This window comes from Pelophylax lessonae (assembly GCF_965119305.1).
Source record: "Pelophylax lessonae genome assembly, chromosome: 11".
NCBI classification, from domain to species: Eukaryota; Metazoa; Chordata; class Amphibia; order Anura; family Ranidae; genus Pelophylax; species Pelophylax lessonae.
In genome coordinates this window covers 98,466,556-98,610,734 of record NC_138778.1, presented here as the reverse complement: position 1 = coordinate 98,610,734, position 144,179 = coordinate 98,466,556, and the positions used below count along the sequence as shown (strand labels likewise).

The following is a 144,179-nucleotide window of genomic DNA, read 5'->3' as shown; positions in this document are numbered from 1 at the left end:
ATTGACATTTTAAATTTTTACATTTTCCACTATGATTTTTTTTTTTACAATTCATGTTAAAAACAGAGGGTTTTATTTGCACACATTTGCAAAAATATGTGTAAGCCGCAGTGCCTACGTCAAGGCTCCTCTGTGTACTGGGGTTCTTACTATACAATTTGAAGTCTCCCAAGTTGGAGCACATATAGCAGTGGATAGAGTAAGGGCAAGGTTGCCTGGAGGGAGCCCACCCCTCCTTAAAGGCACAGGGACACATGGGATGCCCGGCAAAAGCACAATAGCAAGAAAGGCATCCAATGTGTTCCCAAATCCAATTCAACCAACTGTACAAAAAAGTGGCAACCACCCCAATCTATAACTAGCCTTTGCAGCAAGGTGCACATGGAAGGGTATCACAAACAAACATTTACCAGCAGACTTACCAGCTAGCCTGAAAAAGAACCAAAGTGACCCAGCAGACTTACCAGCTAGCCTGAAAAAGAACCAAAGTGACCCAGCAGACTTACCAGCACTGCTGTATTTAGGCCTAGGCCGACATTTTGTGGGGGGGGGGGGCAAAAAAGCCGCCCCCCTGCACGAAAACCCCCCCGACCTGCTGCAAAAACCTGAAAGAAAAAAAATGGCCGCGGCCGGCCCGACAAGCGCACTGCGCATGTGCCGCCGCCGCTCGGGAAAACCCGAACATGTTCGGCTATTACCGGGCAGGTGGCGCATGCGCGGTGATGTAATGGCACCGGGGGGGGCGCCATTTTCAAATGTAAGGCACCTCAAGGTAAGTGAGACTCCTCCGCAGTAGATGCCGGTGCTGCGGGCATGGTACAGGAGATTCTCCTGTACCATGCCCGCAGCACCTGCATCGGCTGTACTATGCTGCCCACAGCCCTGCATCTTCTGTATTATGCTGCTCAGTGCCCACAGCCCTGCATCTCCTGTACCATGCTGCTCAGTGCCCACAGCCCTGCATCTTCTGTACCATGCTGCTCAGTGCCCACAGCCCTGCATCTCCTGTACCATTCTGCCCAGTGCCCACAGCCCTGCATCTCCTGTACCATGCTGCCCAGTGCCCACAGCCCAGCATCTCCTGTACAATGCTGCCCAGTGCCCACAGCCCTGCATCTCCTGTACTATGCTGCTCAGTGCCCACAGCCCTGCATCTCCTGTACCATTCTGCCCAGTGCCCATAGCCCTGCATCTCCTGTACCATGCTGCTCAGTGCCCACAGCCCAGCATCTCCTGTACCATGCTGCCCAGTGCCCACAGCCCTGCATCTCCTGCACCATGCTGCTCAGTGCCCACAGCCCTGCATCTCCTGCACCATGCTGCTCAGTGCCCACAGCCCTGCATCTCCTGTACCATGCTGCTCAGTGCCCACAGCCCTGCATTTCCTGTACCATGCTGCCCAGTGCCCACAGCCCTGCATCTCCTGTACCATGCTGCCCACAGCCCTGCATCTCCTGTACCATGCTGCCCAGAGCCCAAAGCCCTGCATCTCCTGTACCATGCTGCCCACAGCCCTGCATCTCCTGTACCATGCTGCCCAGTGCCCACAGCCCTGCATCTCCTGTACCATGCTGTCCACAGCCCTGCATCTCCTGTACCATGCCTGTACCATGCCCACAGCACCGCATCTCCATGTCTGCAGCCCCTGCACTATGCCCGCAAATACTGCATCTCCTGTACCATGTTTGCAGCCCCTGCACTATGCCCGCAACCCCTGCATCTCCTGTACCATGTCCGCAACCCCTGCACCATGCCAGCAACCCCGGCATCTCCTGTACCATGTCTGCAGCCCCTGCACTATGCCCGCAGCCCTGGAAGATTTTCCCCCTTAATGACCAGGCCATTTTTTGCCATTTCAGGACTGCATTACTTGACAATTACTTTAAATGAATGTCCTTTCTTTCCCCCAAATAGAACTTTCTTTTGGTGGTATTTGATCACCTCTGCGATTTTTATTTATTGCGTTATAAACAAAAAAAGAGCAACAATTCGGAAAAAAAGAAATATTGTTTTTCACATTCTGCTATATAATATTACCCCATAAAAATGTAAAAATCAAATTTTGTCATCCTTTTAGGCCAATTTGTATTCTGCTACATATTTTTGGTAAAAAAATCCCAATAAGGGCTCTTTCACACGGAGCGGACCGCATTGCGATCTGCTCCGGCACTTTTTTTTTTTTTTCATCCACTGACATCCGCAATGCCATTGACATACATTATGTCCGTATATCATCCGCAAAAAAATAGGATGATATACGGACATACGGAACGCCTGTGTGAAAGGGCCTTTAGTATATTGATTGGTTTGTGCAAAAGTTATTGTGTTTACAAACTAGGGGAAAGATTTATGTCATTTTTATTTTTATTTTTTTTACTAGTAATAGCGTCAATCTGCGATTTTTAGTGGGACTGCGACATTGCGGCAGACAGATCGGACCCCTAACTGACATTTTTGACACTTTTGGGGGGACCAGTGACGTTACTACAGTACTCAGTGCTACAAATATGCACTGTTACTGTAATAATGACATTGGGAGGGAAGAGGGTTAATCCGGGGGTGATCAAAGGGTTAAGTGTGAGCCTAGGCGGTTTTTCTAACTGTATGGGGGAGGGGCTTGTGAAATGACCATAGAGACCTGTGTTCCTATATAGAAGGCTCACAGGCGCTCTGTGATAATTTCAGGGAGAAAAACGGTCAGCTGTATTTACAACAGCAGGGAGCGATCGCGGGTGCCCGGCAGCAATTGCGGCCACTGGCCCCCCGTGGATTGGCATCCCCGCTGCCTAGTGGGGGCCCCCAGGAGCACTCCCACGAGCCAACGTACCCATACAAAACAACGAAATATACAAGTAGGCACTTTGTACCTGTCACGGGGTAACGTGGCAGAGCCTGACGTAAGAGGAGTGGCTTACCGGGTAACTGGCGTGGCACAGGGTCACCAGAGGCGCGGAGTCTAAGTGTTAGCCGGTTTTCACCAGGGCCCCAGATGGTGGGGATGGATTTGGCTGCTTGCTAACACCAGGTCGCGGTCCCCCGGATTCCCTGGGAGAGCCAGGAACAGGTCCAGGACAAATAGCCGGTAGCAGGTAAACAGATCAGGACGAGACAGGAGGATAGTCAGGACAAGCCAAGGTCAGGGCGGGCAGCAGGTAATCAGAATCCAAAGACAAGCCGGGTCAGGTAAACAGGAACAATCGGAATCCAAAGACAAGCCGGGTCAGATAAACAGGAACAGCAGATATAACAGGCACAGGATACAGGAGAGCTGAAGACAACACAGCAAAGTGCAGTGCTGCTGGGCTGTTTAAATAAGGCAGCCTGTTTGCCAATTATTGCAATTAGTCTGCCTTCGGTTAACCCTTTAGGTTGCAGACTCATGACAGCACATCAGTGTGCTCAGGAAGCGTTGTGCAGGGTATTGAGTCTCTGACATTGCCCCCCCCTTAAGGGCAACCTCCGGGTGCCCAAAAGGTTCCTTTTGTGGGGATGGTTGCGGAAGAATTTCCGGATTAAGTCCTGGGCATGGAAATTCTGTACCGGTTCCCAGGAATTTTCTTCGGGACCGTAGCCCCTCCACTTAACCAGGTATTGTAGCTGGTTCCTCCGCCTTCTGCAGTCTAGGATGGCCTCCACCTCAAATTCTTCGTCCCCGTTGATTGTGACAGGGGCAGGTGGTTCCGAACTTCTACCAGGAAAGGAATCAGGTACTGCAGGTTTCAAGAGTGAAACGTGGAAGACTGGATGGATCTTGAGGGAATCGGGAAGCGTCAATTCGTAAGATACCTCATTTAATTTTCTCCTCACAGGGAACGGGCCAATAAACTTGGGTGCCAGTTTTTTGGAAGGGCATGCCAATCGGAGATTGGTGGTGGCTAACCATACCAGGTTGCCAGGCTGGAGAACCAACTCACCTCTTCTTCTTTTGTCAAAAAACTCTTTATTGGAGGACTGAGCCTTGGTCATGGCATCCTGTAAGATTTTGTTGTTCTCCTTAAGGAACTCCAAGATATCCCGGACTGCTGGCACTGTAGGTTCAGGAATAAAGCAGGGCAAGAAAGATGGGTGAAACCCGTAGTTAGCATAGAATGGGGACTGACCTGTAGCCGAGTGTTTGGCATTATTGTATGCGAACTCTGCTGATGGTAGTAGCGAGACCCAGTCATCTTGAACAAAGGTGGTGAAGCATCGGATATATTGCTCGAGGGTCTGGTTGGTCCTCTCAGTCTGCCCGTTAGTCTGGGGATGGTATGCGGAGGACATTGACAGCTTGATTTTCAGTGAATCACATAAAGCCCTCCAGAAGCGGGAAGTAAATTGGACACCTCTATCCGACACAATGTTCATTGGGACCCCGTGAAGTCTTACAATTTCTCTGATGAAGACCTGCGCCGTCTCAAGCGCGGAGGGTGTACCTCTTAGTGGTATGGAGTGAGCCATTTTCGACAGACGGTCTACTACCACGAAGATTGCAGAATAACCGTCTGATGGAGGAAGTTCCACGATAAAATCCATGGCAATCATCTTCCATGGTCTGTCAGGGACTGGTAGTGGTCTGAGCAGGCCCCATGCCTTATTTCGGGTTGCCTTGCTTCGTGTGCAAACAGTACAGGAGGAAACATATTGTTTACAACACTTCTCTAAGTTGGGCCACCAGAACGTGCGCTGCACAAGATCCAGGGTCTTATGGATCCCGAAATGACCAGCCATCGGGTGGTCATGACACAGTCCTAGGATGGACACACGAGCACTTTCTGGAACGAAAATTTGATCCCCTCTCCATAGCAGTCCATTTCTGGGTACCAGTATAGTTCCAGCAGGATGGGGAGCATTTACTGTGGCTTGTCTCAGAGCGGTAAGAAGGTCAGACTGTAATAGCAGAAAGTTACCTTGTGTTAAGATGGTGTCAGGTACAATGATTTCTTTAGAGCTGTCGTACATTCGAGAGAGAGCATCTGGTTTGGTATTCTTGGAACCCGGTCGGTACGTTATATGGAACGTAAATCTGGAAAAAAAAAGTGCCCACCTTGCTTGGCGAGGTCTCAGGCGTTTGGCCGTCCTCAAATACTCCAGGTTCTTATGATCCGTGAAGATGAGTATGGGATGTGCCGCCCCTTCCAATAGATACCTCCACTCCTCCAGGGCGGTCTTGATGGCAAGGAGCTCCCGATCCCCTACATCATAGTTCCTCTCCGCAGGAGAAAGCTTACGGGAGAAGAAGGCTACCGGATGAATTAGGTCCTTGAGACCTTGACGCTGGGAGATGACTGCTCCTACTGCGATTTCCGAGGCGTCAACTTCGAGGATGTAAGGCAGGGCGGGATCCGGGTGGCTGAGGATAGGGGCAGAAGTAAACAGCTCCTTCAGGGCTGTAAATGCGACTTGCGCCTCGGGAGACCAGTGGAAGCGGGTACCTTGTTTGGTGAGCAGGGTAATAGGGGCGATGATGGAAGAGAACCCCCTGATAAATTTCCTGTAGAAATTTGCGAATCCTATGAAACGCTGAATCCCCTTTTTATCCACCGGTGCGGGCCAATCCAGGATGGCGGAGACCTTCTGAGGGTCCATTTTGACCCCTTCAGAGGAGATTATTAACCCGAGGAATTGGATACTCTGCTGTTCAAATTCGCATTTCTCGGGTTTTGCATAGAGCCGGTGTAGCCGGAGTCGGTGGAGTACCTTTTTAACGTGTTCTCGGTGCTGGGCCAGTGAGGAAGAGAAGACCAAGATATCGTCCAGGTAGACAATTATAAAGATGTCCAGATAGTCTCTGAAGATGTCATTGACGAAGTGCTGGAAGGTGGCCGGGGCGTTGCAGAGCCCGAAAGGCATCACCAAATATTCATAATGCCCGAATCGGGTGCGGAATGCTGTCTTCCATTCGTCCCCCTCCCTAATACGGACCAAATTGTAGGCTCCCCGTAGGTCCAGTTTGGTGAATACAGAGGCGGTTCTTAGTCTCTGGAAGAGTTCAGGAATCAAGGGTAGGGGGTACCGGTTTTTGACCGTAATTTTATTTAACTCACGGTAATCGACACATGGCCGAAGTGAATGGTCTTTTTTCTCCACAAAAAAGATCCCAGCTCCTCCCGGAGAAGTAGAGGGTCGGATGAATCCCTTCTCTAGATTCTCCGTCACATAGTCTTTAAGGGTACCCAATTCTCGTTCCGATAAAGGAAAGATACGTCCGAAAGGGATCTCGGCCCCCGGAAGCAATTCAATTGGACAATCATAGGGGCGGTGGGGGGGTAAGGTCTCAGCCCCCTGTTTACTGAAGACGTCCAAGTATTCGTGATAAGATACTGGGACAGAGGAACGTATCTCCTTATCAGCGTCCATACAGAGTAGGGTGCTAGGAGCACTATGGCGTACTGGCAGGCAATGATTCTGGCAGTAAGGGGACTGGAACTTGACGTCTCCAGAAGTCCAATTAATCTGCGGGTTGTGTGCCTGCAACCAGGGTAACCCCAGAATAACAGGAAACAAGGGAGAAGAGATGGCATCCAGGCACAACAACTCCTTGTGTCCTTCGAGAGTGGCCACGGGCAATGGAGGGGTTTCTTGGGTAACTGGCCCAGACTTGATGTGGGACCCATCCGCTAAGAAGATGGAGAGTCCCTGCGACTTGGGTCGAAGTGGGATGCGTTGATGGGCAGCAAAGGTAAGGTCAATGAAGCAGCTGCATGCCCCGGAATCAATAATAGCGGTGACCGGAATCGGGCCTTCTGGGAGCTGGAATGAGATAGAGAGAGCCAGGTGAGTGGTATTGTTGACAGAAACTGGATAACTTGAGGGGGATATAGAAAGACACTTACGCATCTTTGCTGGGCATGAGCGTACAAAGTGTCCGGCCTCTCCGCAGTACAGACACAGGTTGTTCTGACGTCGTCGTGAGCGTTCTTCTGTTGATAAGGAAGGACGCATAAGCCCAAGTTGCATCGGCTCTGACGTATCCGATTCAGAAGTAACCGGAGCAGTGTTGCTGGAACGGGCACCGGAGGAGAAGGTGTGGATGGGATTAGGAACCCGTGGCAACATCCAGACTGGGCGGATCTGCTGCGTGGACCTCTCTGCTCTACGCTCACGGAGCCGGCGGTCTATCTGTATGGCCAGGGTGATTAATGCCTCCAAGGTCTCGGGTATACCCACTCGGGCCAGTTCATCTTTCAAGTTTTCTGAAAGACCCAGGCGGAACTGATGTCGCAAGGCTGCGTCGTTCCAGTGAGTGTCTGTACTCCAACGCCTGAAGTCAGTGACGTAATCCTCTACGGCTCTACGGCCCTGTTGAAGTGAAGTGAGCGTGGTTTCTGCGGTAGCAGTGCGCTGCGGGTCTTCGTATAACTGCGCCATTGCGTTAAAGAAAGCCGTCATGGAGTCCAGCTGGTCGCTGCGCTCTTCAAGCAGGCGGTGAGCCCAGGACTGAGGTTCGCCTTGAAGCAGGGATATGATGAACCCCACTTTGGTTGCTTCCAAGGAGAAGGTTCGGGGTTGCAGGGAGAAGTACAGATCGCAGGCATTGCGGAAGGCTCTAAACTTGCTCCGATCCCCAGAAAACCTTTCCGGCGTAGGGACCCTTGGCTCAGGAGGCAGCATCACCACCGTCGGACCGGAGGGATTCCCGGAGGGAGCCATGGAAGCAGCAGGAACTGTAGGGTCCGTGGAGGGGTTTAGGGACTGAACGCGTCCCTCCAGCTGGGTATAGCCCTCTTGCAGGGACTTAACGGCTTGGGTAAGGGCCGCAAGGTGCTGGCAGATGTCGTCCATAGGAGAGGCTCCTCTAGCAGGCTCAGTCATGGCTGTGTTGTACTGTCACGGGGTAACGTGGCAGAGCCTGACGTAAGAGGAGTGGCTTACCGGGTAACTGGCGTGGCACAGGGTCACCAGAGGCGCGGAGTCTAAGTGTTAGCCGGTTTTCACCAGGGCCCCAGATGGTGGGGATGGATTTGGCTGCTTGCTAACACCAGGTCGCGGTCCCCCGGATTCCCTGGGAGAGCCAGGAACAGGTCCAGGACAAATAGCCGGTAGCAGGTAAACAGATCAGGACGAGACAGGAGGATAGTCAGGACAAGCCAAGGTCAGGGCGGGCAGCAGGTAATCAGAATCCAAAGACAAGCCGGGTCAGGTAACAGGAACAATCGGAATCCAAAGACAAGCCGGGTCAGATAAACAGGAACAGCAGATATAACAGGCACAGGATACAGGAGAGCTGAAGAAAACACAGCAAAGTGCAGTGCTGCTGGGCTGTTTAAATAAGGCAGCCTGTTTGCCAATTATTGCAATTAGTCTGCCTTCGGTTAACCCTTTAGGTTGCAGACTCATGACAGCACATCAGTGTGCTCAGGAAGCGTTGTGCAGGGTATTGAGTCTCTGACAGTACCCACTTTTAATGTACAGAGAGGAAGTGGTGGAGCCTAAAGAGGAAGGGGTGTGGTTTACAGATGCTAGGGCAGGTCTGAAACAGGAAGGGGTGTGGCCTTGACAGGAAGGGGTGGGTCATAGGTAAATTAGGGGGTGCACGAGTTTAGTCCGGCCTAGGGCAGCACAAAACCTAAATACACCACTGCTTACCAGCTAGCCTGAAAAACAACCAAAGTGACCCAGCAGACTTACCAGCTAGCCTGAAAAACAACCAAATTGACCCTATCTAACAACTCATGTTAAAAACAGAGTTTTTTTGCACACTTTTGCAAATAAATGCGTAAGCCATAATAAAATGCATTTTTTTAACGCAACTTTTTTGGAAAAAATAAGCTGAATAAGTGAATTTTAATGCACAAGAACACAATATAATACCCAATTTTTTGGTAAAATATAAAAGATGCTGTTACACAATTTAAAAGGATACCTAACATGTCACTCGTGGAAAGGCGCCAAAGTATGGTACTTAGAAATCCTTATAGGAGACAATTTATAAGCCTTCACAGGTTACCAAGTTAGAGTTATGCATGAAGTCTGGTGCTAGAATTATTGCTCTCGCTATAACATTTGCGGCGATATGTGTGGTGCGATCACCGTTTACATATACAGTATCTCACAAAAGTGAGTACACCCCTCACATTTTTGTAGATATTTTATTATATCTTTTCATGTGACAACACGGAAGAAATTACACTTTGCTACAATGTAAAGTAGTGAGTTTACAGCTTGTATAAGGCTCCATGTACACGGGACATTAGAAAAAACGTGCTGCAAAGCTATTTTTGACGCCGGAATAAGCAGCTGTAAAACATGCTTTCAGTAGCTTTTTCCATTGGCGTTATTGCACGTTTGGCCATGTTGCTTTTAGCAGCATTTTTTCTGCCTCCATTCAAAATCAATGGTTCCCTATAGGAGCCTATTGATTTGAATGGAAGTCGCACCGCAAGTCGGATCAGGAAGATCCGACTTGCGGCGCAACTTGCGCTGTGAGAATCTTGAAGGGGAACTCCACGCCAAAAATGGGAAAAAAAATGCGTGGGGGTCCCCCCAAGTTCCAATCCAGGCCCTTCGGGTCTGGTATGGAATTTGAAGGTAGCCCCACCCCGAAAAAACGGCGTGGGGTCCCCCCCCAAAATCCATACCAGACCCTTATCCAAGCACGCAGCCCGGTAGGGCAGGAAAGGGGAGGGGACGAGCAAGCAGCCCCACCCCCCCTGGACCATACCAGGCCACATGCCCTCAACATGGGGGGGTGTTGGTGCTTTGGGGCAGGGGGGGCTCTGCACCCCCCACCTCAAAGCACCTTGCCCCCATGTTGATGGGGACAAGGGCCTCATCCCCACAACCCTGGCCGGTGGTTGTGGGGGTCTGCGGGCTCATCAGAATCTGGAAACCCCCTTTAACAAGTCTTCTCCCTCTCCGCTCTTCTGCTTTTTTGCTGTCCGCTCTTCTGCTGTCCAATCTTCTGCTCTTTTGCCCTCGGCTCTTCTTCTTCCTCCGGTCCTCCTCCGACGCTGTCCCCGGTGATTATGCCGGTCTCCGGTCTCTGCAGCTTGTTATATAGCCATTAGGGGTGTGGCCTCCCGATGACGTCATCGGGAGGCCCCACCCCCTCATGACACAGATGACGTCATGTGCCGCTCGCTCGTCCCCTCCCCCTTCCTGCCCTACCGGGCTGCGTGCTCGGATAAGGGTCTGGTATGGATTTTTTGGGGGGGGGACCCCACGCTGTTCTTTCGGCGTGGGGCTACCCTCAAATTCCATACCAGACCCGAAGAGCCTGGATTGGAACTTGGGGGGGATCCCCACGCAGTTTTTTTCCCATTTTTGGCGTGGAGTTCCCCCTCAAGATTCTCATAGCGCAAGTCGCACCGCAAGTCGGATCATCCTGATCCGACTAGCGGTGCGACTTCCATTCAAATCAATAGGCTCCCATAGGGAACCATTGATTTTGAATGGAAGAAAAAAAATGTATAACGTGGCTGAACGTACTTCATCGCGTTCAGTCCCGTTTTTGCTTTGAAACGCCGGGAAACACAGGTTCGAACGCTAATAATTGCGTTCCAAAAAACGTCCCTGCAAATGACTTTAAATGACCCTGTGTACATGGACAGATAAGATAACATGCAGGTGGGTTCAGGGGCTTCTGAAAAAAACGCCCAACTGCTCCTAAACGGCCATTTACAACGTCTTGTGTACATGGAGCCTAACAGTGTAAATTTGCTGTCCCCTCAAAATAACTCAACACATAGCCATTAATGTCTAAACCACTGGCAACAAAAGTGAGTACATTCCTAAGTGAAAATGTACAAATTGGGCCCAATTAGCCATTTTCCCTCCCCGGGGTCATGTGACTCGTTAGTGTTACAAGGTCTCAGATGTGAATGGGGAGCAGGTGTGTTAAATTTGGTGTTATCGCCCTCATTCTCTCATACTAGTCACTGGGGTCAGCCTGTCAGTGCTCAGACCATACGCCTTACACTGCATCAAATTGGTCTGCATGACTGTTGTCCCAGAAGGAAGCCTCTTCTAAAGATGATGTACAAGAAAGCCTGCAAACAGTTTGCTGAAGACAAGCAGACTGTTATACAAGCTGTACACTCACTACTTTACATTGTAGCAAAGTGCTATTTCTTCAGTGTTGTCACATGAAAAGGTATAATTAAATATTTAAAAAAATGTGAGGGGGGTACAGTGGTGGGATTCAGCCGGTTCGCACCGGTTCATTGGAACCTGTTACTAACATTTCACAAGTTCCGCAAACAGGTGCAAACCAGAGATTGGGCCGGTCCATCATAGGGCTGCCACCCCGGCGGTAATTTACTGGCACAGCCGGTATTTTTATTGCAGCATCTGTGCACTAGACTGGTTGCTAGGATGGCCAGCCGCCTGGCGTCTAGCAGCCAGTGACATGCCGAGGAGGAGAGGACCCAGCATGCAGAGCGGGGGGGAGAATTTTCTGGCTCCACCACCTCCTCCCTGTATCTTCACAGTGCGGCTGCTGCAGAAGGGAAAGTGCCTGACAGAAGACCTCGGAGCAGACACAAACTGATGCTTCGGTGAGAGTCTCTCTCCAGGAAGTGTTTGCTGTTTTTATTAAGCTACAGTGTGTCTGCAGATTGGTGGGTGTATTTTTTTTTTTTTTTAGGATTTCCCACAAACCTACTTGCGTTACCTGGGATATTACTGCCTATACCATCATTGGGATTGAGATCCCATCTAAGTCTTCGGGGCGTTATATTTTCTTTTATATACAGTTCCAAAGCGGGGCGTTATATTTTCTTTTATATACAGTTCCAATGATTTGATGTCCCACAATGCTTTTAAATAGTTTTTCCATATTATACATCAATTACTCAAAAGCCGAATCTAGATCCAGATTTTGTTCACCTCTTCCTTGGAATAATTCTTCAATATTAATGTGTCTATTTTCCAATAAATTAAAGAGGTTGTAAACCCACATGTTTTTTTTTTTTTTCTTCACCCTGAAAGAGAAACACATAATGAGCTAGTATGCATCGCATACTAGCTCATTATGAAATACTTACCTTAGAACGAGCCCCCGCCGTGCCGCCCGCTCACCTGTATGAAGCAGAACACAGGCGTGTGGCTGGTGAAGCTTCCAAAGTACTTGGCACAGCAGTGGGCGAAGGCAACGGGAAGGGGTGAAGTGGGAAAGCTGAGGATTGTCAAAAACCAAGGAAAGACAGAGGTATCTTTTACCCTGAATGAAGAGCTTGCCAGCATTCAGGATATAGGCGGAAAACCAGCTCCATCCTTTGTTACTGCACCAAGGGAGCATCCTTTTCAGTTGCAGAGCGTTGGAGGGCAGACACTAACAGTATTTACCGAGAGCTTAACAGGTCAATCTGATGATAAATCTGAAAATAGGACAACTGACAAACTTGCGATTGAAGGCATAGTTGTACAGCGTGCTGAATGCAGGCCAGCAGCCAATGAACACTACATGCAGATGAAGAGAATGGTGAACTTTGGGAACATCTGAGGATCAGTTGCTCAAGTCTATGGTCGGACCCCCAACCATTTAATAACATACAGGCGTGGTTGATCTAAAGATCTGGTAAGAGGCGACCCCTACTGGTTCTTTTCCGATACTGAATCTTGGTGTCTTATTGGAATTTGATTTTTACACACTTGGTTTTGTTTTCACATGGTAAGAGGCTCATCTAGCTGGTGATGGTTCTACACCTATCTCTCATCATTGTTTTTTTTTTCACTTTGGCTTATTTATCATTGTCGTCTGGTAAGAGGCAACTTCAGCTGGACTATATTAATTGATTTATCTGTATCAACCCTTATTTACATTTGGTAAGGGGTATTTAACACATATCAATTTCTTCATTTTACACTTGTTCACTGATAACAGTGATCTTTGGTGGTGGTTTAATTTACACACATGTTATCCTCAAGTCACATTGGTGATATTTACCTAGTTGTTGGGTTTTACGCTATTGCGTATTTTACATTTTTTTCATGATCCAATGACCATTGAGTCTATCGCTCACGTGGGCCTGGATCTTCTATCAAGGTGACAAGATTTATAGAGCATCTGCTTCTCTCTTACCTGAATCTGGTAAGCTTATACCCTTAAGGGAGTCTGGTCCAGGACTACATCTAGGATTTTGTCATCATCATTTATTATTGGGACTTTTTGGACTTTACATCTCCATTTATCATACTTAGCGCAACTTAATTTACAAATATTCTACAGGGTGTGGTCACACTTGAAGTTGCTGCTGTTCAAAATTATTTCCTTTAAGCGCGGTTAATCCCCCTCTATATACTACACCTGTATGACATGTCGCCCGTCTTCCGGGATCGCGGCATCCGGCCATCTGATTGGCCGGAGCAGCGGTGTCGTCACTCCCGCGCACGCGCGCGGGAGCCGACGGTCACGGCACGGGGCTCTGAAGGAACAGCACGAGCGGCCGTTCCTTCAGAGCGCATGCGCCAGTGACGCCACTGGCTGCATGTAAGGTAAATATCTCCTAAACGGTGCATGTTTAGGAGATATTTACAGTACCTATAGATAAGCCTTATCATAGGCTTACCTATAGGTACAACTTGCAGAGGAGGGTTTACTTCCTCTTTAAATAAATCCATGATGTCACGTGAATAAACAAATTATCTTAGTGTCAAGGGATTACTATTTAGTGTATTCCAAAAAATATTGAAATGTGCTCAATAAATAAATAACTATGTTAGTGGGGGCTGTCACTTTAATTGGAACTTGAGGGTACTTAAGAAAAAGAAAGATGGCAGATGACGCGGCTTCGCAAAATGCATTGAGGTTGGTTCGGTCCGGTGATCACTTCCTATTCGTCACTTCCGCCTGCTTGTTGGAACGCATTGTGGAACGCACGCTGTATCGAGTGGCGTTCACACACATTTTTACTGCTCTCTGCTCATTGGATGTGCCAGCTGGCACAATTACATGTGAGTGTATTTGTCTATTATATTTAATAAACCTTTTGCAAACATTATTGCACTATTCTATGCCTTCATTCTTTTCTTGGGAAACGGCAATAATAACCTGAATGGGAGGATATTTGGGAGGATAAGGGAATTAAGGGAAAGCGTTCACTGCATATCCAAGGAATCTGACATAAAATATTCAGAGCTAACTGGGCCCTGGGATTTCTAGTGAGTCACCCCCAAACTATTGGGTGAAGGAATATCTCAAGCACAAGCACCTTTTTTTTTTTTTTTAAGGATTTGCTCAGCACCTTATGACACTTTTTGTGGCAGATTTTTTGGCACGGAGATAATTGCTGTTGCGCTTCATGAATTTAAGGACTAGATGTTATTTGTATTTATCTTTTTAGACCCAAAAATAATTTTCATATGTCGTTTTTTTCACAAATATTGCACGTTATTGAATATTGATGTTTATGCATATTTATTCATCACATTTTTATATTTAATTTATTTTATTTAAATTATTTTATTTGAAATATTTATTAGCACTTATTTTAGATCTGGCGCCTCACATTGTCACTACACAGCCATTAATGTCTAAACCGCTTGCAACAAAAGTGAGTATACCCCAAAGTGTTAATATTTTGTGTGGCCACCATTATTTTCCAGCACTGCCTTAACCCTCTTGGGCATGGAGTTCACCACAGCTTCACAGGTTGCCACTGGAGTCCTCTCAGTGGCGGATCCAGGGGGGGGGGGGGGCATCGGGTCAATTGCCCCCCCCCCCGAAAAAAATATTACCCACGGCACTTACTGTAACTCTCCAGTCCACGGTCCACCAGCCCAGAGTTCCCAATTTCCTTTCTCCCCAGCAGGAGCAGGCCAGCAGCGCGGCGGAGCTGAAAGCTTCTCTTGTAGTCCCGCCGCCGAGCCGCTGGCCTATAGAGCAGCCGCGGCCCGCCCGCAGTGAGTGCACTGGTTGCTATGCCAATCGCCGATTGGCGTCTAGCAACCAGTGACGTGACCTCACCGGTCCTAAGGAGTGGAGGAGAGCGATGCCCCAGCATCCACAGCGGAGCCTCCGAGTCCTTCCTCGCGCGCTTAGAGTGCTGGCTCCACCCACCTCCTCCCTACAGGCTCCAGCAGCTTCTCTCCAAGTAGCCAGGCAGACAGCACCGACCAAGGAGAAGAATCTGAGCAGTGAGCAGTCAGTGACAGTGACTGTGATTTGTGACACAGTGTGACAGAGAGTGACAGTGACTAGTAGTACAAAAGTAAGTACAATTTAATGGATGTATTAAAGAAAAAAAAAAAAGTGCCCTGCCCAGGCTGCCCTTTGCCATTAATGTTAAAGCAGAGTTTTACCCATTTATTATGAGATGAACTGACTGGCTGACTGAATCCCCTTTAAAAATGCTTTTACCAATGCAAACTATATTTTTTTTGTAAGAAAATACTGTTTTTCTTCTTTATTTATCCCCACTTCCGGGTCCTGCTGCCTATAGGCGATTACGTCACTCGGCGATTCGCAAGGGCTCCTGGGATAGCGGCGTCATGTATCCCAGCAGCCCTTGCGAATCGCCTAGTGACGAAATCTCACGTTATTTCCTGTGTGGAACCACAGTTACTGGATCCCTATCTATCAACTTTTCATCTCCTAATGTTATGGACTTTATTTACTCACGTTTAAAGCGCTAAATGTATTTATTATTATTGATATTGTTTTTACCAGGAAACTGTGCTGGCTGCTCATATTTGGTTATTGATATCACCTTTTTATTATGAGCACAGGTGTTTTTGAGTTTTAGTTTGTTTTTTGTCAGTGTCCCATCATTAAGGAGATTTCCCCTCACTTCCTGTTCTGAAGACACAACAGGAAGTAAAAGAGTCTCTGATATAATTCAACCATGGTTTAGGAAGTAGGCAATAGACGCGGAAAAATGAAGGCAGGGTCTTAAAGCGGAACATAATTTATTACTGCAATATTTTCTTATTTTCTACCTCTCTCCCTCTCTCCTATATAAATGGTAAAAATATGTATTTTTTTGTTTATCATCTGGCTAATTTTTGTGCTGCAAGTGTATGTAGTTTTGGATAGAGATAGAAGGTTTGGAACCCCTGACAAGTATTTTTTTTTACTACTGTTGGGTACTGGTGAGAATGCGTTTGATGGGCACTGGTGAAGCTGCATTTGATGGGCACTGATGAGACTGCATTTGATTGGCACTGGTGAAGCTGCATTTGATGACCACTGGTGAGGCTGCATTGATACATTGATCTCTTGTATCATGTCTACAGTCTCTGACCATCTCTTGTATAATGTCTACAGTTTCTGACCATCTCCTGTATCATGTCTGCAGTCTCTGACCATCTCCTGTATCATGTCTGCAGTCTCTGACCATCTCCTGTATCATGTCTACAGTCTCTGACCATCTCTTGTATAATGTCTACAGTTTCTGACCATCTCCTGTATCATGTCTGCAGTCTCTGACCATCTCCTGTATCATATCTGCAGTCTCTGACCATCTCCTGTATCATATCTGCAGTCTCTGACCATCTCCTGTATCATGTCTGCAGTCTCTGACCATCTCCTGTATCAAGTCTGCAGTCTCTGACTCTCTCCTGTATCATGTCTGCAGTCTCTGACTCTCTCCTGTATCATGTCTGCAGTCTCCTGACCATCTCCTGTATCATGTCTGCAGTCTCTGACCATCTCCTGTATCATGTCTGCAGTCTCTGACTCTCTCCTGTATCATGTCTGCAGTCTCCTGACCATCTCCTGTATCATGTCTGCAGTCTCTGACCATCTCCTGTATCATGTCTGCAGTCTCTGACCATCTCCTGTATCATGTCTGCAGTCTCTGACTCTCTCCTGTATCATGTCTGCAGTCTCTGACCATCTCCTGTATCATGTCTGCAGTCTCTGACCATCTCCTGTATCATGTTTGCAGTCTCTGACCATCTCCTGTATCATGTCTGCAGTCTCTGACCATCTCCTGTATCATGTTTGCAGTCTCTGACCATCTCCTGTATCATGTCTGCAGTCTCTGACCATCTCCTGTATCATGTCTGCAGTCTCTGACCATCTCCTGTATCATGTCTGCAGTCTCTGACCATCTCCTGTATCATGTCTGCAGTCTCTGACCATCTCCTGTATCATGTCTTCATGATGATGAGGCCCAGCCAGCCAGTTATGGTACATGTACATGTCAACAATGTGTGTGCAGTGCTGTTCTATAAAGCAATTACTTATGTGGTGTGCACTTTTGTGCTTTAATTATAGAAACAGCAGAATGAGTCAGAAAAGAGTAAACTGCAGGACTATAGATTCCTTCTTCAGTACTAGTACAAAAAAGTCTTTAGGAGAAAAGTCAGTACTAGAAAGCGCTTCAAGTATGAAAATTGACACTACGCTCCCATCCTGTTCTGGTACAATTGTAGAGCCAATATCTTGTCAAACAGATTCGAATGTGTCGCCACCGTCTGTTGATACCCCACCTCAAACTAGCAGTAGCCTAATGAATGATATTGGCACAGATCTTAGAAAAACAATCAATGACTACACCAAATGCTTGCTATTGGAAAATCCATGGCAACCTCCTCCTGGATATGAACTACCATTCTCTGTTCAGAAATCACCTCCAAGAATGGAGAAACGCGGAAAATAAAACGATACTTGTCAAAGCAACATATTGACAGTTTTCCTTGGCTAGTGTATTCACCTGCCAAAAAGGGTTTGTTTTGCAAGTACTGTGCATTGTTTGCACAACATCAGAAAGGTGGTCATAACAAAGGCATGACCCTTGGAAAATTGGTAATGGAGCCCCTTACGAATTTTAAAAAGCTTAAGGGCAAGGATGGAGATTTGGAAGTCCATGCAAGGCTTGTTTATCACCAGGAGAGTGTAATTGAAGGAAATGCATTTTTAAAAACCTACCATTCACCGGACAATGAAATTGTCAACCAAATAAACTCACATCGTCTTCAGAAAGTGAACCGAGAGCGAATTCATCCTATTGTTGAGTCTATTATATTTTTGGGTAGACAAAATATACCTCTGCGTGGCCACCGTGATGATGGTGCTTTAATCGATGACTCCACTCCGGAGGTTTATGAAGGCAACTTTCGTGAATTGCTGAGGTACCGAGTTGCATCTGGAGACAAAATATTAGAGAAGCACCTCCTTACTGCATCTTCTCATGCTACTTACATTTCCAAATCCACACAAAATGATTTAATCAAGTGTTGTGGTGATGAAATCAGCAATGTCATTGTGGCAAGAATTAAAGAGGCTTGCTATTTTAGTGTAATCTTTGATGAAACTACAGACATTTCCCATACAGAACAACTTACACTCAACTTTAGATATGTCTACAATGGATCTATTTGTGAAGATTTCATACAATTTGTAGATGCTTATGAATTTGCAACCCAGAAGGAATCAGGAATTCATAGGTCAGGTTCAGAACCAAGGCTTACAGGGAAGGTTTTAGGCCAGATGGTTATCCAAGTAATTAAAGACCTCTCCCTAGACATCACTCATTGTGTTGGGATTGGATCAGACAGTTGCAGTGTTATGTCTTCAGAGGTGGCTGGTGCTGTATCAGAGATTCTTCATGTAGCACCCAACAGTTGCAGATGTCCTTGCTACAATCATTCTCTGAACAATTCAATTTCAAAGTCCTCACAAGTGTCAGCAGTTTGCAACGCAGTAGCAGTGGTCAAATCAACCATTTCATTCTTTAACCAATCAGCAAAGCGCCATTTCATTTTAAAGCAGGAGTTAGGCTCTCAACTTACCAGTCTTTGTGAAACTAGATGGGTAGAGCGCCATGATTCTCTGATAAGATTTCGAGATAGACTTGTAAAAGTGGCGAGTGTTTTATCAGCAATATCTCAATGGAAATGCTCAAGCACTAGCTCAACAGCATCTACTCTCATCCATTCTCTGTGCAGTGCAGAATTCATATATTCCTTGGTTTCACTCATCAGTGTTCTGAAAGTAACCCTTCCTCTGAGTCGCTTCCTTCAATCCCCAACAATTGATTTAACAAGCGCATCTGACTGTTTGACTGATACCATGGCGACCCTGGAGAATATGCGATGTAACACTGATGCCACTTTTTCCATTTTGCATTTGGAGGCTACAGAATTGGCATCAGAGCTTGGAGTTGAACTAAAATTGCCACGTCTTGTAGGCAGACAAGTGCACAGATTCAACTGCAATGTAGGATCAACAGAAAAATACTAAAGGAAATCATTGTAATTTCCCATGCTGGACAACATTATTAATGATTTAAAAGCTTGTTTTCCTGAAAATTCAATGCAGTGTTTCCAAATTCAAATATTGATGCCAGCAATACTTATTGGAAAAAAAATGGAAACTATGGTTCCTGTTGCTGTGCAAGCTTTATCAAAGCGCTTCCACCCTCTTCTAGCTGATGGTAAGCAGAAGATAATGGAGACATTACTACAAGGAGAGCTAAGTCTCTGGCTTACGAAGTGGAAACGAGAGTTAGCAAAAGAGAAGGACATTCCACAAACTGTTCTGCCACTACTGTTCCTGCCACTACATTTGAGAGCAGTCCAGTCAGCACCATTACTAGTGGTCCTGGATGTCATTGTGCTCTACAGTATAGAGTAAGATACTAACACAGAATGTTCTCATTGCAAAAGCATTTGACACAGTTCCCCACACACTGCTAATGTGTAAGGTAAAGTCTACTGGCTTGGAAAAATCGGTTTTTAATTGGATAGAAAATTGGCTAAAAGATAGAATTCAGAGAGTAGTGGTTAATGATTCTTACTCTGAATGGTCTAAAGTTATCAGTGGTGTACCCCAAGGTTCAGTGTTGGGACCCTTACTTTTTAATATCTTTTTAAATTATATAGGGTCTGGGATTAAAAGTACAATTTCAGTCTTTGCAGATGACACCAAGCTTTGCAGTGGAATAACTTCTTTACAGGATGTCTCCAACTTACAAGCTGACCTCAATGCACTGTTTCATTGGGCAACTATGTGGCAAATGAGGTTTAATGTTGATAAATGTAAAATTATGCACTTGGGGGTTAAGAATATGCATGCATCATACATACTAGGTGGAGTAGAACTAAGGGAATCCATAGCGGAGAAGGATCTGGGTGTTCTGGTAGATCATAAGCTTAATAATAGCATGCAATGCCAAGCTGCTGTTTCCAAAGCAAGCAAAGTCCTTTCTTGTATTAACAGAGGCATGGACTCCAGAGAGAGAGAGAGAGAGAGAGAGAGAGAGAGAGAGAATTTTGCCCCTGTACAGATCATTAGTAAGACCTCATCTGGAATATGCAGTTCAGTTTTGGGCACCAGTTTTTTAAAAGGATATTTGGGGAACTGGAGAAAGTGCAGAGAAGGGCAACCAAACTGATAAGAGGCATGGAGGACCTCAGCTATGAGAAAAGATTAGAGGAACTGAATTTATTCTCTCTTGAGAAGAGGAGTTTAAGGGGGGATATGATCAACATGTATAAATACATAAGGGGCTCATATAGTGAACTTGGTGTTGAGTTGTTCACTTTAAGGTCAACACAGAGGACAAGGGGGCACTTTTTACGTCTAGAAGAAAACAGATTTCGTCTTCAAATATGGAAAGGATTCTTCACCTTAAGAGCTGTGAAAATGTGGAATAGACTCCCTCCAGAGGTGGTTCTGGCCAGCTCACTAGATTGCTTTAAAAAAGGCCTGGATTCTTTCCTAGGTGTACATAATATTAACGGATACTAAAAATTTTTTTTGGTAAAGTTGATCCAGGGAATATCCGATTGCCTCTCGGGGGATCAGGAAGGAATTTTTTCCCTGCTGTAGCAAATTGGATCATGCTTTGCTTGAGTTTATTTTCGCCTTCCTCTCGATCAACAGCGGGTATAGGATTGTGTATATGGGATTGTATAGTTGGGTTTTCAATACTGTTTTTTTTTGGTTGAACCGGATGGACGTGTGTCTTTTTTCAACCTGACTAACTATGGTAAGCCAACAGTGTAGAGGAAAGCCTAGTACACACGTAACGAATATCCGCCGACCGGTCGTCCGTCTTTTATCCAGAGTTGTGTTTTGTTGGTTGGAATGTGCTCTAGACTGCACTGGACTTTTGTCGACCGACAGAATTCTACTTCAGAAGTGATGTCATGTGTTGGTTTGCTTTCTTTGTGTTCTTTCTTCTCTGAGCATGCCTAGTAGCCTGCACACCAGATTTTTTTCGGCCGAAAAGTCGGAGTCAGTTGTCGGAAGCATCATACTAACAAGCCGAAAATCGGCGGATCGGTCGTCGGACGAAAATTCCCTGCCGATTTTCGACGCGTGTGTATGAGGCTTAAGATACTAACACAGAATGTCCTCATAGGTAAGCCAAGATAAAGTCACACCATTTTTCTCTTAACTTTGTTTTATTGGACGAACTGAATTGTAATCTTGTAATAAATGGGGAAATAAACATATCTTGCACATCCATTCATATCATATATCAATAGCATTATGTGCTTGAACTTCCCTTATTGCATTATTTTCCTTTACATACATTTTCTTTTGAAAGCACCAAGGAAATCTATTTTGTACAATTGCAGCGTTCATCAGGACAAATATATCCCAAAGGTGGTGAACGGTGCAATATCAGTTACATGTGCAATATACTATAGATAATCTAAATAGTAATATAGATTGAAAGCATAAGCTCACTGCTTGACTGTACATGAGTATTCCTGCACTGGAGTTTCCTCTCAAGGAATATGTCATGGTAATCCTTGTGATGTTACTGTGTACCCAGCTTGTCAGTATCGCCACATTCAAGTAACACACATATCTTCCTATTGGTCCAAATAAGGCACACAACACAACATGTGATGACATTTTTTAAAGACGATGATGGTAGTTAATTTTTTCAGATCTGCATAAATATTGAGCTTGTAGGAAATGTAATCTATGATTAAAACTTCTGTTTGTTGAGCCTGCACTGAAGGGACATCAAGTTCCATGCATCAGCAAAATCAGTTCTTGTTTACCAACACAGTGCATCTATAAGAAATGGCAAACACAGTATAAAGCATATCTAAAACCCCTCAAAAAATTTATATTGCAGCTTACCAGTTCTTACATAATTTCCTTTTTAAGGCATTTTTCCCTTTATTTTTATCTGGTAATTCTGTGAATACCACACTTCCTGTCTTAAGGTGACTACACTCATTCCTCCTTTGTAAATATGGGGGGGAACCATGGCTGCCATCCAGGCTTTTCACCCTATTTAGATATGAAGAGATCTCCCTCTATTTAACTCACTTACATTGGGGAAAGAGAATTGTTATTTTACAGAAGATCGCTTGTAAGAAAATATTAATAGCGTTTTCATTCCTCCTCACAGGAAGTGACAAAACACTGCATTTATACTGGCAGGATCAACAGGTTGTTGTACTTACTGAACATGTTCTTAGCCTGAAAAAGAAAAAAAAGAATACAAATGCAGACACCGCATCCAAAAGCTCCTCTTAAAAGAGAAGAGCAGTTATTAAATACACATACTCATCTAGATAGCTGCAGCATCGATCTGAGCTGCAGCTGTCCCCTGCCGACACTACACTGAGAACTAAGTAATCAAAGACTGCTGTCAGTCACCATACTGTGCTCTGCCCCTCCAGCACTCACTGAAACGCCAGGCTGTGGAGGGGGTGGGAGCAGCTGGCTTAATTCTTCCAGTGGCACACAGAGAGGCTGGGCTATCTGCTGGTGAGGCATCTGAGCGGATCCCGACATTATTGTCGGTATCTCAGCAGAGCCCGGATCAGCTCTGTGACATCAGCCGACAGCGGGCTAAAGCTGGGTCACGTGTGCAGAACCAAGTGCACTCCTGTGACCCACAGAAGTATGGCAAAATGAGCTTTGGCCACACTTCTCCTTCAAAACATATCTAAACCTTCAAACAAAAATATAATATATTGCAGCTTACCAGTCATTAGATGTGGTGGCTGCATTAGCTCTCTTTTTTAGGTTAAGAACATTTTCAAGAACATCTTTCTTGTCCTAGTCCTTACTAATCCTATAAATCCAGCCTTGTAATAGATGAACAAAGGAAGACATTTTTGAAGTCCTGTCTGTGTGACAACCATGACTCCTACCATAGATACAGCAGAGAAATAAGTGTATCCATAAGGCTGGGTTCACACTGGTGCGAACACAGACATCGCATGTGATTTGCACCGCATTGCTGTGCAGATCACATGGAGAAATAAGTGAATCCATAAGGCTGGGTTCACACTGGTGCGAACACAGACGTCGCATGTGATTCACACCGCATCGCTGTGCAGATCACATGCTATGTCTGTGCAATGCAAATTCAGCCATACAGTTTGTATGGCTGAATTTGCATTGCATTTGGACCAAAATGGTACAGGACTCTTTTTTTGGTCCGCAATGGAATCGGATCGCAAAGGTGGTCACACCCATGAGATCTGATTCATGTATCATTACATCGTTCTCACTGTGTTCTGCAAACCGATCTGGGGGTTTCATTAGAGTGTAGTGTGAACTGCCTCCGAATTAGATGCGATGTGGGAACCGGCACAGGAATTGCATGTGTGAACCCAGCCAAAAGGAAAGGGAAGTGTGTTATTCCCAGGATTTCCAGGCATTTTGTGTGCTAGCAAGGAATAATCTTATCATGTATAGAACTGGGCAGGTTTGATTTTCATTGGATATTCTATTAATTTCTGTTGACACAACAGAGGTCTACAGAGATAACTCAGCAGCTTGTAAATGCTGTTTTAGAGACAGTAATATATAATAATTGTATAGACAATCTTCAAAACTTAATTGACTAGTGTAGTGCATGTGCTTATCTATTCACAGTCAAACAATAAAAATCTCCACCTTGTGCTGATGGAAACTTCAAGTCTGATTGGTTGCTGATGTACATTATGATTTCTCTGATCACGTTTTAGAGAAATAGCCAGATCAAGCTGACTGTATACCTTTCTAGGGTGTACATGGTACAAAACATCTCCCATGTGACCACATCTGCTGCCATATTTTCTGCTATTACTACCAACTAGAGGAGGGGCACAAAAACATGCAACACCAAACTAGGCATGGTAGCACTTCCTGGCAATTTCTAAATCCTAGTATCTTCTGCCGTTACCACTTATTTCCATGTGCCTATACTTTACGCTATAAACGATTATTCTCCTACTTAGGTTTTGCACTTCAGAATTAAATACACCACAATAAGACTCAATGACATACCTCTTATCACATAAACAACATACTTATCCTGCTAAAAAATCTTTTCCAGTCTCCACCAGACCTGCTGAACAATTAAAAATTGTCTTAAACTGCCTAAATATGAGTCTATAAGAACAGCTGTCAATGCAATGCTTGACTAAGACAACAAAGAAACTAGCCCTAGCAGACCACATATGTTTATGAACACAGATTTATGAATCTAGTGGACCATCAATGTTCATATGCTGGTATCACTGATGCACAGAGGTTGCTTGCAGATGTCTGCAAGATGAAATTAGATTTTCATCTGCACAAAGAAGACTGACAAACGCCAGATTTGCCTTTCATGAATTAGGCTCCATGTACACGGGACATTGTTAAAAGTCCCTTTGAATGCTGGATTTTTTAGGACGTTTGAAACGTCAGTTAGGTCGCGTTTTCACCCGCGTTTAGCGGGCGTTTGCGTTTAGAACCGTTCCTAGAGGTCAAAAAAATGATTCCCCTTTAAAATGTAAAAACGCGAACGCTAAACGCGGGTCATCGCGTTCGGTCGCGTTTTTGCGTTTGAAACGCCAGGAAACACATGTTCGAACGCAAATAATTGCTTTCCAAAAAACGTCCCTGAACTCAACTGCCTGCAAATGACTGTAAACGACCCTGTGTACATGGACAGATAAGATAACATGTAGATGGGTTCAGGGGCTTCTGAAAAAAACACCCAACTGCTCCTAAACGGCCATTTACAACGTCCCGTGTACTTGGAGCCTTAAACAACTTTAGACATTTTAACTTAATTGATAACAGTCTACATTCCACTCTTTATAAAAAAGGCCTTAAGTTTAAGTCATTTTGTCTAACAGCAGGAACAATCCCCCAAGGAGTACTCTGCAGGGGAGGGCTATCAGGGAAGGAAAGAGTGCAAATGGTCCATTGCAACACCCATGGGAAATGACAGGGCCACATTATGCTGCACAATTCCAGGTTGCTTGTTAGTACCCTTATTGTGGTTTCACTGATGTCACTCTTCCATAACCAGTTTTTTACTGCAGTTTTGTAGAAGGAAAAAGCTATTTAGCAGGATAAAGCTGATGAACTATCCCAACAACCTCTTTATTCCTTCCTATAATCCCTTGCTAATAAAAGTGTGAAACTTGTGCATTGTAATCACATGACTATCCTACAGGAGAAAAAACTCCTGAACCCACCTGGATCCTAACTACATGTTCTTTACCAGAGCCTCGTTACTAGAGGCATGGAGCAGATGCTTCTTAGTCACATGACTATCATACAAGGAGATAAAACTAAACTGTCCTGGCTGCTAACTCTGTATTTTCTTCCCACAATCCCCATTTCTAGGTCATGGTGCTGGTGCGCCTATTTTGTTGGCTGCTCAATAGTGTCTTCTGGGCAGCTAGTCTTCTACTGCTACTATATAATGCTCTTTTAGAACAGAAAGTGATGCTTAGTAGTAGACACTGAGGGTTATTTACAAAAACTGGAGCATAAACCTCGACTAGCACAGCCAATTTTTTCCAACAATGGATTCTGTAAACCATTTAAAAGAATAAAATATATTGGCAATTATGGACCATTGTTACACATTTGTACTGGTTTTCTTTATCCCGGCTTTTGCAGATCAGCCTTTCTTTGACCATTCTCGCAATGTGCTTTAATTATGACATTTTTTGAATGTATCAATAGCAAGTAAATGGACCCAGTATCTGTTTTCTTTAAACATTCTAGACCAGAGTACTACTAGTAACAGTATTCAGCAGATTATTAGGAGAGGCAGTGATGCTGTGCATATACAAATACAATAACATTCGCAGGATCAGTTTGATTTACCCCCTTTGCTGAATGTGTGGCCTGCTTAGTAGAAAGATGATTAATATATATTCTTTATTTGTGTTAAGAGCTGCAAAAAGATATGTGTGATTATGAAAAAAAGAAATGAATTGAATCTGCAATGTGAAGAAGGTTATAAAATAGAGCTGTCCACATGGAAGGATTGTGATTCTTGTATCCTTCCTAGTCACTGTCGCTTCTTTCAGCCAGTACGGCATCAGAGTCCTCTGTGATTTTCAGAAGGGAATGAGGATCAGGGCTCTCTCCTCTCAACAGCTCAGTTCCCTCTTCTTCCACTTCATCTCCTCCAACTTCCACCATTTCTGTGGCCTGAACCTCTACTTCACCCTCCCTGATTTTCTTCACGTAGAAAGTAAAGGGGGGCACCTTGTAGACAGCGGTTTTGGAACGGGCATAGACAGGATGGTCGGGTGTGAAGGACTTTTTAAACTTGTCCTTGGAGGTCTTCATTTTTTCTCGTCTCTCGTTTGTCACAATCTTGGTTCCAAGCTTGTTCATCTTCTTCTCAATGTTGTGCCTGGTCTTCTCTATGTTCTGCTTGGTCTTTTCCAAATTCTCTCTGGTTTTAACCTTGGTTTTTTCCATTTTTTCCTTTGAGAAAGCTTTCTTTATGTCATCAACTTTCCTCATTCCACTTTTCTTGATGCGTTCAGCTCTAGACTCTTCAATGATTTCTTCTATCTCTACCTCTTCATCAGATGACAGCTGGATATGATCTTCATCTCCATCCTTATTCTCATTCTCTTGAACTTCTCCCTCTATTTCCTGCTTCTCTGTTTCTTTCAAAGATTTGCTGATGCTAAGCTTGGCAGGCAGCTTCACTTCATCCTGAAAAAAGTAAATACAAAAAAAAGGTAAGACAACAAATAGAAATAGAGTAAAAATAAAAAAATTAAGTGGGAGCTACCTATTTTCATATATTTTTTTTAAAAACATTTTATTGAGAAAATAAATGCACAGTACATGAATAGAAAACCGTATGCAAGGATACAATCATGAACAGAAAATATCAACAGTTGAACAATATCCATGGAAATACCCCCACCATCACATAGAAATGACATGAAATCAGAAGCAGTAAGAATCAATCGGAGCAAATGTAAACCAAAGATCCCCCAAGAGATCCAGGGCGTATCGCTGTTCTCAGGTAGAACAGCCATGAGCTGAAGGGTACCCACAATCGAAACAAAATGAGCAAATATTCAGAGGGACTGAAATAATTAGAAATCCCAACTATGGAAAGGAGCATTAGTACCTTAAAAACACATGTGCCACAGAAGGGATCAGCAACACTAGCGGGGCATGACGTTGCGAGTGCCCATGCTCCGGGCTCCAGGGGCCCGGGCACGGGTTATCGTGTGAGGATTGGTCCCGCCGAGTGAGGTGGGTCAGGTGGTACTGGGCCAGCCAAACAGCAAGGAAGCACCTAGGAAGGGGGGGGGGAGCAGGGAAGGGCGGGAACAAGGGGGGGGGGAGAGAAAAAAAAAGGGGGGGAAGGCCTAGTCAAACAGTACGGCTACGAAAACGGAGCGAAGGACGACAGTAGTAGCCAAGAGGTGAATTGGAAGATTTTCATATTATTTTGATAGGAAACTGCTGGTTAAATCTATGACTAAGAAGGATCTGGATGTACTTGAAGACCATAGATGTAATAACAGGATATAATTCCAGTCTTGCACCTTCAAACATTTAAAATACTCTCACATTATAATATGCATATGTTTGATAGATAGAAGCACAATGTCAATGGCAACTACAGTGCCAAGCATATATTTAATAGATAGAAGCACAATGTCAATGGCAACTACAGTGCCAAGAAACAGTTCAGACAAGTTATTATTATTATTATTATTATTCAGGATTTCTATAGCGCCAGCAGTTTACACAGCGCTTTACAATGTTAGAGGGAGACAATACAGTTACAATACAATAAAATACAAGAGGGGGTCTAATGGGGTGGGGCAGGTGGTACAAGAGGTTGTAACAGTAGGGAATGAGCTGATAAAAGTTCCTTTAGGCTCCGTTCACATGTCAGCGTATGGATCACGGGCAGAACCGCCGCGGTTCCGCCCGCGATCCGGAGATTATTGCAAATCGCGGGACGCCTGTGCGTTGCCCGTTGATTTGCAATAGCCCCCCAAACGCTGAGCGATGTTGCCGCGATTTCCGCCTGCCGAATCGCGGTAACATCGCGCTAAAAAAATCGCGGGACGCAATACGCTCCAAAGAAGCTCTTGTACTTTTTTGGGCGTAATGCGTCCCGCAAATTTTTTTTTGCGCGATGTCACCGCGATTTGGCAGGCGGAAATCGCGGCAACATCGCTCAGCGTTTGGGGGGCTATTGCAAATCAACGGGCAACGCACAGGCGTCCCGCTATTTGCAATAATCTCCGGATCGCGGGCGGAACCGCGGCGGTTCTGCCCGCGATCCATACGCTGACATGTGAACGGAGCCTTAAAGTGTTTGTGCTCTTTAAGTGGTCATGTAGGGAGCTATTTAATAAACAGAGGTAGGTGAAAACAGCAACAATCTACAAGACGTATTTAAAGAAGAACTTCATTAATTACTTCTCTGTTTAAAATGTACTGCCGATTGATTTGATTTAAAAAAAAAAAAAAAAATGCACTCTTCCAATGGCATAAGTCCAGTGAGGTGTATGCCATTTCATGGGTTACTTTAATTTACTACTGACCGTTTTATGGACCAACAAGAGTACAGCTATGGCTATACTTCCAGCGCTCCGGCATTGGACCTTAGGGTCTCAGATACAGAAGCTACAGAGTCATGTGCAGCTGCTCTGCCTGCCCTCCATCCTCTCCTCTTAACCAATCATGGAACATTTTGCATCATCTGAAACTACACACAAAATACAAAGTCTTTTGTGATTTGACAGCAGAGGGGAAGGGTGGGCAGTCACACAGCAACTGCATCTTTCCTGCTAGAGCAGAGGGAGTATAGCGATAACTTTACTTCTGGTGCTCAGTAAAACTGTCAATTTTAAAAATAAAAATAAGTCCAGGAGGTGGCATACACATAGCCAGCACATTTTAAATAGTGAAGAAATTCTTGGAGTTCTTCTTTATTGCTTTGAATATTTAATATCAATGTAAAATGTAATTTAGTCAACCCTGTAGAACAGGTAGATTATATAGTAAGACAGTATGGACCATAAATTGCACCTCAAATTATGATCAACATTTCTCCAAAATAGTAAAGGTTGATTGGCACTCCAGGGAGATAATTTTACTTTGTATTAATCTTTTTTCAAAGTCTACCTCACCCTAAATATTACTACAAAACATCCCAGATCACCCCATTGATTCCAGCAGTTGTCAGACCCACAGCGCTCTAGCTTTACTTACATCACAAGCCAACTGATTTGCAAAGCTAGGCTGTTTACTACTGGTATGATGGGGGTTTTAATCCGCTTTATGGCTATTTATTATCGGAGAGTAGTTTCACTTTGGGGTCCAAAAAAATCTTAGTAAAGGCATTTTATACATCAGTTTTTGATTATGGCAACATACTGCATTTTTGTTGCATTTTAAGTGTTTCCTGTAGGTAGCACTTGGCAACCAAACACCATAAAACAGCATCATGATTGCGTTTCCTATGATAATCTGATGTCTATGATCTGTGTAAGGATGCTTTGTTTTAGGGAATATTTTAATTGTCTTTAAGGTTTCATGCACATATGGTTTTAACAGGCCTTTTATATGCCTAGATATTTGTATAGAATTTATAGGGTGGTGGAAGACACCGCTTCCCAAAACAATTGGAAAAACAGTCTTTATGTTCTAGTAATACAGAATTTAATGTGTTAAATGAAAGCCCCACCTCAAGCAGGCTGTGGTATGTGATACACATTCTGTTTGTTCATTACTTTAAACTTCAACCGGATTTACACAATTTTCTGCAGTCCACTGCCGGCTGCCAATAGAATCATTTTTTTTCCATGTGCATATTATTTTCCATCCCCAGCCCTGTGCCAAAACTCTCAATAAACTTACAAAACTTAGCTCTGTCCCACACAATGTTAGGAAAAAATATAAGGCTGTTTTTCATAATCTTTAACAACTCTTTCAACTCAATACCAACGCTTGTTTGATAAGGCCAAATATATATTTGATTGTCTTGACTCCTTTAAACCGGTGGAAGTTAGAACTGGTCACCATTGGTTACGAAGCCCGTATAAGTCCCAGCTGTGCCCCAATCTGGTCACCATTGGTTACGAAGCCCGTATAAGTCCCAGCTGTGCCCCAATCTGGTCACCATTGGTTACGAAGCCCGTATAAGTCCCAGCTGTGCCCCAATCTGGTCACCATTGCTTACGAAGCCCGTATAAGCCCCAGCTGTGCCCCAATCTGGTCACCATTGCTTACGAAGCCCGTATAAGTCCCAGCTGTGCCCCAATCTGGTCACCATTACTTACGAAGCCCGTATAAGCCCCAGCTGTGTCCCAATTTGCCAATACAGTGCTGATTTTCAAATTCCCGAAGGATAAGGTCACGCAGCGATTTTTACCATTCATGATCTTGCTAGACAATAGGATCTTCTACAAAAAACAACTGCATGTTTTGCAGTAACATAGAGAATTAAGCCTTTGGCTATATGTGGCAGGAAGAAAACATCTTCCTTTATAGGTAATGACCACTCTAACTTTGGGTCATTAGAATTGTTTTAATCTTACATAAGATTATTTACACCTAATTTGCAATACTGCATTCCAGGTTACCGTTTTCAGAGAGGATTGCTAATTTTTTGCAGGTGTCACAAGGAGATCGAATCAAATCAGTGCCCAACTGATATAATATATTCCAGCTTAGTTAGCAATGAAGGAACTACTAGAAACGGTCTTAGTAGGGCACAGAGCTGTGCCAGGTCACAAGGTAAAATGACAATCGGTGTGCAATTTTGCAGGGGTACAGGGGATCTAGTGTCACCTAGGTTACTCACTCATCTACACTGCTTCAGATAGGAGACAAACAGCGCACAGCCGACCTCGAGTAGTAACGTTTATTAGAGACACAAAACACAAGACTATACAATTGCACTCACATTTTCCATCTCAAAGACAGGCACATCTGCAAGAGCCTTCCCCCCCTCGGATGGCCTCCAGTCCACCCTGCAGCTATCATCCAGCTCGGGACACCGCTTCTCCTAGCCCGTCCGTCTATATATCGCTCTATGTATCTCCTGAGCAACTATACACACTTGGTGAGGTCTATCCCTTGATTGGGTGACTTGGTAAGAGTCTCATATAACTGCTCTTATTGAGGTGATTTTCCAAGGGTGTACACTTGGTCTGCAAGTGTTTTGCATGTGAAGTTTGCCTTTATCTTGGGATCTGCGGTTTCCCTCTCCCTTATTGGGATCATCTGTGAGACACCTTAATTATATGGACACTCTGTGAGTGCTATTCTTATATTTCCTTTTATTTTGCCAATTCATCTACAGTATTACACTATGTGTTTTTTTTCTTTTGTCTGATTCATATGGCCTTTTGAACATCTGCCCTTGAGAGTCTTCTTCCCTCATACCATTGAGAAGCTCAGCGAGTGGATCCTGTCATCATTATACCAAAAGTGAGCCAAGGTCTGTCTATTAACTTGGTAGACCAATAATATTTGGTAAGCAGTTTTGGTTTTCATAAATTGCTTTTGAGGCTGCCATAGAAGACATCATCCACTTCATTGGGACTTTCACACTCTTAGCGACTTAATAGTCGCAGGAACTTTTTTGTTGCTAAAACAAACTTTTTTTGCTTGTTTCTTTGGTGTTCATTGTTTTGTGCATATATTCACTGTATGTATTTTTATTGGTCACCGCCAGTAATTTAATTATCATCACTGGCACATATATATAATTTTTTAACATTTGTTTCTTTATGGGTTTAGCGCTACACATTGTTTGTATTACTATCTGGGATTTTCTATAGGTCCATGTGTGCAGCTTCCCTCCTATATCACACAGGTTACGTATTTTAGCGGCTTCATAGCCATCTGTTTTCACATTTATATACTTTTTTTTAGCGCAGAAACCCACCCCACTTTCCAATGAAATAAAGTTTGCCAGTACCGTAAGCTAAAAAAAACAGCCCCACACCAAGATGTTCCCACCTCCAATGTAACTGTTGGTATGATGTTTTTGGGGTGATGTGCAGTGCCATTTGACTTCCAAACCTGGTGTGCATTATGGCATCCAAGGAGTTCAATTTTGGTCTTATCTGACCAGGCAATATTTCTACCAGTATTTTACAGGTTTGTCTAAATATTGTGCAGCAAACCTTAAACGAGGTTCAACAAGCTTTTTCTTCAGCAATGGAGTCTTGCGTGGTAGACATACAGGCAATGGCGGTTGAGTGCATTGCTTATTTTTTTCTTTGAAACAATTGTATCTGCTAATTTCAGGTCTTTCTGAAGCTCTACACCAGGGGTCTTCAAACTATGGCCCTCCAGTTGTTCAGGAACTACATTTAAAATCATGCCTAGCCATGTCTGTGAATGTCAGAGTTTTACAATGCCTCATGGGATGTGTAGTTCTGCAACAGCTGGAGGGCCATAGTTTGAGGATCCCTACTCTATACAATTGGTACTTGGCTCTTGGACAACTCTTCTGATAATTATTTTCTCTCCTCTCAGAAATCTTGCGAGGAGCTCCTGATTGCTGCTGGTTTATGGTGAAATGATGTTACTTCCACTTCCAGATTATGGCCCCCAACAGTGCTCACTGGAACATTTAGAAGTTTAAAAATCCTTCTGTAACCAATGGCATCAGTATGTTTTGCACAAATAGGCTTGCAAAGGTTCTGAGAACTTTGCTTTTACCCATCATGAAATGTTTCTTGTGTGACACCCTGGCAATGAGACACCTTTTATAGGCCATTAGTTGAGCCTGAACCAGCTGATATTAATTTGCACTGACAAGAGACAGGATTGCTTTCTAATTACTGATAGGTGTCTTGGCTTTCCGTGCCTTTTTGCATCTCCCTTTGATCATGTGTTCAATACTTTTTTCCCTTTGTCATTACATTTTACTACACATAACTGAAGGTATATTTCTTTCTTTGTATGTATGGATTGCATGGTTGGTTACCGACATGTGAAAAGTTCCTGTCAATAGCACCTTTAGAAATATATTTACCTAGGAAAATGGTGACGTGTTCAATACTTATTTTACCTGCTGTATATATATATATTGAGCAAGAAAATTAGGAGTAACTCGAATCCTCAGCATCTGTCAGCACAGATCTTTTCAGGCCATGTTTTGCAATATGTATGTTTGGAATTTGAGCTACACATATCCTTGTTTTCTATCTTGTTATATGGCTATAATGCTTTGCACAAGTGCACATTGTGGAGTGTTTTCTGAAATGCGATGAACAGAGATACATCTGCATTATTAGCCAATGCATGTTATAAATCACTCTAAGAGTCGGTTCACACTAAGGCGACACGACTCTGTACTACTTCGGGGGCGACGTGTGCATTGCCATGCACCACGACTTCAGAGCGACTTGCATGGACTTCACATAATGGAAGTCTATGCAAGTCGCTCCGAGGTCGCCCCGAAGTAGTACAGGACCCTTTTTCTAAGTCGGAGCGACTTGTGTCGCTCCTATTAGAACGGGTCCTGTAGTGGTCAATGGACCGCGAGGGAGCGCGACTTGTCAGGCTGACAAGTCGCGCTAGTGTGGACCGGGTCTAAGAGTCGGTTCACACTGAGGCGACACGACTCCTTACTACTTCGGGGGCGACTTGTGCATTACATTGCACCACAACTTCGGAGCGACTTGCAGGGACTTCACATAATGAAAGTCTATGCAAGTCGCTCCGAGGTCACCCCGGAATAGTACAGGACCCTTTTTCTAAGTCGGAGCGACTTGTGTCGCTCCTATTAGAACGGGTCCTGTAGCGGTCAATGGACCGCGAGGGAGCGCGACTTGTCAGGCTGACAAGTCGCCTGACAAGTCGCGCTAATGTGAACCGGCTGTAAGCGCACAGTAACATGAAAGAGCATCAAAGCAGGTAAAATATCACAGGCCTATGTAGACTGAACACATGGGAATGTGCTGCTGCACTGAAAAGAGTTGTGTATGCATTATGGACTGTGTTTACCACCAAAGTACTGTAAATTGCATATGTATTTTATTTTTATACTGATGTATGAGCAACATCACAAATTTTCCTCCCCACCACTTTTACAGGAAACTATTCCTGACATACTGCATGTCTATAGACTGCAAAGATTTTCGGATTTAGGTCGCATTCAAACTGGCTAAATGAGTTGACACTGGAAATCAATGTAGCACAAGCCGAATTGGTTTATTTTAGCAATCATGGCGCTGTTTTTTGGAGTTTGGTAAACATAACTGGACTGACTCAGCAGTGATCTAAATAATGAGAATGTTCTGTATTTTGCAGCTGGACAAAGCCCTGGAGGGTCAGTGAAATGAATCAGTGATGCAGTAGTTAAGCCTGACAAGCTTGTGTGTTAGTGCGATCTGACCAATGATCCTTTATGGAAAATATAATTCATCTGTACATTACCACTACAGACAATGGATAATGAAAGTTTATTCTGCTTCTATCATGCACTGTCTGTAATATATTGGAAGCATGGGAATGAATCATCTGCCCACAAAGGCTCCTGCCTCCCCCTCCCTACTCCATAGTCTGAACATGAAGGCTCATGTGACCCCCCCAGTGTTCCTATTTAGCACTGAACCTAGCACAGCATACACTGTAAGGTATGGTTGGATTGCACTCAGAGCCAGCCCTACCATGGGTCCCACTGGGTCCATTGGACCCAGGCAGAACTTGAAGAGGGGCAGCAATTTGACTCCCAAGATTTTTTTTTACAGCAGTTTTGTGTGGCATCAGTTTGCGGCGTGTTAGGGGTGGCATTTCCCATCTCATACTGCCGCCCGTAGTGCAAACTGATAAGTATGAGGAGGCAGAGAGTCTCCTCCGGGGAACTTCCCTCACGTGATCGTGGTGTGCGCATAGACCTCAGATATCATCTCACTCCATCTCACGCAGGGCAGGCTGGATCTTCTAGGGCAGTGGGCATTGCTGACACATGAGGACAGACAGTGGGAGTTTGGTGGACCGGGCTGGTAGTGAGTTATGGAAGAAGATAACAGTATACATAATATTTTCTAAAGGTCATATTTATATAAAATAATGGATGTGGGGGCCTTTTGTTGGGCGTGATTCTTTTTTTTTTTGGGGGGGGGGGGGGCAACATTTCATTTGTGGAATCATATTATATCATCATTCGTTATCATCTTATATGTTTTATACTGTATAGTTATGAAGCCATAAACATATATCACTGTCACAGGTACATCACGGCTTTTCTCTGTTTCATAAATGGACACCACAGTCAGCATAGAGCTGCTTCATCAGGACTGTTATTGTAGGTAACGTCATATACAATATGGATGCATATTATGGCTGTCTATTCAACAGGCCCAACAACACAGGCGCAGTCAAAAATTCCCCCAACACCATCAATAGGTAGGGGAGATTAGGATTTAGGAGGATGATGGCCTACTGAAGGCTGCTATTCCAAATCTACGCACAGTTGAAACCCTGAGCCCCAGGAAAAAAACTCCTAACATAGTTTTATTATAGGCAATCACTGGAAACAGCTCCCCCAAAAGGCGCTACTGGCTTCACCACCTCTAGCATGTCAATGTACAGTGTTTGCCACTGTCCTATGGGGATCAAGAGGTTGGAGGAAGTCTAGAATGTTGATTCCTGTGTCTGGAGAGCCGCACGTGCCTGCAATACAAGTGAATGGCTGTACACGGCCATGCTCTTGTAAATGCAGATGCTTCTTTGAATCGTCATATACCCAAGCATGTGCATCCAATATATTTTCCAAATGTGAAACTATTGCTAGTAAAATTCTAGAGATAGAGCATGCAATATAAGGGTGACAACGCTGTATGCAGCCATTTTAATTCTCCACTGCGTTGTCACCCTTTAATCTGCACAGCTACCATTGCACTACAAGGCTGCTTTGTCTACTCTCAGCACAGGCTCTATGGGAAATATAGTCCAGGACTCGTCACACTATGCAACATTATGGCACAGCTGCTGTCCTCCCTACTGACCCATCAAGGCTGCACAGGAAGAGAAAAGTCACATGGTGGCTAACAAACAGAAAAAAAAAAAAAAGTTTTATGGGCATTTTATAATTAAAACAATTACACTGCGAATTACTGTAAAACATATGCTTCATGTGAGAGTTTGTTGATCGGGCGTGCTGACAGCACACTGGATTGTGCAGTTATCATTTATAATAAATATTACAGATAAAGATTTTCACCATTAAAACAGGCGTATTGGGCTAACTTGTTTTTCTGTTAGATGATGTTGGATATCTTTCTCAGATACACTAAGGCCCCATGCACACAGGGAGTCAGAAAAAATGAGCTGCAAAGCGCCTTTAGCAGCATTTCGCATTGGGGTTTACGCGTGTTGGCGCTTAGCAGCGTTTTTAAATAAACACAACCCTCTTCTATTTGTGACCAATCACATTTTTCACATTTTAAAAAACACCTGACGCTGCTAAAAGCCGATATTCAGCGTTAAGCCGCGTTTAGCAGCGTCGGGCGTTTTTACAGCTTAACGCTGCTGCTCCTGAACCCTGGGGTTTTTTTGCAGCTTAAAAACGCCTATGCCACTTGGAGCTCTTAAAAGCCTGTGTGTGCATGAGGCCATAGAATAACATGGAGGGGCGTTTATAAGCTGCAAAAAAAAAAAAAGGCTGACGCTCCTAACAGCAGCTGCAAAAAGGCCCTGTGTGCATAGGGCCTCAAGCCTGCAAGGACTAGCACTGAAAAGATGTTCCAGCTAAACCAGATAATTGTGTCTTTATTGTGCCTTTGTAAAAATAGTTTATTCTTCTATACCAGGGGTCTTCAAACTATGGCCCTCCAGTTGTTCAGGAACTACAATTCCCATCATGCCTAGTCATGTCTGTCAGACTTTTATAATGCCTCATGGGACGTGTAGTTCTGCAACAGCTGGAGGGCCATAGTTTGAGGATCCCTGTTCTATACCATACGGATGGGTGTTTGCAATATGAAGTGCAGCTCGAATCCGACATCCTTGCGCAACCTCACTGCGCCTTGCATACAAATTCTAGAAGTCAATGCAAGTCGTATTGAAGTCGCACCAAAAGTAGTGCAGGAACCTTTTTCTAAGTCGGAGGGACTTGAGTCGCATCGATTAGAACAGTTCCATTGCAGGTAATGGGGCGTGACTTGTCATGAAACTCTGAACTCTTAAGTCGCATGCCAGTGTGAACCAGGGGTCACCCTACAAAGACCAGAACCAGTGTCACATGGTTCTACAAACACCCCTGTTTTCCTTAACTGTAACAGCCTCAGCCTGCCTGCATGAACTCAAAGATGTCTCAACCTTGACGAATGATCATGAAGCACCACGGCACTGGTTATTTTTATGTAGTCAACACATATAACTATTACTGCCAGGGTCCTTGTTGACACCGCCTGTACATCTAGAAAGTTTGAAATTCCATTAGTATACAGCAGCTTGTAGATGTTATACAAACTACTAAAAGACACTAGATAATGTGCAGGATGAAAATGATAGACAAGACACAAAGAACCAATCACAAATGCTAATAAAGCATTCTACACATGCAAATGTGATACAGTTGTAGAGGACAACCAAGCCACATGTATTCTTGTGTTGATGTTGGACAAGGGAAGGTTCTGTCGTTCATCCGCTCCCATTGGCCAATCACAGGATGCCTTTTTTCTATGAATAGAATACAGGGTATTTTGAGAATGGATGAGGGTAGAGGAAGGGAAGAGTAAATGACACCATTTTTTTTACTATACAAGCACCAGAACTTGGAGCTGGAAAACAAAGCTCCTGTGGATCAGAAATTATTTTTTTCTTCTTCTGGAGCAAACTGGACTATGTTTATTGTTTTTTCTTGCCTTCTTCTGGTCCAACAGTGGGTATAGAATTATGTGTGTAGAGATTTTCTATTCATTTATTTTTTTTATTGGTTAAACAAGATGGATTTGTGTCTTTTTTTCAACCAGACTAGCTAGGTAACAATTTATATTAAAGCGGAGTTCCACCCATTTTTAATATGTTGGATTACATAGATGTATGTAATTCCCTTTAAAACAACTTTTACCAATGGAAACTTTTTTTTTTTTTTTGCTAGTAAATACCTTATTTTCTTGTTTATTCCTCCTCTCCTCACTTCCGGGTCCGATCGGCGATGACGTCATTCGGCGATTCGCAGTGCGTGCTGGGATGTATTCCATGCCAGAAATCTCGCAGTATTACCCAGGAGCTGAGCTGTACTGTGTGTATTCAGGCCGTGACCTGCCCCGCCTCCTCTCAGTGAGTTGTACTGTATGCATTGTATTCAGGACGTGCTCTGCCCCGCCTGCTCTCAGTGAGCTCAGTGAGGATATAATGCTTTCAGTCCTCGCTCACTGAGAGGAGGCGGAGGCGGGGCAGAGAACGGCCTGAATACAATGCATACAGTACAACTCACTGAGAGGAGGAAGCGGGGCAGAGGCGGGGCAGGTCACGGCCTGAATACACACAGTACAGCTCAGCTCCTGGGTAATACTGCAAGATTTCTGGCATGGAATAAATCCCAGCACACTCTGCGAATGACGTCATCGCCGATCGGAACCGGAAGTGAGGAGAGGAGGAATAAACAAGAAAATAAGGTATTTACTAGCAAAAAAAAAAAGTTTCCATTGGTAAAAGTGGTTTTAAAGGGGATTACATACATCTAAAGTTACGAAAATGGGTGGAACTCCACTTTAAGCTGACAGTAGTATCTGGCATGAATGCAACTACGATTTTTAGTACCCCCAACAGTCATGCAGATGTAGTATATTCAACACTGAGTTTCACTCAGGGCCGGCCCTACTATGGGTCCCGCTGGGTCCAATGGAACCAGGCAGAACTTGGAGAGGGGCAGCAAACTGACTCCCAAGACTTTTTGCCAGCAGTTTTGCGTGTCATCAGTTTGCAGCAAGTTAGGGGCGGCATTTCCCCATCTCATACTGCTACCCCTAGTGCAAACTGATGAAAATGAGGAGGCAGAGTGTCTCCGACCGGGGAACATCCCTCATGTGATGGTGATATGCGCAATGACGTCAGATATCAGCGCACTCCATCTCATGCATGACAGGCTGGATCTTCTAGGGCGGTGGGCACGACAGACACAGGAGTGACAGGAGGACTGAGGACAGACAGTGGGTGTTTGGTGGACCGGTCCGGTGGTGAGTTATGGAAGAAGATAGCAGTATATATAAAACATTTTCCAAATGTTATATTTATATAAAATAATGGATGTGGGGGCCTTTTAGTGGGCGTGATTTTTCTTTTGGTGGGGGGGGGGAGCATTTTATTCTTGGACCCAGGCAGCACAATGGTTCCACAATGGGCCAGCCCTGGTTCCACTCTAAACACACAAATGTACTTAACGTAATATAAAGGGAGAGCAGATATAAACATAGTCATTGATGGGCCGCTAAAAGGTCTCATTTGATCATCAGGTCTGCGTCTTTATTTATTAAAGGTGTGGAAGAGGACAAGAGCAGGGCTAAATATTTTTCCCTGTATATTAGTTTAACTTTAAAGTGACCCATCACATCTGCAATGGGAGAAACAAAATACTTACCTCTCTGATTGGTGGCTCTCTTGAAGAGCTAGGAGCGCAGCTGCTATCTGACACTTTGACGTTGCCCTCCATGGTTACCCCCACTGACCGCAATGTCCCTACAGAACACACTATTGACAAGGCTGCTGGCAAAATGAATCATGGTGCTTAGTGGGGGACGGACTCTCCAGCACACCTAAAAATGTTGAAAGTCAGCAGTGCTCCTAGGTTTGCACAAGAGCAAATATTTCACTTGTTGCCCACCAGAGAGGTACGCATTCAGCTTCCGCTATTACAGAGAACTGTTGGCTGGAATTTTCGAGAAGCCACAGGGTTGATTTAACAGAGGTGGCAATCATTTTTACATAGTGCTGCAGCTGACACCAAGCTAAGCCGGAGATCTGAGCTTATACATATTGTTAATGTCCACTATGTACAATCCAGCAGATTGTATTGCTATAGAAACCTCGGAGTGTTGGGTGAGGATAGATTTATGGGAAGAAGCTCCCAGAGAGCCAGCTGCTCCTACCTATCACACTGACATAGGCCAGGGAGCATGCCTGCCACAGGCTGTAGCACACTGTATATAGATTAATAATTCATGCCATGGCCACACTGTTTGTTCTTTAATATACGGCTAGTCTCTTGTGTCGCTGAGTGTGTATATAAAGACTCATGTTGAAGAACATAAAAGGTTTTTCATTAGTAATAATTGGACTTCTGTAAATAAAGATAACAAACCTGCGCACCCAGAAATTTGACAATATCCTATTTGGCTGCTTAGAGCAATCTCAGGGTCTCCAAAAGTAGTTCTATGTGTCTTTCAGACACTTTATACTAAAGCCATTATAAAGCAAAGTGCAGAGCACAGAGACGACCGCTGTACTAGGGTCTGTAGGGTTAAAGGTAAGCATCTGGTTTTATCCTGTTGGACCTTGCCTGTTTTCACGGCAAGATCGAAAAAAACTGATTTAAACGTACGTTCTGCTTTAACGTGAGCACCTTGCTATTCCAAATATTCAAGGCACACAGCCTTCCTGTTCAGGGGATCTCATTTTAATCCTGCCTTTCATTTTGTGAACCTGTCTGATCACTTGCCAAATCCATCTGCTGTCTGAATCCTTATTTACTAAGTGGTCCTGAGCTGAACCCTAAAATGCATGGCAGTGTTCACAGGTTCAGAACGCCGCCCTTTATAATTCCCAAGGAAGGAAATTACAATGCCTAATATTGAGTGAAGGCTATCAGTACAGGCTACATTCACTCCCATAGGCCTCTACGATTAAGCCCTGGTGGCCGGGGCAAAACACGTAAGGGGGGGGACATGGCTATCAGGAGGAGCTGAGGTTGAGGCTGTTTCTTACTCTACACAGTTGGAGTGCATTACCTCATGTAAGTGCTGCCATACCCACTTTTCCTTCTACTTGACATGAGGCACAGTGCCTTTAAAACTTACACAGAATAATATTGTCTCTTTCTTCTTGTAGTCACCTTTTGAGACGTTCCATTTTAATTCATCTTTTTGGTCTAATTGGCCGGCCACGTCACCTATGATAAGTCTCCTGTTTAATACCAAGAAAACCTTAAGGGCAATTAATACTGCCATTTATGCTCACATGGCACTGTTTTATTTGGCAGGATAACACTGTCTTGAACTATAGACTCAGAAGGGACTTTGACCTTTCTGGGGGGGGTGGAAAAGAAGCACTTTCCTTCCCCCTCTTTCTTTGGTAGACTTCTAACAGCAGGCAACATCAAAATGCTCCTTGGTGGTTTTAACTGATGCGGTCAGGCAACATCAAAATGCTCAATGGTGATTTCAATTGATGTGGTCATCCATACTATGTACCATACCCACTGGGGTAAGTAACTATCTGGGTTATGATGGCTCTGTGCTATGATATATGTAAAGTTATGACAATTAATTATATTACTTTCTATTATAGAGAGATATAGTAAACAACCACTACTCCTGAACAACCACTACTCCTACAACCTACGCCTGAAGATTGTAAAGCATAACGTTTGAAACGCGTTGGGTAGTTCTGTCAGCATGTCGACAGAGTTGTGTAGTTTCCTAGTATAATGTGTATAACCTTTAATATGACCGCATTATTGTTTCATTTTTAAACGTCCACATTATTTTATTCTGTATCAATAAAGCTGTTTAAATTGTTTATATAGTTGTGTACTCGCTTGCCTTTAAAGTCCCACTTTGAGGGTTGTGTCTATAAGTATTAGAATAGGGATGTGGGCGCCTTCCTTTCCACCAATATTCTCTATCTTTATGCCAAACTGTTACAAAGTTTCTTACCAGGAGATCCTGGCAGTAACAGCACTTGCTGTTCAAGGTTGACAATGCTAAAGCACTGCCTCACAATTAGCAGCAGTGTTGTCAACCTGCCTGTGAGTGCTCCTTCAACTCACCATTGGGATACCTATGCGATAGACCTAATTGGCAGCCCAACAACCAACTGAAGGAACACACATGACAATGCTGCTGCTATTGTGAGCCAATACCTTAGTGTTGTCAACTTGTAACAAGAAGTGCTGTTGTTGGCCAGGTAAGAAAGTTTTGAACAGATTCTAAAAAAAAAAAAAAAAACTAGCACTTAAGAAAATTGTATACAGTGAGGCATGATCTCGAACATACTTAAAATCTGATTTTGGTTTTACATACACTTTAACCGCTTGCCGACCGCCGCACGACTATTTACTGCGGCGGTCAGCCCCTCACAGGCAGAGCGACGTTGCACTACTGACCTGTGAGGGTCTAGGGAGCGAGCGCGCGCCCCCGGAGGCGCGGTCACGGACCCCCCCGCGCGTGTGACCGGCGGCCCCGATGTCCGCCGGTCACTCGGCGATCGTCGGTGCAGAGGGAGAAAGGCAGGTGGCTAATGTAAACAAGCCGCCTGTCATTCTCCCCTGTGTAGGAATAGTGATTATACGGTTCTACTATGTAGGACCGTTGATCACTGTTCCTACACCTCATGCCACAGCCAATCACAGTTAGAATCACGCCCCTAGGGACACACATAACCCCTCCCTCTCAAAAAAAAGTTAACCCCTTCACTGCAGTGTAATTTTACAGTAACAGTGCATATTAATGACACTGAAAAGTGTCAAAAATGTCAGTCAAGGGTCCGATCTGTCCGCCGCAATGTCGCAGTACCGCAAAAAAAAATTGCAGATCGCCTCCATTACGCGTTAAAAAAAAAAAACAACAAAAATCTTTCCCTTTGTTAGTAAACGCGATAACTTTTGCGCAAACCAATCAAAATACGCTTTTTGCGATTTTTTTTTTTTACCAAACATATGTAGCATAAAACAAATTGGCCGAAAATGTTAAAAATTTTTGATTTTTACATTTTTTTGGGGGAATTTCATATAAAAAATGTGAAAAATATTGTTATTTTTGCAAAATTGACGCTCTTTTTTTGTTTATAGCGCATGATCAAAAAAATCGCACAGGTGATCAAATACCACCAAAAGAAAGCTCTGTTTGTGGGAAAAGAAAGGACATCAAATTTGTTTAGGTACAGCGTCGCACGACCGCGCAATTGTCCGTTAAAGTCACGCAGTGCCGAATCGCAAAATAGGCCCTGGTCAGGAAGGGGGTAAAATCCTCCGGGGCTTAAGTGGTTAATAATGTTCTACCTTAATAGAAGTAAAGTAGACCTAAACTCTTTTTTTTCATATTGGATAAAGTAAGGGAGGGTTAACCCCTGACAGGTTTTTTTTCCGCCATCTGTGTCCCATTTTAGAGATTTTCCTTCACTTCCTGTCCAATAGCCAAACAGGAAGTGAAAGGAAATCCCAGCAAATTAAGGGAATCCCTTGGGGATCACCACAACTAGTGTCCCTATTTCTTCCTCCTACTTTTCTGGGGACAACCCAAAATTTTGGATTTTCTTTACTTTCCCTTTTAATGATAATGGTAATCAGGATAAATAGAGAGGGTGAATCTCCTTAACGGGGGACACAGACAGTAATAAAACAGACAGATGTTCTAATCCCTTTCTACTCTTAATACAAAACCCCCAAAAAAAAATTGCCTTTAGTTATACTAACGCCCTGCTTAGGTTACATGTGACACTAATAGCTTGAAACATCCAAAAATAACCCAAGTTGGCTAAATATATAATATTAACTTGACAGGTTGTTTTTTTTTTCATGTCAGTTATAGATGAGCGGAGGGGAAGGATGTGTGAGTATTAAACAAGAATTTGATTTGTGCTTAGTAACTTTTGTAAATTGCATGTTCATTTTACACCTACCTTACAAAATTACACATACAATTTCTTTAACATTTTTATTAAAGCAGAACTTAACCCAAAAAGGGAAGTTATGTTTTTTCCTCCCCCTTCTCTCCCATATTTGGAATGTCTTTTTTTTTTTTTTTTTTTGGGGGGGGGGGGGGTACCTGATTTTGACAAGTACCTGCCCCCACTTCTGCTCCAACCGCCTAGGTGATCAGAGCGGAAGTCCCCCCCCCCCCCCAGCCTTTTGTGGAATTATCCATAGGGCTTGCGCAATGGAAAGCTGCAAGGAGTCACAGCTGTCTGCCCACAGTTAAGATGGCGGCACCAGGGACTCGAACGCTGGCAAAGAGCCCAGTCAGGTGAGGACATCGCAAGATACTGGGACAGGTAAGTGTGTGTTTTTTGAAAGTCAGCTGCTACAGTACTTGTAGCTGCTGACTTTTACATTTTTCTTTACAGGGTGAAGATCCTCTAATACAAACCTGTAAGGTTTCTGAGGTCCACTTTAACATTCTTCACCAGTATGGCATAACCCATTTACAAATGGAAAATCTGCTGCCTCTCTGCTCTATATTTCATAATGTTTACCCCCCCCCCCTTGCCGACGGCAGGTTCCTGCAAATCGCCATACTTGTATGGTGCTTCGGGGGAGCTTGCCAGTCGATCCACGGGGCCGGCAGCCGCGATTGCAGCCTGGGCACCCGCGATCGCTCCCCGTGAAGAGAGAACAGTGGTCTGCTCACAGCGATCAACACAGAGCTCCTGTGTTCCTGCTATTTAGGAACACCAGTCTCTGTGTTGATTTCACAACCCCCCCCACAGTTAGAAAACACCCCCTAGGCCAGCTGTGTCCAAACTATGGCCTTCCAGCTGTTCAAGAACTACAATTCCCATCATGCCTAGTTATGTCTGTGAATGTCAGAGATTATACCTCATGGGAATTGTAGTTCCTGAACAGCTGGAGGGTCATAGTTTGGACACCCCCTGCCCTAGGCTCACATTTAACCCTTTGATCGTCCCTTCCCTGGCAGTGTCTTTATTACAGTAACAGTGCATATTGTTAGCACTGATTACTGTAATAATGTCACTGGTCCCCTGAAAAGTGTCATAAAAGTCAGTTAGGGTTCCGATCTGTCTGCCGCAATGTCGCAGTCCCACTAAAAATCGCTGATCGCCGCCATTACTAGTAAAAAATAAATAAAAATGGCATAAATCTTTCCCCTAGTTTGTGGACACGGTAAATTTTGCGCAAACCAATCAAAATATGCATATTGGGATTATTTTTTTTTACCAAAAATATATAGCAGAATACAAATTGGCCTAAAATGATGAAAAAATCTGATTTTTAAATTTTTTTTTGGGAATATTTTATAGCAGAAAGTGAAAAATATATTTTTTTCACAATTTATTTGTTTATAGCGCAAAAAATAAAAATCGCAGGGGTGATCAAGTACCACCAAAAGAAAGCTCTATTTGTGGTAAAATCATCAACTTAAAACATCAATTTTATTTAAGTACAGCCTCGCAGGACCGGGCAATTGTCCGTTAAAGTAACGCAGTGCCGAATCGTAAAAAATGGCCTGGTCATTAAGGGGGTAAATCCTTCCGGTCCAGAAATGGGTAAAAGAATATGGTAAATGCTGATTTTGCTATATGTTATTATTTTTTAAGACATTGAAGCTGGGAAATGGGAAGTTATACTGCTGCCAAACCATCAGAGTGCCTACCCATAATGCCTTGCAATGGGAGTAAATAATGTCCAAGGGAAGCTATTTGTGGAGCGACTGCGTTATTCCCAGGCCATAGTCTGGCTTCCATCCATAACCCGGTTTAGCTCATACAGTTCTTTCTCTTCCATACATTCCTGGTTCACACGGCACCCGACACACCACAAATAGATCCAATTTAAGAAATGCCATGAGATATATGTAGAGAGCCATTTACTGTTTGTTAGCATGAGTCTTGGCTACTTATAGGTGTATACAGTGGCGTACCTAGAGCATTTGGCACCCGGGGCGGATCCTATATCTGGCACCCCCCCCCAACTTTAAAATGTAAAAACACCCACAGAAATTTGTAATGTTTTCAAGAATATTTATTGCACAAATTTCACAGCCCTCCATCACAGTGCCCCTTGCCCTCTGCCCCCTCCCCCGTCTCTCTAATCACAGTTCCTCCTTTTGCACTCTCTGCCTCCCCTGCACAGTCCTACCTTCAGCATAAATAGATAGCTAATATTAGCAATGTGTTTAAGTTTGAGTAAGAGATTGGAGACTTGCTAAAGGAGATGGTCAGAGACTGCAGTCATAGTACAGGAGATGGTCAGAGACTGCAGACATGATACAGGAGATGGTCAGAGACTGCAGACATGATACAGGAGATGGTCAGAGACTGCGGACATAGTACAGGAGATGGTCAGAGACTGCAGACATGATACAGAAGATGGTCAGAGACTGCAGACATGATACAGGAGATGGTCAGAGACTGCAGACATGGTACAGGAGATGGTCAGAGACTACAGACTTGATACAGGAGATGGTCAGAGACTGCAGAAATGATACAGGAGATGGTCAGAGACTGAGGACATGATACAGAAGATGCTCAGAGACAGCAGACATGATACAGGAGATGCTCAGAGACTGCAGTCATGATAAAGGAGATGGTCAGAGACTTCAGACATGATACAGGAGATGGTCAGAGACTGAGGACATGATACAGGAGATGGTCAGAGACTGAGGACATGATACAGGAGATGGTCAGAGACTGAGGACATGATACAGGAGATGGTCAGAGACTGAGGACATGATTCAGAAGATGCTCAGAGACTGCAGACATGATACAGGAGATGGTCAGAGACTGAGGACATGATACAGAAGATGCTCAGAGACTGCAGACATGATACAGTAGATGGTCAGAGATTGCAGACATGATACAGGAGATGGTCAGAGACTGTAGACATGATACAGGAGATGGTCAGAGACTGCAGACATGATACAGTAGATGGTCAGAGACTGCAGACATGATACAGGAGATGGTCAGAGACTGAGGACATGATAGAAGATAGAAGAGCACTAGGGGGGCCGGAGAGCACAGGCGAAGCAGAGAGCACTGGAGGAGCTGAAGGGCACGGTGGGGGGGGCTGGAGAGAATTAAGAGGGGGTTTGGAAAGCATTGCAGGGTTGGTTGGGAGGCGTGGGGGGACAGGGAGCACTTGGGGGCGGGCAGGGAAAACCAGGGGGGTGAAGAGCACTGGGGGGACAGGGAGCACTTGGGGGGTGGGCAGGGAAAACCAGGGGGGTGGAGAGCACTGGGGGGGACAGGTAGCACTTGGGGGGCGGGCAGGGAAAACCAGGGGGGTGGAGAGCACTGAAGGGGACAGGGAGCACTTGGGGGGCGGGCAGGGAAAACCAGGGGGGGTGGAGAGCACTGGGGGGAACAGGGAGCACTTGGGGGGCGAGCAGGGAAAACCAGGGGGTGGAGAGCACTGAGGGGGGACAGGGAGCACTTGGGGGGTGGGCAGGGAAAACCAGGGGGGGTGGAGAGCACTGGGGGGGGGACAGGTAGCACTTGGGGGGGTGGGCAGGGAAAACCAGGGGGGGTTGAGAGCACTGGGGGGGGCAGGTAGCACTTGGGGGGTGGGCAGGGAAAACCAGGGGGGGTGGAGAGCACTGGGGGGGTGGGTAGCACTTGGGGGGATGGGCAGGGAAAACCAGGGGGGTTGAGAGCACTGGGGGGGCAGGTAGCACTTGGGGGGTGGGCAGGGAAAACCAGGGGGGGTGGAGAGCACTGGGGGGGGGCAGGTAGCACTTGGGGGGTGGGCAGGGAAAACCAGGGGGTGGAGAGCACTGGGGGGGGACAGGTAGCACTTGGGGGTGGGCAGGGAAAACCAGGGGGGTGGAGAGCACTGGGGGGGGACAGGTAGCACTTAGGGGGTGGGCAGGGAAAACCAGGGGGGTGGAGAGCACTGGGGGGGGGACAGGTAGCACTTGAGGGGTGGGCAGGGAAAACCAGGGGGGTGGAGAGCACTGGGGGGGGGACAGGTAGCACTTGGGGGGTGGGCAGGGAAAACCAGGGTGGTGTAGAGCACTGGGGGGGGGGACAGGTAACACTTGGGGGGTGGGCAGGGAAAACCAGGGGGTGGAGAGCACTGGGGGGGGACAGGTAGCACTTGGGGGGCGGGCAGAGAAAACCAGGGGGGTGAAGAACACTGAAGGGGACAGGGAGCTTGGGAAAGATGAATTCCTCATATGCAGCTGCCCCATCCCCCTCCTATCCAGCACACACACTTCGGCACTCACCTTCTTCCTGCCGAGGCTCCGCCCCTTCTTCCCACCGAGGCCCCGCCCCCTTCTCCCACCACAGCTCCGCCCCTTATTCCCGCCGCCGCTCAGCCCCCCGCAGCGCGGACTGAAGGAGCTGCCTTCACACTGCGATACGGAACACGCCGGGCAGGACACCGGCTGACACCCCCAGTGCGTGGCACCCGGGGCGGATAGCCCCCCGCCCCCCCCCCCCCCCCGGTACACCACTGGGTGTATATACACTGATGTTTGTATACTTCTTTAATCAACTGTATACATGAAATGTGTGCTATCTTGGGCACATTAGAAATCTTTTATCCACATGATCACACAATAACATAGCCTTGGGGGTATGCATGATTGCAATTGGGTACCAAAGAAAAATACAACTCTAAAACTATACTGCCAATTCGGTTAATAGGTTACACTTGATATACTGTATCATATGTACAAGAGTTTGTTTAGTCCATTTATTGAATAATTGCACAAAAATCCCCTAATGTATATTATATTTTCTCCTGATCTTTTTTCCATGAATTTTATACTATTCATATATATATATATATATATATATTTTTTTTTTTTTTTTTTTTTATTACCATATTTTCCGGCGTATAAGACGACCCCCCTAATTTTCAAGTTAAAACATAGGTTTTGGGCTATACTCGCCGTATAAGACTACCTCCCTTCGGAAGCAAGGCAACACCATTGAAAAACATCAGATTTCTCATAGATCTCCAAGGTACCCCAAGTACTGTAATGCACCTCCATTCAAACTGAAAGCAAGTGTATTACTGACTAGATTACAAAAACAAAAAGGTAAAAAAAAACCCTGAAAAAAACTAAAGCAGCCACCACATTTAAGAATTATTAAGCTTATTACATTTTTGTTTTGTGGTTTAATATTGTTTTAATAGAAGGACAAATCACATCTGCCTAGGACAGTCAAGCACAGTGAGGATCATGGAAAGGCCTTCATATCGGTCCTGCAAAGCAGACAAGGAAGTAGATACAGAACCACCAGAGCCTTTACTGCTTCCACTAAGGGATCCCTGTACCCGGAGACCTCTCCAGTTTGTTGTTGAACCTGGAGCCAGAAGGTCCACATCACCCCATCTGTAACACCTCCAGGTGTAGGGACCTATGCCCCAGGTCATGTCGCTCCCAGCTGAGAAAGTTTGCCTGCCAATTGTCTGCACCTGGAATGCACATGGCTAAAGGCCAGACTCCTGGGGGGGGGGGGGGGGGGGGCTTGTCTATGCATTTAGCAGATCTTGAGTGCCAGGCCTTGCGCATGAACAGGAAACCAAGTTTGGAGCGTCTCTACATGAAACTGGAAAAGTAACTGGACATTTCTCAAGTCCTGGTTCACACCAGTATGGCTTTGAAGTTGCGCTACTTCAAAGCTGACTATCAGTGTGATTTCATGTGCAGCTTGCTGACATCTGTGTGACTTCATTAAACAGATGTTAATGCAAGTCGCACTAAAATAGCACAGAAATAGCGCAGGAACCTTTTTCAAAGTTGCTGCGACTCAAGTTGGAACAGTGCCATTGCCGCAAATGGGGTGTGACTTGTCATGTCATGCTTTGAACTGTCAAGTCGCATGACAAGTTGCACTGGTGTGAACCAGGGCTAACAGATAAAGACTTAGCAGTCTGTTCTTTGGGACGGGTGACTTTACCATCCTTAATGCATTTACATGCAACATCAGTAAAAGCAGTAGTAAACCGCTGTGTATGTGTGTGTTTTTTTTTTTGGATCTGCAAGGTAAAGCCATAATGTGCTAGTATGCTTCACAAAAACATTTTTGAATAAAAATATATTACTATGTAACCCATTTTACCCCAACTCAGCCCTAATTCTCTTCTCCCCTTAGTTATTATTTTTGTGCTGGTTTTTTCTACATTTTTTGCAGAGGATATTCAAGTTTCTTCAGTTTTCATCAGTTTTGTTTGCTATTTTTTTCTTAGTGTTGTAAGCGAAAAAACAAATGTGCAAAACAGAAAACTGGGATTTTTAAACAGGGCCCATTAGAGAATAAAATGTATACTTTTTATTTACAGTAAAAACTGAATTTTTGTAAAATCTTACCTGTAAAATTCCTTTCTCTGAGTCCTCCGACAGTCGCTGCCGCCTCTAAGTCATCACTGTTGGGTATTGACTTCCGCTCCTGCAGAGCGGAAGTCAAAACCCAACAGTGATGACTTAGAGGCGGCGGCGACTGTCGGAGGACTCAGAGAAACTAGTTTTATTAAGCGCCGGTTCACACTACCGCGACGCTACTTCGGGTGGCGACCTCCGAGGTCGCGGTGTGAGCAGCGCGCCGCGACCTCGGAGCGGCCGCCACGGACTTCATAACATTGAAGTCTATGGCGGTCGCCTCCTGGTCGCCCCAAAGAAGCTCCGGACCCTTTTTCTAGGTCGGAGCGACTTGTGTCGCTCCTATTAGAACGGGTCCGCAGCTTCCCTATGGGAGGCGACCTGCTGCGACCTGTGAGGCGACCAGGTCGCCTCACAGGTCGCCCTAGTGTGAACCGGCACTTAAAGTTAACGCTGTGCAAAATAAAAAATAAACTTTTTTTAATTCTTTTTTTTTTTCTTTCAACTTAATAAATTATTTTTATTCATTTAAAGCGTAGCCACAACAATGCAACACAACTGGAAGCCCAAACATCCTTCATAGAATAAGCAAAAGAAAAAGCAATAGAAAACCATATGGGTTTAATAGACGCCACAATATAATTATAATTACAAACACATAATAAATGGTGTATCCCCTAGAACACATGTGTTAAACACAAGGCCCGCGGGCCAAATGTGGCCCTCCAGGTCATTTCATTTGGCCCTTGCACCCAGGGCTTGTTTTCAGCTGAAACATGGTGGAAACTCTCACAGATCCCTGCCTTCGCCACACTGATGGCAGGGAAAAGGCAGATTTAGATGGCAGGTGCAGTGTGGGATGCACGTGGTAAGCTGCACTGTGATCCCCATCTGTGTCCGGTTGCACAAATTCCAACCAATGATCTTCCTGCAAGTGGGAGAGAGGGACAGGGCCGCCTACACTGCAAGGAGGTACTAGAGAGGGACCAGGTAAGTGAGATGCAAGGAAACCCTTCAGGGGGTAGGGGAGATGTGTGCATAGGTAGGGGATGGAGGAGAATGGTGCAGAGGTCAGAGGAGAGGAGGGGTGGAAGGGAGATGTGAACAGCCAAGAGAGCAAAGCCCTGCACATTGTGCATAGCACACCCTTAAACCGTGCACTCTATATGTAGCGCACTACTCAACCTGCACTCTGTACGCAGCGCACCACAGAGCCCTGCACTCTGTACATAGGGCACCCCTGAACGCTGCACTCTGTACATAGGGCACCCTGAACTCTGCACATAGGGCACCCCTGAACTCTGCACTCTGTACATAGGGCACCCCTGAACTCTGCACTGTGTACATAGGGCACCCCTGAACGCTGCACTCTGTACATAGGGCACCCCTAAACGCTGCACTCTGTACATAGGGCACCCTGAACTCTGCACATAGGGCACCCCTGAACTCTGCACTCTGTACATAGGGCACCCTGAATGCTGCACTCTGTACATGGGGCACCCCTGAACCCTGCACATAATGCACTTCTGGTATTTATTTCTCCTTTAAGATCCTCCCAGTGTTCAGTGCAATTTGGCCAGATCCCTGCTCAATGTGGTTCATCAGGGCAGGGTGTGGTTGAGTTCTTGCACCTATTCCCTCAGACAAAAAGCCCAGGGTAAATTTATACAGTCTTACAGATACAACCAGCTCTTTGAGGGCAACCATAATGCTGATGCGGCCCTTGATAAAATTAAGTTTGACCCCCCTGCCCTAGAAGCTCATCCTTCAAACCATATACAGTACGTATATCATATTTCCACCTTAAAGTGAAGTTCCACCCTGAATTTTTTTTTTAGATAAAAATACCCCTGGGACAGTCAGGGCAAGTGAATTTAAGCAATGATAGCCTCTGAACTGTCCCCTGTTTCACTTACCTTTTAGAAGAAATACTTACCTTGAAAATATCTTGTACAGCGCTGCCATCTCAGATGTGGGCAGCTGAAGCCAGAGCGTCCTCTTCGGTGTCCTCGGAGTCCTAGAATGCCCTGCACCGACCCTGCTTGTCACTTCCAGTGCAGGCGCGTCATCCCTGCACAGCTTCTGGGCATGCCCAGAAGCTGTTCAGCAGGGAATGACGCGCCTGCACCGGAAGTGACGAGCAGGGCTGGTGCAGGCACATTGATTCCTGGGATCGATGACGTTCATCACCCAGGAGTCAATGCAAGGAGGAAGTGACGGCGCGGGTTGTGGCCGCAGAGGGAGGAAGAGGAAGGAAGGTAAGTATATTTTTTTTAAAAACAAGGTAAGTGAATCAAAAAAAAATGTAATTATCCAATTCTTTTTCAGGTAAATTAAAGCAAGCGGACGGTGAAAAGTTAATTTTGAGGGTGGAACTCCGCTTTAAGAAAGGAGGCAAGAGACATGTGAGAGGTGGAGGCATCCCTTTTCTAAGTATACTGATACACTTTCCGTCCACTTTCTCCTATATATAATCTAGGGGTTACCAGGCTTCTCTGCCTACTCTCAGCAACCCCCCCACCACCCCTCACTTCCTGTGTTAGTGAGGTAAATAAAAAAATAAAAAATAGACCAAGAAACACAGAGTCGAAAATCAATGCAGAGAAATATATAAACTATTTATGATGATTTAGGGGGAAGAATCAGGGAGGGCTACTCTTAGCTACCTCCCTGATTCTACCCTTCCCACACCATGCTACCATACCCATCCCCCCTTCTCTCTCCCCAACCCCAAAAAAAATATTAACTCTCCCAATAGTAACCCCACACCATATTTCCCCCATGCCATCTTTTTAATTCTTTTTGTCTATAGATTACATAGAAAATATATTTTGCAAGACATTGCCAAAATAAAGCATAGTTTGTTCCAACAAAAAAAAAAAATATGTATTACTTTGTTATCCTTAAGTGGTTGTTTGTAACGCTCATGCGTTTTTTGTTAGTGAATGGATTTGCAGCTGCAGAATTGTTACACTCAGTAGTCGTGTAGAGATTCTGTTGAACATCATATCCAACTCTCAGGACTTCATCACCGTGCACAGCCTGGTTATGCAATATACATACACTCTATATGATGTTCCTGGAGTGATAGAATATATGATAGTATAGAGGTGAGAGACAGGGATTAGTATGGTGAGCACTCAGTAATAGTATTCAAGAGAGTGGTAGGTGATGGTAGTATGCAGATAGGTTCTAACAATCATGTATAGAAGATAGAGTAACCCAGTGCAAAGATAGTTGATGGTAGTCCCAAGAGCTCACAATCTATGCAGATGATAGGAGTAGCTTAGATAGAGATAGTCTTGATATATGCAGTAGATGATAGTGAAGTAAAGTTAGTAAGGGATCCCCTGTGGGGTACTTATCACTAGATAGTTAGCAGTAGCAAAGTCCAGTAGTAAGGAGTGATCCGGTAGCGAGATACGGGATCCGTAGCGAGGTTTCGGGTTCAGTTCAGGTAAAGGGTATAGCTGGAAGCTCCGGCAGCACAAGACAAGGTAAGCATCAAGGCACATTGAACGAACACATGTGAGTGAAAGCTGGTGGTTTAAATAGCTGTTCAGTCCGGCGCCTCATGATGATGTCAGCACTCTTAAAGGGAAACACACCTATATGTGCTTCATCTACCTAGGTAGATGGAACGCACCCGGAAATGATGTGATAGGAAGGCACTGAGAGTGCCAGGATCTTACATTGTTAAGCCTTAACATTTTTTACCCTAATGCATTCCTTGCACAATGTTTAGGTGTCACATCCCCCCTCACCTCCTCTTTTACTTACCTGAGCCCTTATTTGATCCAGCGCCATGCACATCTGCAGCTCTTCTCTCCCCTCACTTTCGGGTCTCACTGGCTTTGCAGGGGCATCGGGAGCCATTGGCTCCTTGTGCTGTCAATCAAAACCAGTGACAAGGAAGTAAGGGAGTCCTGCTGTCTGTGTTAATAGACGCAGCAGTGGGGCTCGGGTGCGAGCACATACGAGTGCCCCCATGGGTAGCGGCCTCCCATGGGGGCACTGAATAGAGGGGAAGGGCCAGGAGCGCCGACAGGGGACTGGAAAAGAGGAGGTTAGCGGACGCTCTATGCAATTCCATTGCACAGAGCAGGTAAGTATAGATATTAAAAAAAAAAGAAAATTACCTTTACAATCACTTTAAGCAATGGCAAAATTATTAGTAAATGAACAGGTCCATAGTAGTAATATGAAAACGACTCTGATCCAAAAGGAGTATAAAGGTACGTGAGCTCTTTTGCTTTAAATACACTAAAACAAAGTCCCAGCTGATATTCTTATTTATTTCTCGCAGGACCCCAGGTTCCTTGTCCAAGCAAAACCAGAAAACAAAATCTGTATTAGCAATTAGCATCTAACAGGAACATAAAAGAACAATAGAAGGGACTTGGGCAGGCGTCAGTCATTAAACAATGAGTGTGAACGGCATCCGGATACACATTTACAGAATGAATGCTTACTACGTAATACTGTACATTAACGCTTCACATGGCAAATATCTGCTTTGTTTTCCTCCTTTTCTGGAGGATTTTTTTAGATGAACATTAGTACTAGCAAATCCATACTGAGGAAAGCCACTTTTCCCCAAAAAGGCTTAACCAGGGAGTATAAGGCTGGATTGTGGGGAGGCCTACAAATATACGGACATTCCTCAATTCTCCAGATGTCTTTAGGCCTTTAATCCTAGCAATATGTTCGTTCCATACAACAAATGGTATACATTAATACAAGAATGAAAACAGTGTAGCGCACTAAATAAGTACAAATAAATGCTCATAAAAGTCCAAGCAATCAGGTGATAATTATCACTTCAAGGTGCAGTAGTATATGTGACAATAATCACTTCAAAGTGCAGTAATATATATCACTCCTGAGTCACCGCCATCACCAGATAAGTTGAACACTTACCAGATGGTAATAGCATTACCCCTGTGAATACATCCATTGGGATGAAATGCGTCAGAGTGATTATTTGGCACTGATGTCTCTGCTGCTGTGCGATTCCGGGTCGCCAACAGTGTGACTTGCTTTTGTTTTGTACTGGTTTTATGGTTGCTTTTAACGTAGCACAATATGATTGTACTTTCTGGCTCCGGCTGAGCTGCTTCATTCCCAGTTGGATTCAGCAGAGGTCTCTTCTATCCGATATCCAGGTCATGTATGTTAAAGGCAATTCAGCTACTGTAATGGTAGCCATACCATCTGGTGAGTGTCCAACTTATCTGGTGATGGCGGTGACTCAGGATTGATATACACTACTGCACTTTGAAGTGATTATTGTCACATATACTACTGCACCTTGAAGTAATAACAGACATTTAAGATCTTTGCTTCGGACACCTGATTGCTTGGACATTTATGAGCATTTATTTGTACTTATTTAGTGCGCTACACTATTTTCACTCTTGTATTACTTTATGTTGGTTGGGTACACCACTTTAGTGTTAGCTGCTTAATTCTAACACACAGTACAGAAATTGTATTATTGTATTTAAATTGTATACATTGTGTACATGTCTTGCAGTTATTATGGTATTCCCACTGTAATAGTTTTACTATTTGCATATGGTTCTCTTTTCGAACATTCATATTCTTTGTTACATAAAACACTGCATTGTAGTTGGACTACGCACTCACCACTCCACCATTATCTCTGCCCACAGCTCAACACACCTGTAAAGTGTGAAATACTATTAAACACATGATCTTACAGTATAGCTATAGGGTAAAATGCTTTATGCCGGAGGTCATGTTTATATAGTACCAACAAATTCTGAAAAAACATTACTGTAGAACACATGTGTCAAACACAAGGCCCCAGGGCCGAATCCGGCCCTCCAAGCCATTTCATGTGGCCCTCACACCTCTCCTGCAGCTGCTGCAACCCCTTCATTGTTGCCCCCACCTTGTCTCAGCAGTCAGCAGCAGAGAGGAGGACAAAACTCCAGATCCTGCACTTCTCCATGCAGCCAAAGAGAGGCTTGAATCTACCCCCCCCTTACCCCCCCTTTACCGTCTCAGCAGTCCGCAACAGAGCGGAAGATAGATCTCCTCCTAGAGATCCTGTGCCTCTCTTTGCAGCCATAGCACCCTCTCCTCTCCACTTCCCCTGATCTTAGCATTCAGTGGTCTCCAGCCCTCCTCTGGTCCTCCTCTAGACTCAGGGGTGCACTGTCATGTAAGGGAGGGTGAGGGACTCTTGACTTCTAATGGTGGAGAGGGGGGGGGATGCTCTGGACATCCAGTCTTACAGATACATCTGGCCCTTTGAGGGCAACCATAATCCTGATTCGGCCCGTGATGAAATGGAGTTTGACACCCCTGCTGTAGAAGGTACACAGAGCATTCACTAGCCCTGAAGAAGCTTACATTCTAATATCCAGTCATACAGACACATACCATTTTGGGTGGAAGAATATTACCCACTTGCCGACCAGCCACCATTTATATAATGCGGCAAAGTGTGAGCGAAACAATGTACCTGTACGTCGTTTCGTTCAATAGCCACAGCACCACGGAGGCACAATTGCACCGCGATTGGCTAGCAGGGATGTCAATCAATGGGTAAGGCGGATCCGATGTCCGCCGGCCACCCGTGATCATCCCCGGGAGAGGCAGAATGGCGATCTGCCTATGTAAACAGCATTCTGCAAGGGGACAAGATGCTAAGCAGGAACGCGGATCTTTGTCTTCCCCCAATCAGTGCAACCCCCCCCCCACAGTTAGTAAGCACCCCCTAGGGACACACTTAACCCTTTGATCGCCCCTGATGTTAACCCCTTCCCTGCCAGTGTCATTAGTACAGTAACAATGCATTTATTTTAGCACTGATCACTGTATTAGTGTCACTGGTCCTCAAAAAGTGTCAGTTAGACGTCCAATTTGTCTGTAGCAATGTCACAAAAATCGCTGATCGCCACCATTACTAGAAAAAAAATAAAAATAAATAACAATTCCATAAAAATATTGCATCGTTTGTAGACGCTATAACTTGTTGGGATTTTTTTTCCCCAAAAATATGTAGCAGAATACATATTAACCAAAATTGATAAAAAAAATATGATTTTTTACATTTTTTTATTGGCTGTGTCTTATAGCAGAAAGTAAAACGTTTTTTTTTTTTATTTCAAAATTGTCTCTATTCTTTCATTTATAGCGCAAAAAATAAAACCTGCAGAGGTGATCAAATACCACCAAGAGAAATCTCTATTTGTGGCAAAAAAAGGACATAAATTTTATTTGGATACAGTCTTTTTTTGGAAACAGTTTTCCACACAACCCCTTAAATTTTTGAGTTGACATGTGTGTCAAGCTGCGTGGTGCCAACAGAGCCACCCATAGCTATAATCTGAGCCAGTTTAGCAGAAATTGCCCAAACTGAAAGCCGTAAATGCCTAGCATAGCTACTGTATATGAAAAATGGGGCCAGACCATACGTTTAACAATATTATTTCCATAAAATTACAGTAAACCTTGGATTGCGAGTAACTTGGTTTGAGAGTATTTTGCAAGACAAGCGACGTTTTTTTAATAAATTATAACTTGATAAATGAGTATAAAAGAGAAGAAAGTGTAGCAACATGGTTACATTTAACCACTTCTGGACCAGAAGGTTTTGCCATTTTTTGTGATTCGGCACTGCGTTACTTTAACGGACAATTGCACGGTCGTGCGATGTGCAATGCTGTACCCAAATAAAATTGATGTCCTTTTTTTTACCACAAATAGAGCTTTCTTTTGGTGGTATTTGATCACCTGTGTATTTTTTATTTTTTGCGCTTTAAACAAAAAAAGAGCGATATGACTTTTTGTTTTGTTTTTTTTTAGTGTAAATGTGAGATCTGAGGTCTTTTTGACCCCAGATCTCACATTAAAGAGGTCCTGTCATGCTTATTTCTATTACAAGGGATGTGATCAAAAAGATTAAAAAAAAAAAAAGTGTAAAAATAAAAGATAAAATAAAGAGGAAAATAAAATAAAATAAAAATTAAAGCGCCCTGTCCCCGTTAGCTCGCGTGCAGAAGTGAACGCATACGCAAGTCGCACCCATATATGTAAACGTTTTTCTAACCACACATGTGAGGTATTGGTGCGATTGTTAGAGTGAGAGCAATCATTTGAGCCCTAGAACTCCTCTGTAAAGCTAGATACACACTATACAATTTTCTTTCGATTTTTTATGTTAGACTTAAGCCCCTTACACACTAGTAGAAATTCGGTCGGGAAATTTCGTCCGACAACCGATCTGCTGATTTTCGGCTTGTTAGTATGGTGCTTCCGACAACCGAATCTGACTTTTCGGCCGAAAAAATCCTGGTGTGCAGGCTATAAAATTTTTGTCCTCCGTCAAAACACGGCCGATTTTCGTCTCATTAGTACAGATTTCGATGGGGAAAAAATCTTATGAGCAAGACTAGGCATGCTCAGAGATGAAAGAACACAAAGAAAGCAATCCAACACATGACATCACTTCTGAAGAAGAATTCTGTCGTGCGGGAAAATTCGTGAGCAGTCTAGAGCACATTCCAACCAACAGACACCACTCTGGACAAAAGACGGACGACCAGTTGGCGGAAATTCGTTGCGTGTGTACGAGGCTTTACCAAAACCATATAATGAGGTCAGACCTAAACACTTTTAATTTGTATGCAATCAGGCAGGCCCTTGTACTACATAGTTGAAGGTAAATCTAAAGGAAATCTACCAACAACAGTTGTATAGCGTGTATTCAGCTTAACTCTAAACTGGTAACCTGTAGAAAGTTTTAAAATCTGGCCTATTGGGATTTTTAAGTACCAAAGATTGTCACCATTCCATGAGCGTGCGCAATTTTTAAGCATGACATGTTGGGTATCCTTTTACTCGGCGTAACATTATCTTTCACATTATAGAAAAGAATTGGGCTAACTTTACTGTTTTCTTATTTTTTAATTCCAAAAAGTGAATTTTTTTCCAAAAAAATTGCGTTTGTAAGACCGCTACGCGAATACGGTGTGATAAAAAATATTGCAACAATCTACATTTTATTCTCTAGGGTCTCTGCTAAAAAAATATATATAATGTTTGTATAATGTTTGGGGGTAAGTAATTTTCTAGCAAAAAAAAAAATGTTTTTAACTTGTAAACAACAGGTGTCAGAAAAGGCCCGGTCCAGAATTGGTTAAGGGTGATCATAATGCTGATGTGGCCCACAATGAAATCGAGTTTGACACCCCTGCTTTAGATGGCTTTACAAGTGTGTTTTGTTTGACATACTGTATATGATCTGTACTTTTGTTACAATGTGTTATAATAAGTGATATATTATTAAAAAAAATAAAAAAAGGACACCCTTCCCTTTCACCTGAATATAAAACCAATCAATATAGAAATCTGCACAACTACTCTGCATGGGAACATCTGCAGAAAAAATTGCAGTGAACATTTTTCCCTTATCAGTTAAATTATTTCTTAAGACCCAAACAAGCTGAATTGTCGACCTGCTGAGCACTCTTTTGTTATTAATGTGGGGATTCTGGAAGAAATCAGCTTGTCATACAGGAACAGGGTCTGCTGCCTCTCTAGCACATAGTAGGGCTGATGTAAAAAATGCTAGTACAAAGTTTCTCACATCCACCAATTGGACTAAAACCTGCATTAGAACTTTTAGGAATCATGTAAATGGACATTTAAAACGTCAATGTTAGATCCATACAACCTTTTTTTTTTTGCAATTGTATTTTGATTGGTTTGCGCAAACGTTATCGCATCTACAAACTAGGGGAAAGATTTATGTAATTTTTATTTATTTATTTGTTTTTTTTTTACTAGTAATGGCGGGGATCTGCGATTTTTAGTGGGACTGCGACATTGGGGCAGACAGATCGGACCCTAACTGACATTTTTGACACTTTTGGGGGGGAGCCAGTGACGATCCTACAGTAATCAGTAGTAAAAATATGTACTGTTCAGGGGCGTAACTACAGGGGTTGCAGGGGTTGCGGTCGCAACCGGGCCCCATGCTCCAGGGGGCCCTGTGCGGCTCCCCTGTACACCTAGATAGGAGGGGCAGCAGGGGCCGCATGTAGAGAAATCACTGCCCTCCTTTTTCCTCCTGTAGCTACAGGGGGAAAATGGAGGAGATTGGTTCCTCTGTATGCTGCCCCCACCGCTCCTCCTATCCATCCAGTTCACTTGTGTTCTGCTGTCTCTGGGCCCCTGTGTGCTCCCCTGGTCCCCCCCCCTACTGTGCTTCCCCCCCCTACTGAGCTTCCCCCCCCCCCCACTGTGCTGCCTCCCCCTACTGTGCTCCCTACCCTCTCCTGCCGGCTGCTGCAGGGGATGTGTCACAATAGAGAACCAGGAAGGGGTCGGTAAATAGGTAATTTACCAGCCAGCTCCTTCCTTTTCTCAATGGACAGAGTCATAGTCAGTGACATTGTAAAAAAATAAAATAAAATGATAAAAAATAATACAATTAAAATACCAAAAAAATAAAAACAACTGACACCAGTGGGTGAACTTCCAGGATCATAAAGGTCACACTTGCAACCGGGCCCTTGCATTCCGCCACTGTGGGGAGGCCCCAACATCGCAGGAAGGTGGCCCACTGCAGTACTTGTGAAAGGGTCCCGCAACGAGAGTAAAGGGCCCCAGGATCAGTGGGAAGAGTCCCAGGCTTGAAGGGAATGGCCCCGGCCAGGGGTCCAGGGGGACCTTCATGGTTTCCTGCACCGGGGCCCTGAAGGTTCTAGTTACGCCTCTGGTACTGTTACTGTATTATTGACACTGGCAGACAAGGGGTTAACCCAGGGGTGATCAAAGGGTTAAGTGTGAGCCTAGGGGAGTGTTTTCTAACTGTATGGGGGAGGGACTTGTGGAATCAACACAGAGACCTGTGATCCTAAATAGGAGGAACGCTCTGTGTTCATTCCAGAGAGAACAACAGTCTGGTGTGTTTACAACAGCAGACCGTCTTTCTCTCTCAGCGGGGAGTGATTGCGGAAGCCCAGCGGCAATTGCTGCCGCCGGTCCCGTGGATCAGCTTCCCCGCTTCCTAATGGGGGTAGGGGCTCACCAGGAGCGTTCCCGTGAACCACCGTAAAGGTACAGCGGTTCGCACAGCCGAGCCAGCCTGCCGCAGTATATCTGCATCGGGCGGTCGGCAAGCGGTAAAGGATTTCGCCTTTTGTAACATGTTACACCCATATTCATGGTGTACCATGTAACATGTTAAAGATGCACCTGCCCCTGCTCCTCCCAATCCCCTGTTCTGACTGCTAGCGGAGGATCTTCAACACGCTTGTCACAATCTGCAAAAACCTCTGCCTGCCCGCAGTGTTCTATGAATAGGAAAACGACAAGGTCCAACAGCCTTTGCGACTGTCGGCTTGTAGTTCTCAATGAACTACTATGGCGCGGTGCTAATTCATTAAGTCTTCCTGCACAGTGTAACTGCCTGGCTGTATCGGAGGTACAGACAGACAGATACACAGACAGTCGTGGCATTACACCCATGATCTGCTGATGTTTTACAGGTCCATTACAAAAAAAATAATAAATGCATATTTTTTTACATGCACAAAAATGTGCATTTATTAATTTTTTTGTAAAGCCTCATATGCACACTGGACGTTTTAACAGCTGCTGATTTTGGCATCAGGCATTTTTTTCTACAGCCAGTAAACTCCCCAGCATGTTATCCTATGTGTCCATGCACACATAGGCTTTTATGAGCAGTTTTGGGCAGGGGCGTTTTCTGGCTGTAAAAAAATCCCAGAACTAGTAGGTTTTAGGAGGTGTTTTTCAGCTGTAAAAACACTAACTCTGATAAAAGCTTAAAGCGGAGTTCCACCCAAAAGTGGAACTTCCGCTTTAGGGAGTCCTGACCCCCTGACATGCCACATTTGGCATGTCATTTTTTTTGGGGGGGGGAGCGGGTACCTAGTTTTGACAGGTACCCGCTCCCACTTCCGCTCGGAGCGCCGCGGCGCCCTGAACGGAAGTTCTCCTCTCCCCCTCCCTCCCTGCAATCTTCTGGGACACGTCAGAGGTCCCAGAAGATTGCCGGCCAATCAAGACGCGCAGCGCGACTCGCGCATGCGCAGTGGGTACCCGGCTGTGAAGCCGTAAACTGTTACAGCCGGGTGCCCACAGCAGTGATGCCGGCGCCGAGGGAGAGGATCGAGGCTTCGGGCGGCTGCATCGCTAGACCGTTGGACAGGTGAGTGAATGGCTGGAACTCCGCTTTAAAAACTTGGCTATTCTGCGTTTATCAATGTTATTGAGCCATAAGCTTTTGTGGGAATTTACTTTTGCTAAACAAAAGCTAAAAAACGCTACAGCTGGAAAAAGCTAAAGAACGCTACTGCAAAAAAGCTGAAAAACTCCTACAGCTACAGCTCTCTACTGAAGTTGTGATAACTTCCAGTGTGCATATAAGGCCTAATAAAGGTCAACTTAAATTTAAATATGTCTGTGTGCATGAGTGCTTGTGGTGTCCACACTAATGGCCGGAATACACGATAAGAAAATCGGCCGAAAATTTCCATTCAGTGAAGGTTCGTCCGATATTCTACTCGTTAATGCCCAGCCATCAGTGACCGATATCGATATTGTGAACGAAAAATCCAGTTTGAAAAAACCGAAAAATTCTGTCGTCTCTTTTGCGAACGAACGATATTCTATACGTTGGTGTTAAGGTTGTTCATTTAAAATCTGTAGAACATCATCACGCATGCACTGTTTCGATGGTCGGCGGTCAAACGGTCAGGCGATATTCGGCCTGTGTATGTTGGCAACGTTTTCGACCAATGAACACTTTTTCATAAGTCGGTGGTTGAATGATCGGGCGATATTCAGCCCGTGTATTCCAGCCATAAGTTTGATTTTATTATCTAATTAATGTGCAATTCAATCAAAGCAATCGAATCCGCAAACAATTGAACAGCCTTAACTTCTCTCCTGATTGATTTAGACTCAATTTAGATAAGATTCAATCAAACTACAGTAAGTTGATTGGTCAGAGCAGAAAAATATTGATCATTTTGCATCACTTGGAAGCACTTAAAGCGGAGTTCTGGCCACATACACATTTTTTAGCTAAAAATACCCCCCTAATCCTAAGCTAACCCCAATTACACTAACCCCACATTACAGTAGTGTACAGTAAATGAATATAGATAAAATCTTACCTTTAAAATTGATTGAAGAGCGCAGCCATCTCCGGTGTGGGTGTCTGAAGCCGCTGTGTCCCCCGCTGTGTCCTTCTTCCTGGTTTCATCTACCCAGAATGCCGATCGCAATCTCACGCATGCGCTGTAGATTGCGATCGGCAATCAGAGTATCGGCCGGCCATTCCCATTGCATCCTGGGATTGATGACGCTCATCTCCCAGAACGCAATGCAAAAGAGGAAGTGACGTCGGGGGCCGCGGCCGCACAAGGAGGAAGAGGAAGGAAGGTAAGTTAATTTTCATTAAAAACAAGGTAAGTAAAACAAAAAAAATATCAACTATCCAATTCTTTTTCAGGTTTTTTTACTCTACCTGATGCTGCAAAGTTTTATTTTAGGGTGGAACTCCGCTTTAAATGAATGTGATCACTGCTACAGATAGAGCCACTGCATAATACCTTTTCTCAAAATGGATTGATGAATGGGTGCCGGCTCAAAATACACAATGCATAGCAGTGAGGGAAGACGTCTGGAAGGCCGCATTCTAGTTAACTCTCGTTTATTTCAAAGAAAGATCCATACAGCACGGGTACAGGAGAAAAAGGCTGACATGTTTCACACTAAATCAGTGCTTAATCATAGCCACGACGCACTTAAATACTTTGTTCACAAATATGATTGTATTTCGATCAATCAGATTAATTATTCCTATCTGAAGAGATCGTTCGGAAAATAAATTTATAATTTATTGAAGTGTTAATGGTCACCATAAATGCGATTGGTAAAGTAGGATGCAGAGTAAGACCTAATTCACACCTACTTCTATAGGAAACCATGTTAAAGGGACTGTAGTGCATTTCTGCAAAGTACAAAAAGCACTAAAAATGCATAGGTTGAAATCGGGCCTAAAAGAAGAAATCGCAAAGCCGGGCTTTGAGATGTACACACCGATTGACCTGTGTGTGCTTATTCTGCAGGGGACTCGGCAGAACTCATATAATGGTAAATCAAGTGACTTTTTTTTAACACTGTGTTTAATGAATGACGCTAGTAGTGAATAAAGCTGATGTGCAAAAAATTACAAATATGTAAAAATGTATAATACAAAACTAAATGCTCTACTAATTTGATTTATGACTTCCAGATCACAGACAATCACTGTTCACAATCATACATATGTATATGTTGCCTTAATAAGGTCTTCAGCAGGAATGGGCTGTCATTCGTTTGCTTTTCTTCGAGGGGGCACAGAATTGGGGAACGTAGTACATTTAGTGCCTTACTATCATTAATCCCAGTGCAGTGACTCACTGGAATAATCCTACTTCTTCCACAGTGACGGTTACCATAACACATCCAAAAACAGCTTTCTGCACAATGTAAACTTTATGCCTGCTCTCGTAAGCAACAAAGGATCCTTAAATCTAGTTTCAGAGATTTATTCAGAGGTTACTAGCTTTGAATTTATATATATATATATACTATATTGTCAAAATGATTGGGCCTGCCTTTACACACTCATGAAATTTAAGGACATCCCAGTCTCAGTCCGTAGGGATCAATATTGAGTTGGCCCACCCTTTGCAGCTATAACAGCTTCAACTCTTCTGGGATGCTGTCCACAAGGTTTAGGAGTGTGTCTATGGGAATGTTTGACCATTCTTCCAGAAGCGCATTTATGAGGTCAGTCACTGATGTTGGACGGGAAGGCCTGGCTCGCAGTCCCCGCTCTAATTCATCCCAGAGGTGTTCTATCGGGTTGAGGTCAGGACTGTTGAGGTCAGGACTCTGTGCAGGCCAGTCAAGTTCCTCCACCCCAAACTCGCTCATCCATGTCTTTATGGACCTTGCTTTGTCTGGGGGGGAGCTGCAGCAAAGAGGCTTTACAATCACTTTAACCACTTCAGCTCAAGAAGTCCCCCTTTATCCACCTTCATGACCAGGCCATTTTTTGCAATACAGCACTGCAGAGTTTTAACTGACAATTGTGCTGTCGTGCAACGCTGTACCCAAACAAAATGAGGGAAAGGGGCTAAGGGGTGAGGGAGACATAATTGGAGCACAACTAATAGGGTAAATCAGCACTGGTGTCCTTTATAGTCTTATACCAATAAGAAGAACAGATGGACAATGAAAGGTTGCATAGTAGAAACCTGTAAGGCCGTTGCAGATGGGAAAAAAAGCCCCTGAGTTCCTTCTATGGCGAACATATAAGCCATGAGGCTTAATGCGAAACCTATATGAGATGTTCTTCAGAACGATAAGGCATTTACAGTATCTCACAAAAGTGAGTACACCCCTCACATTTTTGTAAATATTTTATTCTATCTTTTCATGTGACAACACTGAAGAAATGACACTTTGCTACAATGTAAAGTAGTGAGTGTACAGCTTGTATAACAGTGTAAATTTGCTGTCCCCTCAAAATAACTCAACACACAGCCATTAATGTCTGAACCGCTGGCAACAGAAGCGAGTACACTCCTAGGTAAACATGTCCAAATTGGGCCCAATTACCCATTTTCCCTCCCCGGTGTCATGTGACTCTTTAGTGTTACAAGGTCTCAGGTGTGAATAGTTAGCAGGTGTGTTAAATTTGGTGTTATCGCTCTCACTCTCTCATACTGGTCACTAGAAGTTCAACATGGCACCTCATGGCAAAGAATTCTCTGAGGATCTGAAAAAAAAAAAAAAAAAGAATTGTTGCTCTACATAAAGATGACCTAGGCTATAAGAGCATTGCCAAGACCCTGAAACTGATCTGCAGCACGGTGGCCAAGACCATACAGTAGTTTAACCGGACAGGTTCCACTAAGAACAGGCCTCGACATGGTCGACCAAAGAAGTTGAGTGCACATGCTCAGCGTCATATCCAGAGGTTCTCTTTGGGAAATAGAGGTATGAGTGCTGCCAGCATTGCTGCAGAGCTTGAAGGGGTGGGGGGGTCAGCCTGTCAGTGTTCAGACCATACGCCGCACACTGCATCAAATTGGTCTCCATGGCATGTACTGTGACATACTGAAGCAGAGCATGATCCCCTCTCTTCGGAGACTGGGCAGCAGGGCAGTTTTTCAACATGATAACAACCCCAAACACACCTCTAAGGCGACCACTGCCTTGCTAAAGAAGCTGAGGGTAAAGGTGATGGACTGACCAAGCATGTCTCCAGACCTAAACCCTATTGAGTGTCTGTGGAGCATCCTCAAAACGGAAGGTGGAGGAGCGCAAGGTCTATAACATTCACCACCATCCACCAGCTCCGTGATATCATCATTTAGGAGTGGAAGAGGACTCCAGTGGAAACCTGTGAAGCTCTGGTGAACTCCATGCCCAAGAGTGTTAGGGCAGTGCTGGAAAATAATGGTGGCCACACAAAATATTGACACTTTGGGCCCAATTTGGACATTATCACTTAGGGGTGTACTCACCTTTGTTGCCAGCAGTTTAGACATTAATGGCTGTGTGTTGAGTTATTTTGAGGGGGCAGCAAATTGACACTGTTATACAAGCTGTACACTCACTACTTTGTAGCAAAGTGTCATTTCTTCAGTGTTGTCACATGAAAAGATAGAATAAAATATTTACAAAAATGTGAGGGATGTACTCACTTTTGTGAGATACTGTAACTTGCGTTATAAACTTCAGTTACTCCCTCCATTGTCCTAGCACATTTCCTAGCCCTATCACAAGAAATTTTTGGGGAATGCAACGCCCCATTACTTGATCATTTAACCGCTTGCCAACTGCCCCACACAGATATACTGCGCATAATCACATAGATCTACGTGATTATGTGCACGCGGTTAGACACATCGGGAGCCAGACCGCGGGAGTAGCGGGCTCAATCGCCCCTGGGCTCTCGCAATCTTTGGCTAGAATGACAGAAGACCCGCCTGCTTATGTAAACAAAGAAGGCAGGTCTTCTGTGAGAAAGGAAGGTAAAGATCGTGTGATTCAGCTAAGCTGAATCAGCGATCTCTCCCTGCCTCTGTCCAACCCATCCCCCTACACAGTTAGTAAGCACAATAGGGAACACATTTAACCCCTTGCTCACCCCAGTGTTAACCCCTTCCCTGCCAGTGTCATTTATACTGTAACAGTGCATATTATTTAGCACTGATTACTGTATTAATGTCACTGGTCCCCAAAAAATTTAAAAAATGTCAGTTAGGGGTCTGATCTGTCCGTCGCAATCTCTATATAAATCACAGATCGCTGCCATTACTAATAATAAAGAAATAAAAAGTCCATAAATCTATCCCGTAGTTTGTAAACGCTAAAACTTTTGCGCAAACCAATTCATATACGCTTTTTGGGATTTTTTTTTTACAAAAATATGTGGTAGAATACAAATTGGCCTAAACTGATAAAAAAAATTGATTTTTTAATTTTTAAATTAGATTTTTTTATTTTTTTTCACTGGGAATGTTTCAAAGCAGAAAGTAAAAAATAACTGGATTTTTGACTTACCGTAAAATCCTTTTCTCTTAAGTTCATTGACAGACGCAGTCGTCTGATCCATATCAGTAGGGTTATATTGCCCCCTACAGGAGTAGGACACTAGGCAGAAAAAAAAGTTCTGGCTACGCCTATGGGCAGTCCCGGAGGGTACACCCCCTCTCTTCCTGCATAGGATGTCAGTTTTGTATCAAAGCAGTGTCAGAAAAGTAACACCGACCCAACTCAAAATAGAGGGGCGGGTACTGCGTCCATCAATGAACTTAAGAGCAAAAGATGAGGCCCACCTGAAACAAAGAGTAAACACCCTCAAGGAAGGCCAAATGCCCTCCAGACAGCAGCCAGAAAAACTTTGCGGCTAAAAGAGGAATCTACAGATGCCAGCACATCCACCTTATAAAATTTGGTAAAGGTGTGAACAGACAACCAGGTAGTCGTCTTGCAACCTGAAGCACAGACGCCTGTATGTGTGTGTATATATATATATATATATATATATATATATATATATATACCAACACATTCCTCCACTACTCTAGCAAACAATAATCCCCTTTGTTCCTTGGAGTCTTAAAGTCCAATGCAGAGCTAAGGACTCTGGATTGGTCTTGGGTAAAACTTATTTTTTATACCCCCTTAGACAGACCACTTGGTCTTTTTCCACCGTTGCTCTATTTTTTCTAAATTTAGAGCTAAAACATGTCTAATATACCAGAAGATCAGACGACGTGGGTGTGGTGGGCATAGTATGCATACCATATTTTGCCACTGGCTGTATTACAAGGATTGCATCCATGTCCTGGAATCGAGAGTGGGTCATACTTAATGACTCTATGCTCCTAACCTATAGAGGTCTGGGTGACTGCTGCAGCTCACTGAAGTTTTATGAGGAACTGCTGAAGGCAACATCAGTTTTATTGTGGTACCTCTATAGCTCAAACATTTGCAGGATATCAGTTTATTATGGCCTATATTGATACATATACTATAGTATTTACAGTATGTCGCAAGTATTTGTAGAATTTCTAACTACATGAATGTTCCTGGACACCTGGGTGATGGCATACTGTCCTAACCCTTGATCCCTCTATAGAATGATTTCAGTGCTGCGATCCAGTTCCTCAGCTCTGTGGACAGTAAGCAGACACTACACTGGTGTTAACTTGGCAAAAGCTGCAATCCATATTTAGCTTAGTGATTCACGTTTCAGACATGCAGGATTCCTGAATTCCTCCAGCCTGCGGGAACCAGGCATTAGCAGCACTACCAGAGCAGGACACTTGTACGAGATAGGTCTCTGCCACTATTCATACTCCGGCTTCGTGGCAGTTTAAGAGTTGGCCCACATGGCCTAGTATGAACTGAGGACATCCAACTAACATTCCTACTAAAAGATTAACCAGCATTTGTGATCTCAAAATGGAAAATAAAGTGGGCTACAGATGAGCACTTTCTTTCCGTATCTTCTCCTATTACAGAAACAACTTAACGCTGAACTCCAGAAGAAAAAAAATCCTTTGCTGTGAGGTTCCCCCCATACTGCAAGGGTCAAGTGATGCTTAATGCATCCTTTTTCAACTAGGGTGTCTTGAGGTTTCTTCAGGGGTGCCTTGACAAAATCGCTAAAAAATGCCCCAAAATTGTATACAAGCCATCGGGTGGAAGAAACCTGCCTTTTAGTCACACAAAGCCACAGGTTTTTACTGTGCACCATTACAACATTCTAACAACTAATGACAACATCACTTGATAAGGAGGAGGTCAGTTGCCTGCATATCATCCTTGTTTGACCCTCCCTTGCCTCTCTCCATCAGCATTGCTAAGTGATGGGGAAAAACTGAGGGAGAAGAGAAACATTGGAATACTAGTCAGTACTAGTTTGAAAAAGTGTATTTGCTTTGGAAGAATAATCATCTCTAACGTTGGGTGTCCTACGTGTATTGATGTTGCAGCATTATTTAAAACTGTTAGAATAGACTTTACATTTTAGAATGTAGGGTGCCTCAAGACTGTCCATAATTTTGGAGGGTGCCTTGAGATTCTTTTATGATTTTAAAGGGTGCTTTGACTGAAAAAAGGTTGAGAAACACTGGCTTAATGCCTATAGTTCCAAAAAAATGGACTCTTACTTACCTAAACCCTTGCTTCCTCAACGCTTTAACATTGAACCCCTGCAGCTGCCCCTCCAACAGTGACACCCGTCCATTAGGGGCGCAGGGGCGCCGCCCCCCCTATTCATGTGTCCGGCCCCCTAATCTACATGCAGGGCACCATATGCATGGATTCCAATGGGGGATTTTTATTTTTTTTTTAAGTACGTGATTAGAGCCAGAGGCTCTAATAGGCTTTAAAAAAGGGTGGGCTCGGGGCGCAGAGCACTGTGCCCCGAGCCCACCCAGTTGTGTGACAATAGCGAATGAATATTCGCTATTGTCACACGGATTCTCCTCCTGGCCAATCAGAAAGCGGGTCCTGAGACCTGTTTCCCAATTGCCTGAAAGGAAAAGCCATCCTATTGGCGAAGGAGGAGGAGGGAGGAGACGCATGGGAAGCCCGACCAAAGAAGGGGGACACGGAGGAGACTGAGGGGGAAGCCACCTCCGCCGTCTCCACATGTCAGTCCAGGGGCATCACAGGGTCAGTAAGCCGGCAACTGGGGGGGGGGTATGTTGTGCGGTGCGGGCTGGAGCTGGTGTGGTCCATGGTCAGGTCCCTCTAACGCCCACCCCCCCCCCCCGACCCATGGAGCACCAGCCGCCACTGCTCTCCAAAGCACTTGCAGGTACTCTGATGTCATCAAGTACATGGAAGGCCAATAGATCTGTATTGTAAGGATGGCTAGGAACTGTCTACAAGTTGGAGTGTCATGGAGAAGAGGAGAGTGCTGGGTGCTTAGGGAGCATAGGATAAGGTGGATAAAACTCATTTTTAAAGGTACCCTAGGCATAAATTGCATGGGAATTTTTTGTTTGTGCCCAGAGTTCATCTTCAGATCTGACATTTTTGTGTGCAGAGAGTAGGACTAAGCTCTCAAGCATGGGCGCTGGCTTAATCTAGTATACAAGAGTGCTCCAGATTCGGGTCTTATAAGTTGCTTGAAAGGAAGGTTAAACTGACCTGCAGGCACCTAGAAGTTCTTCAGTCATTTATGTAAAAATAAAAAAAAAACAAATACTGTACCAAAAAATACATTGGAAATATTTTTTTTTATCATATATATTTACTGATAGCAACCCAATCAGTGACTGTATCTGGGGCCCCCTTATAGCTAAAGGGGGTGTCTGGATTTAGATAAGCCCCCTGTCTGCAGACCCTCACAACCACCAGGGTTGTGGAGAAGAGGCCCTTGCCCTCCTCAACATGGAGCATGTCTGCTTTGCTGGGGGGGTGCCCTCCCTTGATAAAGCACCCACCTATATTAAGAGCATGTGGCTTGGTATGGTTCAGAAGCGGGAGGGGTAAACTCATATACCCCTTGCCTGGCCTGACAGGCTGCATGTTCAGATAAGGGTCTAGTATAGATTTTAAGGGGGTGGGGCCTCATGCCATTTTTTGTGTGTGTGTTTTTTGGTATAGGGTCCCACTTAAAATTTATACCAGGCATGAAGGGGCTGGTATGGATTGTGGGTGGACCCCCACACCTTTGTTTACATTCTCCTGTCAGTTGTAACTCTCCAGCTGACAGCAGGGATGAGTCACTGGTTGTCAGAATGCCAACAGGTGCCAGCTCCTTATAACCAACACAAAACGCTGGTAAAAATGCATGTACATGGTACGTTTCAATTGAAGTCTATGGGGTCTATAATGCTGCAGTAGCAGCAAACAACTGTACCTTTCCAAAAATGTGTCACAGCCACGCTAGAGCTACACGATTCTGGATAAAATGAGAATCACAATTTTTTTGCTTGGAATAAAGATCACGATTCTCGGCGTAACATCATCTTTTACATTATTCCTAAAAAATTGGGCTAACTTTACTGTTTCATTTTTTTAAATGCACTGAAGTGTAATTTTTCCCCAAAAAATTGTGTATGAAAGACCGCTGCGCAAATACAGAGTGACATAAAATATTTCAACGACCGCCATCTTGTTCTCTAGGGTCTCTGCTAATATATATATATATATATATATATATGTATATATAAAATGTTTGGGGGTTCGAAGTAATTTTCTAGCAAAAAATACTGATTTTAATTTGTAAACAACAAGTGTCAGAAAATGGCTTGGTTTTTAAGTGGTTAAACTGACATCATTTAGTCCCAGTTTACACATATGCGGTGCGGGAACCCTGCAAGGCATTGAAGACATGTAAAGGGTTCCGTCTAAATCATACTATGCCAATTATAGTCAATGAATGAGTCACTTACAGGCTCGCTGCAGAATCCATGTTGCTGCCAACATGCCACAGTAAAGTTTAGTACCAAACTGTTCTTTGTTTTTTACTTCCTGCAGAAGGGTGCCAGTTACATCTTCTGTGCGATTTTGTGATCATCCTTGTTTTTTAACCACTTCTGGACCGGAAGGATTTGCCCCCTTAATGACCAGGCCATTTTTTGTGATTCAGCACTGCGTTATTTTAATGGAAAATTGCGCAGTCGTGCGACGCTGTACCCAAATAAAATTGATGTCCTTTTTTCCCACAAATAGAGCTTTCTTTTGGTGGTATTTGATCACATGTGCGATTTTTATTTTTTGCGCTATAAACAAGGAAAGGGTGACAATTCTGGAAAAAAAAAATAACAATAACAAATAAATGTTTTTCACTTTCTGCTATATAACATTCCAAAAAAATAATTAAAAAAAAATCAAATTTTTTTAACATTTTAGGCCAATTTGTTTTCGCTACATATTTTTGGTAAAAAAAAAATTGCAAAAAGTTAGGGATGCACCGAATGTTCGGCGGCCGAACATTATTCGGCCGAAAATAGAAAAAACAACACTTTCGGTGTTCGGCCGAATAAGTCAAAAGGCCGAATAATTTTGTGCCGAATAATAGGGCTGAACGATAGTCGATATGATATCGACTATCGTTCTGTGGCCGTAGGCGATATTCATATCGCCGAGGTCACGATATTTACAGGGGGAAGGGACTCGGAGGAGGACAGGAGGACTCACAGACTTCCGTGAAGCCGGGACACTTCAGGGGTGAGCATACATACATTACTCACTCGTGCACTGCAGCCCGCCCCACACATTCAATGAGTCTTACTCTCCTCCCTAGTTTTTTCAATGGCACATTCAGGAAGCCAATCACGCCGTGATTAGCTGCACAGCGAACCAATCACGCGTGCCTGCACACCTTATTGGTTCCGCTGTGCCGCTACTCACGGCGTGATTGGCTTCCTGAATGTGCCATTGAAAAAACTAGGGAGGAGAGTAAGACTCACTGAATGTGTGGGGCGGGCTGCAGTGCACGAGTGAGTAATGTATGTATGCGGCTGTGCTCCTTTCCAGGCTCCTACTAGTCCACCTCCAGCCTCCTACTACCACCAGACTGTATAATCTGATCGAGTCCACACTGACACTGACTGACTGTCACTGAGTAATTGATGTTACCATATTAACCCTGACCTGCCCAGTGCCCTGTATCTGCAATTAAAATTTACAAGGCTGCCTGCATGCTCCCTGATTTCCATTCCCAGCATCCTTCCCAATCCCTACAGTGTCACTAACATTAACCCTATGGTACAAGGCTGTAGTGTGCACTGAATCCCATTCCCTACAGTAACATTTAGGGAGAGAGAGAGACATGAGAGGACAAGAGAGAGAGAGAGAGACATGAGAGGACAAGAGAGAGAGAGTGAGAGGACAAGAGAGAGAGAGAGAGAGACACGAGAGGACAAGAGAGAGGACAAAAAATTGGCAAAATAAATGGAAAAAATGCGAAACACCGCGTTCGGTATTCGGCCTTCGGCCAAACATTTTATTATTATTATATTCGGCTTCGGCCAAGAATTTCATTTCGGTGCATCCCTACAATAAGTGTATTTTGATTGGTTTGCACACAAGTTATCGCGTCTACTAACTACGCGAAAGATTTTATGTCATTTTTTTTTTTTTACTAGTAATGGCGGCGATCTGCGATTTTTAGCGCGACTCCGACATTGTGGCAGACAGATCGGACCCCTAACTGACATTTTTGGGGGGACCAGTGACACTACTACACTAATCAGTGCTAAAAATATGCACTGTTACTGTAATAATGACACTGACAGGGAAGGGGTTAACACTGTGGGTGATCAAGGGGTTAAATGTGACCCTAGGGGAACGGTTCTAACGGTATGGGGGTGGGGTTTATGCAATGACCATAGAGATCTGTGATCTCATATAGAAGGATCACAGGCGCTCTGTGATCATTCCAGAGAGAAGAACGGTCCACTGTGTTTACAACAGCCGACCGTTCTTCTCTCTCAGCGGGGAGCAATTACGGGTGTCAGGCGGCAATCAGAGCTCCCTGCCCCGTGGATCGGAGTCCCGGGTGCCGAGTGGGGGCGGGAGCGCGCCCCCTAGCTGCAGACGCGCGACCGATGCAGCCCTACGATGGTTCGTGCAGGCTGGCCCGCCTGGTCCAGGAGTGGTTAACCACTTTAGCCCCAGCCACTGTGCTGCTACTGCAGCACAGTGGCTCGTTCCCGTCCAGCGACGTAGACCTACGTCGCTGGACTCCTCCCCCTGTAGGTGGCGCTCGCGCGCCGCCGGAGGCGCGCTCCCGCTGTTTTCAGTCACAGCGGGAGTCGGGCCAGGGGAGGAGCAGCGGTGATCGCCGCCGCTCTTCCCTGATCGTCGGGGAATCGAGTGAGGAGATCCGCCTGCCTGTGTAAACATAGCAGGCGGATCTCCTAAGTGACAGGGACTGACAGATCGCAGTGTTCAGCATAGCTGAACATCCGATCTGTCCTTCTGTCACTCAGTCACCTCCCCCCCACACGTCAGTAAGCACCAGGCATACATTAACCCCTCCCTCTCCAATAAAATTAACCCCTTCACTGCCAGTGTCATTTTTACAGTAACAGTGCATATATATAGCACTGATTACTGCAGTAATGTCACTGGTCCCCCCAAAAGTGTCAAAAATGTCAGTCAAGGGTCCGATCTGTCCGCCGCAATGTCGCAGTCCCGCAAAAAAAATCGCAGATCGCCGCCATTACGCGTTTAAAAAAAAAACACCAAAAATGACAGAAATCTTTCCCGTAGTTAGTAAACGCAATAACTTTTGCGCAAACCAATCAAAATATGCTTATTGTGATTTTTTTTTACCAAACATAGGTAGCAGAAAACAAATTGGTCAAAAATTTTAAAAAAGTTTGATTTTTACATTTTTTTGGGGGGGGGGGGAATTTCATATAAAAAAATGTGAAAAATATTGTTATTTTTTCAAAATAAACGCTCTTTTTTTATTTATAGCGCAAAAAGTAAAAAGCGCACAGGTGATCAAATACCCCCAAAAGAAAGCTCTGTTTGTGGGAAAAAAAGGACATAAATTTCGTTTGGGTACGGCGTCGCACGACCGCGCAATAGTCAGTTAAAGTCGCACAGCGCCGAATCGCAAAAAGTGGCCTGGACGTAAGACAGCAAAATCCTCCGGTGGTAAAGTGGTTAATGCAAATCAGCCTGTTTTTTTACTTCCTAAAACAACAATAAATAGATAACTTAGCCCCCATTCACACTACCGCGACGCTACTTCGCACCGCAACCTCCGAGGTCGCCTCACAGGTCGCCCTAGTGTGAACCGGCACTAATTGTACCCTTTTTGACCAGGAATAGGTTTGAAACAATCCTCAGTTGTAGTCATTTCCTAGCTTTGGGTCTCCGGTTTTTCTAACCATTAGCACGTTTGTTAGCTGATATTCTTCCTTACAATTCCTAGTAAAGTTCAGATCACAAATCCCTCTGCTAAAAATTGTACAGCCCCAAGATAAAGCCTTCCAGCCCTTCACTAAGTGTGTTCTTCTCATGGCTGTGAGCCTTGGTACCTCAGAGATCAGGAATAAGAATTATGTGAAGCGTTCCACCCCCACACTGAGATGAAGCATACAACCTCTCATATTAGCTGCCCACGCAGGCATAGTCAGAGACGGGTACTCAGATATGATCTTTCTCACCCACTCCTCCCACACACTGACCAACACCTCTCGCCTGCCCTGCCATACACTCTGCACATATCACCCAGTAATAGGACACTATCTATGGCATGACAAGAGTGCTGGCCTTTTCTACTAAAGAACAACAACAACTTTCCTACATGTTTGTGACAGGAGTCACTTTCGTTGGGGGGGGCCCGTGGAACCCAGCTTACCTCCAAGAAGTTGAGAAATCCCTCTCTCAGCTCCCTAGGCCCCTCTTATGTGTAAGTCACCCTGTGTCTATAAGGGGCACAGGGTGACCGGGAAAATGATGGACAGCTACTTAATGGACACTGAGAATATGGTTTGGATTACTTCAAATGGGACAGTAATATTTATTAACAATATACCAGAAGGAATATATGAAGACTCTAGGCCTAGGATCCATGTTAACCACTTTAGCCCCGGAGGATTTGGCTGCTCAAAGCCCAGGCCCTATTTTGCGATTCGGCACTGTGTGATTTTAACGGACAATTGCACGGTCGTGCGAAGCCGTACCCAAATTAATTTTCCCCACAAACAGAGCTTTCTTTTGGTGGTATTTGATCACCTGTGCGATTTTTATTTTTTGCGCTATAAACAAAAAAAATAGCGACAATTTTGAAAAAAATAACAATATTTTTCACATTTTTTTATATGAAATTCCCCAAAAAAATGTAAAAACCAAAATTTTTTAACATTTTAGGCCAATTTGTTTTCTGCTACATATGTTTGGTAAAAAAAAATCGCAATAAGCGTATTTTGATTGGTTTGCGCAAATGTTATTGCGTCTACTAACTACGGGAAAGATTTGTCATTTTTATTGTTTCTTTTTTTTTTACTAGTAATGGCGGCGATCTGCGATTTTTTTTTTTTGCAGGACTGTGACATTGCGGCGGACAGATCGGACCCTTGACTCACATTTTTGACACTTTTAGGGGTACCAGTGACATTACTACAGTAATCAGTGCTATAAATATGCACTGTTACTGTAAAAATGACACTGGCAGGGAAGGGGTTAACTTTATTCGAGATCAAGGGGTTAAGTGTGTCCCTAGGGGCGTGCTTCTAACTATAAAGGGGCATGGCTTTTTATGTAACCACAGAGACATACGATCCTACATAGCAGGACCGTATGATCTCTGCTGTTACACCAGGGAGAATGACAGACGGCTTTGTTTACATTAGCCGCCTGCCTTTCTCCCTCTCCAGCAGTAGATCGCGAGTGACCGGTGGACATCGGAGCCGCCGGTCACTCTCGCGGGGAAGGCAGGGAACGAGCGGGGGCGGGAGCGCGCCTCCAGCGGCGCGCGCTCGCCCCCTAGAGGCTTGTGGGCGTAGCCCTACGTCGTTTTGCCTGTAGGGGGCTGACTGCCGCCGTAAATAGTCGTGCGGTGGTCGGCAAGCGGTTAAAGGCCTAGCTGCCTATTGCCAATAGGGGACTGCTTTGCACACTCAGACTCCTAGCAGATGCTAATATCATCAGCTCAACCACCTGTCTTCCACACATTGTTGATTGTGCTGATTTAAGCTGGCCATACAGTAGCCGAAAAATCGCTCAAACTCATTTTCAAAAAACGAAAAATCGTGCGTGAGAGCAGACAATAGTGCCATCATGTAATGACCGAATTTCGAATGATAAATCTTTCAATGGATGTTTTTGGTTCAGTTTGTCACATATGACTAATGCTAACAGTTCGGCCAAGAAACACATTAACCTTTCAATTTTTCGTTCGTTTGGCAGAATTTTGCAAACTGTTCCTTCGATTTTCCGGCTCTGAAAAGTTAAAAACGATTTTGTATTTGTTCCCATAAACTGGGCGAAAAATTAACGATTGGACCAAATGACAGATTTTCGAACAATTTTTCGGCTAGTGTATGGCCAGCATTACTGACCTATTTTCTACTGTGGGGATGTGTTTACACCTAGCGCCCATTCAGACTGGCGCGACACGACTTGCTGGGGCGACCTGTGAAGTCGCGGTGCACAGCGTGCACCGCGACCTCAGCGCGACTTGCAGGGACTTCATATAATTGAAGTCAATGCAAGTCGCCTCCAGGTCGCCCCAAAGTAGTACAGGACCCTTTTTCTAAGTCAGGGCGACTTATGTCGCTCCTATTAGAACGGGTCCTGTACTATTCAATGGCGAGCGACCGACCGCGACTTGTCAGGCGACCAAGTCGCCTGACAAGTCGCACTAGTGTGAATGGACCCTTATAACAATGTTAATAATAATAATGTAATATTTTAATAATATTATTTTGTGAGCTCGATGACAGCAAGTCTACTAGTTCAGGGCTTCCCAAACTTTTTTGGGCCGAGACCGACTTCTGAATACAGTTATTTTTCGAGGCCACTTGCTTGTAATTGAATATTGTCGTTTTTTTTTGTTTTTTAGCGCAAAAAAAAAAAAAATGACACAGGTGGTCAAATACCACCAAAAGAAAACTCTGTGGGAAAATAAGGACATCAATTGTATTTAGGTACATCATCCCACGACCGCGCAATTGTCAGTTAAAATAACAGTGCCGAATCGCAAAAAATTGCCTGGTCATTGAGGGGGTAAACCCTTGTGATAACCGGTGTTTTTATTTGTAAATTACTTTACTATTGCTTTAGGCCCGGTTCACATGGATGCGGGTTGGCGGCCCACATTTGGGCAGGCATAGCAGCCCATTGATTTGAATGGGCTGCTATGCCCTCATTTTCCGCAGAAAAAAGGTGCATGCAGTATTTTAAAAAAATGCAGTGGCCTTGAAATCCATCCTGCTTTTGCACCATGCGACTTACCTGCAGTTCCTGCACTGGCAAGGTTTCTGCATTTTTACATACGTGGGCCAGCATTTAAAAAACACAGTATGCGTCTGCAGGAACTGGAGGTAAGTCGTGTGGCGCGATCTGTGCCCGTCGGGAGATTCACCCTCTCTCTTGTCATGTGTACCATTATTTTCTAAACTGAAAGTAAACCCCATAATTTAGGTTGTCCCCCAGAACAGTAATAGAGGGGAAATTGTCCAATAGGCACACTAGTTCTGGTGACCAGGGGAACCCAAGGGATTCCCTTAATTACATTCACTTCCTGTTTTTATCAATAGGACAGGGAATGAGGGGAAATTTCTACATAGGGGCACAAATAGCAAAAAAGAAAAAAAAAACTGAAGGGATTATTACTCTCCCTTACTGACTCTATCCAAAATAAAAACAACTGCATTGCATATAGTTCTACTTTAACCACTTCTGGACCGGAAGGATTTGCCCCCTTAATGACCAGGCCATTTTTTGCGATTCAGCACTGCGTTACTTTAACGAATAATTGCGCGGTTGTGAAACACTGTACCTAAATTAAAATTGATGTCCCTTTTTTCCCACAAATAGAGCTTTCTTTTGGTGATATTTAACCACCTGTGCGATTTTTATTTTTTACGCTATAAACAAAAAAAGAGCGACAATTCTGAAGAAAAAACTATATTTTTCACTTTCTGCTATATAACATTCTCAATAAAAAAAAAAAAATTTAAAAATCAAATGTTTTCGTTATTTTAGGCCAATTTGTGTTCTGCTACATATTTTTGGTAAAAAAAAAATCCCAATAAGCGTTTTTTGATTGGTTCGCACAAAAGTTATCACGTCTACAAACTAGGGGAAAGATTTATGTCATTTTTAATTTTTATCTTTTACTAGTAATGGCGGTGATCTGCAAATTTTTAGCAGGACTGCGAGATTGCGTCGGACCCCTAACTGACATTTTTTTACACTTTTGGGGGGACCAGTGACATTACTACAGTAATCAGTGCTAAAAATATGCACTGTTACTGTAATAATGACACTGGCAGGGAAGGGGTCCCAGGGATGATCAAAGGGTTAAGTGTGAGCCTAGGGGAGTGTTTTCTAACTGTATGGGGGAGGGACTTGTGGAATCAACACAGAGACCTGTGATCCTTTATAGGAGGATCACAGGCTCTCTGCGTTCATTCCAGAGAGAACAAAAGTCTGCTGTGTTTACAACAGCAGACCTCCGTTCTCTCTCCATGGGGAGCGATCGCTGGTGACCGTTAGCAATCACGGCCGCCGGCCCCATGGATCGGCTTCACTGCTTCCTAATGGGGGCACGCTTGCGCCCCAGGAGCGCTCATGCAAACCGACATACCTTTACGTCGATTCGCGTAGCCGAGCCAGCCTGCCGCAATATATCGGCGGCAGGCGGTTGGCAGGTGTTTAAAGATCTGAGAAGCTTTGTTCACACTATAGAGCAAGGGCCTTCAAACTATGGCCCTCAGGAACTACAATTCCCATCATGCCTAGTCATGTCTGTGAATGTCAGAGTTTTGCAATGCCTCATGGGATGTGTAGTTCCGCAACAGCTGGAGGGCCGTAGCTTGAGGATCCCTACTATAGAGTCTTGAATCCCTCATTACACTGTGTACACAACAGCAGCATCTGTGAGGAAATCAGAGCGTCACTGAGGGTCCAGCTTGTGTTTACTACGGAGCCTTCTGGAATGTGTGCCCAAATATTCACACCGCTTTATTAGTCCTAAGCTGGACAATTAAATATAACTGCAAATGGTTGCAGAATGTCTGCTAATACATTGATATACATATTTTGCTTTACTATAATATTTGTATGCTTTATGCATACTAAAAAACATACAAGTATAAATTTGTCAGGATCAGATGTCAGGCTTTTGAACTAGGAACATGAATATGACATGAAACAAATCCAGCTCGTTTGGTTCTCTGCCCTCGGCGGCAACAGCATCTGGCACCTGTTAAATGGCGGGTGCCCATGGAGACGACACTATGTTCTTTTACTAAAAGTAACCCAGCCTTTGGCATGTGCTGCTTCTGAAAGGCTGACACTACGCTCACATTTGTGTAATGTTTGCAGTGCCGATTTGTGATCATTTTTATAGAAAACACAAGCTGAAGACTTTTTCTTGGACAATTTGTCAGTGATTGAGCCCCTTTCACACTGGCGGACCGATCGGGTCTGCCTGTTAGTTTTTCAGGCGGACCCAATCAGGCCCTCTATTCTCTTCTAGGGAGTGACCGAAGTCCGATTCTATCCGCTAAAAATAGACGGATGGGAATCCGTTCCCCATCCATCTGGCAGATCAGATGGCAGTTGTGTGTAAACGAACATGCGGTCTGTTTACATCCGACTGCCCTTAGAGGAGAGCGGGCTATGTCTGTGTCTGCTCTGCATAAGCACAGCAGACACGGACCAGCCATCCACCTGCTCAGCAGGGATCGGCGGACAGATTCCCCACTGTGCAGGCGGACTCCAACAGAGCCCACCCTGTGTGTAAGGGGCCTAACATGGTCCTAGCCACTTTGTATTAATCCTGACATTTAGGTATGCATATTTTTCCATAGTTACATTGGCCTAGCTTGGACCAAAGTAAGAATGTACATGTCATACCTGGCTGATACAGATGAAAGCGGGAAATTTCGGTAGTAAGAACAAATACTAGCAATTGCCGCTAGCTTGAGGGCCTTATGGGTGTGAATATTTTTACATAGTTACTTACATTGGTCTAATCTGGACCAGTGTAAGTGCCATACTCGGCTCGATCCCCATAGATGCTGGAAATCACTGTAAGAGCCGGTTCACACTGGGGCGACTTGTTAGGCAACCTGGTCGCCTGACAAGTCGCCGTGGGTCGCCTGCCATAGATTAGCACAGGACCCGTTCTAATAGGAGCGACACTTAGAAAAAGGGTCCTGTACAACTTTGGGGCGACTTCGGAGCGACCTGCATTGACTTCAATGATATGAAGTCCATGCATGCCGCTCTGAGGTCGCGGTGCGCGCTGTGCACCGCGACTTCACAGGTCGCCCCGGCAAGTCGGGTCACCCCTATGTGAACCGGCTCTAATAGGCACCACTATTACAGTGATCGCCACTAGCTTCCTGGTCCCGTGCCAAGCAGCTACCCTGGTGCTTAGTGGGCACAGGAGTTCATTTGCTTGCACTGCACAGGCACCATTCAGAGAACACTGTCTTTTCTTAACCACTTTAAGACTGAGCCTATTTTTGACACTTTTCGTTTAAAAGTTAAAATCAGTATTTTTTGCTAGAAAACTACTTAAAACCCCCAAACATTATATATATTTTTTTAGCAAAGGAGAATAAAATGGCGGTCATTGCAATATTTTTTGTGACGCGGTATTTGGAAAAATTACAAAAAAATCACATTTCACTGCATTTAAAAACTAAACAGTAAAGTTAGCCCATTTTTTTGTATATTGTGAAAGATGATGTCACGCCGAGTAAATAGATACCCAACATGTTACGGTTTAAAATTGCGCACACCCGCGGAATGGCGACAAACTACGGTCAATAAAAATCTTCATAGGCGACGCTTTAAAGATATTTTAACAGTTACCAGTTTAGAGTTAGAGAGTAGCTCTTTTTTTTTAATTATTGCTCACGCTCTGGCGATCGCGGCGATACCTCACATGTGTGGTATGAACAGCGATTTCAATTGCGGCGCGACTTCAGTATACGTTTTCTTTCGTGCGCGAGCTGACGGGGGCGGCTTAAATGTATTTTTTTTTCCTATTAATTTTATTTATTTTTTTCATTTTAACACAGGTTTTTTGTCACAAGCAATGTAAACATCCTTTGTGACCGCAATATGCAGTGACAGGTACTCTTATGGAGGGATCCAGGGTCTAAAAGACCCTAGACCCCTCCACTGCACTTTCATGTATTCAAAACGCCGAAAACTGCATCTTTGAATACACTCACTTTTTAAAAACTACCGCCTTTAGCAGCCGAGTAACCCGGATTTGACGGATTTGCGCTCTGTCCTTGTCTTTAACCCGCACTCAATAGGTCAGTGGCAGGGACTTTTTACTTCTCTTCACCAGGAAATCTTATTTATATATATATATATATATACCGTATATACTGGAGCAGGGCTTCCCAAACTTTTTTGGGCCGAGACCCACTTCTGAATACAGTTATTTTTCGGGACTCACTGTAATTCAATATTGTAAAGCGCTACGGAATTTGTTGGTGCTATATAAATGCAAATATTATTAATAATAATGCATATTTTAAAGGGAGGGGGATGTTAAATTAAAAATATCAAATTATTTTTGAATACACTTAATATTTAAATAAATATAAGGCTATATGGCACTCACCCTCCTTCCTCTCCCAGCGGTCCATAGTGAAGGTAAGCCCCTGTTTGCCCTCTCCAGGGCCCAGCACACCTCACCCAGAGTCTCCATGATGAGGAGCTCTATGCTGGTCTTGGTGTCCTGGCTCTTCTCCTTCAGATCCTCTACTGGGGTCACAGAAGCTGCCATGAACTCCTGACACCGCCGGGCCACCTGGTCCTCCTATGGCACCAAGGCTGCTGTCTCTGTCCGCTATAGCTGAGAGAATCCCGCTGCCAGTCTAGCCACCACCGCTGCCGTCAGCAGGACCAAGGAGAGCTGGCTCTGCACCCCATGAACATATCCTACATAACAGCCCACATACGTACTCACTGATGCAAGTATCCTCCGCCTCTATAAACTGCGTGGGCGGGGTCCTGAATCCATCGCGATTTGACTGTTCTGGCTCTCTTTAATTTGCGCGGGCTCGCACAGCACAATTTAAGCAGGCCTGCTCTCAGTGATTTCTGGCTCTTCGCGACCCACTCATATGCAGCTCGCGACCCACTCGTATGCAGCTCGCGACCCACCAGTGGGTCCCGACCCACAGTTTGGGAACTCCTGTACTGGAGTATAAGCCGGGTTTTTCAGCATGTTTTTACATGCTGAAAATGCACCCCTCGGCTTATACTCGAGTCACTGGCTAGAGTGTCTTTTTAAAAATGGCGCCGCTCGGCGCCGACGTGTCACTGCGCATGTGCCGCATGCCCGGGAATAGCCGAACGCGTTCGGCTTTTCCCGAACATCGGGGGCGCATTTGCGGTGATGTATTGGCTGCACCGGGTGGCACGATTTTTAAATCGAAGACGGCGTCTCACCGACACGTAAGTGAGACTCCTCCGCAGCCCCTGCATTTCCTTATGCAGTGCTGCAGGCATGGTACAGGACATTCTCCTGTACCATGCCCGCAGCACTGCATCTCCTGTGCCATGCCTGTACATACTGTGCCATGCCTGTACTTACTGTGCCATGCCTATACCTACTGTGCCATGCCTATACCATCACCTGTGGCATGCCTATACCATCACCTGTACCATGCCCTGTGCCATGCCTATACCATCGACTGCGCCATCTCCTGTACCATGCCCGCAGCCCCTGTTTTGTGTCTCGTGGTGGTCCAGTTGGGTCCAGTAGCTGCTACATTTCCCACCCTAGACTTATACTCGAGTCAATAAGTTTTCCCACTTTTTTGTGGTAAAATTAGGGGTCTCGGCTTATATTCGGGTCGGCTTATACTCGAGTATATACGGTATATATATATTTTATTCATTTGTGTCTATACAGAGTATATAAGAGCAGCATACAGTATAGAAATCATGTTGCAATGAATGAAAAATCAAAGATCCTAACCACTAAACAGACACAGATCCGTTTCTGCCACCAAGTACCGTCTAAATGAATCTAAAAATGGAGATGTCTGTCTACTCTGCTGCCTTAACATGCTCTAAAAACAATACTCTATTATAAACTAGAACAAAGTGACTCATGCTTGAAGTAAAAAGACATTTAAAACCAACTACAGAGGTTTCCTTTCCCAACATGTTTAAACAAAGCCAGTTACCTTTATTATGTTCTCCAACAGAACCATAAAACATTATATATTGAAAATGAATAGACTGATTCAAAAGACGTATATTTATATGTGTCTATTACAGCGGCACGATTCTGGATGAAATGAGAGTCACATTTTTTTTTGCTTAGAATAAAGATCACGATTCTCGGCGTAACATCATCTTTCACATTATACAAAAAAAAATTGGGCTAATTTTGCTGTTTTTTTTTTATTTTTTTTATTTATTAAAGTGTATTTTTTCCCAAAAAAATTGCGTTTGAAAGACCGCTGCGCAAATACGGTGTGACATAAAATATTGCAATGATCGCCATTTTAGTCTATAGGGTCTCTGCTAATCTATATATATATATATAGATATATATATATATATAGATATATATAATGTTTGGGGGTTCTAAGTAATTTTCTAGCAAAAAATAATGATTTTAACTTGTAAGCAACATGTGTCAGAAAAGGCTTTAAAGAGGTTGTAAACCCCCCCAAAAAAAAAACCAAAAAAACCCTGTAAGACAAAGGCATAATGAGCTAGTATGCATCGCATACTAGCTCATTATGAAATACTTACCTTAGAACAAAGCCCCCACAGTACCTCCCGCTCAGCAGAGACACGGCCAACATGTTCAGCCATCCTGCTTCATGGTTCGTGATTTCTGGCCATCAGATTGGCCAGAGGAGGGATGACATCACTCCCGCACATGCGTACGGGAGCAGCCATTCACAGCACGGGAGGCCGTTCCTTCAGAGTGCATGCGCCGATGATGTCATCGGCTGCATCAACAGGAAATATCTCCTAAACGGTGCAAGTTTAGCAGATATTTACAGTACCTATAGGTAAGACTTATTAAAGGCTTACCTATAGGTACAATTTATAAGAGAGGGTTTACAACCTCTTTAAGAGGTTAAACTGCCCTCACTTACAGATGGAAAAGTTCATTCCTTTGATCTAGGAGAACAAAATGATACATTGTAAAACATTGTGTTTATAGGTATCTCCCAGCCTTGGCAATGCTGATAAAGTTTGCCTGAGGCTCTTTTTTTTTTTTTTGGACCGATGTAAACGAGCAGAGAACAGCTCTGCTCTGTATGAATTGAGAAAATGCTGTTTTAAGATTGTGAGGGGGGTGAATCGAGATCACGATTTTTTAATGATTAATTGTGCAGCTCTAGTGTCTATAGTGCTCATAGCTATATTAAAGAATAATTTAAGGTATGGCAGTTTTTAAATAGTTAAACTGGCCCAGCTTGGGCCACTGTAACTATATACCATACCTGTGGGATCCCTCTAGAACACATTTGTCAAACACAAGGCCCGTGGGCCAAATCTGGGCCTCCAGGCCATCTCATGTGGCCCCTGCAACTGCAGGAGAGCTCCAGACTTCCTTTGGTCCCCCTCCAGACCCTGCACTTTCTACTTCCCAGCAATGCCCCCAGCTTCTTCTCAGCAGCAGCACAAGGTAAGGGGGAGCACTGTGATGTAAAGCCCCGTACACACGCAACGATTATCGGCCGAACGATCATCCGTCTTTTGTCCAGAGTTGTGTTTTGTTGGTTGGAATGTGCCTAGACTGCACATGAATTTTCTCGCCCAACAAAAATCTGCTTCTGAAGTGATGTCATGTGTTGGTTTGATTTATTTGTGTTCGTTCTTCACTGAGCATGCCCAGACTTGCTCATAAGATTTTTCCCTGTCGAAATCTGTACTGACTGCACGAAAATCGGCCAAAAAAAATTTTATAGTCTGCACACCAGATTTTTTTCGGCTGAAAAGTCGGAGTCGGTTGTCGGAAGCATCATACTAACAAGCCGAAAATCGGCAGATCGGACGTTGGACGAAAATTCCCTGCCAATTTTTGACGCGTGTGTACGGGGCTTTAGGGAGGGTGGAGGACTCTTGACTGCTGATGGTGGGGGTGCTCTTGCCATCTGGTGTAAGGAGGGGAGGGGGGTACTCTGGACATCTAGTCTTACAGATACAACCTGCCCTTTGCGGGCAATCATAATACTGATGCGGCCCATGATGAAATGGAGTTTGACACCACCTGCTCTAGAAGCTGGTAGACACCACTACTTCAGTGATCTCCACTTGCTTCTGAATCCCCTACCGAGGGGCTGCCCTGCTGCATTCTGAACACAGGTGGTTGGGCACTCAGCATGGAAACCATTAAGAGATGAAAGAATTTTCTCATTAAATGAAAAAAAGTTTTCTGATTGTAGAGGCATCATAATCTCCACCTTGTCCGATCAGGGAACACTTGCATTCATTGAGAAAATGCAAAGCAATCTCTGAATGATGCCCATACCAAACAGTCTACCTCCTGTGTTCACAATACACTAGGGCATCTGGTCAAAACAGGACCCGGAGGCAAGTGGAGATCACTGCAGTAGCAGTGTCTTCCAGCGGCATCAGTCAAGTATAGTATATACATACTTACAGTGGTCCAAGCTGAACCAATGTAACTATATAAAAATACCCATACCTGGAATTCATCTTTAACTTTTAGCTCCGGTTCACACTGCCACGAATTGTCACACGACTTGAGAGTTCAAAGTCGCATGACAAGTCACGCCCCATTAACTGCAATGGAACCATTTGAGTCGCACCGACTTAGAAAAAGGTCCTGCGCTACTTTTGGTGCGACTTCAATACGATTTGTATTGACTTCTGTTATAGAAGTCGTAAGCAAGTCGAGATGAATTAGTGCAGGAATGTCGGATTCAAAGTCGCATGAAAGTTTTGAAGACTTTGAAGTCGCGGCAGTGTGAACCCAGGCCTAATGATACAAGAATGTTTTAAGATGTACAGTACATTTCAAAAATATCAACTTTGTATAACTATTTGTACCGGTATGTGCTGATTTAAATACTTTGTTATTCTGTGCCATATGTGGTTATATGTACAGGGCACATACTTTATAGTTATCTATTACATATACAGCCTCTGCTTCCTACTTAATAATTCTGCTCAATGGTGTTCTTATTACACTGTAAAGCAACCCATAGATGATGCCGTTTTCTTATCTTCCACCACAGGTGGAACAAAAAAAATTTACTTGATTTCCTCATCAACACAGTCAGTGTTGCCTTACCTGCCAGCAGGACACAATTGGCACTGCAAGTACCGGCTCGGCTCTACTCGGCCCTGTTTGCTTTTCCACTGCTGGTACCGCATGGTACGATGTTGGAACGGTTCGGTACGGTTTGGTATGGTTTGCTTTTTGCTTTTCCACTAAATAGTACTAAAGTTAAGTGGGTGAGATAACAACGATTCTCTGACCAATCAGTGGCTAGTAGTGACTGCATGCAAAGGGTTGTGGGATATGGTACCGGTATGGTACCTTTTGGAACCGCAATCGAGGTGGTACTGTTTTAGAGAGCCGTCCCATTCGGTTCCATGCAGTAGAAAAGCGCTGCCGTGCCGTACCGTACCGAAACGTTCCTACACCGTACCATGCGGTACCAGCAGTGGAAAAGCACAAAAGCGAGCCGAACTGTTCAGTTCCATGCAGTGGAAAAGCGCCAAATGATTACTGCTAGCGGCTTTAGCCATTGGCAGTTATAGTATGTAAAAAGATCCTAAACGCTGGTTGTACCCAAGTCGATCAATGGATTGACTTCAGTACAACCAGCCTGCCCAAAGAAGGATTAAAACTTGGCTGATCCCTGCTGAATAGACCGAGATTTGACCCATCTTTGGTTGGCCAGGTCATGTTCCACTGACTGAAAGCCTGAAATGCACTGATTGAGAGACTGATAGGGGTTGATTTACTAATATTGGAGAGTGCAAAATCTGGTGCAGCTCTGCATGGTAGCCAATCAGCTTCTAACTTCTGCTTGTTCAATAAAGCTCTGACAAAATAAACCTGAAAACTAATTGGTTTCTATGCAGAGCTGGACAAGACCTGTCATCTGCCTGCTTAGCGTGGATTAGCAGAGAAATCCCAGCTGAGCAAGCGGATTCTGCTTAGCGGAGGTTCACGTGTGAAAGGGACCTAAGGTGGCATGAGTTACTGGATCTCCTATCGCCTCCAACTTGCTGCACTGTGCTTCCCTAGTGAACCACTGCCCATCACACCATCAAGCTAAGCACAAACGGGCCGAATGCCAGGCAACATCAATAAAAACTGGCCGCCATTCGGCCTGTGTGTATGGTAGCCGGTACGACAGAAGCCGGCCATTGGGCATGCACGAAAAAAAAAAATGGCTATCTTTTTTAGCTGGCTCCTAGATTTCAAGCAAATTTGTCCAGCCCAGCCCCCATAGTCTCTATGCAACTTGTAAAGTGCACATCAAGCCAAAACATGTAGGGAAAAATCAGAACTCCTGTCCATTTTTTATTGCTCTCCAGGGATCTGTTACAGGGATCTCCCCCCACTTTGTGTCCTGCTAACAACAGTTTCACTAGACAGGAAGTGAAGGAAAATCTGTAACAGGGGAATTGACAAAAATAAGAATCTGACAGGGGTTCTAGCCTTCCCCTACTCCACTAAAGAAAATCCTTCTTGTTTATGTTTGTGTTGCTGTTACCCTCACTTCCTGTCTAGAAAAACGCTGTCAGCAGGACAGGAAGTGAAGGAAAATCTCTAAACAGCCCAGTGAGCAGCAAAAAACGGAATTTTTGTAAAATCTTACCTGTAAAATTCCTTTCTCTGAGTCCTCCGACAGTCGCCGCCTCTTCATATTCGTCACATATGGGGGTATTAGACTTTGCTCCGAAGGAGTAGCTAGGCAACAGAATATGTTAACAATAAAGCTTTAACATATCCCACCCTCAAGGGGTGGTCCCCTCAGTCAATACCCTCCTACTTCCTGCAACCATATCTCAGTTTTAGTGGAATAGCAGTAGAGTATACATTCAAACCCCAAAAGAGGGGCGGGGGCGGCGACTGTCGGAGGACTCAGAGAAAGGAATTTTACAGGTAAGATTTTACAAAAATTCCGTTTTCTCTTACGTCCTCCGACAGTCGCCGCCTCTTCATATTCGTCACATATGGGGACGTCCCAAAGCAGTGCAAACATGAGGGGTGGGAAACGCATCCGCGCCGAAAGGCAACGCAGTCTCCACATCAAAGAAAGGAACCTTACCAAAGGAAGGAAACCAGCTGGGCAACAGCAAAAATAAGTGCTCAACAGGAGCAACAACCCAGGAAAAGACAAAAAACCAGGGGATACAAAACTTATCCCAACAGCCAGGAGTCCCCAACAAGGGACCCTAGGGAACAGCCGCACTAAGAACCTTGCGGCCAAAGGAAGCATCCGCCGATGCCTGAACATCTACTTTGTAGAATTTTGTGAAAGTGTGTACGGTCGACCAAGTCGCCGCCTTACACACCTGGGCTACAGAAGCCCCATGACGACAGGCCCAAGACGTACTCAGAGATCTAGTAGAGTGCGCCTTCACAGGCACAGGGGGAACCTTCCCCTGCAAGGCATAGGCCTGTTCAATGGTCTGCCTGATCCATTTGGCAATGGTAGAGGCGGAAGCCGCCATGCCCTTCCGAGGACCCTCTGGAAGAACAAACAAGGAGTCCGTCTTTCGAAAAGACTCAGTCGATTTAAGGTAAACCCTAATCGCCCGAACAACATCCAGAGAATGTAGTCTCACCTCCTTTGGATGTTTAGGCTTCGTGCACAACGAAGGCAAAACAATATCCTCGTTAAGATGGAATTCCGAAACTCGTTTCGGCAGAAAAGAAGGATTAGGTCGCAAGACCACCTTATCCAAATGAACAACCAGGTACGGAGACTTGCAGGACAAAGCCGCCAGTTCCGACACTCTGCGAGCCGAAGTGATCGCCACCAAAAAGGCGACCTTTTTGGACAACATAGACAACGATATCTCCCTGATCTGTTCAAAAGGAGCACGTTGTAACACAGACAGGACTAGATTCAAGTCCCAAGGGGGCAAAGGATCCCTCCTAGGAGGAACCAGATGCCGCACACCCTGAATAAAAGTGCCAACCAAGGAGTTGGAAGCCACGGGACGTTGAAACAGAACGGCCAGCGCAGACACCTGACCCTTTATCGTAGCCAGCGCCAAACGCTGATCGACACCCGTCTGAAGGAAAGACAGCACACGGGAAACCGAGTACGTGCGGGGTGAAAACCCCCTGGACTCACACCAGGCAAAATAGGCCTTCCAAGTACGGTAATAAACCTTTCCCGAGGAAGACTTCCTCGCGTTGATCAAGGTATGAACAACCTCTGGAGAGAGACCCTTCTCCTTCAGGACCTCGGTCTCAACAGCCAGGCCGTCAAAGCCAGCGACTGTAAAGCAGGATGGTAAATCGGTCCTTGAGACAGTAGATCGTCCCGAAGAGGCAGACGCCAGGGGGCGTCGACCGCCAGATTCACGAGGTCTGCGTACCAGGACCGGCGAGGCCAGTCCGGTGCCACAAGAATCACCGTGCTGCGTTCCGAGTGTAACCTGCGAAGGAACCGGGACAGCAACTGAATCGGTGGAAACGCGTACATCAGCCTGTACTGATGCCACGGGGCCACTAACGCGTCCGACGCGTCTGCCCGAGGGTCGCGCGTCCTTGCCACGAACCTCTTCACCTTGTAGTTGAGGCGAGACGCGAACAGGTCCACATCTGGAAGACCCCACTTCGCGCACAACATCTGAAAGACAGCCGGGTGGAGAGACCATTCCCCCTGATCCAGGGTCTGGCGACTCAGATAGTCCGCCTGCCAGTTCTCCACTCCCGGAATGTGAACCGCCGTTATCGCCGGGACATGAGTCTCGGCCCAAGACAGAACGTCGGCCACTTCTCGAGCCGCTCGGGCACTCCTGGTGCCCCCTTGGTGGTTGATGTAGGCCACCGCCGTGGCATTGTCCGTCTGCACCCGAACCGGGCAGCCCTGCAGCCGGTCCGTCCAGCGATGAAGACAGAGCCTTATCGCACGCAATTCCAGAATGTTGATCGGGAGGGAATGCAGCCGAGATATAGGGAGACAAGCAGTGTGATTAAAGGCAGGTTACACAGTCCCAGACTGAGACCCCCCCCAGACAGACAGGTCCCCACATAGATACACTTACCTCACATGGCGTGGGGAACCCGCACAGGCGAACAAGCCGCTGCACATGAGGCAGGGAGAGTCGCAATTCAAGACGCACACAATGGCGGTTCAGAAACCGCACAGCGTCCGGTGAGGTAGCCACCTCACCAATCATCCCTGCACCGAACAGGGATGGGTCGTTCACCGTGCCAGGAGCGTTACCTGGCTGAACGCTCGATGGCAGACTGGGAAGCCACTGACCCACGACCTGCGACCAGGGGGATCAGCCCGAGACCCAGTCCGCATGATCCTCTTCGTCCGAAGAACTAACTAATGCTGACAAAAATAACAGCTAAGTAAAGGTAGAGAGAAAACTCAAACAAAATATCAAAAAGAAGAAAGAGTCTGGGACAAAAAGTCCCAGCACAGAGAGAGCCAGCCACTCCTGACAAGCTAGACATTAAAACTGAGATATGGTTGCAGGAAGTAGGAGGGTATTGACTGAGGGGACCACCCCTTGAGGGTGGGATATGTTAAAGCTTTATTGTTAACATATTCTGTTGCCTAGCTACTCCTTCGGAGCAAAGTCTAATACCCCCATATGTGACGAATATGAAGAGGCGGCGACTGTCGGAGGACGTAAGAGAAAGATAGATTCTAACCCTTCCCCACTTTATCCAAAACAAAGAAAATCATTTTGGCTTGACATACTAGAAAATATGAAATAGTAGACCTGAAAACCTGCATAGGAAAACCAGTAAACATGATAAACTATGGTGCTTTGATTTCTGTTGGCTGCCCTTCCTATTCACACAACCACAGGAGCAAAGATGCATAGTCATGGCATCCAAGGCTTTTCTGCTACCCCTACGAAATAGCCTCATATGTAAAATGAAAATAGGGTTCCCATCCATCTAGATTTCACTGACAGGATCGGATTGGATAGCATTGGGTGTCCGTGAACATGTCACTGCTGACATCCACTGCTCCATAAAGGTGCATGGAGCATCCAATCTGGTCCAACTGACAGGTGGACCTGATCGGAAAGGCTGTGTGAAATAGGCCTTAAGCTGGATACACACTATACAACTTTTGTTGTTATATTTCCTTTAGATTTACCTTCAACTATGTAGTGCAATTGCTTGAATGATTGCATACAAATTGAAAGTGTTTCGATTTGACCTCATATTATATGGTTTTGGTCAATCTAAAGGAAAAAAAATCTAAAGAAAATTGTATAGTATATATGGGCCCATAAGAGGCTTGGAGTGCTGTGTAAGGCCCCTTTCACACTATCCGTCCGTCGGACAGATTCCGTTTTTCTCAGCGGGGGATCGGCGGCTCGAGGAGCAGGAGGATGACAGCTGTGTCTCCACGCTGTGTGTGGAGACACAGCTGTCAGTTCCCCATGCATCTCTATGGGGGAAATCGGATGGGAACGGACCGTCAGTCTGTTCTCATCTGACCCGCTGGATGGATGGAAAATAGGGTTTCCATCCGTCCAGATTTGATGGATCGGATGTCAGCGGACATGTCTCCGCTGACATCCGATCCCCCATAGAGATGCATGGGGGGACCGTTCAGATCCGCCAAAAAAAAAGGACAGGCGGATCTGAACGGTCCGCCTGTGTGAAAGGGGCCTAAGGGTGAAGGACATCTTCAGATCACTCTGTGTGTAATTAGTACATTTCTTGGATGTTAACGGGACTATGGTGGACTTTTTGTTTATTGTGTAAAAGCGATCCATATGTATCCCTAAAGCTGGATACCCACTATAAGATTTTCTGAAGACTTTTTCCTTCAGATTTACCTTTTCTATGTAGTGCAAGGGCCTGCCAGATTGCATACAAATTGAAAGTGTTTAGTTTTGACCTCATATTATATGGTTTTGGAAAATCTAAAGGAAAAAGTCTTCAGAAAATCTTATAGTGTGTATGGCCCATTATACTCAGTAAGGCCCTGTTCACACCTGAGCGTATTTCAGCTCGTAAAATGCTCATCTCTGAAGTCTCAAAACGCCCAACAAGCAAAATCCCATTCATTTCAGTGGCCCCTGTTAACATCTTAGCATTTTGTCTCCTGAAGCTCAAAAAAGTACACAAGCTTCTTTTTTGGCAGATTACAAGCATTTTTTGTTAGATGTCAATGCCTTCCTCCAAACACCTGCAAAAAACGCCTGAAAAAAGCCAGAAAAAGCCCAAAAAAACGCCTGAAAACGATACGCTCAGGTGTAAATGGAGCCTAAAGCCTCGTACACACGCAACGATTATCGGCCGACCGATCGGCCGTCTTTTGTCCAGTGTTGTTGAGTTGGTTGAAATGTGCTCTAGACTGCACACAAATTTTCACGCCCAACAAAAAACAACTTCAGAAGTGATGTCATGTGCTGGTTTACTTTCCGTGTGTTTTTTCTTCTCTGAGCATGCCCAGTCTTGCTCATCAGATTTTTGTCTGCCGAAATCTGTACTGACTGCACGAAAAATCGTCCGTTGTGGTGACGGCCAACAGAAATTTTATAGCATGCACACCAGATTTTGTTCGGCCGAAAAGTCGCAGTCGGTTGTCGGAAGCATCATACTAACAAGTCGAAAATCGGCCGATCGGACGTTGGCCGAAAATTCACGGCCAACAATCGTTGCGTGTGTACGAGGCATTAGTTGCTAAATCAGCTGCTAAGAGTGCCTAAGAAAAACTGAGGGTATTACAGTATTACTTTAATGCTGAGGTGCCCAGTGGCAGATTTGCTATAGACAAGGAAAGCCAAGCAAAGCTATTATCCCCCAAAAAAAAAACAGCTATCCATACGAGTCAAAAGAAAGTGCCTTTTCTTCTGTCTATCCCATAATATTTCCTGCGTGACCAGTGGTTGCACACATGCATTGTACATGCCAGGACTATTAAAATAATTTGCTATGAAATTTGAAAGCTGAATGTTCTTTTTCTTCTCATAGTGAAGAACTACATGCCAACTGTGTGACTCATGGCTGCCATGACAAGAAATAATAAACACTCAAAATATGATAAACACTCAAATGCGTACTTATCATTTGTGTTCTGCTGAAGAAAAAGGGGTACTGTCTGCAATAGAATAATATTATCAGTCATATCACAAAATCCCATCTTGTTCCTATTTATTATCATTAAGGGGACAATAGGTTCTATGACATGCAAAAATGTTGTTTATTTGCACCGGACTGTGCAGGATACTAATCAAGAGCCCGCCAAAAAAGAGGAAACGGGAGATGTTATACTACAGCGAGCCTTATGACTCTTCTCAGTACCCCACCATTCTTATGTCCTCTACACCTGCTAATTAATTAAACCAACCTTCCGGAGGTAGCCAAAGTAAAAAATACACTGCTCTAAAAAAATAAAGGAACACTTTGAAAACATCAGATCTCAATGGGGAAAAATATCATGCTGGATATCTATACTGATATGGGCTTAGTAATGTGTTAGGATCGAAAGGATGCCACATTGTTTGATGGAAATAAAAACGATTAGGCCCCTTTCACACAGGCGGACCCGTTCAGATCCGCCTGTCCGTTTTTTTGGCGGATCTGAACGGTCCCCCCATGCATCTCTATGGGGGATCGGATGTCAGAGGAAACCCTATTTTCCATCCATCCAGCGGATCGGATGGGAACAGACCGACGGGCAGTTCCCATCCGATTTCCCCCATAGAGATGCATGGGGTACTGACAGCTGTGTCTCCACACACAGCGCAGAGACACAGCTGTCCTCCTGCTGCTCAGCGGGGGATCGGCGGCTCGATCCCCCGCTGAGAAAAACTGAATCCGTCCGACGGACGGATAGTGTGAAAGGGGCCTTAACCTACAGAGGGCTGAATTCAAAGACACCCCGAATTTTAAAGTGAAAAAATGATGCAGCAGCCTAGTCCATTTTGCTAAAATTTAATTGCAGCAACTCAAAACGGTACTCAGTAGTTTGTATGCCCCCCACGTGCTGGTATGCATGCCTGACAATGTCGGGGCATGCTCCTAATGAGATGACAGATTGTGTGCTGGGGTATTACCTCCCAGATCTGGACCAGGGCATCACTGAGATCCTGAACAGACTGAGGTGCAACCTGGCGGCATCGGATGGACCAAAAACATAATGTCCTAGAGCTTTTCTATTGGATTTAGGTCAGGCGAGCATTGTGGCCATTTAATGGCATGAATTTATTCATCCTCCAGGAACTGGCTGCATACTCTCACTACATGAGGCCGGGCATTGTTGTGCACAAGGAGGAACCCAGGACCCACAGCACCAGCATAGAGTCTGACTATGGGTCCAAGGATCTCATCCCGATACCTAATGGCAGCCAGGGTACCATTATCTACCCTGTAGAGATCTGTGCGTCCCTCCATGGATATGCCTCCCCAGACTATCACTAATCCACCACTAAACTGGTCATGCTGAAGGATGTAACAGGCATCATAATGTTCTTCACAGCTTCTTCAGACCCTTTCACGTCGATCATATGTGCTCAAGGTGAACCTGCTCTCATCTGCAAAAAGCACAGGGCGTCAGTGGGAGACTTGCCAATTCTGGTGATGAATGGCAAATGCACCAAGCTCAGCGGTGAAGGGCAGTGAGCACAGAGCACAGTAGAGGATGTCGGGCCCTCAGCTCACCCTCATGAAGTCTGTTTCTGATTGTTTGGTCAGTGACATTCCCACCAGTGGCCTGCTGGAGGTCATATTGTAGGGCTCTGGAAGTGCTCACCCTGTTCCTCCTTGCTCAAAGGAGCAGATACCGGTCCTGCTGATAGGTTAAGGACCTTCTACCTCCCCCATCCAGCCCTCCTAGAGTAACTGCCTGTCTCATGGAATCTCCTCCATGCCCTTGAGACTGTGCTGGGAGACACATCAAACCTTCTGGCAATGACACGTATTGATGTGCCATCCTGGAGGAGTTGGACTGCCTGTGCAACCCCTATGGGGTCCAGGTATCACCTCAACTACCAGTAGTGATACTGACCCTAGCCCAATGCAAAACACGTGAAAAACAGTCAGAAAAGATGAGTAGGGGGAAAAACAAAAATGTCAGTGGCCTCCACCTGTAAAACCATTCCTGTTTTGGAGGGCCATCTGGTGCACCTGTTGTTACTTCTTTCATTAATGCAAAAGCAGCTGAAACTGATTAACAAATCCCTCTGCTACTTAACTTGACCAGATCAATATCCCAGGAGTTTAATTGACTTGATGTTATACTCTCATTAAAAAGTGTTCCTTTAATTTTTTTTAGCAGTGTACATAAAAACGTAAGGTTGCGCTTTCAACAGCTAGTCACTTAGGGCATGGTGTCTCAATGGTACTAATGGACAGCTGCAGAGAACAGCAAGGACTGGCAACAAGCAAGGTATATAAATGGGGGAGTGGTGGTACAAATCTGGCCCAACGGGGGCCCTCTATTTTCCCAGGCCCTAATGGTGCTGTGACTTCCCTTACTCTAAATATGGGTCTAAAATCAAGTTATGATAAGTATGTTTTTGATTTGTGCTGCACTGTAAGCCAATAAAATATTTTTTTTTTTTTGCAGGTAACATAAATATCTCAGTCCCCAGTGCCCTCATTCTCAGTTACAGCAGCCAGCATAAGCTTCAAGTTCCTGCCATACCAGCACAGATATGTGCTACGAGTTCTGTCAGCAGCATTCATGGAGCTTATCAGAGCCAGCAGGGAAAACTCCAGCCTTAGAACAAACAAGGGGCATGTAGAAGTGGTAAACTGGCTCCTAACGCTAGGTTCACACCTATGCGGTTTTGTGGGCTGCGTTTGCGTGGGCACGGCAGCCTATTCAGGTGAATGAGCTGCTGTGCCAGCATTTCTGCCATAAAAGGTGAATTCACCTTTTCAAAAACGTGGCCGCAGGTACATGCAATTTCCTGCGGTTCACACAAACGCACTGCGATTTTACATGTGTGGGGGTGCCTTTCAGAATAAAATGCAGCCCTGTGTGTTTTCGCACAGCAGTGTGTTTTTTACTATGGGTGGTTTTCGGGTGCAGAAATCCCTGTGATTCCCGCAGCCGCACACAAAAGTGTGAACCTAGCCCTTTAGGCTGGGTTCACATATATGCGGGTCCGGTTTCGGTGCAGAGTCCCGTGCAGTTTCCCTTCAGCGGTTCAGGTGCGAATCAGGTGCAAATTTGACACTGAAATTGCACCTGAACCAGACTGAAAAATGCACAAGACCCTTTTTTAATTTGCACCATAACCGGCCTGCATATACGTGAACCGGCTCCATTGAAAGCTGGTCTGGATCTCATGTTATGCAAATCGGATGTCGTTCAAAACACATACAATTTGCAATTATGTGAATTGAGCCTTGCTGCGCTTAGGTTCATAAGAAAAAAAAAATTTCCAAAGCCTGCTTCTGACATTACTGTATTTGCGTATTTTATGCATACATGCAAAAATCTATTCTAGTTGTAAATAAAAATAATTTTTAAGCTTGTAAATGTGATTACTCTATGCACCATGGCATGCGTTATTTTAGGCCTATTGCATATTATTATTATTATTAAAATATGCCCATTGATGCTTTATCTTTCCGCCAGGAGCTAGCAGAAAAATCTAGCATATAAAATGCTCAATCTGGTGCGTATTCACACATGTTGATATGCTGCCATTGTGCTCTTGCTGGGGGATAAATGTGTCCCTGTGCCTTTAATGAGGAGTGGGCTCCCTCCCTCCAGGCAGCAAACCTGCCCTTAATTTTATCCACTGCTATATATGCTCCAACTGGGAGACTCAAAATATAGTTAAGACTGCAATATACACAGGAGCCTTAGCTAAAGGCCCGTACACACGTACCGATCGTCGGCATACAAACGTCGGCGGACGAAAGATCTGCCGATTGTACGCGTGTTAGTATGGTGCCTCCGACAGATGTCTGCGCACAATCCGCGGACAAAAGTCTTTCGTGCAAACATGAAAATTTTTGTCTGCGGACACCAGAACGGACGATTGTTCGCCTGTCAGTACAGAATTCGGCCGACAGACCGCAGATTTGCAAGACTGGGCATGCTCAGAAAATTAAAAACACAGGGAAAGTTAACCATTACATGACATCACTTCTGCAGTCAGCTGAAGTCTGCAGACAAAATTCTTGTGCTGTCCTTGTGCTGTCTTTGCACTTTTCAACAGACACCGACATCCCGGGGAGAAAAGACGAACATTTGTATGCCGACGATCGGTACGTGTGTACGGGGCTTTAGGCACTGCAGATTCCATACAGTCTATATTCGCAAATGTGTGCAACTAAACCCTCTGTTTTTAACGTGAATTGTTAGACAAGGTCAATGTGTTTTTTTAAAACTAATAATAAAATAACTCAACATACAGCCATTAATGTCTAAACCACTGGCAACAAAAGTGAGTACACCCCCAAAGTGAAAATGTCCAATCTGGGCCCAATGTGCCATTTTCCCTCCCCAGTGCCATGTGACTTGTTAGTGTTACAAGGTCTCAGGTTTGGATGGGGAGCAGGTCTGTTAAATTTGGTGTTATCGCTCTCACTCTCTCATACTGGTCACTGGAAGTTCAACATAGCACCTTATAGCAAAGGTGAGTATCTGGAAAAAAGAATTGTTGCTCTACATAAAGATGGCCTAGGCTATAATAAGATTTCCAAGACCCTGAAACTGAGCTACAGCACCGTGGCCAAGACCATACAGCGGTTTAACAGGACAGGTTCCAGTCACAACAGAGAAAATGGCCTCTGCCCCCACCTATAACTGGCCTTCATAGCAAAGAACACATGGAAGGGCAACGCACATGAAACAAACAAAGATAAAATTCCCAGTTCAATTTGCCAACCAGTCTGCTTACCAACCAAATTGGCCTGTCTAACAGTTTGCGTCAATACAGGGGTTTAGTTAGCACACATTTGCAAACGCATGTGAAAGCTGCAGGGCCACGTCAAGGCTCCCTGTTACCTGCAGTCCTAACTCTAATGAATTTTAAAGAGTCTCCACAGTGGGAGCACATGCAAAGCTAATGGATAGATAGGGGGCAGGTGAGCCTGGAGGTGGCCCATCCCTCCTGAAAGGTAATTGGGGGCATAATGGAAGCCCAGCTGATAGTATTACAGCAAAGGCACCCAGTATGTCCACTCACCAGTACACATATACAACAAAGAAAATGGCCTCTGCCCCCACCTATAACTGGCCTTCATAGCAAAGAACACATGGAAGGGCAACGCACATGAAACAAACAAAGATAAAATTCCCAGTTCAATTTGCCAACCAGTCTGCTTACCAACCAAATTGGCCTGTCTAACAGTTTGCGTCAATACAGGGGTTTAGTTAGCACACATTAAAATTCATTAGAGTTAGGACTGCAGGTAACAGGGAGCCTTGACGTGGCCCTGCAGCTTTCACATGCATTTGCAAATGTGTGCTAACTAAACCCCTGTATTGACGCAAACTGTTAGACAGGCCAATCTGGTTGGTAAGCAGACTGGTTGGCAAATTGAACTGGGAATTTTATCTTTGTTTGTTCCCGTCAGAACAGGCCTCGCCATGGTCAACCAAAGAAGTTGAGTGCACGTGCTCAGCGTCAAATCCAGAGGTTGTCTTTGGGAAATAGACATATGAGTGCTGTGAGCATTGCTGCAGAGGTTAAAGGGGTGGGGGGTCAGCCTGTCAGTGCTCAGACCATACGCCACACACTGCATTAAATTGGGTTTGCATGGCTGTTGTCCCAGATGGAAGCCTCTTCTAAAGATGATGCACAAGAAAGCCCACAAACAGTTTGCTGAAGACAAGCAGACTAAGGACATGGATTACTGGAACCATGTCCTGTGGTCTGATGAGACCAAGATAAACTTTGGTTCAAATGGTGTGTAGCAGCAAGCAGGTGAGGAGTACAAAGACATGTGTGTCTTGCCTACAGTGAAGCATGGTGGTGGGAGTGTCATGGTCTGGGGCCAAATGAGTACTGCCGGCACTGGGGAGCTACAGTTCAATGAGGGAACCATAAATGGCAACATGTACTGTGACATACTAAAGCAGAGCATGATCCCCTCTCTTTGGAGACTGGGCTGCAGAGCAGTATTCCAACAACAACAACCCAAAACACACCTCCAAGATGACCACTGCCTTGCAAAAGAAGCTAAGGGTAAAGGTGATGGACTGGCCAAGCATGTCTCCAGACCTAAACCCTAGTGAGCATCTGTGGGGCATCCTCAAACGGAAGGTGGAGGAGCGCAAGGTCTCTAACATCCACCAGCTCTGTGATGTCATCATGGAGGAGTGGAAGAGGACTCTACTTGCAACCTGTGAAGCTCTGGTGAACTCCATGTCCAAAAGGGTTAACGCAGTGCTGGAAAATAATGGCGGTCGCACAAAATATTGACACTTTGGGCCCAATTTGAACATTTTCTTTTAGGGGTGTACTCACTTATGTTGCCAGAGGTTTAGACATTAATGGCTGTGTGTTGAGCTATTCTGAGGGGACAGCAAACTTACACTGTTATACAAGCTGTACACTCACTACTTGTAGCAAAGTGTCATTTATTCAGAGTTGTCACAAAAGGTATAATAACATATTCACAAAAATGTGAGGGTTGTACTCACTTTTGTGAGATAATGTGTGTGTGTGTGTATATATATATATATATATATATATATATATACATACACGAAAACTGAAAATTTCCTATCCTATACCTACGATAATTTTATTTTCCTGATAGACTCCATGGCAGAATACGTATGGGTTTCACCTCCTCTCCTACCCTATAGGACCCCACTCCCATCAATTTTGCTCAGTGCTAGGGGCTGCGTTCTATGACTAGCCTACTCCAGCAGATGGCAGTAAATTTAGGAAAGGAAAAATTACGGTAATTAAAGGATAGGAAATGTTCTGTTTTCCTGACAGACTCCATGGCAGCATACGTATGGGAAATAACTAGCCACACACACCCGGGTGGGCAACTGGTGGTCAAAATAAAGTTTCATTTGCACCGTCAACAGACAGAGAGGCCGGTTCAACACAGTAATGAGCCATAAAAGTGTTAATTGAAGATCATGAGGCCGCTCTGCAGATCACTTCAGGGGCGACGTGCTGAGAGGCTGCCCATGATGTAGAGATTCCCCTGGTTGAATAAGCAGTCACCACCTCCGGAGGCACCAAGCCTTTCGCTCTATAGGCTCACTAAATGGTCTGAACAATCCAAGCCGCAATGGATCTGTAAGAGGCACGCACACCCTTGTTCTTTCCACTGAAGAGAATGAACAGATGGTCGGACTGACGGAAAGGAGCTGTGGCTTCCAGATATAGTTTCAGGCCCTCTCCCGCATCTAGAGGATGAGCATTAGGGCTCTCGGTTGACCTGAATTTTGGCAGGACAATCTCTTAGTTCTCATGAAAAACAGAAGATACCTTGGGGTTTGAACCTAGCATGGGAATCAGAACCACATGGTTGGGGAAGAACTTCAGAAACGGTTATTTTGCATCCCAGAGCGCTAATTTTAGAGACCTATTGCCAAAGTAATGGCCACCAGGAAGGCAGTCTTGAGGAAAGGTTTTTGATAGAGAGGCGACCTGCATGCTCCAGTTTCTGAAAGAAAGTCTAGGACAAATAGAAGGTCCCACTTGTGGAATCTGGGTTTTCTTAGAGGCCTAAGGCTCCCCTCCTACAACCTAGGGCCTCCAGCCTTCCCCTCTCAAGAACCAAGCTATCAGGTGTAGATGGTCCAGGCAAGAATGTAGAGCAGTCCCTTGGGACAGGAGATCTAGTCTGGAGGGCAGAGGAACTGGGTTCGGAAAGCTGAGCTGCATCAATAGGAAAAACCATGGCCTGTTCGGCGAGTTTGGAACTATTGCCACAATTTTAGCTTCTTCTATTCTGAGTTTCCGCAGGAACCTGAGGATGACAGGACCAGGGGGAAGGTGTACGCCTTGCGAAATCTCCACTGGTCCACCAGGGCATCTACTCCTAAGGCCAGGGGACATTGACACCTTGTGTAGTACTTCTCCAGTTTGAAGTTGCACGGGGAGGTGAAGTCAACTTCCAGGATGATCCCCAGATATACGACCCACCTGAAGACTTCAGTGTGGAGAGCCCACTCATTGTTGTCCAGGCTTACTCTCGAGAGAAAGTCCGCCTCAAAATTCTGGATTCCCAGAACATAGACAGCTGGTAAGTTGGACAAATTCCCCTGAGTCCAGGTCATGATTGGCTATACCTTCTTCAGCAGAGGGAGAAAAAAATAAGTGGAGCAAGCGGGCGTCGACTAGAGCTGCCTAGACAGGCCCAATATCAAAAGGACTTAGTGGCTTCCCGGGCACATAAAGACACTCCCTTGAAAAACTCCTGACCTGACGACTGGTTTCTTTTCCATGTTTTCCTGAATTCACAGGCAGACCTATAGAGGCGGACTTCCCCTTGCACGATCTAAACCCTGTCCGCGCTGAGCCCTCTTCCGGTCCAGCATGCGTCAATCCTGGAGAAGGAACCCCGACCTGCCACCTGTGGCACGGGTGATGGCACTGTCTAGTTTATTGCAGAAAGGAGATGAACCCTCAATGCCTGTTTAGACGCAGGATAGGCTAGCCAAGGACGCAGCCATAAGGGGAACTAGGTCGTGACAGAAGAAAGCATGAACCAAGCCACCAGGCGGATAATGTCAATAGAGGCATTCCCCAGGCCACAAACCTCTGGCCACTTCTTCGGAGACACGCCTCAGGATCGCATCCACATTATCTGTCCAAGCCTCCATTGCTTTGGACATACATGCAAGGCCCATGGCTTGTTTACAGGCCATGCCTGCCAAAATTAGATCCTCTTGAGGTCAGTGTCAATTCGCCTATTAAGGCCCTCTTTGAAGGATGCCGAATCCTCTAACAGAAGGGTGACGTGCTTCACCAATCTCATTCAGGCTGCATCGACTATAGGAGCTGACTCCAGATGTTTCACTTTCTCACTCTTAAACAGATAAATCTTTGATATTTTGGTCAGCAAGGAGTTCTTCCTTTCCACTCCGCCCACTCGTCAGTGACGATCCCGCCAAGCTTACTCAAAAATGGAAACTTTGTGTTTTCTTTTTTTAGATGTTTAAAGTATTTTCTTTGTTTCGAGGAAGATTCAACTGGCTCCTCCCACTTCAAGGCTTCTTTAACCACTTTCACTAGCGGTGGTACTAGGGCAAAATCAAAGCCTGTGCCTGGGTCATCTATCTCATCCTCACTGTCCGAGGTTTCTTCTGAATAGTGGCTCATTTGTGAGGGACCCAGCTCATTAAACTCATTCCTTGAAGGGGGACATGGCACATTGACAGAAGGGATAAGGGTACAGCCAGAATTCAAATTTTTAAGAGATTCTTGAACCACCCGCATTACCAGAGACTCCACTAGCTGGTCTTCGCCTTCTCTTTCTCTCACAGGCTTACATAGTGACTTGCCTTCTGGGACCGACATCCCCAGCAGGTTTTCCTCTCTGAGCAGCTGGAGTGGCGGAGAGGGCAGTTTCAGGATGCACATTCAGAATCTCCTCTGTGATGCCTAGATCTGGATGGTGACCTATGGCGTCTGGATCTGGAGGAGTAACTGTGTAATCTGGAGTAATAGTGTTGTGATCTGGAAACACTGGTGTTGTGATCTTATCTTCGCATGTAGAGTGATGCCGATCAGACCTGGAAGGGCTGAAAAAAAGAATACACACCAAAAAAAAGAACATTAAACAAAATACCAAGACAGACAGGCAGGCAGGCAGGGGTTAACTGGACCAGTCCTACCTGCTGCGTAAGGGCTGGCATTCAGGGGGCAATGACACATCTATGATGACACTACTCAGACCTGAAACTGCAACAACCAGAAGGTGAGAAAGAGAAGAGAAGTCTTCAGTGAAAGGCAGCTGGCGCACAACTCACCAGGGCTGGGAATGACAAAGCCTGGGGAAGCCGCCGCACAAGCCCCCAGGTCATCCCAATTAATACAGCTTTGGCAGCTGTTTAAATTTGCCGCCTGTGATGATGTCACCGCATCTTCAATGTGCCCGCGATCCAAGCCTCGTTCTCGTTAGCAAGCTGCGGGTGTGCAGACGAGCAAGTTAGGGATCTGGAGCGGCGGCCTGGAGGGCATATGTGTTTTGGCCGCAATGGCAAACAGAGAGGGGGACAGTAAAATAACAAAAAAAGATAAATTTAAACACAGACTGCTGCCACAGAATGTATACATTACCACACCACGGCACCACGTGACCAGCCTGGAACCCCAAGGCTGCTACAGAAACGGCGTGTACGTTCAGGGAGTAAAGGCCTCTCGCTAATAGCTGGGACGTTTGGCCAAATTGCCACTAACCTGCCAATGGCCAGGATTTACAGCTCTTCATGACATCACATCCATAGCCCATGTCCACCCTGATAATAGCTGGGATTGCTGGACTCCTGAGAGGACACCGACATCGCATGCATGCCACCAGGCCCGGGTTGCGGAGATTCTTCACACAAGGAAAAACTTCAAACTTGTAGGAGGACAAAAAAGAACGCAGCCCCTAGCACTGACCAAAATTTATGGTATTAGGGTCCTGTAGGAGAGGAGTTGGGGCTAAACCCATACGTATGCTATCATGGAGTCTGTCAGAAAAGGTGAACTTATTCTTTAATGAGGAGTGGGATCCCTTCAGGAAATCCTACCCTTAATGTATCCACTGCTATATATGCTCCAACTTGGAGACTCTCAAAAATATACAGTTAGGACCACAGTATACAGAAGAGCGTTGACGATGAGGCACTGCAGCGTTCACATTTATTCTAAAAAAATGTGCAACTAAACCCTCTGTTTTTAACTTAAATTATTAGCCAGGGTTCTTTTTTTTATTTGCAGGCTAGCTGGTAAGTGTGCTGGGAAATGTATGTGTTTGGATACGCGTATGTACGTGCATTTCATTCTATTAGCTAGGACATTCATTTGTTCTAGCTGTTAGGCTAAAATTACGTGCATACATGTGCGTTTATGCACACGTGTGTAAATTATTCCAGTACGCTTTGCTCTGAATCAAGATTTATATGAACAACACAATGTGCATGGACACATTGGCTAATATTGAGCTGTGCTTAGAGGCATAAAAAAAAGTGCCATTTTTTTTACCCGTGTGCATGTATCCTTACGCTGGAGTTTTCTGCCAACATCTGGCAGTAAGATCCAACATATTTGTAGTTAAATTAAATATGTCCATGTGCATAAGCCCCTATAATCTTTTACATTTGTAGGCGACTTTAACCCTGAATGGTCACAAATGGTTACTAAACTGCACTGTGTACATTAGAAACATTATCATTGAGATTGCATTCTCTAGAGCGGGTTTACTTGCATACTATGACATGGTTAACCTGCACGAATTGGTTATAGGAAAATGTTATGTTATGGAGACTCTCTTTTACTTTGGGAAAGAAAATCATGGGTTTTGGAATATTTTCACAGGGATGGAAGTTGGAGAAGTCATAGCTCCCGGTGTCGCACCCCATTCCACTACTCCAGTGCACGCCCCGTTCATCGGAATGATTCTACACCCACCGTCAGCAATGAGTCACAGAATACCAGAATGCACTCATCCCTTTGGCAGAGGTCCTTACAAACATGTCGAGTTAAATTACAGGCAGCAATTATCTCTCTTTCTCTTGTGTGGTTCTTCGGTAGATTCTTCAGCTGGGGTTGTGTGCGGTTCATGAACAGTATAAACAAAATTGCTATTAACACCTATGGGATGGGATAATAGTGCAGCAGAATGTCTATCCTCAGGCTATAGAGTTTAGAGGGATGGTTCACAAGCAGGACGGGTATGTCTGTCTGGAAGAACAACTCCTGCATAGGCTCATTTAAAGGAAAGTAAAAGTCCTCCCTTACAGTGGGGCTGTGCCCGCACTGTAAGGTTTAACTGCTCATTTGTGTCTAGGGGACAGGAAAATCACTTTTATGGTTGATTTCGACATGCGTCTAAATCTCCCCTTCCTCTGAAGCCCAATCAGCATTCAGATGACACTTCAGAGGCTACTGACAGGCAGTGAGAAAGTGATGTGACTCCTCATCGACTGTTTTAACCCCATGTCACCATCAAACGAATTGCAACTACATTCACTGCACGCGGTTGTTGGCAGTTTGCGGCGCTTCCCCATTTTCTTGACTGTGTAGGGATCAGTGTGTAAACTTTGCCGCAGGCACAAAGCATTGCGACTGCGGCATGTAAACACTCCTATCCGCTGCCTATTACAACTTAAGGGGGGCGGTTGGTGGAATGCAAAAATGCAGCTTAGCTAGTGAAGCCTTACTTGATCCTCTGCACCCCCTTACCCCATGCTCCAACAGTGGACGCAGCACCCTCATGATGTCCATTGCAGGGTTATGGTTTCTGCATCTTTCTTCATGCCATCAGATGACCTTAGGCAGAGTGCAGGGGAGAAAAGGCTGCAGGGACTGGTCTAGCAGCACAGAGAAGCGGGTGAGTGAAACGCCATTATCCAGTATCCCTGCACTTAAAGAGGTTGTAAACCCCAATTTTTTTTTTTCAACCTGAAAGAGAAACACATAATGAGCTAGTATGCATCGCATACTAGCTCATTATGAAATACTTACCTTAGAACGAGCCCCTGCCGTGCCGCCCACTTACCTCAATGAAGGGTGACATGTTCAGTCGCCTGTCTTCCGGGATCGCGGCATCCGGCCATCTGATTGGCCAGAGCCGCGGTGACGTCACTCCCGCGCACTCGCGCAGGAGCCGACGGTCACTGCACGGGGCTCTGAAGGAACGGCACCAGCGGCCGTTCCTTCAGAGCGCTTGCGCCAGTGACGTCACTGGCTGCATGTAAGGTAAATATCTCCTAAACGGTACATGTTTAGGAGATATTTACAGTACCTATAGGCAAGCCTTATCATAGGCTTACCTATAGGTACAACTAGCAGTGGAGGGTTTACTTCCTCTTTAATGCAGTTAACCCTTGTAGTGCGGGAGAAACCTGGAGGGAGGACAAGAGATCAGCTTGATATAAATCTTTTAATATGATTCATTATGTTAAACCCCTTATTTCCATGTATAGTTTGTAATTGTTTATATATATATATATATATATATATATATATATATATATATATATACACATTCTAATGTTTCAGGGAAATTCAACTCAAGTGGTGCATGCGATTTGAAGAAGTAGTGTCAGTCCAGACTGCATTTTTAAGGGCACGGCAACCCACTTTTATTTAAAGGCCTAAAGAAAGTTCACAAAACAGCAATTTTCCTTCGCAAGGGTTCCACCATTACTGTATATGGTTAGTTCAGCCTCCTGGCTTACTCACATGCCACACGGCTGCTTCAGGCCTCACGCCTAGGCCTAAGGTCTGATCCTCAGAACAACAAAAGTGTCCTTTGGAGCTTCCTTGGGATCAGCTTCATACTGCGCTGTTGCGAACTACATCTGCCTCCTGCAGACCTGTAAGGTCTGGCTGCCAACTGCGGCCTCTCTCTCTCAGGGATGGTGGGAGCCCTCCTGACTCCCATACTCCGACCTCGTGTCTGTTGGTTGGAGTCCTGCTGACTCCTGGGCAGACCTCGTGTCTGCCCGGGTGCAGCTGTCTCCAACTGGGAGCTCTGAGTGCTAACCCTGGGAATAATATGAACCCAGCCCACAGGTGTGCAATCAGCAGGCCTGTCTTAATCAAAACCTGGCGTAAATTGCTAACACACACCGCGACCCGGGGTCGCCTTCCTACAACACACACACATATATATATATATATATATACAGTGGGTACGGAAAGTATTCAGACCCCCTTAAATTTTTCACTCTTTGTTATATTGCAGCCATTTGCTAAAATCATTTAGGTTCATTCTTCTTCCTCATGAATGTACACATAGCACCCCATACTGACAGAAAAACACAGAATTGTTGACATTGTTGCAGATTTATTAAAAAAGAAAAACTGAAATATCACATGGTCCTAAGTATTCAGACCCTTTGCTGTGACACTCATATATTTAACTCAGGTGCTTTCCATTTCTTCTGATCATCCTTGAGATGGTTCTACACCTTCATTTGAGTCCAGCTGTGTTTGATTATACTGATTGGACTTGATTAGGAAAGCCACACACCTGTCTATACAAGACCTTCCAGATCACAATGCATGTCAGAGCAAATGAGAATCATGAGGTCAAAGGAACTGCCTGAAGAGCTCAGAGACAGAATTGTGGCAAGGCACAGATCTGGCCAAGGTTACAAAAAGATTTCTGCTGCACTTAAGGTTCCTAAGAGCACAGTGGCCTCCATAATCCTCAAATGGTAGACGTTTGGGACGACCAGAACCCTTCCTAGAGCTGACCGTCCGGCCAAACTGAGCTATCGGGGGAGAAGAGCCTTGGTGAGAGAGGTAAAGAAGAACCCAAAGATCACTGTGGCTGAGCTCCAGAGATGCAGTCAGGAGATGGGAGAAAGTTGTAGAAAGTCAACCATCACTGCAGCCCTCCACCAGTTGGGGCTTTATGGCAGAGTGGCCCAACGGAAGCCTCTCCTCAGTGTAAGACACATGAAATCCCGCATGGAGTTTGCTAAAAAACACCTGAAGGACTCCAAGATGGTGAGAAATAAGATTCTCTGGTCTGATGAGACCAAAATAGAACTTTTTGGCCTTAATTCTAAGCGGTATGTGTGGAGAAAACCAGGCACTGCTCATCACCTGTCCAATACAGTCCCAACAGTGAAGCATGGTGGTGGCAGCATCATGCTGTGGGGGTGTTTTTCAGCTGCAGGGACAGGACGACTGGTTGCAATTGAGGGAAAGATGAATGCGGCCAAGTACAGGGATATCCTGGACAAAAACCTTCTCCAGAGTGCTCTGGACCTCAGACTGGGCCGAAGGTTTACCTTCCAACAAGACAATGACCCTAAGCACACAGCTAAAATAACGAAGGAGTGGCTTCACAACAACTCTGTGACTGTTCTTGAATGGCCCAGCCAGAGCCCTGACTTAAACCCAATTGAGCATCTCTGGAGAGACCTAAAAATGGCTGTCCACCAACGTTTACCATCCAACCTGACAGAACTGGAGAGGATCTGCAAGGAGGAATGGCAGAGGATCCCCAAATCCAGGTGTGAAAGACTTGTTGCATCTTTCCCAAAAAGACTCCTGGCTGTATTAGATCAAAAGGGGGCTTCTACTAAATACTGAGCAAAGGGTCTGAATACTTAGGACCATGTGATATTTCAGTTTTTCTTTTTTAATAAATCTGCAACAATGTCAACAATTCTGTGTTTTTCTGTCAGTATGGGGTGCTATGTGTACATTCATGAGGAAGAAGAATGAACCTAAATGATTTTAGCAAATGGCTGCAATATAAAAAAGAGTGAAAAATTTAAGGGGGTCTGAATACTTTCCGTACCCACTGTACATATATAGTATCTCACAGAAGTAAGTAAACTCCTCACATTTTTGTAAATATTTTATTCTATCTTTTCATGTGACAACACTGAAGAAATGACACTTTGCTACAATGTAAAGTAGTGAGTGTACAGATTGTATAACAGTGTTAATTTGCTGTCCCCTCAAAATAACTCAACACACAGCCATTAATGTCTAAACTGCTGGCAACAAAAGTACACTCCTAAATTAAAATGTCCAAATGTAACTGCCCAAGAACAAATCAGAGCAATTACTCGACCGCTTTGACCAACCAGATTCATTCTGATCTGTCCCGGAAACCATACAGAAAGGAGGGGAGGAAGAGTAGGGATTTCAAATCCCTGGACCGTTTGTTAAATCTTGGCCGGTTCAGCCGGAATGGTTTCCCCGCTCCACCTACACATAATGGCTCCACGGGAGGGATTCCCCCATTGACACTGACTGTGTTGATGGGGGAATCCAGCAACTTTCTTCCCTGCAACCCGTGGTAAATGTCTGTTATAGTGATGTAATCTATTAAAATCAATACAATTCCGAAACAATTGATATATCTGCTCCCTCTTTCAAATTGACCTTTCAGTAAAAGTAAGTTTGAATTAATAAATCCCTTATATAGGCTGAGATTATGTCATCAAATGGAGAACTAGGCATTGGATCTTGCACGTTCTAGCTATCAATAAATGTTTGCAATACGCAAGAGAAATAAAAATAAAATCAGTTATGAAAATTAAAGGATCGGTTAGTTAAAACTGGTGTTTCCATACTTGGCTGTCCATGCTGAATTAATTAGGCTATGGTGAACACAAAGAAGAGGAAACATAGAAGGGTTGGTGGGCACACCCTAAATTCCAAAGTGAACTGGAACAGAGGCTCGGACTTCTGAAAGGGATATCTCATGGTGGAAGTCTTAAAAAATAGAAAAAGCCAGCAGGTCCACAATAACTATATATTAGTATAGTCATCCCAGAAATATTCGTTCTGGGATGACTGGTCATTTAACCTCTTGAGGTCTAGAAGGTTTTACTCTCTTCATGATCAGGCCATTTTTTGGGCTTTTTGTGCACTACTTTAACTAGTAATTGTCATTTTTTTTACACAAATAGAGATTTCTTTAGGTGGTATTTGATCTTCACTAGGTTTTTTAATTTTTTATTATTTATTATACAAAAAAATACTGAAAATTTAGAAGAAAAAAAAACCCCAATATTTTTTACTTTCTGCTTTAAAACATATCCAATAAAAAAATTGAATTTCTTCATAAATTTAGGCCAAAATGTATTCTGCTACATTTTTTGGTGACAAAAAAAATCCCAATGAGTGTATATTGATTGGTTTGTGTAAAAGTTATAGCATCTACAAACTATTAGTATGGAATTTTCCTTTCTCTTTTTTCCTAGTTTTTTACCGTCACACGGAAGAAGCTGGGGAGAAGATGGCCGGCTGCAAGGGACCTCACATGTATTGAACTAATAAAGCCAGGGTAAGTATTGTGAACTATAGTTCCGCTTTTAATTTTTTTTATTTATTTCACACTATAATTTTTCCCTATTATTACTTCCTTCTCTCTTTTTTTTTTCTCGGATCTTTTATATTTGACATTGCTGAGAAAAATATAAAATCTGACTTTTTTAAGAAGGCTATAGGAAGTATTGATTTGTAAAACAGCTTTGATAGCAGGTATCCCTAGTAGTCTCATTTATGTCTTTTGAGGCACGTCTCCAGATTCTACAACCCTTATAGCACGTTCGTAGTCTTTTGATCGTCTCCTGTTAGGTGTCCGCAGTCTTTTGATCGTCTCCTGTTATGTGTCCGCAGTCTAGGACAGTATTTGTAGCATTACATTAACTGAATATTATGCGTGACCCTTTGTCGAGGTCAGGGGCCGCACACTAGGCTGCTTATATCAAGAGAGTTGACCACTGTTGGGTTAAAGAAATCTTTCCAATGGAAATACATAAAAAAAAAAAAACATAATTTTAGTTGATTGGAGAGGGGTAACAACTATTTTTCTTCCTGTCCATGATTGTCTGGCGATGGCAGAGGGTGGCATTCCGACAACCACTGTAAGGGACCCCCAAGGAATTGCCTTTTGTAAAGGTTCACCAAGACCTGAAAATTATTTTAGGGGGTTCATCTTGGGTATAAAAAGTTTAGAAAAGCTGCTCTAGCCTGCAGAGAAGGATGCAATTTTTCTGTATGGTCGTTTAAATCTAAAAATTTGGCAAAAGTCTTTAGAATCCAGGCTGCTTTAACTACAGTTATCTCTCCAACTCTGACAAGTTGGTAATACGTAGATGGAAAAAAAAAAAATTTCATTGGTTACAGCAGCATTATGTTCCTACATATTCCCTAAGGCCCCATTCACACTAGTGCGACTTGTCCCGCGATTTTGGACCGCAAAATCGCATGACAAGTCGTTTTCCATTATTTTCAATGAGCCCCATTCATATCAGTGCGTTTTGAAGTCGCACCGACTTCAAAGTAGTTCCTGCACTACTTTGCCACGATTTTAATGCGTTTTGAGGCATATAGTCTTGCCATTGCTTTCAAAATCGTGGCAAAATCGAGGTAAAATTGCATTGCATTAGTGTGAAAGGGGCCTAAATGGGTAAGAAATAGTTTTGGCAAGGCGGAATACTATGGCACTGTGGTAAGAAGTTTAACAGTATGTGTCACAGCACTTCACACATTACAGAATAATTTAGTGCACACTTCAGTATGGCTGGGAAAGAATATAAACCATAGTGCTTATATACACAGCTTCAGACATCTCTACACATTAACACTCTAGAAACCTCTGTACTATCAAATAAGTCATTTTCATCATCCTTACAGCCAGGATATATTTACTGTATATCAGCCTTTCTAGCCCTGAAGAACCCCTTGAACAGTTTTCAAGTATTGAGGAACCTTTGCTAAAACCAATTCATCAGTGGCCAGTAGCATGAATCCCCCATACATTGGTGGCCAATGAGAAGAATCAGTCTTACATTGGTGGTCAGTGGTATGAATCACCCTTACATTGGTTGTCAGGGAGGCAAATCCCTCTTACGTTGGTGGTCAGGGGGAAGAATCCATATTATATTGGTGGCCATTGGAATCATGCCTTTCTTACAGTGGTGGTCAAAATGACACCTTTATAGACCGATAAAAAGATCACTGGGTTCAGGCAGCTGGCTCTGCCAAGTAGACTGGCCACTTCTTGAGGAACCGTAGATTTCCACAGAACTCAGGCTGTGAATGGCTTCAGCAGATCATCTGTTGTAGGTGTCACTAACCACTCTTATGGCTGGAATACACGATAAGAAAATCGGCCGAAAATTTCAGCGAGCGATCGGCCGATATTCTACTCGTTAATTCCCAGCTATCAATGAGCGATATCTATATTGAGAACGAAAAATATAGTTTGAAAAACACAAAAAATTATGTCGTCTCGTTAGCGAAAGAACGATATTCTATACGTTGGTGTTGAGGTAGTTCAGTTTAAATATGTATAATATGTATAATATGTATAATATGTTAATGTTGGCAACGTTTTCGACCGACGAACACTGTTTCGATGGTCAGCGGGCAACAGTCGGGCGATAGTCGGACCGTGTATGTTGGCAACGTTTTCGACCGACAAATACTTTTTCAAAAGTCGGTGGTCGAATGATCGGGCAATATTCTAATCGTGTATTCACACCATTAGTATACACACTAAAGGAAAAGGCCTTTCGCTTTTCAAACATGAATTTTAAAAAGTAAGGCCTCTTTCACACGGAGCGGACCGTATTGCAAAAACCGCTCCGGCACTTTTTTTTTTTTTTTTTTTACGGACACAAGTGTCATCCGTATGTCCGCATATCATCCCATCCGTTTGTGGATGATATACGGACATAATGTATGTCTATGGGATTGCGGATGTCAGCGATTTTGCGTCCTTTCCGTTTTTTAAACGGAAGAAAAATAGGGTTCTGTTCCGTTCCAAAAAACGGAACAGAACTGAAAGGACGCAAATCAGACGCTGACATCCGCAATCCCATTGACATGCATTATGTCTGTATATCACCCGCAAACGGATGGGGTGATATACGGACATACGGAACGCCCGTGTGAAAGAGGCCTTAGGTGAAGCCATGTAGCTTTGAATATCCAACAATGTGCTAGAAAAAAAAATAATTTATTTTTTTTAATTTCCCTCACAAGGGATTGGGTATTTTAAGTAAACATGGGTATACCTTAATTACCAACAGCCTTACACCCTTAGTAAACTACTAATATATTTCCTACTGGTTTCAAATTCCTCATCTCACAAGGACAAACCCCCTTACCCAGTAATTTATTGGTTAGATTTTGATTGGTTCAATATTGTAAGTACAACCATTGCCTTTCACTAACATTTAACCTAAGACACATCTTGACAGCCAGCAAACAATTCTCACCATTGGCATATTAGGCTGAAAGTGATGTGCTAATGCGTAATGTACCCGTGCAATTTATTCCCAGCGCTGCAAGCTTCTCGTTTAATCACTTACTATATGTACAACAAACACATTTTAAGAAGCATTTTATAAGCAAAAAGTATATTGTGGGGAATATTGCAGCACTCTTGAAAATTCCTTCCTTTAAAAACTATATTTAAAAATGGCAAAGTATTTTTTCTCATTCAACTTTTCTTGATAACTGTATTTTAAATAGCAAGAGTTTTCAACATGCCACAAAATCTCTCACTAATAACAGTACTTAGAGTGCTGCAGGTTGGACCACTTCATTGCCTGGCTCTGGACTAGCTGGACAGTGTAAATTGGTATTTGCCATTCTAAAATTCAATTATGAGGTCTATGTGATGAAAAAATGCAGACTTTCAAGGCTGTGCTCATATATGCTCAATAATCACTTTGAGAATAAGGTTTACCCATGTCAGACATATTAGGCTATCAAAATTGTAGGCAAAACTTTGAAATGAACTGTTTTCACCATGGCAACAGGTTCACTTTAATGGTGGCTTCCTCAGCTGCTGATATTTTCCTTCTCTTCGCTCTCTCGCCATTTTGTTTACCATGGCAGTAAAATAACATACTTGGCATTTTTAAGTATGGAGGAGCATTTTAACTCACTACTTTTTCTGCAGGTTTGGGTGAGTATGTGCCTTACTCCATTTTCTGCTAGGTTGGGGGAGAAAGTGCTTTGCTCCCTTTCCTGTAGATTTGGAAGAATATGGGCCTGGCTCCCCTTCCTGCAGGTTCGGGAGAACATCAGCCTTGCTCCCTTTCCTGCAGGTTTGGAAGAACATGAGCCTCGCTTTCCTGCAGGTTCGGGAGAACATCAGCCTTGCTCCCTTTCCTGCAAGTTTGGGAGAACATGAGCCCCGCTCCCTTTCCATGGAGGTTTGGAAGAACATGGGTCTTACTGACTTTCCTGCAGGTTTGGCAAAACATGGGCCTCACTCCCTTTCCTGCAGGTTTTGGAGAACATGGGCCTTTCTCCCTTCCCTGCAGGTTTGGGGGAACATGGGCCTCGCTCCCATTTCTGCAGGTTTGGGAGAACATGGGCCTGGCTCCCTTTCCTGCAGGTTTGGGAGAACATGGGCCTCACTCCCTTTCCTGCAGGTTTTGAAGAACATGGGCCTCACTCCCTTTCCTGCAGGTTTGGGGGGACATGGGCCTCGCTCCCATTTCTGCAGGTTTGGGAGAACATGGGCCTTGCTCCCATTTCTGCAGGTTTGGGAGAACATGGGCCTCACTCCCTTTTCGGCAGGTTTGGGGGAGCATGGGCCTCGATCCCTTTTCTGCAGGTTTGTGGGGGAACATGGGCCTCTCTCCCGTTTCTGCAGGTTTGGGAGAACATGGGCCTTGATCCCTTTTCTGCAGGTTTGGGAGAACATGGGCCTTGATCCCTTTTCTGCAGGTTTGTGGGGGAACATGGGCCGCTCTCCCGTTTCTGCAGGTTTGGGAGAACATGGGCCTTGATCCCTTTTCTGCAGGTTTGTGGGGGAACATGGGCCTCTCTCCCGTTTCTGCAGGTTTGGGAGAACATGGGCCTCACTCCCTTTCCTGCAGGTTTGGGGGGACATGGGCCTCACTCCCTTTCCTGCAGGTTTGGGGGGACATGGGCCTCACTCCCTTTCCTGCAGGTTTAGGAGAACATGGGCCTTGATCCCTTTTCTGCAGGTTTGGGGGAGCATGGGCCTTGCTCCCTTTCCTGCAGGTTTGGAAGAACATGGGCATCCAAATCTTTAGTGCAAGTTTGGGAGAGCACGGACCTCGATCCCTTTTCTGCAGGTTTGGGGGGGGGCATGGGCCTCAATCCCTTTTCTGTAGGTTTGGGGGAGCATGTGACTTGCTTGCTTACGTTATGTTTTAAAAAGTATGTTCGCAAGAAAATGCAGGTGTCAGCGGTTATGCCTGTATAGCAATACACAGTGTATTCTGAACTTACATGTCAATGGGCTAAATTACACTACAGCTGTGGTTCCCAGGTGTCACAACAACATGCGCATTTTTCTCTTTATGGTTGTACATCCTAATAAATGGCTCTGTGCATGAGCCCTATGCAAAAATTGCTTTAATACACATTGTGGTAAAACACAGGTGCATATTGTGTGCATTGTGTTGCTGTGCAGTCATTTACCTACATAGTAGCTGACAACACAACTGCGCTACAGCGCACAACAACCCACATGCCATGCGTTTGGTGCTGCTGAAAATGCTGCAGGTATGCTTTTTTGTACATTGAGATGGGTTGTCAGCCCACTCATAAATAATGGGTTGCCATAATGCCCTAAACCACATGCATTAACACACACACACGAGTAGAGGGGGCTGCAGGGTTATAAACACTTGGCCCATAGGCATGTAAGATAGGCATGAGATATTTTAGCTTATTTAAGCTCCTGAATGTTAATAGTTATCCAATTTACTGCAAAATGTACTTGATAGATGGATGACAATCAGAAATGCTCTTCATTTAATTGTTATCTATATAAGTAAAGGGTAACGATTGGTTATTTGCTGGATTGGTTGCAGCTACAGTACTGCTCTGGAGTATACATGCTCCATGCCACTCATAGTTGACATTTTGCTATGACACGAATAAGAACTGCAATGCACACTGGGAAATATGGTGACAAGCTGTATAATTTGCTTCCCTACTGTACTAGAAATGCAAGATCTAGATGGGCTCACCAGCTTATAGAAAACATATGAAACAGACAAATTAAGTGCATTACCCCAAATCTTGTGTCTCACAACACAGTGTCATGTCAGGGTGATGGGGAAAAAGATTATAGATCATATAGATCATGTTATTATGCACCAGAATGGGAACTGTCCATGAGCCATATGTGTAGGTCTCATGATAGTGATGATTGGAAGTCCACTCCAGAGCCCAGTCACATAAGTAGCCAGAAGTAAGATAAAAAAAAACTGTTTATTTCAACAATGAAACAACAACAAAAACAGCAAGAAGCCAAGAGCTGAATGTGAAACAGCATTACCAGAGGTGGCTCTGGTCCCTACCCGCAGAAGAAAAGGTTTTCCCGGAGGGGCCCTGATGACGAGGAGAGACCTGCATATACCAGGAGATCTACATGGAGGGCAGATCCTGTGTGAAAAAGGCGCCTGCCACTGCCGAACAGTGGGGAAGCACAGGTCCACCGAAATAGCGTGACTGGAACACAGGGATCAGCTGATCCATCAGCAGGAAGCTGAACATACAGGAAGTGAAGTCGGTTGCCAGGACTACATGTTTCGGGGCACGACCCATTGGGATTTGACAAAGGAGTGTGGCCCGAAACATGTAGTCCTGGCAACCGACTTCACTTCCTGTTTGTTCAGCTTCCTGTTGGTGGATCAGCAGATCCCTGTGTTCAAGTCATGTGGTTTCCTGTTACCTGTGCTTCTTCGCTGTTTGGCCACGGCTGGCAGCCTTCTCAGACAGGATCTTCCCTCCATCCAGATCAGCTGGTATACGCAGGTTTCCCCTCGTCAGCAGGGCCCTCTGGCTAACCTCTGCTGTTTTTATTGCTGTTTCATTGTTGGAATAAACTGTGTTTTATATGACTTTCGGCTACTTATGTCACTGGGCTCTGGACTTCCAATCATCACTACCATTAGCCCTACACATATGGCCCATGGACAGTTCACATTCTGGTACATTATAGCATGTGCACCTAACAGTGGTTTGGTTGAGTTCCAGGCATGCATCCCTGAACACACTACTTGGTATAGCATTCAGCCCCATCCACAGTGTATTTCAGTCTGCCATAGACTTTACCAGGCTGTGGGCAGCGGGGCTGGATGTTGTCCTTGTGCTACACAGGCACACTAAAACACGGAAAATGAAAACACGGGGGCTAGATGCCCTGTGTGCAAGTAGCATTCAGCCCCATCCACAGTGTATTTCAGTCTGCCATAGACTTTACCAGGCTGTGGGCAACGGGGCTGGATGTTGCCCTTGTGCTACACAGGCACACTAAAACACGGGAAATGCAAACACGGGGGCTAGATGCCCCGTGTGCAAGGAGCCTTTTAGTGCAAAAGATTTCCCTTCTAAAATAAAAATGTTGAGCAGAGAACAAACACAATAACAACTGCACATTTTCATCCAATCGTTACTTCTGCAAACATTTAGGACTTGAACTCATCAATTTTACCACACAGAGACATATCTGTAGCCCCGCTGCCCGCAGCCTGTTAAAGTCTATGGCATGCTGTAGAATTTGTTGAGGTGGAGCAACTGTTTTTGATCTTTTGATTCCCAAAAACAAAAAATTGTCATGAGTATCGCGTAGATCTCTGGCAAGTAGGTAACTGGCAGGGCCGGACCGTGGGGTAGTCAGAGGAGGCGCCTTACTTGGGCACAAGTAGTAGACAAAAAAGAGCATGATCTGTGACCTATGCAGCTGAAATAGTTCCCAGATCATGGGTGGGGAGGGGCGCCTTTTGCCTTCTTTGCTAAAGGACCACGTCCCATCACTAGTAACTGCGACAAAAATTCTCAGTTCCTAAATATGCAAAAAAGAATAGTAAAGCAGATCTGACCCCAATCACTATAGTCTCCTATAAGCATTAATATGTTCATGTAAATTTAAAGGATAAGTACAGTAAAAAACGAACGCTAAACGTGCTTTTTGCCACATTCTATCTAACCCTGTAAAGCAAAAATCACTGTACTTACCTTTTCTACACCCGATTCAGTCCAGTACCACGCTGATCTGTTAGCAGCAGCTTCAGCGTGGAGGTGGGTGCAGGTGAGGCACTCGACAAGAGAAGCCCCATAGTAAGTCTATGAGTGACGTCACTTTCCATTCATTTCACAGCCGTTGTCAGTCCTCTCCTGCACACAGCTTCCGTCGTTGGAGACCGGACCAAATCGGGTGTAAAAAATGTAAGAACAGTGATTTTTGCTTTATAGTTAGATAGAATAGTCTTAGAATGTGGCAAAGAGCAGGTTTAGCGTTAGCTCAATTTTGACTGGACTTATCCTTTAAAAGTCAATTTCAATATTCTTTATTTGTACAGATTTTATGAAAAAATTGCTGCTAACCCTGCAACCCTAAAGATCGTTGTTCTGAAACCTCCTGCTATTGGGTGACAATGCCCTGTCTCTAAATTGCTTGTCACCCAATCACACTCTATGCCAATGAAGACTACAAGTGGGCAGGCCAGCACAAATTCCACATGCATTCTTCGCTGTTGTCACCATCAAGAAACTCGCCTGAGAAATGTCATGAAGGCACGAAAAAGGCTGCCAAAGAGGCAGCAGAGGATCAGTTGCCCTGAGAGGCAACAAATAATAAAAAAGTAGAAATGGTATTCTATTTATAAAAATGTAAATAGTTTATGATATACATTGCTTAGACATGTACATAAATTATGTTGTTCAGGTTTTTTATTAGACCACAAAAGCATATTTTGCGCAAATAGGACCTTCTATTTTAAAAGCATTCTGTTCTACGACTTCCTATGCAGTTTCATGCATCAAGAAATGTATTACGCTGGAGATATCCATAAAAAGCTAAACAATGTTCTCCAAATTCTGTTTCCATTTTTCCTGAATCTATAGACTTCAATGGGAGTGCATGAAAAGTCGCAATAAATAAAGAAAAAGCACAAAAAAAATGTATGAAAATGCAGGCACACAAAAGGGAACCTCGTTGATAGTTGTATTACACCCTTTGTGGGTATTATTTAAAATCTAAGTAAGTTATTTCACTGTTCTTCCATCCCTTACTGTCCTGAAGATCCATTCAGCATTTAGAGGGCGAAGGGTGTGGAAGAGGAATGCGAGCCAATAAATTGTTTCTGATGAACTTACAAAGATGTGAGATCTTGGATGAAAAAGACGACGGCACTCCCTAAATCCAGCGAATCAATTAAATACAGTCTATATCAGATTAAATTGTTGTTTTGGAGCCACGGGACCCCACATGCCTTGCATGCTCCTGAAACAAAAGGTCATGCACTATGATGTATCTTTCATACGTTTCATTGTAACATTTAAGGTGTGCCGCCACATTGGGAGGATGGTGCCACCACTGCCACACACTTATACGTTCATTTGAGGGTATATGGGAAGGGTGGGTTTTAATGCATTTGATTATAAATATAATTATGTGAAAACGCTATGTTACCAAACTCTCTGTTGGAATGATGGACATTTGTACCATGCATATTTGTTACATCGTAGATGTAGACATAATGAATAGAGATTAAAAAAAGTCAAGGTGGATTTAAGAAGTACAGATAAGTAGAGGTAGTATAGATGGTGTTAAGGGAATCATGCAGAGAAAAAGTATGGAGGCTGCCATTGCTGACCTCCTTTTGAATATGCTAGTCTCAAAACAGATCCAATGGATTAGCGGGATCATTTAGGGGTCCGATGGATTCAGCGCTTTCTAAGTCTTTGGCTGCTTGTTCCAGGTCAGTGTTTTAATTACTGAAGCCAGAGAAAGCCCATTGACTTGGATTTTCAAAATGAGATCGTCAACTGCACCACAACCCACCAATGCAAACCCCTTGTGCATTGTGGTGCCCTTCGTAAAAAAGGTTCCCGTCTGTTTTTCTTATGTGTTGTGGTGCATTCACAGTCCATGCAAAATGATTGTGAAGCGTGTTAATGTGCAAAATAATGTGCATACGTTTTTGGTGGTAATGCAACACACCTAATAAGTTTAAAAAGGGGCCTTAATATTTATGGTAGGTACTGATGTACTGAGTAGAGGCTGGATCTTAGCAACCTTTATGTAGTGGGTGGGGTGGGGGAAGGGGATAGTTCATACAGGTGAGGAGTACTGGCACACCAGTGATACAAATGCTGGAAGTAGTGCAGATGTTGGCACTCTTGGGTAGAATGGAATTATGTAAAAGGTGGAAAGTATTGGCATACTAAAGAAAGACAGTGTTGAAATAATAAAAGTGATCAGTACTGGCATACTAGATGAAGACAGTAGTACAGATGTTGGCACACTTGGGTAAAATGGAGAGAGGTATGGGGTGGAAGGTATGGGCAGGCACACTAGATGAAGGTAGAGGTACAGATGTTGGTAAACTTAGGTAAAATGGATGTAAGATGTTGAAGAGGATACTAGCATACCAGGTGAAGGTAGAAGTACAGTGGCTAATGCCAGCTACAGACAGTTTGAATTTCGGCTGGTTCAGCAGGAACTGTGTGTTGGTGCAGGCTGAATGTACCAAGTTGATTGATCAATCAACTTGGGTACAACCAGTCTGCCGGCTTCACTTGCGATTATCGCTAGCGGCTGCTATAACTGCTAGCGATAATCACTGTCTTCTCAGGCTTCCCCTGCCCACCCTCGCCACATCTGCTCAGCAGGAGGGATTCCCCTGTCACCACTATCTGTGTGGATGGGGGAATTGTGCAAATTTCTTTCCTGTAACCCATGGTTGCAAGAAAGAAACTTGCACCATCTATGGGCTGCTTAACACGCTTAGTAACACTGGAGGTTTGTGATGGAGGTGATAGGTATTGGCATACCAGATAGAGGTATGAGATTAGTGTATTACGCCTAGGGCAGTAATGCTGACCATGCTCTTTTTGATTATTTTAAATATTCTGATCAAATTCAGCAATTATCAATCATTTTTCACTGCTTAATAGCTTTTGTGGCAGATGGATTCAAAAATTCTGGTGATCATTAACGTGCTCATATGACATATGGAGCAACTGAGGTTTCTGCAAATATCACTTCCCGTATTTGCTTACTTTTTACCATTAAACTTTTTTCCATCAAAAAGAGGTGGATTGATGTAGACAAGTTCACTATTGCTGAAGCATGCATTGATCTTTCAGCCATCCCATGGATGAGATGTAAGGAAGGGCATGATGTGTGTATGGGATGTAATGAATGGGAGGATGTGTAAGGGATGGGATTATGCGTGTATGGGTTGGTATGTAATAAAATGATAACGTAAGGGAAGATGTATATGTGGGTTGGGATGATGTGTATGGACAAGGATAAGGATGACATCAGGCGGACCTTTTTCTCTCTCTCACTCTCACCTGGTAGATCATGATCTTGATATTCTTCCTTCTGAGTAGTTCGGACCCATTACATGGGATAGGATAATGTGTATAGGACAGATTGATGTGTATGGGGTGGGTTGCTGTATATAGGATAGGCTGATGTGGATGGGATGGGATGATGGGAGTTTGGTAGGTAGGTTGTTGTGTATGGCATCTCACGTGGTAGATTATGACTTTGAAGTTCCTCCCCCTCAGTAGTTTGGATTTGTTGTATGGGATGAGATGATGTACTATATATGAGACAGGTTGTGTATGAGATAGGATGATGTGTATGGGATAGGTTGATGTGTATGGGATCTCACCTGGTAGATCATGACTTTAAAGTCCCTCCTTCTGAACAGTTCAGACTCGTTATATGGGATAGGATGATGTGTGTATATAGAATAGGTTAATGTGGATGGGGTGGGATGATACCGTATGTATATAGGATAGGTTATTGTTGTGTATGGGATCTCCCACCTAATAGATCATGACTTTGAATTTCCTCAATTTCAGACTCATTGTATATATAGGATGGGATGATGTGTATAGGATGGATTAATATATAGTATATTGGATATGTCGTTGCATATTGGATCTGACTTGGTAGATCATGACTATGAAGTTCCACCTTCGGAGCAGTTCTGGCTCGTTGTATGGGATGGGTTTGATGTAAATAGGATGGGATGATGTATCGTATATAGGACAGGTTGTTGTGTATGTAATCAGACCTGATAGATCATGACATTGAAATTCCTCCTCCGGAGTGGTTCAGACTCGTTGTATGGGATGGGATGTTGTACATATAGGATGGGATGATGTACATATAGGATGGCACGATGTTTATAGGATGGGATGATATACATTATGTAAAACAGGTTGCTGTGTATGGGATCTGACCTGGTAGATCATGACTTTGAAGTTCCTCCTCCGGAGTAGTTCGGACTCGATGTATATAGGATGGGATGATGTATATGGGATGGGATGATGTATATGGGATGGGATGATGTATATAGGATGGGATGACGTATATAGGCTGGGATGATAATGTATATAAATGACAGATTGCAGTATATGGGATCTGACCTGGTAGATCATGACTTTGAAGTTCCTCCTCCGGAGTAGTTCGGACTCGATGTATATGGGATGGGATGATGTATATGGGATGATGTATATGGGATGGAATGATGTATATAGGATGTATATAGGATGGGATGATGTATATAGGATGGGATGATGTATATAGGATGGGATGATGTATATGGGATGGGATGACGTATATAGGATGGGATGATGTATATGGGATGATGTATATAGGCTGGTATGATAATGTATATATACAGATTGCAGTATATGGGATCTGACCTGGTAGATCATGACTTTGAAGTTCCTCCTCCGGAGAAGTTCGGACTCGTTGCTCTCCAGCTTCTTGATCTGGACCTGTTGCCTCTCCAGGTTGTGTCGGACGGTCTTCACATTGACGCTCACCTTCCTCACCTTCTCCAGCAGTTTGCCAGCCGTGTTGCTGGTGGTGGCATGGGACTTGGTGAGTTTGGTCAGTTCCCCCTGGATGCTGGTGACGGCGCTCTCCATCTCCTGCTGCCGGACCTCTAGCTGGGTTTGGGTCAGCTGAATCTGGTCCACGGCTCCGATGATCTTGTCCAGCAGGCTCAGCACCAGCACCCCGTTCATCTGGTCGGCTTTGATGGGCTCATTGTCCGAAGTTTCCCCGGGTGGGGTGTCAGGGAGGATCGTGGGCTGCTCCACTATCTCAAGGCTCGTGTCCGCCATGTTCAGTCCGGGAAGTTTCCTCTAAGAAGAGAGGTGAGAAGGGAGAAGACAGAGCGGCCACGGGACACGGAGACACCGACAGTATGAGTGCGAGACTGGGGAGCTCCGCATAACTGTACAGGGGGAGGGGCCGCACTGTACTCCCTCCTCTTCTGTCACTGCCGGACCCGCCCACTATATGATGAAAATAGAAGGGAGGTGACCGGGCTGAGTGCAGGCATGTACAGGCTGAGGAATGTACCAGCAGGGGGAGAGGGGGGATTAACCCATGGGGACCTAGTGTACCTCATGTAGAGGACTGGACCCCCAAACAACCCTCTGTCCCTCTCTCCCCCTCAGCTGGTCATATTGTTTGGTCGGATGTGCTATTCACCTACTACATAATGACACTGCACTGGAAGTATCACTGCAGGAACAACTTTTTTTTAGTTCTAAATAAAGTGGAGAGGGATTAGAACGCCTGTCAGGTTTTTATTATTTTCTGTGTCCCCATTAGGGAGATTCACTCTCTGCAATAGACGTGTTTACCTTTATTACTGAGAGTGAAAGGAAATCCCAAAGTCAGGGTTGGTGTTCTATCAGAATAGCGCTACCTATCAGGTTCTGCACCCGGAAGTGACTTACGGACTAGAAGAACTTACTGCGCATGCGCCATGCGTTCCAACATGGCCACTATGCGATCCAATAGGTTTACTAATGTGACAGAACACAAAGCAGCTGCAGACATCTTCTTACACCCACGCACGTCTTGAATTTTACATTTATTTTAGCAGTAAACTCACCTTATAGACTGAAATAGACTTTTTCACACCTGTTACACCGCTGCCTCACACACACCTGTTACACCGCTGCCCCCTGTATAACTGTTCCACTGCTGCCTCACACACACCTGTTACACCACTGTCCCCTATACAACTGTTCCACTGCTGCCTCACGCACACCTGTTACACCGCTGCCCCCTATACAACTGTTCCACTGCTGCCTCACGCACACCTGTTACACCGCTGCCCCCTATACAACTGTTCCACTGCTGCCCCACGCACACCTGTCACACCGCTGTCCCCTATACAACTGATCCACTGCTGCCCCACGCACACCTGTTACACCGCTGCCCCCTATACAACTGTTCCACTGCTGCCTCACACACACCTGTTACACCACTGTCCCCTATACAACTGTTCCACTGCTGCCCCACGCACACCTGTCACACCGCTGTCCCCTATACAACTGATCCACTGCTGCCCCACGCACACCTGTTACACCGCTGCCCCCTATACAACTGTTCCACTGCTGCCCCACGCACACCTGTTACACCACTGTCCCCTATACAACTGTTCCACTGCTGCCCCACGCACACCTGTCACACCGCTGTCCCCTATACAACTGTTCCACTGCTGCCCCACGCACACCTGTTACACCACTGTCCCCTATACAACTGTTCCACTGCTGCCCCACGCACACCTGTTACACCACTGCCCCCCGTACAACTGTTCCACTGCTGCCCCACGCACACCTGTTACACCACTGCCCCCTATACAACTGTTCCACTGCTGCCTCACACACACCTGTTACACCACTGTCCCCCGTACAACTGTTCCACTGCTGCCCCACGCACACCTGTTACACCACTGTCCCCTATACAACTGTTCCACTGCTGCCCCACGCACACCTGTTACACCACTGCCCCCCGTACAACTGTTCCACTGCTGCCCCACGCACACCTGTTACACCGCTGCCCCCTATACAACTGTTCCACTGCTGCCTCACACACACCTGTTACACCACTGTCCCCTATACAACTGTTCCACTGCTGCCCCACGCACACCTGTCACACCGCTGTCCCCTATACAACTGTTCCACTGCTGCCCCACGCACACCTGTCACACCGCTGTCCCCTATACAACTGTTCCACTGCTGCCCCACGCACACCTGTTACACCACTGTCCCCTATACAACTGTTCCACTGCTGCCCCACGCACACCTGTTACACCACTGCCCCCCGTACAACTGTTCCACTGCTGCCCCACGCACACCTGTTACACCACTGCCCCCTATACAACTGTTCCACTGCTGCCTCACACACACCTGTTACACCACTGTCCCCTATACAACTGTTCCACTGCTGCCCCACGCACACCTGTTACACCACTGTCCCCTATACAACTGTTCCACTGCTGCCCCACGCACACCTGTTACACCACTGCCCCCCGTACAACTGTTCCACTGCTGCCCCACGCACACCTGTTACACCACTGCCCCCTATACAACTGTTCCACTGCTGCCTCACACACACCTGTTACACCACTGTCCCCTATACAACTGTTCCACTGCTGCCCCACGCACACCTGTCACACCGCTGTCCCCTATACAACTGTTCCACTGCTGCCCCACGCACACCTGTCACACCGCTGTCCCCTATACAACTGTTCCACTGCTGCCCCACGCACACCTGTTACACCACTGTCCCCTATACAACTGTTCCACTGCTGCCCCACGCACACCTGTTACACCACTGCCCCCCGTACAACTGTTCCACTGCTGCCCCACGCACACCTGTTACACCACTGCCCCCTATACAACTGTTCCACTGCTGCCTCACACACACCTGTTACACCACTGTCCCCTATACAACTGTTCCACTGCTGCCCCACGCACACCTGTTACACCACTGTCCCCTATACAACTGTTCCACTGCTGCCCCACGCACACCTGTTACACCACTGCCCCCCGTACAACTGTTCCACTGCTGCCCCACGCACACCTGTTACACCACTGCCCCCTATACAACTGTTCCACTGCTGCCTCACACACACCTGTTACACCACTGTCCCCTATACAACTGTTCCACTGCTGCCCCACGCACACCTGTTACACCACTGTCCCCTATACAACTGTTCCACTGCTGCCCCACGCACACCTGTTACACCACTGTCCCCTATACAACTGTTCCACTGCTGCCTCACACACACCTGTTACACCGCTGCCCCCTGTATAACTGTTCCACTGCTGCCTTACGCACACCTGTTACACCGCTGCCCCACGCACACCTGTTACACCACTGTCCCCTATACAACTGTTCCACTGCTGCCTCACACACACCTGTTACACCGCTGCCCCCTGTATAACTGTTCCACTGCTGCCTTACGCACACCTGTTACACCGCTGCCCCACGCACACCTGTTACACCACTGTCCCCTATACAACTGTTCCACTGCTGCCTCACACACACCTGTTACACCGCTGCCCCCTGTATAACTGTTACACCGCTGCCCCACGCACACCTGTTACACCGCTGCCCCCTGTACAATTGTTCCACTGCTGCCTCACGCACACCTGTTACACTGCTGCCCCGCGCACACCTGTTACACAGCTGCCCCGCGCACACCTGTTACACAGCAGCCCCACGCACACCTGTTACACCGCTGCCCCCTGTATAACTGTTCCACTGCTGCCTCACGCACACCTGTTACACCGCTGCCCCCTGTATAACTGTTCCACTGCTGCCCCACGCACACCTGTTACACCGCTGCCCCTGTATAACTGTTCCACTGCTGCCTCACGCACACCTGTTACACCGCTGCCACCTGTACAACTGTTCCACTGCTGCCCCACGCACACCTGTTACACCGCTGCCCCATGCACACCTGTTACACTGCTGCCCCCTGTATAATTGTTCCACTGCTGCCTCACGCACACCTGTTACACTGCTGCCCCGCGCACACCTGTTACACCGCTGCCCCCTTATAACTGTTCCACTGCTGCCTCACGCACACCTGTTACACCGCTGCCACCTGTACAACTGTTCCACTGCTGCCCCACGCACACCTGTTACACCACTGTCCCCTGTATAACTGTTCCACTGCTGCCCCACGCACACCTGTTACACCGCTGCCCCACGCACACCTGTTACACCGCTGCCCCCTGTACAATTGTTCCACTGCTGCCTCACGCACTCCTGTTACACTGCTGCCCCGCGCACACCTGTTACACAGCTGCCCCACGCACACCTGTTACACCGCTGCCCCCTGTATAACTGTTCCACTGCTGCCTCACGCACACCTGTTACACTGCTGCCACCTGTACAACTGTTCCACTGCTGCCTCACGCACACCTGTTCCACCGCTGCCCCACACACACCTGTTACACCGCTGCCCCCTGTATAACTGTTCCACTGCTGCCTCCAGCACACCTGTTCCACCAGTTCCTCTCACACACCTGTTCTACCACTGGCACCCACACACCTGTTCCACTGCTGCCTTCTATACATCTGATCCACCGCTACCACCTGCACACCTCTTCCACTGCTGCCTCCTATACACCTCCTCCATGGTCTCCAGCACACCTATTTCACCACTACCTCTCACACACCTGTTCCACCATTGCCACCTTCACACCTGTTCCAACACTGCCCCCACACACCTTTTCTACCAACACCTCCCACACTCTGTTCCACTATTGCAGCCCACACATCTGTTCCACCACTGCCTCCTGAACACCTGTTCCAAACATAATGTCCCAGAGCTTTTCTATTGAATTTAGGTCAGGTGTGCGTGGGGGCCATTCAATGGTATACTTTCCTTCATCCTTTAGGAACTGGCTGCATACTCTCACCAAATGAGGCCAGGCATTGCCCTGTACCAGGAGGAACCCAGTACCCACTGCACCAGCATAGGGTCTGACAATTGGTCCAAGGATTCCATCCTGATACCTAATTGCATTCAGGGTGCCAATGTCTAGCCTGTAGAGGTCTATGCGTCCTTCCATGGATATGCCTCCCCAGACCATCACTGACCCACCACCAAACCGCTCATGCTAAATGATGTTACAGGCAGCATAGCGTTCTCAACAGCTTCTCAAAGACCCTTTCACATCTGACACATGTGCTCAGGGTGAACCTGCTCTCATCTGTAAAAAGCACAGGGCACCAGTGGCAGACCTGACAATTTTGGTGTTCAATGGCAAATGCCAATAGAGCTCTGCAGTGCTGAGCAGTGAGCACAGGGCCCACTAGAGGATGTTGGGCCCTCAAGCCATTCCCATGAAGTTTGTTTCTGATTGTTTGGCAAGAGACTTTCACACCAGTAGCCTGCTGGAGGTCATTTTGTAGGGCTCTGGCAGTGTTCATCCTGTTCCTCCCTGCACAAAGGAGCAGATACCGGTCCTGTTGATGGGTTAAGGACCTTCTATAGCCCTGTCCAGCTCTCCGAGAGTGAAGCTGGATACACACTATCCAACTTTTGTGGTTAGATTTCCTTCAGATTTACCTTTTCTATGTAGTGCAAGGGCCTGCCAGATTGCATACAAATTGAAAGTGTTTAGGTCTGACCTCATATTATATGGTTTTGGTAAGTCTAAAGGAAAAAGTCTTCAGAAAATCTTATAGTGTGTATGGCCCATAACTGCCTATCTCTAGAAATGTCCTCCATTCTCTTGAGACTGTGCTGTGAGACACAGCAAACCTTCTGGCAATGGCACAATATGATGTGCCATACTGGAGGAGTTGGACTGCCTGTGCAACCTCAATAGGGTCCAGGTATCGCCCCGTGATACCAGTAGGGACATTGACCCTAGCTAAATGCAAAATTAGTGAAAACCAGTCAGAAAAGAAGAGATTTCAGCAAAATGGACTAGCCTGCTGCATCATTCTTTCACTTTGATTTTTAGGGAAATTACAATGATCGACCTACAGAGGGCTGAATTCATACGATGTGGCATCCTTTTGTTCCTAACACATTACCCAGTCCATATCAGTATAGATATCCAGCATGAGATTTTTCCCCATTGAGACCTGATGATTGTAATTTTTTTGAGCAGTGTATATTCTTGATCTCATTTATTTTGGCTATTCACAAATCTGTGAAGGGAGGGATTTTTCCAAAGCTCCGGAATACAATTCCTGGCTTCAGAATTAGGGGTGAGAGGACTGATCTCTTGTAACTTTCCCTAGGTATGGAATTATACTCTATAAGAAAAAAAATACAGTTTCATCCATCTGTGCCCTTGTTCTGCGAACTGTAGGTCTATCAGGGTCTGTTGCATTCCACAGTGCTTTCATACTAACATATTTCAGGCATTGGATGTTGGAAGTGAAAGTGTTTCATCAGGCTTACAAAAAGTGGAAATTAGAAAGAAGACCTTGAAATCAAAAAATATGCTAATGCCTGGTACACACGATGAGATTATCGCACAATAATTGTCCATTTTTTTTTTTTTTTGCATGCTAGTCTCATATCGAAAATAAAGAGTTTACTAAAGTTACGAAAATTCTGGTACGACAGAATAAAAGATCGGAAGTGATGTAATGTGTTGTAGCGTATTTGTATTGTATTTTCAAACAACAACTGTACTGGTTAAAGGGAAAAACAATTTTTGTGCTTGTCCCATCGGATAGTTTTGCATGAATTGTCATGATCGGCTCTTGAAAGCTGTGTACTAACAATCGCATTATCGTACGATCGCTTCATAAACGGTATTTTTTGTAAGGTTTTCTGGTCGTGTGTACAGGCCATAATTTATTTTCATTCAGGCTTTGTGTGGAGGTTTCACACTGGCTAAATGGGGTGGTAGGGATGTGGGAGTCACCTGAATGACTGAATAGGATTACGAATAGTTTGGCAGACAAAACATTTAGGCTCGTTTTACACTGCCCCAACCTGAAAGTCGCGCGACTTATAGTGCAACTTTGCCAGGCGACTTCCTGGCCACTTGAGTACTACTTTGATAGAAGTATGGAATAGAAGTCGTATAGAAGTCACAGTGAAGTAGTAAAGGAACCTTTTCCAAAGTCAGAGTGACTTCATTAGTGCTAATTTGGACAGCTCATTGATTTGACTAACATAGGATTTCACATGTCATGCGACTTGGGGTCCCACAAGTCACGGCAGTGTGAACTGAGCCATGATTTTTAGGGATTTCATCTGTATTTACGTGTTTGTCTGAAGTTTTTTTTTCTAGAAGGCAGATGTAGAAAATCTATGGCTCTCCATCAGGGTTGCCAAATACTCAAACTTTTTATGGACATCACACATCACTGCGACTTCATTAGACTTAAATACGTTTTAAACAAAAAAAGAAAATGTAATATATTGCAGTTTACCAGTCCTTAGATGTGGTAACTGCATTCGTTTTCTTTTTATAGGATTTTTTCTTTATTTCACCTGGTGATCTGACCAGTACCACACTATACTCTGTGTCTTAAGGGTCATACACACAATGAGACTATCGGACGAATGATCGTCCATTTTTTTTGTGCATGCTGGTCTCAATATGGAAAATGAATAGGTTACAGTACTCAGTTTACAAAAATTCTCATACGACAGAATACAACTTCGAAAGTGATGTAATGTGTTGTATTGTATTTGTATTGTTTTTTAGGATGAAAATTGTACTGATTAAAAAAAAAAAATAGAAAACTTTTTTGTGTTTGTCCCTTCGGATAATTTTGGATGAATTGTCATGATCGGCTGTGTACTAATGATCAGATTATTGTATGATCGTTTTGAAAGCGTTATTTTTCGTACGATTTTCTGATCCTGTGTACTAGGCTTTAGGCTCCATTAACACCATACAAAGGAGATCCCTAACCTTTTTTTTATAAATCATGCTGCACTAAAATGTATGGTACTTTTTCAGTAAGGTGCATGGGGTTGGCATTAGGATTTAAAGGCCCGTACACACGTACCGATCGTCGGCATACAAACGTCGGTGGACGAAGGATCTGCCGATTGTACGCGTGTTAGTATGGTGCCTCCGACAGATGTCTGCGCACAATCCGCGGACAAAAGTCTTTCTTGCAAACATGAAAATTTTTGTATGCCGACACCAGAACGGACGATTGTTCGCCTGTCAGTACACAATTCGGCCGACAGACCGCAGATTTGCAAGACTGGGCATGCTCAGAAAATAGAAAACACAGGGAAAGTTAACCATTACATGACATCACTTCTGCAGTCGGCAGACAAAATTCTTGTGCTGTCCTTGTGCTGTCTTTGCACTTTTCAGCAGACACCGACATCCCGGGGAGAAAAGAGGAACATTTGTATGCCGACCATCGGTACGTGTGTACGGGGCTTAAGAATTAATGGTAACGTCTCAGGTCTGCTAAAGACATGCGTGTTTTTGTGCGTTGCGGGAAGGAAAGCTTATGATATTATGTATGTTTTCGCAAAACACAAGTCCGTACGTAGCCTTAGGGTGTCTCCACTCTACTGGATGAGCAACAGAGACACCTTTGGACAACACTGTTGTTCGTCTGGTGAGAAGGTAGATTTAGATGGACTTGATTAACAAATCAAAGCTGAACTCCAGCTAACTTTATAAGCAGTCACAGTAAGTCCCCATTTACATTTGCTTTGCTCTCTAAACAATAATCTGCATTTGGATCGCTCCTCAGAGAGCACTAGACAGGTGGTGAGGAGGCATTATATCGCCACCTTACCCACTTCTGCACCAGTGATGTGCTACCCATACATCATCATCATCCCAGTACCGCTTTTTAGAACTAGCCGCTAGATTGCTTTCACATGCAGTGGGAGGGGACGTTCCCCACCCCTCCCCCCCACCCCTCCCGCAGCCTTCAGCAAATTCATCAGTCTGTCCTGTCCCAGCAGAAAACCCCTGCGACCAGTTGGCTGGTTGGAGAGCTGAACAAAGCTCAGGTTGGCTTTGATCGGCCCTTGGATATGGTAACCTGGAAGTGATGACCTGACATCACTTCCGGTTTACCCGTATGTCAACGGCGCCAGTTTTAAAAAGTCAAAAGCATTTAAAAATACAGATCTTGGTGTTTTGAATGCTTTTGAAAGCAGAGAAGGGATTTGGGGGTCTTGTAGACCCCAGATCTCTCCATAAAGAGTACCTGTCACATGCCTATTGCTGTCACAAAGGATGTTTACATTCCTTATGACAGCAATAAATGTGATTTAAAAAAATTTAAACCAACAGTATAAAAATAAAATAAATTAAAATATATCTTTTTTAAGTGCCCCCATCACCTCGCTTTGGCATGCACTCAAACAGCGATCGTCGCACACATGTAAGGTATATGCGTGAACGTTAGTTCACGGGCAGTAATTCTAACACTGGACCTCCTGTGTAAATCTAAAGTAGTGATCGACGCATATCGGTATCGGCCGATATTGGCCAATATTTTCACACATGTAAAAATTACCCAAAAAAACACAAAAATCGACAGAAATCTCTTAATAAACATGTTAATCTTTATTTATTAACATTTTTAACATTAAGTGCTCGTTCTTCACACCTTAACTGCATAAAAACTGATATGAAAACTTCAATTCCAGGGACATTTGCTTTGCATTTCACATCAAGATTGTGCATTAATGCATAAAACTGACTGCACTGCAGTAACATATTGCAGTGTGTGAGTCCACTACTGCAGCACTTTTATGATAAAAGTGCTGCAGTAGTGGACTAGCCTCACTATGTTACTGCAGTGCAGTCAGTGCAAAACAGCTAGAAAAAAACTAGGCAACGACAACAGCTTAACAAAATACACATACAGTGGATTGGATGGACTGGAGTCAGTGGGAGAGGACTACCTCTGCAGTAAGGCAATGACTGCAATTAATGCAGTGCAGTCAGTGCAAAACTGCTAGAAAAAAAGCTAGGCAACAGCTAGACAGTGGATTGGATTGGAGTCAGTGGACTACCTCTGCAGTAGGGCACTCACTGCAACTACAGCAGTCAGTGCAAAACTGCTAGAAAAAAGCTAGGCAACAGCTACACATCGGATTGGATTGGACTCTTAGCAGTAGAGCACTCACTGCAACTACAGCAGTCAGTGCAAAACTGCTAGAAAAAAAGCTAGGCAACAGCTAGACAGTGGATTGGATAGGAGTCAGTGGACTACCTCTGCAGTAGGGCACTCACTGCAACTACAGCAGTCAGTGCAAAACTGCTAGAAAAAAGCTAGGCAACAGTTAGACCGTGGATTAGAGTGGAGTGGAGTGGACACTACTCTTTTCAATACTCCCAGTTAAGTAGAACAATATTAAAATGCAGAAAGCAGAACATTTCAGCATGTCCATGGTCACCTGTTAAAGGTCTTCTGTTTTGTTCAAACAATGCTGCAACTTCGTAAACATGCTCAGGAGTGGAGGACAGAGGAGCAGTGAGAGAGAGAGGTATCTTCTAGCACGGGAAGCAAGTCTTTTGTAGCGTGCTTCATTTTCTCTCCACCACTGAAGAGGATGACTTCTTCTGTCAATTACGGCTTCTTTCAGATAGAGATGAAGTTCATCATCCAGGCTCATCATTGCAGATTCGGAAGCAATTGAATCCTCCGCATGAGGCCCCAAGAAAATGTCCTGATCAATTCGACGTATTTTTGGACATTTGTCTGTTTTTTCAGCATGCTGCTCTTCATAAAAGTAGTGTTCTGGACTTTTCTTTTCAGCAGGAACCTCCTGCACCCCCATATCTTCTGTCAGCCATTGTTTCGCCTTAGCCAATACATCATTAGAAGAGAAAGCATGCTTCTTGTATTGAGGATTCAAAAGACTTGCAAGCACAACATGTTTAATCTCTTCATGCTTCTCAAAACATATATCAATCAAAGCTCTTTGGCTTGACAGACCATCATTTGAAAGTTGCAGGGTGTTGTGTGCCATGATGACATAGAGGTCTGACGTATCAGCAAGCCTCACTCCTTTAGGCATGTTTGCTCCACTGTTTTTAAGTTGCGCAAGCATTACTCGGTCTTTCTTGATTCCCCATTCTTCAAGCATGCCTAGAAACATTTCTCTACTGTACTCAGCTGTGTGGGATCCTTGCATCACTTTTGTATTCAACACCAATTGCCTTTTTGTCCATCCGCTGTCAATGAAGTGGCATGTAAGAACGAGTAGTGACTCTGAGTCTGTTTGTGACCAGCAGTTCATCGTGAATGAGTGCCAGTTGCCAGCATTCTCTGGTTGCAGCATAGCCATTACTTTGTCAACTACAGTGCCTTGCGAAAGTAAGGCACCTTTTGCCACATTTCAGGCTTCAAACATAAAGATATAAAACTGTAATTTTTTGAAGAATCAACAACAATTGGAACACAATCATGAAGAGGAACGAAATTTATTGGATATTTCAAATTTTTTTAACAAATAAAAAACTGAAAAATTGGGCGTGCAAAATTATTCAGCCCCCTTAAGGTAATACTTTGTAGCGTCACCTTTTTCTGCGATTACAGCTGTAAGTCGCTTGGGGTATGTCTCTATCAGTTTTGCATGTCGAGAGATTTACATTTTTGCCCATTCCTCCTTGCAAAACAGCTCGAGCTCCGTGAGGTTGGATGGAGAGCGTTTGTGAACAGCAGTTTTCAGTTCTTTCCACAGATTCTCGATTGGATTCAGGTCTGGACTTTGACTTGGCCATTCTAACACCTGGATATGTTTATTTGTGAACCATTCCATTGTAGATTTTGCTTTATGTTTTGGATCATTCCATCACTCCATCAGGTTTTCTTCCAGAAAGGTCCTGTATTTGGCTCCATCCATCTTCCCATCAATTTTAACCATCTTCACTGTCCCTGCTGAAGAAAAGCAGGCCCAAACCATGATGCTGCCACCACCATGTTTGACAGTGGGGATGGTATGTTCAGGGTGATGAGTTGTGTTGCTTTTACGCAAAACATAACGTTTTGCATTGTTGCCAAAAAGTTCGATTTTGGTTTCATCTGACCAGAGCACCTTCTTCCACATGTTTGGTGTGTCTCCCAGGTGGCTTGTGGCAAACTTTAAACAACATTTTTTATGGATATCTTTAAGAAATGGCTTTCTTCTTGCCACTCTTCCATAAAGGCCAGATTTGTGCAGTATACGACTGATTGTTGTCCTATGGACAGAGTCTCCCACATCAGCTGTAGATCTCTGCAGTTCATCCAGAGTGATCATGGGCCTCTTGGCTGCATCTCTGATCAGTCTTCTCCTTGTATGAGCTGAAAGTTTAGAGGGACGGCCAGGTCTTCGTAGATTTGCAGTGGTCTGATACTCCTTCCATTTTATTATTATCGCTTGCACAATGCTCCTGGGGATGTTTAAAGCTTGGGAAATCTTTTTGTATCCAAATCTTGCTTTAAACTTCTCCACAACAGTATTAAACGGACCTCTGAGACTATCACAGTGCAGGTGCATTTATACGGAGACTTGATTACACACAGGTGGATTCTATTTATCATCATTAGTCATTTAGGTCAACATTGGATCATTCAGAGATCCTCACTGAACTTCTGGAGAGAGTTTGCTGCACTGAAACTAAAGGGGCTGAATCATTTTGCACGCCCAATTTTTCAGTTTTTTATTTGTTAACAAAGTTTGAAATATCCAATAAATTTCGTTCCACTTCATGATTGTGTCCCACTTGTTGATTCTTTACAAAAAATTACAGTTTTATATCTTTATGTTTGAAGCCTGTAATGTGGCAAAAGTTTGCAAAGTTCAAGGGGGCTGAATACTTTCGCAAGGCACTGTACCTTTTGGTGTAGCTTTGCCAGCATTTTGGTTCGATAATACTTCTCACTCATCAGTGTGTAGCTTAGCTCAAGCATGGACATCAACCGCTTAAATCCTGAGTCAGACACCATTGTAAATGGCTGGTTATCAGTGAGAATCATCTCTGTGATTACTCTGACCAGCAGTTGGGATCTACCATCTGAATCTAGACAGTGACATCTGTTTTTTTTTCACAAACATATCTGTTATTGTTGCCTGGGATATTGGAGGAGGTATTTCAAAATCACATTGATATTAATTTTGTTTTTTCTGTGCTGCATGATACAAGTCAATGGGCCCAAAGATTTGAGGTATTTTTGCTTGCAGTTACTGATCCCATGCTTGTGCTGCTTTTCCTGGAGAAGGTTGAGACGAGAAATACATAGTTACATAGTTACATAGTAGGTGAGGTTGAATAAAGACAATAGTCCATCCAGTTCAACCTGTGTAGGTGTGTGTGGCTGTAATCATCTCACATAGCCCTGAATGTTCTGATCCTTGAGATGTACGTCTAAGAGTCTTTTGAAAGCCACCATACTACCCGCAGAAACCACCTCTTGTGGTAGAGAATTCCACAATCTTGTAGCCCTAACAGTAAAGAACCCCCCACGTTGCCTGAGGCTAAAAGGCTTCTCCTCTAATCGCATTGTATGCCCTCGAGTCCTCATGCAATCCCTTCGACTGAACAGCTTTTTTCTAAGCTGAGATCCCCATTGAGATATTTAAAAATTGCTATCATGTCCCCCCTCAGGCGTCTCTTCTCCAGGGAGAATAAATCTAGCGATTACAGACGCTCTTCATAATTAAGGTCCTCCAATCCCCTAATTAGTTTAGTTGCCCTTCTCTGGACTCTCTCCAGCTCCAACACATCCCTCCTGAGGACTGACGACCAGAACTGGACAGAATACTCCAGATGCGGTCGGACCAGAGTTTTATAAAGTGGAAGGATTATAGTCTTATCTCTGGAATACATCCCTTTCTTTATGCATTCTAATATTCTGCTGGCTTTAGCAGCTGCCGCTTGACATTGCATGCTATTGCCTAGTCTATCATCAACCAAGACTCCCAGATCTTTCTCCATTTTTGATTCCCCCAAGGGTCCCCCTCCTAATGTGTATTGTGCTTTTATGTTTCTAGTCCCCAAGTGCAAAACCTTACACTTCTCCACATTAAGCCTCATTTGCCAAGTCGTTGCCCACTCCGTTATTTTGTCCCAGACCATACTTTTACTCTTTCCCTCCTCACCCATCTCCATTTAAACTTGAAAGACTCAAAATAGATTAAAGAAATGGCTTGCTGAAGCTGAAGTTGCTGCTGATGCTGGCATTGGCACCCTGTTGTGGGTTGGTGGCTGACGCCTGGCAGTGTGGCTGGCTTGGTGTCACCCTATTGTAGGTGGCTTGCTTGCCAGAACACTGTGGTGGCTGGTTGGCGTCACCCTGTTCTGGGTGGCTGGCTTGCAGGAACACTGTGGTGGCACTGGCTGGCTGGCTTGGTGTTACCCTGTTATGGGTGGCTGGCTTGCAGGAACACTGTGGTGACACTGGCTGGCTTGGTGTCACCCTGTTATGGGTGGCTGGCTTGCAGGAACACTGTGGTGGCTGGCTGGCTTGGTGTCACCCTGTTATGGGTGGCTGGCTGGCTTGGTGACTGGTGTCACCTTGTTATTGGTGGCTGGCTTTCAGGAACAGTCTGTGGTGGCTGGCTGGCTGGCTTGGTGGTATCACCCTGTTATGGATGGGTGGCTGGCTGGCTTGGTGACTGGTGTCACCTTGTTATTGGTGGCTGGCTTTCAGGAACAGTCTGTGGTGGCTGGTTGGATGGCTTGGTGTCACCCTGTTATGGGTGGCTGGCTTGCAGGAACACTGTGGTGGGTGGCTGGCTTGGTGTCACCCTGTTACGGGTGGCTGGCTTGCAGGAACACTGGTGGGTGTCTGGCTTGGTGTTACCCTGTTATGGGTGGCTGGCTTGCAGGAACACTGTGGTGGCTGGCTGGATTGGTGTCACCCTGTTATGGGTGGCTGGCTTGCAGGAAAACTGTGGTGGGTGGCTGGCTTGGGGTCACCCTGTTATGGGTGGCTGGCTTTCAGGAACAGTCTCTGCGGTGCCTGGTTGGCTTGCTTGGTGTCACCCTGTTATGTGTGGATGGCATGCAGGAACACTGTGGTGGGTGGCTGGATTGGTGTCACCCTGTTATGGGTGCCTGGCTTGCAGAAACACTGTGGTGGGTGGCTGGATTGGTGTCACCCTGTAATGGGTGGCTGACTTGCAGGAACACTGTGGTGGGTGGGTGGGTGGCTGGCTTGCAGGAACACTGGTGGGTGGGTGGCTGGCTTGGTGTCACCCTGTTATGGGTGGCTGGCTTGCAGGAACACTGTGGTGGCTGGCTGGATTGGTGTCACCCTGTTATGGGTGGCTGGCTTGCAGGAAAACTGTGGTGAGTGGCTGGCTTGGGGTCACCCTGTTATGGGTGGCTGGCTTTCAGGAACAGTCTCTGCGGTGACTGGTTGGCTTGCTTGGTGTCACCCTGTTATGGGTGGATGGCTTGCAGGAACACTGTTGTGGCTGGCTGGATTGGTGTCACCCTATTATGGGTGCCTGGCTTGCAGAAACACTGTGGTGTGTGACCAGATTGGTGTCACCCTGTTTTAGTGGCTGGCTTGCAGGAAAACTGTGGTGGGTGGCTGGCTTGGGGTCACCCTGTTATGGGTGGCTGGCTTTCAGGAACAGTCTCTGCGGTGCCTGGTTGGCTTGCTTGGTGTCAACCTGTTATGGGTGGATGGCTTGCAGGAACACTGTGGTGGGTGGCTGGATTGGTGTCACCCTGTTATGGGTGCCTGGCTTGCCGAAACACTGTAGTGGGTGGCTGGATTGGTGTCACCCTGTTATGGGTGGCTGGCTTGCAGGAAAACTGTGGTGGGTGGCTGGCTTGGTATCACCCTGTTATGGGTGGCTGGCTTTCAGGAACAGTCTCTGCGGTGCCTGGTTGGCTTGCTTGGTGTCAACCTGTTATGGGTGGATGGCTTGCAGGAACACTGTGGTGGGTGGCTGGATTGGTGTCACCCAGTAATGGGTGGCTGACTTGCAGGAACACTGTGGTGGGTGGGTGGCTGGCTTGCCGGAACACTGGTGGGTGGCTGGCTTGCTGTCACCCTGTTATGGGTGGCTGGCTTGCAGGAACACTGTGGTGGCTGGCTGGATTGGTGTCACCCTGTTATGGGTGGCTGGCTTGCAGGAACACTGTGGTGGGTGGGTGGCTGGCTTGCAGGAACACTGGTGGGTGGCTGGCTTGCTGTCACCCTGTTATGGGTGGCTGGCTTGCAGGAACACTGTGGTGGCTGGCTGGATTGGTGTCACCTTGTTATGGGTGGCTGGCTTGCAGGAAAACTGTGGTGGGTGGGTGGCTGGCTTGGTGTCACCCTGTTATGGGTGGCTGGGTTTCAGGAACAGTCTCTGTGGTGCCTGGTTGGCTTGCTTGGTGTCACCCTGTTATGGGTGGATGGCTTGCAGGAACACTGTGGTGGGTGGCTGGATTGGTGTCACCCTGTTATGGGTGGCTGACTTGCAGGAACACTGTGGTGGGTTGCAGGCTTTCAGGAACAGTCTTCTGTGGTGCATGGTTGGCTTGCTTGGTGTCACCCTGTTATGGGTGGATGGCTTGCAGGAACATTGTGGTGGCTGGCTGGCTTGGTGTCACCCTGTTATGGGTGGTTGGCTTGCAGGAACACTGTGGTGGCTGGCTGGCTAGCAGGAACACTGTGGTGGGTGGCTGGCTTTCAGAAAAAGTCTCTGTGGTGCCTGGTTGGCTTGCTTGGTGTCACCCTGTTATGGGTGGCTGGCTTTCAGGAACACTGTGGTGGCTGGCTGGCTTGCAGGAACACTGTGGTGGGTGGCTGGCTTTCAGGAACAGTCTCTGTGGTGCCTGGTTGGCTTGCTTGGTGTCACCCTGTTATGGGTGGCTGGCTTGCAGGAACATTGTGGTGGCTGGCTGGCTTGGTGTCCCCCTGTTATAACTGGATGGCTTGCAGGAACACTGTGGTGGCTGGCTGGCTTGGTGTCACCCTGTTATGGGTGGCTGGCTTGCAGGAACACTGTATTGGGTGGCTGGCTTGCAGGAACACTGTGGTGGGTGGCTGGCTTTCAGGAACAGTCTCTGTGGTGCCTGGTTGGCTTGCTTGGTGTCACCCTGGTATGGGTGGATGGCTTGCAGGAACACTGTGGTGGCTCGCTGGCTTGGTGTCACCCTGTTATGGGTGGATGACTTGCAGGAACACTGTGGTGGCTGGCTGGCTTGCAGGAACACTGTGGTGGGTGGTTGGCTGGCTTGCAGGAACAGTCTCTGTGGTGCTTGGTTGGCTTGCTTGGTGTCACCCAGTTATGGTTGGCGGGCTTGCAGGAACACTGTGGTGGGTGGCTGGATTGATGTCACCCTGTTATGGGTGGATGACTTGCAGGAACACTGTGGTGGCTGGCTGGCTTGCAGGAACACTGTGGTGGATGGCTGGCTTGCAGGAACTCTGTGGTGGTGGGTGGGTGGCTTGCAGAAACACTGTGGTGGGTGGGTGGCTTGCAGGAACACTGTGGTGGCTGGCTGGCTTGCAGGAACACTGTGGTGGTGGGTGGCTGGCTTGCAGGAACACTGTGGTGGGGGGCTGGCTTGGGGTCACCCTGTTGTGTGGGTGGCTGCCTTGGTGTCACTCACTCACCCTGGCCTGTTGTGGCGGGTAGCTGCTGGCTTGCTGGAACACTGGTCACGGTGGTGGGTGGCTGGCTTGGTGTCATCTGGGTAACTGGTTGCTTGCTCACTTTAGCTGGCACCCTGTTGTGGTGAGTGGCTGAGGCCAGGGCCTGTGGGTGGATGGATGGCTGGCAGCGGGACCGGACCGGACTGCAGCTGGCTTTGACACGAGGCTGTGGGAGGCGTGGGAGGCGGTCTTAAGTGCATTGCACGCACTAAAATGGCATCACGTACGGGCCGCGCAGGCGTGGGAGGCGGTGTTAGAAGGCAGAACGTGTGCACGCAAAATACAGAATGATTTAACGAAAATATCAGTAAATCAAAAGGCCGATTCCGATATATCGGGGAAAGTGTATATCGCCCCCCGATATATCGGTGTTGCCGATAATCAGTCGATCTTTAATCTAAAGTGGTAGCCTGTAACCACTATAATAACTGTGGATAGTACAATTTATGTAATTTGTTCCCGTTGCACGGGCATGCACAATTTTAAAGCGGTACATGTTTGATATCTATTTCATCTTTTAGATTTTACAAAACAATTGGTTATGTCATTTTTTTTTTTTGCATTCAAAAAAATAAAATTTACTTTTTTCCCAAAAAATTGCATTTGAAAAGCCACTGAGCAAATACCATGTGACAAAAAATTCCAACACCCACCAATTTATTTTAATGTTTTGGGGTTCTAAGTAATTTTCTAGCAAAAAATACTGATTGTTACATGTAAACAAAAAGTGCTAGAAAAGGCCTGGTCTGGAAGTCGTGACTGCCTGCTTTAACCCCCTAAATACCAAAGAACCACATGCGCAGCAAGGCAGTTGTAGCGCAACCCCATTCAGTTGAAAGCGATGGATGTATAATTCCTTCCACAAAGCAAAGCAGTGAACCCCTGCTAATATTTACAATATCTACAGATCATGGTACATTAATTAATGTGTTGGTCACTGTAAAAAATGTTGTTTACATTTGTAGTCACTGAGAAGAATCTCACCTGATGGCTCATTCTCTCCGGCCACTGCATTACAACGCAGTGGCTGGTGTGCAGTGCAGTCTGGCCAGACCAGCGCAGTGTTGATTCACTGATACCAGTGCATTGCACTGTTTACCCTTTTTTTTTTTTTTTTAAACAAAATTTATTAAAATGTCATACAGTGGCATTTCAAAGAGTTCTATCCACAGACCTGCGGTGACCTGCACTGTGCTGGAATAAAATCCTGCATTCAGCACTTTATTTCAGCACACACTGCCCACATACCACTGCCACGCATTGGTGTGAACAAGCCTTACTAAAGCCATTTTTCTTTGTCTTGCAGTGGAAGTACCATTGGACTGCACTGGAATAGCCACCCGATGCAGTCCCACCGCACCTGGTGTGAAAGGACCCATGTTAAAAGATCATTGCTGCAGGCACATCGCGGATCGGGTGGACAGATTACTGGGTGGGGCTGGGGAAGACCCAGCTGTCATGGTACCAATGACATAGGCAGAGGAAGATGGGTACCAATGACATAGGCAGAGGGAGATGGAGAGTCCTAAACGATTTCAGGGACTTAGGCGCTAAGTTGAGGAGTAGGACCTCCAAGGTAGTATTTTCAGAAATACTACCTGTACCTCGAGCCACACCAGAGAGGCAGCAGGAGATTAGGGAAGTTAACAAGTGGCTGAGGAACTGGTGTAGTAAGGAGGGTTTCGGGGGGGGCGTGTCCAAGATGGCGACTTGAACAGACGTGCCTGCTGTGAGCTCCGAGAGCATTCTATCCTGGCGGTGATCCGTAGCCTGATTCTACTCACCTGTACCCCGTTCCGGCGTTCTGCATGCCCTACAGGTCCTCCGGAAGGTCCCAGAGGGGGAAGAAGCTCCACTTTCCTCCTTCTACAGCCTCACCCGAGATCGTTGATCCCGCGCGGACTAGGCCGCAGCCCGCTCTGTGCTCTACCAACATGGCCACGCAGACGGACCCGAGTGAGGGGGCTGCTGCTAATCCCCCTGGCATCCCGGAGGTGATGGCGGCCATCGTGTCCTGTCAAACGGCCCTCACCACCAAAATCGAGGAGGTTCAGCTGGATGTGGGCTTGCTGAGACAGGACTTTGACAAGATCCGCTCCCGTCTTACCGTGGTGGAACAGCGTGTAGGCCCTGTCGAGGACACTCTTGCTGCGCACTCTGCCTCCCTCCGGGTCCTCCATTCCCGGGTTCGGGCCCTGGAATTTCGTGCTGAGGATGCCGAAAACCGCAATAGGCGCAACAACCTCCGGATCGTTGGCCTCCCGGAGGGTGCGGAGGGTAAGGACCCGACGTTGTTCGTGGAAGACCTGCTGAAGTCCCTCTTACCTGCAGCCCGCTATTCCCCGCACTATACTGTGGAGCGGGCTCATCGGGTCCCCCCGCGCCCGGGTCCGGAGGGTGCCCCCCCTCGCACGCTGATCCTTCGGCTTCTCAATTTCCGGGACCGGGATGAGACCCTGCG

General features: G+C 45.1%; 1 protein-coding gene across 1 annotated transcript; it reads right to left on the bottom strand.

Moving 5' to 3' along the window:
• Nucleotides 1–25,971: 25,971 nt before the first annotated feature.
• CAVIN1 (caveolae associated protein 1) lies at nucleotides 25,972–124,568 on the bottom strand. The gene is made up of 2 exons (XM_082271223.1): nucleotides 124,048–124,568; nucleotides 25,972–26,791 (listed from the first exon to the last, which is right to left on the bottom strand). The coding sequence occupies exons 1-2, from the start codon at nucleotides 124,471–124,473 to the stop codon at nucleotides 26,126–26,128; spliced, it is 1,092 nt and encodes a 363-aa protein (XP_082127349.1). The 5' UTR covers nucleotides 124,474–124,568; the 3' UTR covers nucleotides 25,972–26,125.
• Nucleotides 124,569–144,179: the final 19,611 nt, after the last annotated feature.

Excerpts from the sequence above, each read along its gene's own strand:
- CAVIN1 (XM_082271223.1), bottom strand. The coding sequence starts at position 124,473 with ATGGCGGACACGAGCCTTGAGATAGTGGAGCAGCCCACGATCCTCCCT. Across the intron at positions 26,792-124,047 it reads TCAAAGTCATGATCTACCAG|GATGAAGTGAAGCTGCCTGC; the intron begins GTCAGATCCCAT and ends TACTTTTTTCAG.